The sequence below is a fragment of the Strigops habroptila genome, chromosome 1 (genome assembly GCF_004027225.2).
Source record: "Strigops habroptila isolate Jane chromosome 1, bStrHab1.2.pri, whole genome shotgun sequence".
Classification (NCBI taxonomy): Eukaryota; Metazoa; Chordata; class Aves; order Psittaciformes; family Psittacidae; genus Strigops; species Strigops habroptila.
The window spans coordinates 113220353-113329357 of record NC_044277.2 but is presented as its reverse complement, the minus strand read 5'-3'; the positions used below and the strand labels follow the sequence as shown (position 1 = coordinate 113329357).

Below are 109005 nucleotides of genomic sequence, written 5' to 3'. Positions count from 1 at the left end.
ACATCGATGTTTATGAGCATCTTCATTTTCAGTATGTTTAGATTCTTAAATGTTGCAGTGGTAGATGATATTTTGTAGACTTACTTTCTAATGGTGTAGTCTGAAGAGTTTAGAAGTGTGTTTTCTCTTTTCCCTGAGGTATTATTTGTTGGAAATACTGTGGGCAGTAATGCATCCTGGAAAAGTACTTGTAAAAACTGGGCAAGGAAAAGTACTTCCCAGCAATTGGCAGACAAAAGGGTTAGACTTGGAGATCAATTCCATATTAGTTTATTTGGAGTTTAAAATAATATTCATGTGTCCATTTCTGATTCAGAAATGTTTTCTTGAATAACAATTCACATAGTCATTACCTTGGTCACAGGAATTAGTTCTTGTATTAACTTCTTCAAGATTGAGCTTTGAATTTCAGACTTAGTTTTCTACCTAAATCCTGGTGCTAGTGTGTGAACTTCTTTTTGGGGGCTGGTATGATAACTTGTTACTGGTGCTAACCTAAAGCTTTTAAGAGCAAGCTTGGCACAGATGCTGTGAAGAGCCTATTGCTACCGTAATCTTTACAGAACGTAGAGACACACTTTTTTGCAGTTTCCCCCAGCAAAGGGCTCTGAAGCTTTTTGAAGTTTTTCAAAGGTTAGGGCAGTACTTTCGAATACTGGTGAATTTTCTTTTTTCCAGCTAAACAAAATGGGTAATACTGCAGTGCAATAATAAGACACTGGGTTATTGGGGACAGAAGCATACAGCAGAGCTGTGGCAGTGTACATCTACTTGCATTATATTCACAGTGGTTCCTTCTAACAGAGATTTTAGAAGAAATTCGACACATAGACACAAGATGCTTGTAGTCAAATACCAGTAAACTTTGTATTTTGGTTACACAGTTGAGCCGCACTGAAGCTGTTGCTTCATTTGTAAATACGTATAGGCGTTAAAGCAGCTTAGTATTCCTTAAAAGGCAGGGCAGAACATGGTTACTGTACGTGCAGCGCCTTTCAGCATCACTTTTCTGTTTAGACTGACTGTCCCTTTTGGGAATAGTCCCGAACCCTTGTCATGGCTGCAGGCCAATTTCTGAAAAGGAAAGAAAAAAAAGAAGCCAAAAGCAGTGTTGTAGCAATGGAAATGCATAGATGATTGGTTCAGATGTCTGCAGGTCCAGGGAGCTGGAGATAGCTGCCGAGTGAAGCCCGGACATTTTGAGGTTGGTTTATATCATATTGATGATATAAATAAGCCCAATGGGCAGTTTTCATAGAGGAGGCTGCTACCAGGGGTGGAGAGCCGACCCTAAGCTTCCCTAGAACATGAGCTATGTCTGGGAGAAGAGCTGTGTGACACTGGTGGAACTGAAGCCATTTGTGGGAAGAGAACTGGACTGAGAAGAGGAGGACCAAGATTTGGGGGGGTGTATTTAGCAAATCAAAAGAGATGGCGTGATTATAATTTTCTGAGGGCAGCAGTCTTATACTGAAGATGGTTAGAAACAAACAATATCGTTCTGTCAGTAAAAACAAGGCTTGGCTATTTGTCAAGAAAGGACTATGGTGACAGTTTGGATTTGAGAGCTCATTCACATGGTCCAGAACCATGTAAAAATGTCTCAGCAAGAGTCAGTTTTAGTTGCTTCCCAAATGCTATATTGTAGGGTAGGCTGCTGGGGAGGCTGCATGTAAGGAACATCAGTGAATCAAACACATTTTTGTCCCTCTGCCCCTTCCTCTTGCTGAGAATGTTTTTTAGTGCAGTCTCACATTCCCTGGCTCTTAAGTGGTTAGGGAAAGTGAAAACATTTAGAAGTTCCTTGCCCTGAGAAAATGCTCTTTGGGACCATGACTTCAAGTTAACATTTGCTGCCAGCGATGGTGGTTTGTGGGGGGTTTTTTTGGTTTTTTTTTTTTGTCCTACACGTGTGATACTCATAAGAGTTGCAGGAATAAATTCTGCTGCAACTGCCAGTGCTCCATCTTTCCGCTGTAGCTTCCTGGGAATCTGCAGCCTTTGCTTACACTTGGCTGTTGGGTGAGCATCTGTGTGTGATTCTTACGGATAAGACACAGTCACAAAATTGAGACTTCTTGTTTGGTAGCAGAGGCTCTATTCCTCTGCCTCAATTTCAAATCTACAGATCCTGCCTAAGATTCTGTCCTTTAGACTTTGGATAATTCAGGTTCAGAGAGACCTTTGGACCCAGTCCAGACACCTCAAGTGGAATCAGCTGCGAGATTAGACCAGGTTCCTCGGGGCTTTCTCTTGATTTTTCAAGTCAAGACTTGAAAATCTCCAAGGATGGAGACTGCACAGCCTCTTTGGGTAACCTGTTCCAGTGCTTGGCTGTCCTCACCACCCTCCATGGGCTGGTCTGTAGTACACTGCCACATTCTTGTCACTCTTAGTAGCTTCTTTTCTGATCCTGACCCATATTCTCAGTCAGACTGCCATCCATCATGAATGTTCAAGCTGCTCCTTCATGTGAAGAGCCCCCCGAGTCTTCCTATCTTCCCTGTCTTTCCTGAGAAGCTTGTATCCATCCATCACAGTGCACCCACCATATATGAGCTATCCCACCACATCTGTTTTTCCAACAGTGCTGCAGTAACAGCATGAGGAGCTCTAGTTCCTCCTGTTTATTCCAGGCTGCTGCACATTCATGTCTATACCTTTGAGGTGGGTACCTGATCATCGTTTTTCACTTTTCTTGAGGTCCCTCTTGTTTCCCTTACCCTGTATCCTTTGCTCTCAATCCACATCCACTGCTGTCTCACTTAACTGAGTTATAATTGTTCTCCCATATTGGTCCTAAATGAAAGCCTTGATATGGCCACTGCCCTTAACCAGCTTACAAATTCCCCATGACATTCAAATCCTGCCGAAAAAATTCTAAAAGGATCTGCAGGAAAATACAAGGTTGTGAGCTCCAGATTAGCATTGCAGAAAAGCAACAGAAAACGCATTTGTGCCGCTGCAGGGGAGTATAGTGGAAACATCTGAGCTAGCCTCAGCTGAAGCACATAGCACTATGTAGAGACACTCGTGCAGGTGTGGAAGCAACAAAGTCCTGGAGACACAGCACTGCACCCCAAGGGCACCAGTGTGGAATAGGACGCTGGTGCCTCGCAGAGCTTGTCAGCTCGGACCTGGCACGTTGCTGGTGCTGTGTTGCTTCTGGGTCCAGAGCAGTCGGGCTCTCAGCTGCAATGTCGTCGTGCTCCATCCTTGTGCTGGGTCTGCGGTCATCCAGGAAACGTGTTCTTACAACAGCATGTCTTCGTTCTTGCAAATTTATTTCAAAGTTCAATTTCATTTATACTCTGTGGGCGATATGGGCTGTTTTTTGTATTTGTACCTTTGGTAAAAAGAAAGATAGACAAAGAACCTTTATTTAAATAATTTTGCCAGCAAACTAGTTAAAGGTCCATGCCAAGTTCAGCTGAAGCAAGTTTAGGATTTCCAGTCTTGGCTGGTTTGGAGATCTAATGAAACAACAATCAGGAAGTTTTTCAAAGTGAAATCACCCTGTGCAGTGGGAAGTTCTCTCTTCCAAATGCATGTTTTGTCTTGCTTATTGCAAAATTGCCACCAAGGTTCTATTCCAGCGCAAAATTATTCTAAACATCACAGATAATTTGGGGTCAGTTTGTTTAAGACAAGGGTTAAGATTTATACAAGGCTAACCTGTGCCTAGAGATAAAATCTCTTTCTCCATAAATCCTCTTAGTTGAAAGTCTTGATTTACTGCTTTTGCAGACCTGTTTCTCATACTTTCTTTAAGTAGAGGATTGTTTTGCTTTCTTTTGCAGTACCTTCCTGCTTCTCTCTCCCCCCCCCCCCCCCCCTTGTCTTTTAATCATCTCTCATCTGATCTGTAAAATTTGGCCCATAGTATTTTGTGGAGCAACAGTGAATACAGCTGCACTCAAGAAATGGGTAGTTTTAAAAATATGGCTCTCGCATTGCAATGTAACTTTTTTCAACTGGTTCATTTCTTGTGTAGATTGAGTCTTCATACTGCCTTTTCCATGGCCTGTAGAGGGATCAATTAGTTGGACTCAATGAGCCTCACCTTTACTGAGCATGTACTTTTAGGAAGTCTGTTCATCAAGGAGATGTCTTTAACACAGTCTGTAGCATTAGAAAGCAGAAGTTCCCTGCAAATTTTTTGAGAGACGGTTTACCCTTCAAAATAATTTGTTTCCCCTGTTGTTATGGGGAAAACTATGTTCAATTTGTTTCACAGAGAGACTTCAGGGATAGGGTTTTGTTCCCATGCTGAGCTCTCTTCTGCATACAGATTTGTAGTCAATGTAAACAGTGCAGCCCTGTACAGGAATCTTGCATGGAACAACTCCCAGAATATGTCTTCTAGGTATTATCCTCACAGCCTGACAGGGGAGGTAAGAGCCCCATGAATTACGAAGTTATAGCCTCCTATTTGAGTTGCTGATTCCACAGGATGGAACAATTCTCGTAATTCTGTATTGCTTTTTCTCATGTTGGACAAAGGAAAAACTCTGCTTTCCTGCAGAGAAAAGGTACACATTTTAGAAGTTGGATTGTTAGGTTGAAAAACAGGATTAGTTAAATTCTTCTTGAATATTTACCTCTGAAGTTTGGTTTTCTAAAATCCTTCTCTAGGAGCTATTGCTAGAGCTTTTCAAGATGAGAAAAAGAACTAGAAGAATACATAAACGCTTCATATTTAATGTAATCAGATAAATAGTAATTACTATTAGATTACTTATAAAAAATAATGATATAGTGGAAAGTAATACGTCTAACAATGCAGCAATAACCAGGAACACTGCACTCTCTCTCTTTGAAACGGTTTTCCTCCCCTAATTTTCTGTAGTTCTCCCAGTGGTGCACTACTTCTGTAAAATGATGGGATTTGGGAGAGCATACTCAATGGAAATCACAATATCCAGTACATGGGAGGGTGAGCATTTAGCCACTGCAGTAAATAAAAATGAAGCATTACTGACTCTGTCATGAAATGAGATTCAGAGATTTTGTGACTCCAAAAATACAATATAGAGAATTGCTCTGTGGATCTTTAGGTGGTTCATACTTCTTCCTTTTGAAAATTATCTTTGGACACCTATCAAAAGAGGTTTGTTATAATGGCTTGATATCTGAGCTTGCAAAATAATGTCTTATTTGAAAAGACTGTGATCTATTTTGTTGAGACACTAAAATCCATGTTTAAGAGGGTTTGCGTTGCAGTTGGCTGAGGAATGTGGAATATTATCATTTTCAGTTATCTTAAAAATGCAAACGCTTACAGATAGCAACAGACTTTCACACTGCTCCCACTTAGGCTGTATGATTTCAGTTCCTCTTTTTACTGTGAACAGTATTTTCAATCTTTGAAATGTTTTGCAGCAATTAATTTTGTATTTCTTCCAGGGGATAAATAAAGTAAAAAACCTCTTCTGTATTTGTTCAGTAAGTTGCTGTTCCATTGTGCTGTTGAAGTCTTTGATGAGATAAAGAATAGTATACCTGGCATTTTCCTCCCTCAGATGTGGGCAGAGGTTTGTAGCCTAATGAAACGGGGATGAATTTCGTAGAGCAATGCTTTGAACTGTTGGTCCCTGAATCCTCAGTGTTGAGGGAACTATGTCTAAAGAGATCACCAAAAAAACTAAGGAAAACAAAACCCTGAGAAAGCCAACCTGATGTCAGCCAGCTTCAGTTCACCCAACGGAGGCTTGTAACTTTGGGAATTTTCCAAACAAAACAAAGGTCAGACCAAATGCTGTTGAGTCATGGTTGGAGAAGTAGCATTTCTTGCATTCCAGCATCCCTTTATGATTAATAATTTGTTTAAGTAAGTGGTGGTCTGTGAAGAGTATGTCTCTCTCACTTACAAAACATGGTTGCTAATGAAGAGAGCAGAAATAATATTTTGGATGTCTGACAAACTCTGAAAGATATCTCTTAATGGGGAGAGAAGAAATTTTTTCTAGCAGGATATCTAAAGTTTCTGAATCCTGCCTTGCCAAAAACTTGCCTTTTATCCTTATAAATTATAAAGGGGGAATATGGGCATCTCAGTTTGTCTTGATTTAATTTTATCCCACACATATAGGGTTACAAGTATGTGGCAGTTAGGCATAAGTGATAGGATTTTATGCTCCAAATGCTGGTAAGAGAGAAGCTTCAGATCACATAGGTTAATGCAGGTTTGATTCAAAGACACCTCGTCCAAATCTCCTCCACTTTTTTAGACCCCTCCCACCATTGCAGCAGAGGACTATAAATATTAACTACTGCCAGCTGCTCGCTCTCAGTAGGGATGCCTCCCCCTGGAGTTAATCTTTCTGATTCAGTGGGGACCTTTCATTGCCAAGCTGACCCAGGGACTTCTGAAGCCTGAGAAGTCAAAGAACTGTTTGTCACCCCCATGCACCATTCCTGGCAAGTTTTTTTTCTCCTCCAATAAAAGCAGGACACAACCCTAAAATTCTTCTCAAACATGAAGAGAGTGGACAATGATGTTATAGCATGGTCTTTTCTATTCCTCAGATTTGTGCAATTTATGTTGTTGGGAGGGGGGAGGACATTTTTATGTAGCATCCCTATTCCGTTTTTCAAAAAAGATTGATGAAACTATTATCTTTTTTCCCCCCTGGAGTTTGATAAGTTAGAACTCTCAGAGCTGTGCTTCACTTGCTCCCATGTTTGTCCTGGCAAAGAACAAAACTTAAAGCCGAGCCTTTTTCTGCTGGGTGTTTTTCTTTTCTGCGCTAAACACAAAATATGCAGCTCGTGTCATGAGAGCAGTAGGTGCGGGATTCAACTGATGCTTCCCAGCAGAAAACTGTCTTGCCAAGCCGTTAAGGAGACATGACAACGATCCATTTCGGTGATAACACAGCAGGAACACAAGTCCAATTGTTTGCTATGTAGGTCAGAATAGGGTATGTTGGCATCTCGGTTCGCAGACTTTACAAAGAAGTCTGGGAATGGGAAGCATGACAGGAAAAACCCTATCCTGATACTGCTTAAACTGTTTCGCTGGCAGAGGTAGGCTATAAACAAGTTTGCTGTCAAATACTTGCTGTCTAGCTGTCATTGCTGGACACTGTCTGAATATGAGGTTTAATTTTTCAGATTAAACAACTCATTTACTCTTTAGTCAAGCTCTGCGATTAAAGTCTGGGTCTTTGTCAAGGAGGACTCCCTTAGAAATGCTCAGTCATGCTCTTCCAGCATGAGTTCCTGACAGTAGTTTATGTTTATGTAGATATTTAATGTACTTAAGAGTTGGGGGAAATTGCCAGGTAACTCGGTTAGCTCAGGACTATTCTTGCAGTGCTGTGTCTTTTAATGTCTGTAGTAGCGCTTTAGAAACTTGTTCACCAGTCAGTTTGGGATTTGCCTATTCAGTCAACATGGGCTTTGCAAACTGGCATAAGATGAAGTTGTTGGGGACATAATTTTGTCTAATGCATTACAACATTTTTTTGGACACCCCAGTGAACATCATGATGACATGTCTTCTTCTGGGAGTCTACCAGCTCTCTCCCGATGTGTCTTCCTTCCAGGAAAACCTCTTCTTATTGAAAATGAAGAACCAAACTTTTATTTCTTTCCTTATGTGAGTGCTCCAAGGGAGGGACTGGAGACTGCTTTTGTTTGGTAGGTTTGGAATGTATCATGTGCTCTTCAGAGCATGGTGCGGCTCTGCATGTGCCCGTGCAAGCACCTCAGGCTCTAGTTTCCACGTTTGTCCCTTTGGTCCTCCATTGCCTTTATACATGTAAACAGTAACACTACAGCTAATACTGCTCTAGAGCTAGGAGAAGCTGAGGCACACATTGTGCTTTCCTGTTTTGGGGAGAATAACTCTTTCCCAAATGATGCATCTCCTTGATACTGATGCCAGTTTCTTCTCGTACCAGTGGGAGAAACGTGTGATGCCTTCCAGCATAACGCTACAGCAAACATTACAGCCCAAACTATACTTTTTTTAGCTTCCACACAGCACACATTCAAGAAAAAATTTTGTCCCATATCTTGAAAGCTGAATAGATTTTTGAAGCAGCTGGGGGCAGTGTTCCAAGGTCAGATCATGTACCCTTTTTTTTTTCCTTCCTCTGGAAAGAAGGAGATAAATCCTGATGGCTGGACACGATGTTGTCTAATGATCATTCTTTTTCTTGGCATGTTTATTAGCACATTGTGGACTTTTATGAGACTGTTCTCCTCCCTCTATCAGTCCTAACCATTTATAGCAATTCTTTCCTCCAGGGTTCAGTTAGTTATCTTATGAAAATCTGTCTCATTCAGGAAAGATACCAAGTTAGGTGATAATAAATCTGAAATAACGACATGTGCAATCAAAGATTTTAAGTTACAACACAATTCAGAAGGGAAGTGGGTGGCAACTCTGATATTTTTATTTCAGCCTCATCATGAGAATTTTACTTAATCCATTTTTTTGTTGTTGTTGTTGTTTTATTGCTGGTAAGGCTTAATTAAAAAAAATCCCAACAGGGAAATTCTGTCTACCTGCCCAAAGGTCAGATTTCTCTTCCAGTAGGGCTAAAGCCCTATCCAGTGTTTGTGTAACTATCTGTAGCTTAATGGTTTTCCACAGAAGTCATGAGCTGAGGATCTTGATTGTTCTTGATTATGAATAAAGGCATAAAGAATAATAATAATGGAAGGGACTTTGGTTTCTGCTACTGCACTCTTACGTGAAATGCATGCAAACAGAGCAGAACACCATGTTCTGACACAGAGAAGCATCTGATGTAAACGCAACTTGAATTTTCAAAGGGCTCCAGTGTTGAATCCCAAATCCTTCCAGCATCTTTGAAAAATCACTGAAAAATCAATTACACAGCAGTTTATGCTGGGAAGAAGAATCGAGCGTGTCTTCTGTGGAAGCATCACACTGAGATGAATAGCCAGCAGGTCTGGTGAGCCAGTTGTCCGTTCCAGTCCAGTCTTTGTTTCTGTAAATGAGCCAGTGTATATCTGGAAGAATGGGAAGTTGTCTGGAAACTTGATCCAATTGATCCAACAAATAGCTCAGTTGATGCTGCAATAAAAGCTTAGTTGATTATTTCAAATGTTCAAATAATGGCAATACTTTTAATTAAACAAAATATTAAGTGTTAAACTTTGTTTAACACTGCCATTACTGTTTATTGCTAAAAGAAGTAGGAAAAAAGTAGTAGAGATCATGAGCTACACTCTAATCCTCCCGTTTAAATAACTGGAATACCAAAATAAGGAGTAGCATGACAGGATGAAAAAACATCTTTTGATAAGACTTTACCATACACACTTTGACTGCCAGGCTTAAAGACTGCATATATATTTGGATGGTGTAATAATTACTATTCTATTAGGCTATTTTTATATGCACCTTTTTAATTCAAACAAAGTTACTTTAAAAAAACATTGGGTTTGGTCTGATTCCTATAAAAATTAAGAGAAATGCATTTTCACCTTGATTTTCTCATTGACACTAAGGATTCAGCTGAGAAGATTCTCAACTTCTCCCCCCAAAAAAGTTCAAGGCTGGATTTCTTGGTTGTTCATGGAATTTTTCTCGTTCCTCCCACAGTTCTAAGTCATTTTATACATATCTGTGTGAAAGTTTCTTTGGCGTATATAATTAATGAAAACAGAGTAGGGGAACTTACCCATAATCAGTTAAAGTAAAAACATTTGGATTAAATACTGCTGTAGTCTAACCTCATGCAATTGTAGTGATACCCTGGAGTGACTGTGGCTACACCACTTCATCCTCTAGTGAAAACTGTCAACAGCAAGATACGTATGTGCTCAGCACAGGTTAAGACAAGAAAACACTGGAGACTGTTCAATTTCCCCGTGCCCCTGGAGAGAAACTTTGCAGTGCCTTCCGGAGCAAGTTCTGGCTGTAGCTGCTCAAAGGCAGCAGCTTTGCACACTTTTTAGCTGAGATTTGCACATCCTTTCAGTTGGGGCTGCCCTCCCTTTGTTCCTGCTCCTGCATTGCCCTCTTGTGTGGGCACAGGCATTGCACAGCCCGGCAGCGATCACCCCTAGAAGAGGGGCCATAAAACCACCCAGGCAAAGCCCTCAGTCTCTCTACTCTTTTCTCAGTTTAATGAGCACAGGAAGCTACAAGCTTGGTTTTCTTTTCCTTTTATGTTCTCTTGCAGCCTGTCAGCAGTAAATATCAGACCAGTTTCTAACAACTTATGTCCTCTTTATTTTTTAATCGGAAAAAGGCTGACGTGGGCTTTATTCCCAAGGCAACCGCCCCCACTACCGCTGTACCATGCCTGGTGCCCACACAGCATCCCGTGACGCAGAGAGCTGCACTCTTTGTTGGGAAACCCCCCTGCGTAAGACAGTCCTCCTTGTGCAACAGCATGGACCTCGCAGCTTTCGCTTTTCTAGCTGCAGAAGAGGAAATGTGAAAGCTCTGTCCTCATCCAGTGTGACTTCGGAGCTGGGAGCAATTATGCATCAATGCACAAACAAGCTGCAGCTCTGCTTGGGGAGTTTTAAAATGTCTTGTGCTCTATCAGGAAGTTTTAGGGTACATGCCGTGTCTCACAGAGACCTTAGCATTCTCCCCCACTGCCCCTACCCTGGGGCACCCTGAGCAGCGGCATTCCTCTAATCGTCCAGGTCCCCAGGGATGGGGGAACTGGCTGCTCTGCTTTCTGTTGGCAGAGAAAACCAGCCCCAACTTTCCAGTGAGGGAGGGAGGAAACACTGATTGCTGTGATGCTCCTGCATTTTGCTCCAAGTCCGAAACCCTGGGCAAAGTGCTCTGTTTCTCCCTGGAAATGGAAATTCTGGCCCAGGAAAGTGAATAAGTCTAATAAGTGAATAAGGGCCTGATTCCTTCCTTTGCCCATCTTCTCTGCAAAGCCCACTGAGAGTGGTTCTGTGTTGCTCAACCCTGTTAGAGATACAAAGCAAAGTACATACTCTCTTAGTGTAACACTGGAGGGAGAAATCCCTTCCTACATGGACAGCATGAAATGTGTGCTAATTCTGTTTTCCTCCTTTTAAGGCATTTAGACAGCTTGAAGAAATTTCATTTGTATTTGAAAACCAGTGAGCAAAGGCAGGAGGATGGTTGCTCTTAGCACGTGTGACTCCATACTGCATCAAGCCTAAGAGAGCCGTATGTCTAAAAGCAGGCATGGCTGATGGACTTGGTTTGGGGATCTACTTGCTACAAGCACCTACATTTTGAAACAGGCTGCTGTGATTTAACTTTCTCATCATCCACTTCAGTTCAAACAGGAGAAATTTTTACATCATGGAAAATGGTTGCTTTGTGATGTGTCATGGGATAGGCCGCAAGAGAACTCCCCTTTCCTTTTCAGAAAGGCTCTTCTTTTGATCCAGTGGGACCTGAAGGGGCAGTTTGTGAGACTGCAGTGTGCAAATGTAAAGCTTAATCGTTGTAAGTTATTAGATTCACACTGGATAAACACAGTCCATTTATCCATCATCCATCTGAAACATAAGTGCTCCACAAGCTGGAGCCCAGCTCTCCTCTGGGCTGAGGTCCTCAGGGTCCTCGATCCCTTTCCACACTGTTACCATTCTGCCCTATGTGCATGTACAGGTGCTCATTTTATGGGAGCCTGGCAGGGACGTGGGGATGTGCCGGATGGTTGGATGCAGCTGTGGATTTCTCTGTGGTCAGGGGCAGAGCATCCCACTCTGAGCCGCTCAGCAGAAGGTGCCTCCTGGGAACTCAGGTGCCCATGTGTCTCTGCTTTTTACTTCACACTTTTCATGATGCCAGAAGTTCACAAGTCAGGGTCTGGGCTGTGCACCCTCCTCCTTTTCTCTGTTCTGCTCACACCTTCCTCTGAATCCGACTGTCCTCTCAACTTGTGCTGGGAAAAGCCCTGGGTAGGTTCTTTATTGAAATAGATAATTCCTGCTCTCTATTTTCTCTCTCACCTGCCAGCTTATTTGGTGCTGGACTGCTACATCACTTACACCTTTCTGGTATTAAGTCCATGTCCTGGATAAATATTGTCCGTCTTCCGCATGTTCAGCAGCTGGGAGAAGGGCAGACCCTGACAGTCAGAAGGCAGCAGAACACCACCTCCTGTCATGGTTTTGAGTTTATCCCCAGCATTAATAGAAAAAACCTTTTATCTGCATGGAGTTTAACCATAACCAGTCCTTGATGATGGCAAAGATAATGGGCTGAAAAGCTCTCCGTCCCATAGTGTGCAGGGACATGTGGACTTGGCCTTGAGGTAGCCTGTAATATGCTGAGAAAGACAGATTGGGTGGTCTGCTCCCAGGAGCAGCAACTCAGTGGGTGGGGAGACGCTGCAGATCATAATTTTGGATGACTTCAGTGCAGCACAGAGGACTAAAACTTCACACTGCTGTTCCTTGTCAAAAAACATTTACTGCTCAGCTGAACCACAGCCGAGCCTCCTCATCGCTGCTCCATGAAGTTACATGTGGCACCACGGGGTGCAGGCTGTCCTGCTGTAGGGGTACATGGCAGTGCACCAGTTGAGGTGCAAGCAGCTGATGAAGCCAAGCACACCTCCCCGCCGTGGTGTGCACTTCCAGCCAAGCAACGACTGTGCTGATGGGCTTCACTGGAGGGTGTTTAGAAACGTTCCACCACAGTGCTTTGAAAAGTCTGAAAAGCAAAGAAGGTGTCTGGCTCTGCCAGCAAAAACATCTCCTAAAAGGAGAAGATATATTACTTTTTCTGTGTGGTAGGCTCACTTTCCAGAAAGACAAATGCCACCAAAAGTGGTGGGAGGGATAACAGAGGCAGCTTATATAAGGAGGTGATTTCTTTCAGCATGAAATTATGCATCTGTTCTGCCTGCCACAGACCTTGCGGCATCAGCCCTCCCTCCCTCCCTCGGCTCAGCCTCTTTCTCTCAGTGTGAGGCTCCAAGCTGCTGTGTAAAAAATACATATTTTTAACATGGAATAGCTGCTTCTGCAGAGGTACACGTCAAAGGCACTGAAATAATCCTTCCAAGCTTTGAACCAACCTGCCTGGCCTTCTCTCCTGAGGCTGGAGCATGAGGCCATTAGATTACAAAAGGCTTTGCTGAAGTCCCAGGTGAGCTGGGAAACCTCTCCCAACCCTGCACAGATTTTTCTAAAATGGTATTTGAAAAAGAGTCTTCCCGGGAGGTTTGTTCATACTCTTACAAGCATGAACCAGAATAATGATATCATTTGTTCCGTGGCATTTCCCTGCAAAATTCTCATTATTCCAGAGTAATTCTTTCAAGCTCTGTTACGCACGTGTTGTGGCTGCATTGTTTAATCCCTGTGAAGATCTATAGATTTTTCTGTTAGGGATGATTGCTGATAAAGTTCGGTATGTCAGATGCTTCTTACCAACAAAAAGCTCATCTGTCGTTTACTAAAAAAGTCCTTGCATCAGCGATTGAATGAACAGATGTATCAACTTGAAGCTGGGTGACACTGGAATTACAGACTGATAAGGCTGGATAAGGTTGGCAGGAACATCTAGAGATCAGCCAGTCCAACCTCCTAGTCAGAACAGGGTCAGCGAGACCTTGTTGCCCAGAACCATGTCCATTTGATGTTGAATGTCCACGGATGGAGCCTTCACTACCTCTCAGGACAACCTGCTCCAGTGTTTGACCACCATCACAGTAAAGCAGTTTTTTCTTGTGTTTAAATAAAATTTCTTGCATTGCCCATTTCCTCTTGTCCTTCCACTGGACACCACTGGCTGTATCTCCCTTAAGCCCTCCTATCAGGTATTTATACATAATGGTGAGATCCTCCCTGAGTCTTCTCCTCTCCAGGCTGAATAGTCCCAGCACTCTCGGCTTTCCCCCTCTTTAAGAGATGCTTCAGTCCCTTAATCATTTTCATGGGCCATCACTGGACTCACTCCAGTAAGTCCACGTTTCTCTCATACTGGGGAGCCCAGAACTAGACACAGCACTCCAGGTGCTGAGCAGAGGGGAAGGATCACCTCCCTCAACCTGCTGGCAATGCTTTGTCTAATGCAGCCCAGGACACGATTGGTCTTTGCCAAAGTTTACCCAATTTTTTTATTGCCCTTCCTAAGGAAGGAGGAACATTTGCTCTCTTCCAGTCTTCAGGAATCCTCTCCTGGTCACTATGAATGACCTTTCAAACATTATATAGAGTGGCCTTGCAATGGGCCCACACATGTCCAATTTGTTTAAACGTTCCCTAATCTGACCACTTCCACTGAGGGTAGGTCTTGCTCCAGATTTTCCCCCTGGTCCCAGGGGATACTAGAGCATTGTTTAGAAACAATGCAACGTTCTGTTAATTCTCCGCAGTGCTCACGGCACATTTGGGTTTTTTCCCCATCCAGTTCTACAGTATTCTCCAGAAAAAACTTACCTCAACAACAGTGTTTCAGTGTAATTATAACTTCTATATTTCTACCTTCCTTCCATCCTTTTTCCTCCCACTCACCTCCAGCACCTTATTTCTAAATCCTCCTCCTTCCTCAGTGCCTGCGGGAGGAGACGGGCTCTGCAGCAGGTCTATGGACTCACATTTCCTGCTCTGAGGGGCACAAGAGTAGCACGCTTAAGTCCCTGTGGAGTTTACTTGAAAATTTCAGCTTCATTTCATTCATTTCAGAGCTCTGGTGAAGGTTTTCCATTAACCTCATCCCAGCAGCAGACACCCTGCAAGGGGTACCATTGCTGCACATTTGCACTGAAAAGGTGAAATGATTCTGCTTAAAGAGACAAATTTAACTTGCTACCCAGGATGTGCTTCGGAATACTGTAGGATTTTCCTGAAAGATTAATGATGTTAAAAAGCGCTAATGGCAGGCGAGAGCAGCTTTTAGCCATAGGGCTGTCGGAGGTGGCACAGGCTGCCGAGCTGCTCCCCGCTGGGGATGGGGACCCTTGCCCTGGCAGCCCCATGCTTGGGGTGGCACAGCATGGCACGGGAGCCCACCTGCCCCACCACGGCGAGCCTGGCATGCATTGATCATGCTCCTGGCAAGCCTTGAGCAGGCTTGGGGAAAAGTTCCGAGCTGTTGCTGTCAAGCGTGCTGGTCCTCACGCTTCTGCAGAGCAGGCAAACTCTGAAATGACAGGTTTTTTCCAAAGTGCTTGTCTGTCTTTTATGTTTGCCTCCTCAAGCAGAAGAAAGGTCTCTGCATTAATACACCACTGCAGCTTTTCCAGAAATATTGGCCTGGCCCTAGCCTGTCCATCCACAGAGCTGGGCTGGTGGAAGGGATGAGCTCCCTTCCCCGTTTCTCTTTGCATGTGCCCACATCACCCTAGCAACCTGCCTCTGCCCCAGACTGCTACTCATCTTCCTGTCTGGTCTGGGTGCCAAAAGCTGTCTCTCTGCCCCATGCTGACACTTTCTTCCTTCTCAGCTCTTTCAGTGAAACCAGATCCTTCTGTAGTTTCAGGCACGAGGTGACAGTTGGATTTTGGACACTGCTAGCTGGAAAGATTTTCTATCCAGGAAAGCATTACCCACTGCTCCAGGACAAAAAAAAAAAAAAAAAAATCGAGGAGGAAAAACTTAGCAACTTATACCCCCCCCACTGGAAGACCCACTGACAGAGAGCACAGAGAGCCAGACTTCATCTCCACCTTGTTCCTACACACCCAGACCATGTTTGCAAGCACAGAGCAGGTTGCATTTGGCATAAACTGGGTGTCTAAAGCCAAGTACACAGTCAGCAGGATGGGTACACTGAATCCCCTAAACAGGCAGAAGTGCAGGTCTCATTTCTAGCCCATGCCCCTGACAGTCTGAGATTCTTCTTAAAAGATTTCAATTAAATTCCATATTCCGGAGCATATAGTTTTAACTTCGAGAGAGAGAAGGTTCTACCTATAGGCTTGGCTAGAAAATGAGATGCATCCCATGAGGTTTTGGGGTTTTTTTCTGCACGTAACAGAAAATTACTTACGTGGTGTCATTCTCTATTAATCTGATTATGATCAAAGAGTTCATATCTACAGAACCCAGTGGGTTAATCCCACTGTCAAGGCCTGCCCTGCTATGCGGACTGCCCAGCGGGGCACCAGAAACTGTTGTGGAGGACACTGGTGGGGCGGAAACCAAACTGACTATGCAAGTGTCTGCTCCTTGAAGAGCTGTGGGCAGGAAAGCCCCACCACGGTGAGCCAGGATGCTCTCTGGCACTGCTTTCAGAGGAATGGGCCGGATTCACGCACAGCCTCTGTTTTGCCTCCGACGTGACGAACGAGAAGCACTGCAGCAATCACTTGTACTCTGAGGTTGATCACGTCTGACTTTCTGCAACCACACTCAACGGATAGAGACAATTACAGTAAATTCCAGTGCTCTTTGGCTCTCCCCGGTGTTGGGACGCCGATGAGCAGTGACAGTTGCACAACTGCTGTCCTTTTCCATGGTGGATATCAGAGATGTAAGGACAGGGATGTGGCGGTACGTGCCACTTCTTGCAGCCCGGTTCTGGGAGGCTTTTGGCCCGAAACATCCTTGCTACAATGTAAGAGAAATGAAATAAGAATTCCACTGGAAGGTGCCTGGAAAAGCAGAATATTTTTGTGGATCCGTAGATGCATGTATCAGTATTTTGAGCCATCTTTCTCCAAGAAGATGTGGCAGACTGGTTGCCTGCTCTGGGGAGGTGGAGGAAAGGTCAGAGCAGCCACCTTACCTGGCTGTACCAGGAGCCAAGTAATGCTATGTTTGCTCTGTGATGCACTCCCTCTTCAGACCCCTATCACCCTCCAAATGCCACCACAGCCAGACTGCCCCATGGTAACTCACATTCCCCCAGCTCTGCCCTCCCAGATCTTCTATCTGTGCAATCCCTTCCCTTACCTAATGGCACAGCACAAATCATTACCACACCCATAATCATACACCATTCGTCTGGAGTCCAGTGGGAGATAATCACAAACCGTTCAGAAATGCAATAAAACCACAGAAGCCTGCAAACAGTTGTAAAATCAGAGAGTCTGCACATGTTTGAAGCGTCTGTGCGTGATGCTGTGGGCACAGCGGTGTGCCTCTGCATGCGCTTGCTGCCAGAGAGCTGGCTGGAGACCAGGCACGTGCTGCTGCAAGGTGAACGAAGGTGTCCCAAGCAGTGCCATCAGCACAGTGGTATTTGGGCTGAGGTAATCCACCGCAGGCAATGTCAGTGCTGGCAGCAGAAAGGCTGCTTCCAGATGTCTTTGGGTTTTGTTTACAAAGCCTTAGTCTCAGTCAGTGACAGCCACACTGACATGGCCAGTGGGAAGGTGGTTGTATTCCAGGCTTCAAAAAAAAGGAAGCCATTTTTCCATCTTCAAAGATACCAAAGTGTATAGGCACTGTGTTTGCAGGAGATGCTCTTAGAGAAAGCTTTTAGTGAAATAGCTTCTCATCTAGCATCAGTGCCATGTGGGACACTGAACAGCAAAAGGACAATGGTGAAACCAAAGTGAAAGACAGCACATTTTGCTTTGAAACTTCAGTAGCTAGTTTCAGAGAGAAGACAGTTTTAGCATAAGGTCCAGTGCATCCAGATTTGGCAGTGGAAACTGCCCAGCAGAGTTTTAGCTGTTTTATGTATTTAAGAACAGATGTGAAGCTGAAGTTCTGTTATTGCTGGGCATTTCTCATCTCTTCTTTGCCATGAGACGTTTCATATGTTTTATACCCCAATGCACTTCCCATCCCATTGCTGTAGTATTGAAACGTTTAAATTAAAACTTCATTTTGTAGAAGTGGAAAGAAAATATATTATTTGTCTCCCTTCACCCTCTACTCTCTCTCCTATCTGCCTTTCACACAAAGTTGTTACCCCAAAGGCTGCTGCTCTTGGCTTTCTTTTGGTCTTTATCATGCATGAGATGGAAACTTGGTGCTGAAATTTTTTCTGCCAGAAGAGACTGCGGTCATTCCTCCTGTCCACTTCAGCTGTGCCAACACAATTGCTTTTTTGGGCTGTAACATAAACTATGTCAGTGAAATGATTTGGGTGAAGAAATAGCAAGCCAAAGGGGGAAAGCTATGTCCGTTTAGTATACATTCAAGCAAAGCAAATAGTTTACTTTTCTTACCCATTTTACACAAGTGAAGTAACTGTCTGCTAGCAAGTGAGGCGAGATACTGGGCTAGCTGTGGCCAGCACCTGCGCAGCCCCTGGGCACAGGGGATCCATGCTGGGGGCTCCTAGGACCCTTGGGAAGTTCTTAGGACAGAGACTGGTTGTGCTGATGTGGTAGGTTGCCCCTTTGCTCCAAATACATGAGTTGATGTCCCAGGACATGCTGGGACCCAGATGTCAGCTAATGAGGGGTGGGTTTGGAGGTCATCAGCACCAGGAATCCCACCAGCAATGCAGTGTTGTGAAATGTGTCACCAACAGCGCAGGAAAATAAATAAAAAAATAAAGTCATGAAAATAAATGCCCCAAAGGAGCAGTGGCATCAGAGTGTCACAGTTCCTCCTGGCTCCTTCCAATATGCTTCATCTACAGCCTGGGACTCTGTGTGATATCCTCCACTCAGTTTCTTTCTCAGATGTCACCAAGGGGTGCTGTGCCTGACCATGCCATCAGCCACTGTCACAGCAGTCCCTTTCTGTTTCCTCTTTTTTGATCCTGCTCTAAGCTTCTCTTCAAACATTATCAGCTACATGATCCCACTATCGCGAAAAAAACCCAAACAAAAAAATGTATAATTTCCAGCAGCCAGGAAGCTGGCATATTTCTAGTTACAACAAAAAAGCGTTCATAGCCTGATCTGTACAGATGACTTCCTTTAGTTAGGCCAAAAACCATGACTATCTGAAAGTTGATTTATGTTTTTAACTGAAGTCCGGAATCTTAAATCTCTTCTACTGTTTCCCCTTAGTAGACCAGGCAGCCTCTCGGCAACATCCCTGATCCGAGCCCCTAGTAGGCAACACACCTCACTTGAGACTGGGTCAGGCCAACAGATGGGTGCCTCTGTGCCCTTCAAAGTAGAATCACCTGCTACTGTGACCCGCTGCTTTCTCCTGGAGGCACCAGTAGTGATGCTCTTTACTGGTGCATCAGCTGGTTGCTCATTTGGTGCAGTGTGCGTTTCCTCATTAGCTCCCTGCAGAACTGTGAAGTGGTTCTGGTTGAGGATGTTGGATTTTGGAGGAAGCCCCTTGCTTCTAATTGTCCTCTTCCTCCTTTTTTTGTTTTTTGTTTTGGTTTTGTTTTGGTTTTTTGGGGTTTTTTTGTTCCTAGCTCCCAGCTTCCTGGGTTAACACCCTCCTCCTTTTCTGTGCGCGCTGTGGTGGACGCTGGTGGCCCCTGCACGGTTTGGGCTGGCGCAAGCAGTCCAGCTCCCTCTCAGCTCCCCTGACATCTTTCAGCTACTGACGGTGTCCCGCAGCTCAGCACCCGCTGCAGGAGGACCTCCACCGGGGCGCACCGAGCGCAGCCCTGCCCATTGCGTACTCTCGCCCCAAGAGACCAGCGGAGGCACTTTGTGCACCCCGAGCTCCGCGCCGCAGCCTCCCCTCGCCTCGGCTCTGCCTGGTGCCGCCGCTGCCGCCGGAGCAGAGCTCCCGGAGCGGGCCCTGCCCGGAGCCGAGCGCTCCCCGCCCCGCCCGCTGCCCGCCCGCGCTGCCGGCGCCAAGGGCCGCGCCCCGCGCTGCTCCCGCGCTCCCCGGGGCGGGTTCTCCCCGCCCGGAGGGGCTCGAGGCTAGCGCGGGGGTTCCCGGCGCTCGGAGCTGGGGCTCCGGGACGCGGGGTTTGCCTCGCCCCGGTGCTGAGGGCTCCTCTCGGGAGATACGCACCGCGGCAAATGACCGTGAGTGGCCGACGCTGACCTTGGCAAATGAACAAGCCCTACCCAGAAAGGAAGCCACAGGCTGGGCTCGTGCTGTCCACACGTTTCCCCAGGCTGCTCTCATCGCCCCTAGCCTGCCCAGGACTTTCCCTTCCAGAAGGATTTTTTAACTGCTCTCTCCTTGCCATCCTGGAAATGTGCTGTTTATATTAGTGCTAGCACATGTGCTTCAGTGACATGCCTTCAAGTAACTGAGGGCCAAACTGGGCTCCGCTTCAATCTGATTTCTAGCAGACTCTGTTCAGCAGGAATGAGGCCATGCTGCCCAGACCAGCCCTCTCTTTCAGCCCTCACAAAGACGCTGAAGGGTGCAGTTCCCAACGAAGACAAGGATGTTTAATGCTCTGGGACTGAACTGCGCTGTTACAGTGATGAATGATATTCCTGTGCTTGAAATGGCCTTGTGGATGGTGAGATGGGGAAGGGCTGGATGAGTTTCCAGAGGCCAGCTGTCTTGTATGTCCTACAGATTATTTTTGTTTCCCCTTCATGTTTTTTCCCAAGGTTTCAAGTATTTTGACAAACAAATGTAACAAGAATGTTGAGGGATTAACCAGGATCAGAAAGATTTTCATGGTGGTTGGTGATTTGGACTGTTACATTTCTTCTGCACTTCCCAGAGTCACTGGAAGGCTGCAGTGTTCCCGTATGGGATGTAATGGGTATTGTATAAACCCAGGCTGCTACACAGCAGGTTAACTGTGAGCAGAGCAGAGATGAAGAAAGGAGTTTAGCCTGGGCAAGAGGCACACCCTCTCTTTTGGCAAGAAGCAGTTCACAGTTCAGCAGATTTACGCTAGTTCATAGAAAAGGCTGTACCGAGCTCTTGAAGCATGTGGTAGTATTTAACTGTATAAAACTTGGAATCAGCTTCAAGTACTGCATGTGGGAGATCAAAGCTAATAAACTATATATTTTATATAGGGAATATCTGTGACGAAGAAACAAATTCATCTCAGTGATAGCCAACTGGGAGAACCTCTTTCAAAAACAAAGGCTGGCGTGGTGACATTCCTCTGTTTGCTTGTTTTGCAGGGAGATTGTTTATTAGAGCCACCATTTCAATATAAACTCTGCAAAGGCTTGTGTACTTTGCACAAAGGCGCTCATGCTCTGGAGGCCGAGGCATGTGGCAGCAGACAAGAGTTGGGATCTCCGGACACATGGCGCCGTTGCAGCAGCTCTGCCTTCCGTACAACGGAAAAGACGGGGCCTGCGCCTTTCTCTTCAGACAGCAACATGGCAAATACATTCCTCCTGGTGTAGTTAGGCTGATGTAACTGCCTCTGGCCATGTTTTTCCAAAAGGGGAAGAGGGAGAAGAAAATCTTTTCTTGGCTGCTTTTTGGCACAGCTAATGACCAGTTGCCTAGTACCAGCTCAACAAGTACTGAAGGTGACCTGCGATGTTAGTCCTGAGGTGCCTGGGAAAGGGCATGGTCCTCCTTGGCACTGCTGCTGATCTTCCAGCCATCGCCATTGAGGGTCCTCACCATGGAGGATGGCAGCTGTTCCCTCCACCATCCTCTTCTGAGACCTGCCCTGTCCCCTTCTGCGCTTGCTCTCCCTCACCTTGTGCAGTTCAGCTTTCATGTCCTGGTTATTTGTGCACAGTGGCTCTTCAGCGCTGCCCCGCATAGCTATTTTAGTCATTTCCTCCAGCAAGTTCCTGCGATTGTTGGGATGGCATTGTGTGAGTCACCCACCACGCTTCCTCCCACACTGCCTCCCAGCTGGGAAAAGCCTCCTCCTGATAATTTCCCTTTGTTAACCAAAGCATCCTAAAGTAATCCCACCTTTAACAGCACAAAGGCCATGCTTGGCTATGGCAGCCCCATGCTTTGCAGGTGCCTGCCCCATGGACCAGAGCAGAGGATGCCACTGAGTCTCCTGGTGAAGCAGCACAGGGAGGAGGCAGCCACATCTGGGCTGACCTGCCTCTTCATGTTCTGCCTACAGCTCCATGCTGTTGTTCAGTGCCTGGGGCTCTTGGCCAGGAGTAAAGCCAAATTTCAACCAGAGAGGGCTCCAGATCTGTGGCTTTGCTCCTGCTCTTTGAGTGCAGCCCCAGACTGCCAGGGAACCTGTGCCCATCTGCCGTGACCTTCCTGATGGCCTCTCATGCCCAGAGGACACCTGCACATTGCACCCAGCATCTGCTAGCCCTGGAATGGACAGTGATGTGTTTCTAAAACCAGCCAAGACTATCTGCTTTGGTAGACATGAAGCACAACAAATTACGCAGCCCAAAGCCACGTGTCTCTGCGACTAGAGCCCTTTTGGTGACAGGGAGGCTCAGTGCTGGCTGTCACCACTCTGTGATAGAGAGCAGGGGTGGCAAGAGCCGCCTCAGCACACCACGTGTGTGCAGGGCAGTGAGACACTGCGCTGTGCATCTGGGTACCACATGGCCCTGGGAATCCATGGCACACACCTGGCCATATGTGCTGGCCTGGCTCCCTGCAGATCTGCTAGTCTGTGAGCACTGAAAGTATCCAAAGTATATGCAGGGCAGGTATCTCAATATATGTGATAGGCAAGTGTTAAAAATTTGAGACAGCCCAGCATGAAGTCCAGACAGCCCATCATGTTTCTTTTCATCTCTTTGTTTTGCTTTCGGCTTTTTGGTGTCATCACCCAAAATAAAAATGCATTTTTCTTGCATAGCACTAGATTGTCATGGGATTAAAGTTTCTGCCCCCATAAGAGTGGAAAACATCAGCAAGCTTGATTCTAGCAATTCCTTCCTTTTATTTGATTGGGACATAATGCTTTTCATCTTTGTGCTGTGCTGGACAGACTCATCCTCAGGGATGCTCCTTGCACACCAGCCTTGCCCCCATTCAAAGACATCTAGCATTATGCTTGTAGGAACATTACCTCTGGCCAGGGGTCCCACTGGAGACTAGGGACCTAGTCTCCAGTGGGCTTTGTACAGCTCCTCCTTTACACAGGAGGAAATCTGGCATTTCTTCCCCCTTACTAGCTGAGGACATTGGCTTGGCTGACATTTCTGCTGGTTGTTAGGTTTGCTCTTCAGTAACCAGTGACATGTTTCCCACTGGGAAGATACTAAAATCATCACCCAACTGCAGGGGATAATTATAATTTCTGCTGGAGCAACCCTGATGTTTCTTATTAGCACCAGCAGCATGTGTGGAAACCTACATTTGAAGGAGGCAGATGGTGAAAAGGTCCCCCGAGAGCACTGAGAGAGGAGGAAGGCTGGACTGCCACCAGCAAAAGCATCTGCCAGCTCTGTGCCTGGATAACACCATCCTGGGTATCACCAGTCTGAGGCTTTTCTAGCACATGGAGACAGGGCAGAAGGTGGCAAGGAAATGAGCTTAGATGGAAAGCTCAAAACACGTGACCTGTGAACAAAATCCTATGACTTCTTGTCATGGATTCATTCAAATGTGCTGATTTGGTAGCAATGCAAGAGGGAGGTCCAAGCCAGTGTCATTGGGAGGGATGGCATGAGCCACAGGTTGGGCTTGGCCTGTCCTCCAGCAGCTCACAGGACAGGGACATGAAGAATGACTGGTTTAGGTTTAGGCTTGGAAACCCTGAAAACCGTGGGGTTTGAGATGAGGTGAAGAGGCTGGCAAGCTGGAAAATGTTTGGTTTACTCCCAGTCCTGCTTCCTCCAACACTTGAAACAGCAGGAGAGACAGTGAAGGAAGGATTTATTCCCTTTGTATCCCCTAACCCACAACCTTGTATCCTTGTCTTCCCCAGGACTATGGAGAATAAGATCCCTGCTTTTTTCCCCAAAAAATGAGCTTTTCCAGCTGCAGCCAACCATTACCATGAGTTAAAGACCAAAAGAGAGAAGAATTTGAGAAGTCGTATCCCAGGCCTGCATCACACAAAGATCTGCTTTTGTGCGGATCTGCTAGGTCAGCAGAGTAGGTATGTTAACTACTCAGGTAGTTATATTAACTGTAAGACTGGAGTATCTCACAGTGTTGAAAGTGGTTCTCACATGAGCTCTCTTCTATAGACAAGAGTGGAAAAATCACAAGGGTGACTTGCCAAGGTTAGGCGAATGCTTGCAGCAAAATGGGGTCTCCTGAGTTCCTGATTGCCACCACAGACACTGCAAGACCTCAGTAGGACTGCACACGTTAGGACTGGGATGCTCAGGGGTGACTTAGACCCCTTACAACTTCTTTTGAAATGTGTATGCCTGCTCTGCTTTAAAGCCAGCCCTTTAGAATTAAGATTTTCTGGCATTGACGTAAAGTTGTGCCAACTGACCTAATTTTGCTGATCTTTGTCATCTATAACCTCTATGGTTCATTGACTACGGGGATGGCTGGGTTTCTCATTAGTGGTTAGAAAGTATTTTTATGCCCTTGTTCACTCAGCGCAGAATGTAAAGCAAAATCTTCCAGTTTATCCTTCTGCACAACTCAGGGCTGCAGTCTGCGAAGAAGCAGGCTCCTGCTGAAAACTCACCCCTTTTCCTTAAGAAAGGTGCAGCCAAGAAAACTGGAATCAGACCTACAATATTCGCAGGGAAAATTCTCCCTGTGTTGACATCTTATTTTTCATGAAAGCTACACAAATTCAGGATTTCTTCAGTCAGGCCAGTTCCCTAGGCACATAGCCCCAAATTACTATTTCATCTCTTGCTGCACTTTCAGGCAGTGGAGCTGCCTCACAGGTTGGCAGTGGAACTCTTACTGATGTGTGTGATAGCGCAGGGGCTCCTGGGTGTTTTCGTGTCAACTAACCCTTGCTATTGGTCACAGTGATGCTTTCCAGGCTCATTTGTACCAGCTCAACTGGGGCTGTGGAGCTGTAGGGGGAGCGGGCAGCATCTTTTCCAGCCGCCACGCAGAGCCCTTCTCCCCAGCATTCCCAAACACATCATCATAGTCCTACACAGGGTGAAGGAGAAGCAGCGCAGGGATTCTGCTATCTCTCTGCAAGGGAGTGAACACCCTAGCATCAGTGACATAAGAAATGGGGCTGAGGTTAGCATGAAATTCTGTCTGCCAGCAGCTAGCAGCCAGGGGAGGCTGTATCCCATCTCTGGGACAGTGCTATTCCCAGCACGTCTAGATCTGAGCATTCCTTTCCAGACTGGGGATGAACCCTGTTGCTTCTTCATTGATTTTTCAGTTTCCTTGCTGTCCCTTTTGATGTCCCATGGCCAACCACAGGCAGGGGCTCTGCCAGGGACCCTCACCCACCAGGTGCCAGTGTTGTGCCAGGCACCATGTCGCAGAGCACACAAGGGGATGGCGAACAGCAGCACCTCACATATGCTGAAGATAGATACCCTGCAGGATATTTTCCATTCTTCATTCACCATGGTGCTTCCCTTTACTTGTGTCCTTTTAAACACTGACTCGCTGTTTCTTGGGGGGTAGGGAAGGAAAAAAACCAAAACCAACAAAAGTGCAACTATTAATTAAGCCTAAGATTTCACAAATACCTTCTCGGAGGCTTTTGGTGAAGATCAAGTGTAGTATAACATTAAATATTTAGTGTGTCCTCTCAAAAGGGATTTGATCTTTACATATGGAAAAGGGATGAGACTTAAAGATTAAACAGATCTTTTTAATATCCAGCTTCAGTGACTCAAAATAACAATGCAAGCAGCAGTGACTGAAGAATTTGCATGTGGGGGATTAGGCACGGTAATCAGACATCGGGGACAGAGTGCAGGTCTGGGGAAGCTGTGCCATGTGAGGGTGTCACTGGGGGAGACATGGAGATACCTGGGAGGAGGTGACGTGAGGCTGGAGAAACACTGACAGCCAAAAGGAGAGGAGCTAAAAAAAAGTGACCATACACATGAGGAAGGGTTGTGTAGCATTCAGGTGTGGTGGCCTGATACTTCCCCAGTTGACCATCAAGCAAACAACCCATCCGATTATGCTACTGTAGTATCTGTCTGTACACAACAAAGCCCAGGAGTCTTCCCAAAGGACTCTAAGGAGCCCCTCCTGCTAGACACTGGATCAGAAACACCGCTCCTGCCCCACGTAGTGTATTCAAACAGGAGACTTTATGCCACAGGTATATTTGTGTATTTATATATAAATATGCCTTTCTATATATTCATATACACACGTGCATGCAAGTTGAAAGAAGAGAATTTGTGAAATGTATTTCTCAAGCAGACCCAAAAAAATATTTCAAAAGGCAGAAGAAAGGGAAAATCACAACAAAAATCTTTCATGCACACTTTGTTATAATTAAGGGTTAAAACAGAGGGATGCCCCTGCTGCCACAAACCCTTCTCTTTTCCTGCTTTTAAGCAAGAAAATCGTGAGGTGAAGACAGCTCACGTTAGAGCTGGCAGTTTGTTTCTTTGAACCTTTCTAGGAAGGCTTAACTAACATGATGTGGCAGCAGCACGAGGTACAGTGCAGAGCCCTGCCTTGGTAGAGACCCACCAAACATGGCCAGAGCTGTGGGGAGCCTGCCCTGGCTCAAGCACCTTTTCCACTGCAGTCTTCCTAAATAATGCACCCATAGTGTTTGGCCTAGAAAAAAAATGCTTGCCTGACCTTCTGTGAGTTTCACCCGTTTCCCCAGTCCAGTTCTGTGCCATTCTTGTATCTGTGTGAGCAGTAACTACCCACATGGAAAAAAGCAGGGGGTGGCTCAGTCAAGAAACTAAGCATTCCCCAGCCTTTCCACAACATCCCAGTTTCAGTTGTGTCCCATTTTGTTCTCTGGAACAAAACCCTGAATTATTTCAGTCATTTCCCATTCAAAATAATTGCTTTCCTGATGCAGCCTTGGACAGCCCAAGCAAAGAAAGATTTTTCTTTCTAGCAGCCCCAGTGAAGGAGTGGCAGATACTGCAAACGGAGCCATGGTGAGCTCGGCATTACTAATGCCTATCAGATCTTGTTCTCATCACTGTAGTGCAGCAACTTGCAAACCTCACGAAAAAAGATGTATGAAGGCTGGTGAGACCTGTCCTCAGTTTGCCATTTAGATTTGCCAAATACGGGATCAAGAGACACTCTTATAAACCTTTACTCTGACTTCCCAAGCAGCTCAGGCCAGAGCTCCCCTGAATTAGTTTGCTTTTGAACTAGAGTATTTCTGTTTAAAAATGCGTTGTAGGAAAATTTCTGGGTTTTGAAAATCCACCCCAGCCTATGCTAAACAATTCCCATGTTTGGTTAATGGTGTCATTCCTAAACCACCTTCCTTTTGATCTAAAACCCCCATGCTCTGACATCCAGCTCCAGACTTTGCTGCACTCTGTGTTCCAGATTGATGAGCTCCATGATCACATTTTTATTCTCTTTAGCATCACTTACAGTGCAGTTTGCCTTGCCTTCCTTTGGATAGCTACAGTGGGGACATCTGCAGCAGAGCAAGTCACCACGGGCTCTTTATACTGAGTTGAGGGAAACACATGCTTTGTGGATACAATCTCTGTCACCCGTTTTAGACCTCTCCTTCAGCCGAAGGAGAATTGCCCCCCTAAAGTGCTTATTTCTCTGCATTGACTTCAAAGGAAGTCTAAAGAATAAGTTTAGATTTATCTGTGCTTAGTCAAATGAGACCCACCCAGGCAAGCGGTGATCCCAGCCCTCTGAACTCATCTCTGACAAACTCCGAAACCAAACTGAAAGCCTCAAACAGTGCTTTACAAAGCAGAGTTATCACTCCTTCCAGTTACACCCATTATCTTTCCTCAAGCCTTTACAGTTTCCCAAACCCTTCCTGCAGTCGTTGCTACTATGATTCATAAGATCCCAGCACATCCCACTCACAAAGCAGCCCCAGCTAGGGAGTAAGTTCCCTAACCATGACAAGGGTGCGGCATCATCATTATTCTGCTGGGATTTGTGTTCACTGCCTTGTCTGTGTCTATAGAGAGCTCCAGGGTCTATTTAGCAGCTCCATGTTTGCAATGAGGCTGCCACCACCTGCTCTCAGAGCATGTCTCTTCTCACAAGACAGTTCTGCTACGAAAATCTGCCTTGTCCAAAACACCGCGACATGCCGAAGACATGAAATAGAAAGGGAAACATTATTGACTCAAGGCCGGAATGGAGTTTCCTCAGCTCTCAGAAAGAATAGTCAGTAAAGGAAAAGCTTCTTGGTTTGACGGGGTGAACCCTGAGCAGAGATTAGCACCTGTGAAAGATGGTTTCTGCAGGAAAACGCTGTCTTCCTGCCGGCAGAGCGGGTGCGCATCTGGCTTCCTCTGTGCCCCACAGCAGAGGCAGGCAGTTCGGCAGCTGCAGCAACAGCAGCACTGGCTCCAGCTGCGCTGCTCCTGCCCCCAAGGACAGGCACTTGAGCAGTGGTGGTGCATCCCTCCCTCACTGCTCCCCTGGGCTGCTGTTTCCCCTCTCCGCTCTATTCCGGGTCTTCCTTTTGGAGAGGCTTTTTCCTGGACATCCTTTGCCTGCACCATTTATGGGTACTTTCAGCTCATCCAAAAATGCCTCTTCCCTCCCAGGCCTTTCTCCAGGACAAGAAGCAATCTAGGACCGACTGAGGCCAAAACAAGAGGGTCTCATTTTCCTTCCCCTCATCAACTTTTGGGACATTTTTCTGCTTCTGCAAATTCAGCGCAATCGTTATTTGCTGTGGGGCTGTGTCTGGGTCTCTGTTTGGTCCCCAGCATGCCTCACATTGCCCTGGCAGCCAAGGTGAGGAAGAGTTTTCCTCTTCTTTCCCAAGCAGGAGTACCTGCCTACACCATAGCCCAGCCTGCATGCAAACATACAGCGCCTAAACGAGGGACTGGAATTGCTGCCACTGTAAAGCAGCTGAGCAACGTGTAGAGCAGGGGGGAGCAAAAAAAAGATGATAAATGCTCCATAAGTTGATTTGCATATTTGGATAGATGTCGTGGTGAGATTGCTGACACCTCAGTGCTCTGGGCATCTTCAGGTGTTTCAGAGCAAACTGTGCAGATCCAGCTGAGAGAGAGGTGCCTTCCAAGTTTGGAAAGCCAGCCATGTCCCTGTCAGTCCTGTCGCTTCCAGGCCTGTACTACTTCCCCTGCATGATGGGGTGGTGGTGGGTTAGCATTACCAGCTTCTGCCCTATTAACTGCAGGGGTTTAGTATCCACCCCTGGGGAAAGGGGCTTGACTGAGCCTGACCCGCACATAGCTCATGCTCTACAGCTCAGCAGAAGACAGGCTGAGGGCACTTGCTGTACCAGAGACCTCATCTGGGCTGGCCCACCCAGCCTCCAGACCCATAGCCCTGATGTGGGGACATGGTGTGCATAACCCTGCTGTCTTCCTGCCCAGGTCTGTGTGGGCAGGGAGAAACTTTGATCTGTTTGCACATTCATATTGCTTCAAAAGCACAAGTGGATTATATGAACATTAATATAAGAGAATGTCCCTGCTCACTGCAGGGGGTTGGACTAGATGACCTTTGAAGGTCCCTTCCAACCCAAACTATTCTATGATTCTATGATTACTGTCACAGAACTGCTGATTTTTTTCTTCCTGGCCTGGTTTTGACAGAGATGCTTATGCTTCTGTTGAACTTTTTCCCTGTTAGTTTTACTACCATTTCATCCCACGCTGGCTTCCCCTCAGCTGTGTCTTAGTTTTTGCTTTTATATAGTTCATCAACATCAGAAAATTCCCTTAAGAGAAAAACAAAACCATCATTATCTGCAATTACTTATTGCTACTTTTTTCTGTATATTCCTCAGCACTGTTCTGTGTGAAGGCGAGTTGTTTTGTTTTAAAAACACATCTATTGAGGTAAAGCTGAAAGGAAATCAAGCAACCTACTGGACAAAACTCTTGAAAGCAATGAAGGGTTCCCAATGAGTGATGCTCTTTCCTTTGCTAAGGAAAGCTCCACTAGTGCAACAGCTGTTAAACACAAGTTTGGGGAAATGCATCCCCCCAGTCACCTTCTCATAATACAAATTCCAGATCTGATCCTAGGTTTAGTCTTCCAATCATTTCCTCTTGTGTGTGATTAGCATTGATCCTGAAATATGAAGCAGTCCTTAAGAAGGATAATATCTGCTAAGTAAACTGCATTGTTATGTACAAGTCTATTATGCACGTCTTTCTCAAAGATAAACCTTAAGGCTTGATGTACACTTGTACAAAGATATCACAACTCCTCAAATGAAGAGAGTATTAGAGTGAAGCTGTAACTACAAGACAACACATTTTAAAAAATCCGTCCTTGCTCTGGTACAAGGAGCAGGGCATGAACATGCTCATTGCAGGCACCGAGACACCAACACAAGGCAGATGGTTTTGGTGAGGCTGTAAAGAGTGGCACAGTCAGAAAGGGGTGGGTCAGATGAATTAAAAGCAAACCTCAAATATCAGTATGGACCTTGCAAGAAGTGTCTCTGCCTGTCTCTAAGGCAGAGTCCACAGAGATGAAGGAAGCACTCTTTCATTTTTCCATTTAACAGAATATATTTAAGGGACATTTGGATCCATCCCAACTGTCAATGGCATTTTCCTTTCAGATAACCAAGGATGCAGCAGCCTTAGGCTGAATCCAAACCAAGAGCACAGTCAGTTCAGTTATATTACTTCAGTTTGTGATTGTCCTCATAAGTCCTTCATAAAATGACTGTATCAAAATGTAGCTTGTAGGTGACAATGCATTCTGATTTGTGAGAAAGGATTTTCATGGCCTGCTAAATGAGTTATCTAGAAATCCCATCAGCAGGGAGAGTGTGAGAGCCCCTCATTACTCTGTCCCTGCAATCAGCTTGCTAGACACTGGCCCTTCATTAGAGCGTAAGGCTGTTCCCTGCACACCAGCCTTTATCTTCGTCTCTCCAGAGTGAGCAACAGTGGCACATTCCCCAGGAGACCCCTGTGCCTGATGTGAGCAGCGTGGGGTGCTTCCCAGCTCACAGGCAGCGGGTCCATGGGTCCTGTGGCCATGACAGGGAGAACAGAATTCCACAACATCACATATGTGCAGCACTGGATGCCAGGCAGCTTAGGAAAAGAAAGTCAGTATCTTTGATTTAAGGCTTTTAAGATCTGGGCTGTTCTCTAATTGCTTATTTAATAATGATAATAATAATTAATACCAAACTCTTACCTATTCTTTTCACTAGTAGAACTAAAAGCGCAATACAGAAAAGGTAATTATTCCCATTTTATATATGGTGAAAGTGAAGCAGAGATGGGTAGATTGCCTTCCCCAATGTCACACATCATTTTATTGGCAGATCTGGGAATAACACCTCAGTTTTCCAAGCTTTGGTCCAAGCTGGAGCTGCCATGTCCCCTGAGGGGATTTCCTGAGTGTTCATGACTGCTTCAATGCCTTTCCCATTGCAGCACTTCCAGCAACTGGAGGAAACCACTTCTGGGCCAGGGTTCACACACTTCAGTTCACGGTCACACTACGAATCAGATAATAGATAGGGATTTTCTCCAGGGGAGTCGATAGACTGTCTTCCATGGCAGTACACAGAGCAAACCTGGCTCTCTGAATGGCTTAAAGGCCTTCCAAGGGACATGTTTCCTGTTTTGTAATGAACTTCACTTCTTTCTCTCTCTTCTCCTTTCACTGTGTGTGCCCTGTACTGTTCCCAAACACAAGCCACTGCATACGTTTTTTCTTTCGTGGCACTTTTTGCTGTGGTAGCATTGACTTCTCACCACCACACATTTTATTTCAGGACCCACTTTCTTTCTGCAGCTTCTTCACTCTTTCCCTGTCTCTTTTGTATGAATTTCTTGTGTATCGTCAGGTGGATGTCTTGCAACACCTCTCCGGTTAGTGTTTATATTCATCCTGAGCCACAAGCAGAGGGTGGCTTTATGAGAATTGCTCTGCTCTATCCACTTGTGCAGTGTATGAGGCACTTGGTGAATGGTTGTCTGACACCTTGTACCTCATTTCTGTAAGCAGGCTATATTGCCCACCCTAACGTGGGTATTATGGCTTTTGTTGAGTTTGTGTAATTATGGCAAGACCTTTAGGAAACCTGTTACCCTAGAGGGATTCAACGATGATTAACTATAAAGGTATATTATTTTTTTTTTCCAACTGAGTTTTCCTGTATTTCTCAGATTTGATTAGCTGAATTCTTATTTTATAGAGAAAGAAGACTTCAAATTCACTCTCCAGTGAAATAACACTGGCATCCTCTCCATCAGTGGGTGAGATCCCACATGTTTGTTTGCCAGAACCAAAATTTTTGCAAAATCTTCTTCAGGCAAAGCTGTAATGTCCTAAATATAACAGGCTTAAGCAACCATTTTGTAGCTGGGTATTCATCAATTCCCCTTGCATACCTAAATAGAAAGGAGAGATGAAGAACAGCTTTAAAAATCTGGGAGAAAGTGGAGAGTGTCTGTATTAGCTATTAGCAGGTCAAAGGCTTTTCCTAAGGAAACCTGCCCGTTTAAATTGAAAACTGAGAGCACACAGAGGTTTTTTCTCCATCTTCCCTGCAGAGGGTGAAGTGAAATCTAGGCATTAGTGCTAAATTGTTTTCAATTTTTGTAATGGCTTTACATAAGTAGCTTTTTCTTCTCTGTGTCAGTACAGTTGACAGCCATTAAATACCACCCTTGTCAAAACAGGCCCTTGTCCCTTCAATCCTTATCCCAGTAAAACTGGGATAAGTTCCTGGTTGAAATCATGAATCCCATGGTGCGAGTGAGCTCTTGTGATCCCTGCACTGGGCAGGCAGTGGAGCCAGGGATAACACACTATGGCCACCCTGCCCAGCCCAGACGGGGGCACCCGGCACTCCCACCTGATATTCTCCATCTTCTTCTTGTGCTCCAGAGTTTATTAAAAAAAACCAAAACAAAACCCAAAGAAGCTATTTCAGACTTTTCAAGCGCCTGAAGACAATTACCAAAATAACTCTCCGCTCTGTTATAGCATCCAATGACTCTAACAGTGCAGTGCTGCATACCGCATGAGAGCCAAACCATCAGCAAAAGCAGCTCCTAACTGATAGTTTCAGAAAGACATACTGGAAGTATAAGTCATGAATGAAGTTGCTTTTATTAGCTGACATCTTCTAAACACTTCGCAAATGAACCTTCAGTTGCTGTCTGAAATACTTAAGGACGCCTTGTACGTCGAGTCTCTCCCAGGATCTGAAGGGTCCCCAGCATGTGCCAGGGGAGATTCCCTATCCAAAGGTCAACATTGGCAATCTGGGATCAGCCCCCAAACCTTAGAGTTAGACCCCATGTCTAAAGGAAAGGAGTGGAGGCAGGTGGGTGCTCACCTGCCATGGGGTTGGCAGCCTATCTCAGCTGACTGAATATCTGGCCTTTGGGCTGCCCTGCACCAAACCCGCCTTCAACCCCACCAGGCTTTGGCAGGGTCTGGTGTCCACCCAAATGAGGACATGCACCAGGAGGAGGTAGCTCTTCATTCCACAGGACTGGGTTTCTGATTCCGAGATCAAGTGCCTCCCACCTCTCATTGGCAGGGGTTAACCATGGTGATAACCAGCTGTACCAGCCTCCTCACACCCAGGTGAGGGGCATGAACAAGCTACAAGCAACCAGGTTACCACCACCAGCTGCCACTTCTGCTCTTTCCCATTGCTGCCAGCAGCACTTTGAACAGTACTCCTTCAAAAACCTCCTCTCCAGGGGGATGAGATTACCAGCCTGGCTGGTGGAGCTTTTCTATTTCCAAAAGCAGTATCAACAGCGTGTATGTGTAATTTGGCTATTACACCAACAGCAAAGAGAAAATGTAGCTTGCTTTCTGCATCATGTTCCCCTCGTGTCCTTTCCCTGTTATTTTGTTCTTTCTCCTCACTGCAGTCATTTAAATGATTTGCAGTCTCACATTGAAGTGAAGTCATTTTAAGATGGCTTCCTCCTGTTGAAATTAGGAGGACAAAGAACGGGAAAAGAAAATATTTCTTGCTTTGCTGTCAGCCCTCCAATATGAGCAAGTAAGAACTATGTTGGGTGGTAGCAAGTCCCTTCACTGTTCTGGCATGAGTATCTTGCCTATAAAGGCACTGTCACACTGCAGATACCAGATACAGACTTGGAAGGCAGTCCCATGAATCTAACTGCCAGGCCAAAAATACCTACCTGCTCTTCTTTCAGCAAAGTTATGGTGGTTGTTATAAGCTTTCGAACACAATATTTTCATTACATTGATATTTTCCAACCATATGTTGAAATATATTGGTAGTTTAAAAAGCTGATAGTGGTAAGAGGAATTTTATTTTTCAAAACTATTACTCACTATTAAAGATCAATAAATAAAATACCCAAGGAAACATTATTTCATCAATGAGGGACAACAGCCATCAAAACAGGAACAGCCACCCCACAGTATAGCTGCAGCAGAAGAAGCCAGCTACAACCCCCTCCCCTTAGGGCTGGGGACCCACAGAAGGGCATGGCCCAGGGGTGCCCAACATCTTGCTCTTTCACTACAGATGTGACCAGTGGGACAACTTGATTTTTTGGACCCTCTCCTCTGGTTGATCAGCCTTGCCATGTCTGCTTCTAAACTGGCAAAACTTCTTGGGTCAAATTTCCAGGGACTTTCGTTGTTTGTTTGTTTGCTTGTTTTAAATCACTGCTAATTTACTTCTCTAGGAGATGGGGGAATTAAAGGATTTAGATCAATAATGCTCCAAGTATGCAGGAAAGAGTAAGGACAGCTTTACAGCTAATGCACTGAATAAAGGCTTGGAGAGCCCAGCTCAGCTGGGGCTACGGGCACAGTCCCTCGGCATGACCTTGAACCAGTCATTTTCTCTGCTCTCATCAGCTCCTCACCTGCAGGGTGGTGTGGACATGTCCATCAGCATTCACAAAATGCTCAGAGGTTGGGGTAACGAAAACACCACTGATGAATGGAGGCTGGAAGGGTACATGGCTCTTCCCAGTTCTGGCGCTTGGGGCACTTGCTCCAGCCTTTCCTCCCTGGGAGGGCTATGGAGAGCTCTGTGAGCAACAGGAGATGCTCAGGGGCCATGATTCTGCAGCTGGATTTAAGATGCTTCACCAGGAAGAAGTGTGGTGAAGGTGCAGCACCACAGTGCACAGGAGAAGCTATCTCCGTCCGTAGTTTCAGGCACTCCCACAGCAACTAATTAGTGTTGGTTTTCAGTGCTGCATTCCCCTAGCTGGGCACGCTGCAGATTGCCTCTGTTATTTGCCTCTCTACCGGCCCAGGAACAGCCCTGGAAGCAAACATGCCTTGTAGCATGCCCTGCAGGTCAGCTAATCCTGCCCCTGTGGGACCAGAGCAGAGGGCCAAGCTTCAGACAAGGAAATCTCATGTAAAAAAGCATCTGTGCAAGGAAATTATTAGGGTTTTCATCTTCTCTGCAGTAAGGTACTTCTTGTGGCTGATGAGACCAGCGTCACTGGGGGTGCTGAAGGTACAGCAGCTGAGAATGACACAGGGAAGTCCCATCGCCGCACAGCCTGAGGGGGAGCTGGTGGTGTGAACCCCCCATGCAGCCTGGCTGATCCCCTCCCTGCTGCAGCACAGCCTCCCCAGTATGGCCACTAGCTCACAGGGCAGACCTGCCTTTGTACCATGCAGCTGGAAGCCCAGCAGGCACCATTCAAAAGAGATACCCAGGAGGAAGCCTGATGAGAAACACAACACAGGCCACCAGTACACCATACACACCATGCTGGTCCAAAGACAAATGTCACCTTAATGGCAACGTCTGCTTAGACTGCATCTACCACTGGCTTTTCTCTATGGTGACCGCAGTTGTGTTAATTGTAGTTCAGGGAAGAAGTGCGTGTGGCCTGTGGCTCAGAGAGCTTCCCAACATGCAGAGGAGGGGCTCACAAGTGAGAGTGCACCTCACGAATGAGGGCAAGCTGAGGAGTGAGCTAAAAGAAATCACCCAACAGCTTTTTAATTTGCCACCTGGATTTTGGTCCCCTCAGTTTCAGTTTTGAGCTTTTCTCCCAAACAAGAGAGTTACTAACATTTTCCTTAAATAAACTTAGGCGTTTTCACATAATCAGATTATTCCAGGAACTGGAGCCTTAAAGAAAAGCCAGAGCCTGTTACACGAGGTGTGAACACAGAATCCCCCGAGCATCACAGTGCTGTCACTCAGATAGACGGGAGGCACATTTTTGCAGGGAGAGAGTTATTCTTAATTTTTAAGATTTGCATTTTCATACAGTTAGATTCTTGAAAATTTAGCAGCTCCTCCCAAATTTTCTCACATCCTCAAGGGACTGGTGGTGGGAGAGCAATGAAGGAGGAGGACAACAAAACACAACAGCAAGAGACTGCAGCAGATGGAGAAGAGAAGCTGTGAAAAGAGCAGGGTCACTGGAAGGACAGTGCTTGGATCCTGGCTGTGGCAGGGACTTTCTTCAGTTTGATGCTGAATTCTGTGAACTTGGTTTTTGCCAGTGTTTTTTAGCAGGCATTGGTAAGACCATCAACACCAGACATATCACCTGAATTATTGTGCTGCGAACTTCTGGGGTAGCAGAGTCAGATGAATCAGGCACAGGTCAAGCGTCGCAATCTGAGTCATCAGTCTGACCACAACCCCCAGCATGTCGTAAAGCCAACAATTTAACCTCCTGTGTTTCTGTTTCTTTATCTGTAAAATGGATCAAACAAAGCATTTCACTCAAAAAACCTGAAACACATGTTTGTGCGACATACTGAAAAAGCAGTGTTATGATTAACCTCATATCAGCAGATGCATAGGAAATAAAGAGAAACAAAACACCCTGGTCTTTGGTTTCCTAAATTCAGAAGTCGTTTTTATCTTCAGACTGATGCAGGCCACACTATGTTGCCTTTCTTTAGGAGGCATGAAGGGGCAGTAAAAAGTAGGTTGGGACTTTGAGTGTCTCATTCATGCAATTTTTTTCTCTGCCCTTTTGCTTAACAGTTGAGTCTAAATGGGAGAAGGAGTGGGTTTGGTTTTAGGCAGCTTAGTTTCCATGGGATTTTGAATAATCAATCAGTTAACATCATTATGACAACAGCTGATGTGGACTTGCTACAGTCATATTCATGGCACTGCCTGGGTTTTCTAATGCACAGAATTTTATTTTTAATTTAATATAGCAATGCTGGCTGTGGTTCATTGTAAACGCTCCTCCTGGATTCATTTCCTTGTGAAAGCTGTGCCAACCTGCAGTGCACAAATAGTGTGTCAGTGCACCGCATCATGAGGAGTGGATCCGATTGGATGTTTTCCAGATGAATGTCTTTTTTCCATTTGAAAATGCCAGTTGTTCAAAATGGAGATGTTCTGCAGGAATGTGTCGATTTTGACAGATTGCAGCAGCCAGGGGTGTTAAAACCTGCTAGTTTTGCCACGGGGGCTCTTGCTGCAAACCCCCTCCATGCTCCAGGGCCCCAGATCTCCACAGCAGCTTGCACAGCTGCAGGGCTGAGAACAGGAGCTGGTTTTGCCTAAGGGCCCCCTCCCTGTTTTCCTCGGAGCAGCCCTCCTAGGGGAGCTGGGCTTCTGCAGGCAAACTGAGCAGGCACCTCAGGGCAGAGCTTTCCTAAGCTTTTTCAAATCTTGTGAGTTTTCCCAGAGCAGAAGATAGTTTTTCTTCCCTGCCTCAAACAAGAATCCTTAAAAAACCCCTGTTCATGGACTTTCTGTTATTCTGGAATACCAATGCATGGAGATGTATTTGAATGATCACTGGTTAACCTCTTTGCTTTTGGGTATCAATAACAAGTGCAGCCATATCTCCTTCAAAAGAAGATGTAAGCAAAAAGGAAAAGAAAAAAGTCTAATGAGTTCAAAGAGACAAACTTGACCAATAATGGAACATACTGTATAGGCCTGAATTTTGGCAGCACATCACCTTGCCTTCTTCTTCCCTGCTGCCCTTGGGCCCCAGCTTGCTCACATCTATGCAGGGGACCCACCAAGCAGTGGTGAGCACAGCAGCCCAGCTTTGTGCCCAGAAAGCTGGTCATGCTCTGAGGAGAAAACTCCTGTGAAACCTCTTTCATCTCATGTGGCTGTTGTCAGGGCATCATGTTTCTTTTTGCCCCATCCGCAAACGGGCATCAGGATGCTGGCTAGGGCTGCTGCCAACCCTGCTGTGACAATGTCATATCTTCTGGAGCCTGGCCTAATTCATTTAATTTGAGCTGCCAAGTAGTTCTCAGAGAGTAAGAGCTTCAAAATGCTCCTGTCTTAAATAGATTTGAAGAGATTAGCTAAAAGCCAAAGACGCTGTATCCAGGCCACTTCCTGCATACAGCATGACATTGCTTTTTGTAAAGATCTGAAATGCATCGTAAGGGGGGTGGTAAGAAAAGAGACCCCCCTGTTTTATTACCAGTTTCAAACTCAGGAGCATCCATATGAGGGGCAATGCATGCAACTACGATATTTGCACTTTAGTTTTGCTCAGGTAAATGTTCCCACTCCTGTCTTCATAAACCCTTTTATTCAGTAGGAAATTTCACTGCAGTGCTGTCACTGCCCAGGACTCCTTCCTGACCACATCTCCAATAGTGATTAAGCACTGAAAACTTGCATTTTAATGGCAGCGAGGGGCAAGCACAGGAGTGCAGCTCTGTGCTCTATGAAGACTTGTAATGTCGATGCAGTTGCTAATCTCTTTGGGATGCTTTCTCTATATTGAAGTTACCAGTGCCCAAAATAAGACTTGTGGCCTCCTGTGAGTTTCCTGGCTTGCTGTGGGCAGCTGGGAAGAGGCCATGAGACAGGGCTGACTGACTCCATCAGCAGCAGCTCCCTTGTAAGATCCCTGGCAGCTAGTGCAGGTACATCCACAGCATGGTCTGCAGGGCAAGCTTTGGAAGAAGGCACTGGCACTTACAGCTTTCTACAAGGCATTCAAGTTCGATTCTTGTCAGCCCTGCAAGTTGTGCCTGTGAAGGATGGAGCTGCAAGCTCATCTGCTGCCTCTGTGTTATTCTCCTTAATTTTATCATGCTTTCTTGGGATTTTTGGTGGGAAGGGTTGCTGTGAGCTCTTGGATCTTAGCACAAATCCAAGTCTGATTATCAGAACTTAGCCAAAAATATCATTGGTTTTCTCCATCGTCTCTAACCATTTGTGCACTGCCAATCAGTGAGTGACCCACATCAGCAGTGTGAGGTTTGGTTTTCTGGAATACAAACATGTGGGAATGAGTTTTGATCTGCTAGGGGCAGTGTATAATTTCAGTGCAACTACCTTTGTAGATTTGCTTATGAATAAGTTTCCATAGCTCAAAGGAGCAGTTCCCTCATCTGAGAAATCCCATGCTGAACACCAGTTTCAGAAAAAAATCAAGCAGAATTACTGTGGCCATAAAAATAAGGAAAGTTCAGCTTGCTCTGACCTTACGAGCAAGACCTCACTTTCTTTATACTTCCTGGGAAATCCTGGTGTTTTGCTCCTTCTGATGCTGATCTTATTCATCTTCATCATTAAACACCCAAGGAGGATTTACACTGCTTTTACCAGAAAACATGCCTTCTAATCTTCCAAGTGTCCAAAGCAGAAATAAGTCCCAAACACCCACAATCTTACAAGAGAAAACAGATTAAAGTGCATCAAAGAGGAATCTAACATAATGCTTCGCTTCCCTTTTTAGTGTCCTTCCTCTGTACAGTTTGCTCTTCAAGTTTGACTCCTGTTACTAACGATACATATTTGTTAACAGTGGCAGGCAGGCATGTGACAGAGGTTCATGCCCTGCCATGCCAGAGAGGTTGAGACACCTCACATCAGGAACTCATGGTTGGAATAGAAAAGACAGAAGAAGGGCTCCAAGGAGATATTGTTTCTTTCAACAAGCAGATGGGAATGTGAGGAAGAGAGGTGCGGGAACAGAGTTTCTTAAGAGTTCAGGGCTGCCAAGAACAGGCAGGTTTTCAGAAGACCTGAGCTCCCATTTAGTAAGTAAAATAATGGGCTATTTTTTCCAAAGAACTCTGGACAAGGGGAAATGAGCTCTTCTGGGGATCTTGCCTTATATAGTTATTGTAATGACTTGGCCTTAGTGCCAAGCGTGTGAAAATCCATCACAAAGTGACTTGCCAAAGTGATACAGGGAGTCTGCAGTACATCTGGGGATCAAATCCTGATCTCTGAGACAAAGTACATTACTTAGGCCTCTCAGTTGTCTGGAAAGCACTAGATTTAGCCTTGGCTTAGCTGTCTTGCTTTAGACCAAATGAAAAAAAAAAAGTGAAAAAGAGCTCAGAGCAGATCTTGCAATTCCTTAGGAGCTTTTGCATGTTTCCTGGGGGAGCTCTAGGGAAGGACAGAACTTCTCTACAAGGAAGTGTCCTCAGGGCTGGTATGACTGCGATGAGGTAGAGACAGCCCCACCTGGTCGTGCTCACACTCAGCAGCGCTGAAATCCTTCAGCGCTCAGTAGGATTTTAGATCTTCCATGCACACTTCATATCTTTTGAACAAATTCCTCCAGGCTGCTAGGCATGGTGAAGGCTTGGAGATTGCCTGGGAGCAGGTTGATGAAGCATCTTTCCCCAGGTCTTTTCATAGCATATGCAGGATAACTTTTCTGGCAAAAAAACCCAATGGCAAAACTTAAACGCTGCTCTGCAAGCAGTGCAAGGGGTAAGCATTGGTGTGGTGCCACACTTTCTGCAAAACCTTCATATCCTCCCTTTTTATTCAGTAGGTTCTCTAACTCAGCATTTCCTTCAAACAGGCTTTCACGCTGCAGCCTGGACAGCTAATTGTAACAGAAATAATTCCAGGTAAATAGCTGAAGGCAAGGTAGGGAACAAAGGCTTTCTTAAAGATACACGCTGCAGTTCTGGATGTGTTAAAATGAGACTTACTCCCCTCCGTACTGTCTGGGTGCCTCCTGCCTTGCTAAAATCATCAAGAACTGTCACATAGAAATAGCCAAGGAGCCACAGAGGCCACAAGACAGGACTCCATCCTCACTAGTGAGTCAGACCCACCCTTATTTGCATTAGCAGCATTTAGTCCTTTTCCTGGAGGAGCGGCCGGCTGGCTGGACCTGCTCCCTTCTCAGTGACTGGCTCTGAATTTACTTTTCTGGCATTGAGTGACACTCCATAACCACCACCAGACATCAGCGGTGTGATAACACCTTCCACTAATGTGGGTCATGTCACAGTCCATGATACAGAGACCTGCCAGAGGTCCCTGTGCTCCTGCAATCAGAGGTGTGAGAGAAAAGAGGAACTACCGAACAAGAACCATCACATGCTTTGCCTGAACATCAACATTTTCTTGAGTTCAGCAAAGAGCTCTGCTAACTCTGTTTTCCTCATTAGCCTCTATTTTCAGGACCTCTGAGGTTCCTGCTCCAAACTCCTGGTTTCCTTTCCTCTCAGTCTGCTGCTTCTCCTTTTCCCCACTATGTGCCCTGACACCTTCAGCTGAACAACGACCTCTGTTATTTGTTCCCATCTTACTGAATGCACTTTCTAAACCAGGGACTTTATCCTGCATCTGGACTAGTTTGTGGGAAAGCAACCTGTGGGCTGTAGGTCAGCAGTGGCTTCATCTTGGAGCCAACTGGCATTGGCCCAATACAGCCCATATTGTGACCCAATACAGCCCATATTGTGAAGGAGTTCAGAAAGGAGCACAGGAGAGGGAGAGGCCTCCAGCTGCCCCAGGCTGGCTTGGTGCTTCCTGGTCCTTGACAATCACTGCCATGATGGCTTCTAGTGCATGTGCAGAGCAGCTCATGCTACGGAGCGTACAGTATAAGACAGGGGAGTTCAAAGAGGCTTCACAAAGTGAAGCAGGAGCTGACACTCCTAAAAATACCTGCTGCACCCAAAACCTGCTTTGGTTTGGGTATCATTATGTAACACATTGTTGAAGATACACATAACTGACTGCAAGAACATGAATCCTTTGCTGATGCAGAGAAGACTATTAATCTCATAAATCAGAACTCAGTTGTCTTCATTTTTGATTCTGAATGTCACAATAAGTCATCTTCCTTTCCACATTAAAGATGAGTATATAAACATTGCAGGAGATGCAAAGAACTCCCCCTTCAACAGCAGAGCTTTCTAAGAACACAAGTTCTCCGGGGCAGAAATTCCAGTTTTATAGGAGTCACATATCTAGTGCAAATGCTCCTTGCTGACAGATGAGCCTGCCTGTTGGGATTTAATATGCTTGAGACCTCAGAAGGCACATCATAACAAAGGCATATTCAGTTGTAGCAATCGCATCTGCCCATCTGGAGGGGCTGGGGGTAACATCTTCTGAAGTGGAAGGTCTCAGTTGGCACTGCTACTGGCAATTCTCTATTGCTAAGCAAACCTGGCTCTTCTTAGGAGTATTTTCAGTGTTTTCCCCTGTGAAAGTTAGCTGTCTATACAGCATGGTTTTCAGCTATCTCATCCAAAAGCTCCCTTCAGGAAATGCATGTTCTTCCTTCTGAGATCCACATGGATTTTCTCATTCTGTCTCATACAGCAAGCCAGAAAAAGCTGAAAGATGGGATGTAGAAGTGGGACAGCATCTGTGAAGAGATAATTATCCTTATTTTCTCTAGATTTGTTAATTTAACTGAAATATCTTGCTAAGCAACACAAATTCCCACCTGACTTTGAGCAAGTGTGGATATAGGGCAGGCTTACACTTCTGGCAATTCAAATAATTAAACGTGAGCCTTGTCCTGAGGCAGCCCTGTGCCATGCCACTGAACCCTTCCTGGGGCCGCTGCGAGGTACCCCAAGGCTTGAAGGTGACCACAGCTTTCCTTATTGCATGCTGAGCACAGCAGTTCACCTCCGTTGAAGTCCCAGTAGGTCCTTAGCTCATGCCTGGTCCCTGGTGATTCAATCATTTAATCCTTTGTTCCTCTGCAGAGCCCTGGAGTTCCCTGGAGATCCACCACTGCAGGGCAAGAAGAACCTGCACCATTACAGTTAGTTTATATTACGCTTTGGGTTTTGTCCATTACTCATGTACTAACATTCAACACAACTTAAGAGGTTTCCATAATGTGAAACAGAGTTGATTGTTGGGTTAGTGGTGAAACGTAAACCTTCCTACACAACTACTTGTTCCAGATGGAGATTGATGTGAATTTGTTCATCATGCCAGAACCATAGCAAAGCCTGCAGGGCCTGGCTGCAGTGCTCAGCCCACCCTAGCATGTCCCTGCTCTTGCACAGCAGACCTGGATCTCCTGGGTCTAGGCTGGGGGGTACCCCCACTCCATGTCCCCTTGGACCTGTCACCTCTCTGTGTGTGCCTGGTGCTGCCTGCATCAAGCAGTTTCCCACATAACCATGAACAGAGATCAGATTCCTAATGTCATTAACTGGGAGATGCTTCGTGTTGAGTAGGTGCAACTTCTTCATGGTAGGGGTAAGACTTGCTGGGTGTGGAGAGGGGAGGCAATGACCACATAGGGTCAATGGCTGCCAGTGACCCTGCTGTGCCAGCCAACAAGGCTGGGGTTGCCCTAACCCAGCGCCCACCTGTTTTATCTTGGGCTTATAACTGAGAACTGCATACACTTTATTTAAGGGGAAACTCTTTGGTGGAATTCCCTGGGTTAACTTGCGCTTAACTGTAATCTTGTTCAGTTTTCGCTTCTCACATCATTTGGTGGTTTATGTTCAATGACGGTTGGATTGACATAATTTTAGAAATAAGTAGAATGGAAACAAGCACTGCAATCCAGAAAGAAAATAATTCAAGATGCATCAGCTTAAATTAACTTCTGTTTTCATAATTTTTTTCAACAGCTATCACAATTTTGTGTCTTATTGTACTTGAAATTGGGAGGGGCTGGTTCAGGGCCTCAGTTCCTGAAGTACTTTGATTAAAGAAAACATTTGCTTTCTTTTGCAACAGAAGTAAGTACCAGATGTCAAAACGGCAGGGCAGAACTGTAAAAATGTGATCTGCTACCATTCCCAATGTGTGGTTTGGTTTTGTTTTTTCAAAAGCCTGTGTTTTCTAGATCAATCCTGTGATTTTGTGCAGATCCTAATGGAAGACCTTTTAACAGTGTGGATTGGCAATATCACTTCTAGAAGTGCTTCCCTAATTCAAAGCAAATGGAAACTTTTTATCTCTAATTCTCAGTTCACTTTATAAAAAAAGGAGAAAAAACAGGTAGGGACTATTCAGGTTCCTTTAACATGTAATTTCCTATTGGCAACATCTATTATGAATTCTTCATCCCAGTATCTCAGAAGGGGAGGCCAGTGTGGGAGTTCTTGCTGCTGCAAAATTTTACTTCATTGTGCCTTACAGTTCCTTTCATTTGTTGCTCAATTCATCTGAGCGCTGACCAAAATGCAAAACTGAATGCCTAAATAGTTCTAGCATGTGCCATGGTTTATTCTGCAGGCTTTAATGGAAGGCAGGTGAGAAGAACAGCTTACAGACCTCAGCCTGGTGTGATTACGGTGCAGATGATATCCAGCATCACACAGAGGGTGCTGAAAAGGAATGTTCCTTTCACAGACTGGGAATAATTTGTTGCTGTTTACACTTGGGAAACAGCCATTCCAGCTAAGATCTGTAGTGTTAGGGTTGGATGAAGAAGGAAAGAGCTCTAGGAAACTATGCAGAGCTGACTTTGTTGCTTTGTTTTGGAGGCAATGGGCACGTTTGTGGTCAGCACTACAGGAGGAGGACTTGTCAGGCAGGGAGCAGGTCTGAGCTGCTTCAAGGCATAAGAGGAAAATAACAAACCTCATCAGTAGGCAGGTGTTCGCCTTCCAATGCTGGCTGCTGTGTCAGCCTAAATCTGGCAAAGGTTTTGGACAGATTGATTTCCTTCTTTTGGGAGGTAAAAAACACAACTTGAAGGAACCAGTTTGTGAATTTGGGTCCAATCTGTTGATTTGCCTAGGAGGAGAAAGGAAACGAACACTAAACCATCCCTCTGTTACTATTTTTGTCTGCATCCCAAAGAAACAGCAGCTATGTGCAATGCTGAAATGTCTTGCCTTGACATTTTAGAAATGAAACTCTTCATTTCCTTTATGTTTGTTTTTAAAGTGCTGTTTCTTGTAAATTGAGTACAGTCTGACCCAAGAGATAAACTGGAAAAACCAAACCATGTGTTAGGATCAAATGCTTTCACTTAATGCAAAATTATTTTTGCTTTCTCTCCTCCCACTGTTTTTTTTTAGCTTCTCTGGAAAAATGGACTCTTTCAGGTCAACCTGCAGAGCAACTTCTGCTGCCCTCTCTTCCTCCTGCTGTTTCCTATCAAACCAGCTAAGCAAAAATAAAAAATATACCACTCTGCAGCATAGAAACTTCCTTTGTGTATGCAAAGATCCTCCATCAAGGTGGAGCAGAGAGCACAGGAGCACAACATAGGTTATTTTCTTCCTAAAGTCGTCTCCAGCAGCTTGCAGTATTGGTGCACAGATCTAGTGCCTGTCACACCAGTACCTCTGCAAACTGGGACACCTGGGCTCTTCCAGCTGGAGTTCCCCCCAGGATGGCTGTAGCAAGACCTGCCCCTGCGCTAGAAGCATTGCTCATGCCTGCTTTCCTTGTGGGGTCCCATGCAGTGGTGAGGTAGAACCTGTAGCTGGGAAACGTCAGCGGAGATGGTCTTATGGCAGTTACAGCAACGCCAAAGAAAGCCAGCTGGGGTGGAGAGAGCTGATCAACTGGTGGAAGGAGAAGTTGGTTGATGGGCCAGAGGCATACGGATGGAAGGTTTGGGAACATTTTGCTTCTAGCTCAGGTGTACATCCCTGACCATGGCACAGGTGCTTGGGATCCCAGTTGCCTACCCTGCAAAACCCCAAGCTCAGGTGAGCCAAGTGGAAAAAAGCATCGGAAGAGCTCAGCGAGCTCAGCCTGGGCTCTGGGAAGCAGGCTGGCATCTCTGGAGATGCCCCAGTCCGTTTTGGGAACCTGCAGGCTGAGCTGGGCAACAGGCTCTTAACCACTCTGGTCATTACGGATACACAACCTGTACATCAAAGCGAGCTCTCCTGCAACCAGTGGTACCCAGGTGACCAAATAAACTTATACTCCATGCTCCCAGCCAGCGCCCCAAGAGCAGGGCACTGGCTGTGATGCCCCAGCCAGCTGCTGGCTGCTGCTGACGGACAGGAGCTGCCTGAGCTGCCGCTGGACGCTCTGCTGCCTCCCTCCTGCCCTGCATGGGCAGTGCTGCTGGGCTCCTCCATGTCAGGGTGGGAGGTCTGCCCAGGGTTTTCAGATGGGATGATTACATCTGCAAAGCACTCGGGAATGCTTTGGGATGAAGAGCGTTATGTAAGTGTAAGATAATGTTATTTATAGAGCCAGGTTTTATTCAAAATGGAATTAAACTTGTGTTCCTGAAGCCTCTGCTGTCAAAGACAAATTGGAATTTGTCCCCCCTCCTCTAGTGTTTTGCACCCAAGTAGTTTTCCTCAGTTCAGCCCAACGTTTAAGACTGCATGTTATTTACTGATGTGTAAAACCAGAAAGTTAATAGATCTCTTTTCCATCAGGTGTGAGATGGCCCTGAAAGCGCAGACTGTAGCCATGCTTTGCAACCACAACAGCTGTGGCACCGAAGTGTCATAAAGCAGGAAATAAGGGCAGAGTTCGGCTGGATTAAACAACAAAAACCCGAAATCAGTGTCCTGGGAATAATATTTTGCCTGCATTTAACAACTTCTGTAGCAATCCACACGCTGGAGGGAGGATATCAAGATTACATCCCTCCTGGAGAAGGCACTGGTTCACTGGGCTGATGGCTGTGCTCCCACAGAACTACAGACCTTGTGGCCTTTTAAAATCTTGCCTTATTACCTTAACGAGCTTTATTTGCTCTTTTGAAATATTAGATTCAAATCCCTCATATTTGTACTTCTTACAAGCCACAAAACCCCAAATTGCTGGGATGCCTGCTGAAATCCATGCTGACAGGTGTTAGGAATATTGTTTTATGAGTTATGGCACCTTACATAGGTTAGTTTGCACAGTTCATCTGCTGCCCCTCACTTGTCATAGTATCTAGCATGAAATTCCACACATGCCTTTTATTTAGGAAAGAACACAAAAGTATGTTATCTTACTCCTCTGGAATTTTCCACAGATATTTAGCATGTTAGTTTAAGCATAATTGGTTAGTGGGCTCTTGAAATTTATATCTTAGCAGTACTTATTTACATCAGGCTGAAAGTAGTTCGTTTCAGTTGAGGTAAATGTGAAGCATTAGATTGCAAACGTACCTAATCCATCTCTCCTCCCCCATGACTAGAAATCCTGTGGTTAAAATAACACAGCCTCTATTCAGAGCACAAACTTAGAGCTGCTAGCAGGAGCAGGCTTGCGATTTAAACAACTCTGAGCAGATGAGTCTGTTCAAGGGTCTTTGTTGGGTTTGTTTTTCATCCTACTTCTGATCCATGAGAGGAAACCAGGCTCTCTCCTTCGGGCATACAAGGTAAAGATTTTCTGCATTCTGTGTATGGTTACATGCGCTTGTAAAGGAGTGTATGAATGTGATTGCAAAAATGCTGTTGCAAATGCAATTGTAAAAATGTTGTTGCTTTTAGAGGAAGAAATGTTTGGCAAATGGCTTCACAATCTTTAACTGTTAATCTGTGGCTGTTTCCATATGACAGTGAAATGATGAAATGATAATCTTGCTCAGCGAAGCAAGCAGCAGCGATGCTCTGTCACACATTAGAGAGGCTGAGCATGTAGGCAGTGTAGGAAATAACAAACCCAGGTACTACTGCGATCAAGCCAGACTAACACTGGCATTTTGTTGACTGTCAGGTGTAGTCCCTCCTGGGTTTGTCCAGCTGCTGTAATCCCTGTGCGGGAGGGAGAGGCTGTGCCGGAGGATGGCACTGAGTCTGTTTACAGAGTATATGCTAATGCTGTTCCAGCGTGACTCTTACAGTAACAGTGCTTTCAGAAATGTTTGGATGTGGCGTGCCAGATAATTAACTGCCTTTATTTGCTCTTATTGCTTTCCAAGTCACAGGAGATGTAGGAAATCATAATCTTTTCCTTGAATCCTTATTTTATTTGAAATCCAGGAAACAAGCATGATGTCTGTGCTAATGCCTGTGGAACTGTACTCCCAGTGCTGGAGACTGTTAACTCTCCCAGCCCCAACACTCTCACTTCTCTCCATGCTGCTCCTGAGTACCAAATCAGTCCTGTTGTGCTGGGATGTTCAAACACAGTGGATCACACTGCTGGATAACACAGAAACACTGCTACTCAGAGTTTGTATTGATTTAAAATCAGGCATGGGGCATGGGGCAGCGTGTGTGTGTCTGTGTGTCTGTTGGGGAGACACTTATACTCTCCCTCCACCAGCATAGCACTGAACAAATGCTGCTCCATGTGCTACCTTGCCAGTGCTGGAGAAAGCCTTGTGTCCCACCCAGAGATACTCCCTATCCTCTTCCCCTTCCTTGCACTCATCCTTCCTTTCCCTGAGTGAGATGGGATGGTTTCACTGTATCCTGCATGCAATAGCTGGCCTCCCCTGGTCTCTACCATCCCACCCTGGCAGCACACACTCCATTCCTCTGCTTCTCTAGAGAAAAGAGGAGGACCCTGCCTGGCACACCAGGTCTCTCGGAGCACAGAGCTGCTGTGCTGTGGGGAAGCCTCTCGGCTGGCAAAGGTGCCCTCATCCTTTGAGCCAACAATGATGCTTTGTCCATAGAAGAAATGTAGCTTTATTGCTTGGGCGCCCGGTGCAGGGATGGGCAAGCAGGGCTATAAGGAATATAAACACACAGCTTTTCATGATACTTCTGTACGGCATGTCGTGGCAGAGAGGCAGCTTGGAGGAGAGAGAATATGCACACAACAGAGAAATGCGGTCAGGCAGCAACTATAAGATTTCAATATAGAAAGTGGAGCTGATGTCATTTTTACGTCCCAAGCAGTGCCAAGAATTCTAAGCTCCATATCAAGATTCAGTGCAAATCCCCCACAAACTCAGAATTTGTTCTTGCGGAAAAAATGAACTTTTATGGAAAATATGCATGGGAACCTGCCAGAGGAGTGTGTTGCTTTATTTCTTTTATTAATTTTGAATACATTAGTTCAGAGAGCTATCCCATTTTAGCATCAGCTGCCTCTATCCAAGAAGCCAAAACTCACATGCAAATACTGGAGGCGAGGGAACTGTGTTTTTTTGTATGACCAGTTGTTATATGGGAAGAGCTGTTGGAGTAGGAAGGGGTGTGGGAAGGCTCAGTGGGATGACTGAGTTAAAGCTTTTTTACTGGTGACATATCTGAATCGTGATAAGACACACCTGAATGGAACAGAATCATCAGCTATTATAACTTTGAATGCGTCAAAGGAGGGATTGCATGCAGCTCCTGTGATTAAGGTTACTCGTATGTCTCCTGCTGTAAGACTGCATTCACAGTTGCTTATAACTTTGCCAGACTTGAACCGTTTAGGCTGAGTTCTTCCAACTTGATTGTCTGCCTTGGGCTAAGTTCTTTTCTGGAAAATTTCAGCCAAAAGTGTCCAGCTATTTCCAAGAATGAGCACAGGGAAAAAGCTATTGTTGTCCAACTGGAAAAAAAAAAGAAAAGAATAGACAGGAGGGGGGAACCTGGTGATCCTTTCCTTGGATAGTTCTTATCCCTCTGTGCTTTGGAGTAGAGATCTGAAATTTGGCAGCTTTGTGTTAGGGCTGCATTTTTTCTTTTTATTTTTTACTTTGTAAATCTCTTCCAGTTTGGCTTTGAAGGGAAAAAATAGCAACTTATTAGGGACATACTAGGGCTGAGCAGTCAAAATCTGCTGAGATTCCTTCCCATGTAAGCCAGCTCAGCCCAGCATCTTGGCAGCTCCTAGTGCCGACCCCAATGCTTCTGTGCACCCAGTCCATGCTACCAAGTTCCTGGAGTTTCTGCTGCCTCCCCACAGCTCTGCAGGGACTGGGCTACCTGTGTTTCCTCTCTGCAGCCCAAGAGCCATCCCCAGCTCTAAGAGCAGGATGAAGCTGGGCACTCCCTGTAATGCTGCTCAGGGAAGAGGGGTCGGGCAATGGAAATCCAGGCAGGGAACACCACTATGCTTTTGACACCTTCCCTGCACAGCCAGGAGGCAGTCAGGCACCCTGGGGATGCTGGGCTAAAGGAAGGTCTGGTACTGGAATGCTAAAGCTGAAGGATCATCTGGGACCGAGATGGGCAGTACTTGGCACACATGAGGAGTCAGGGGCTCAGGGGGCTTGGGAATGGGGCAGGGAAGTGCGTGTCAAGGTGTGAGCCATAGGGAGAGTCTGGACATGCCAGAACCTGCCATGAAACCTGAGCTGCCCCATCCATGGTCCCTCTTTGGGAATATGAGTGCTGCTTTGCAGAACTGGCTTCATCCCACCCTCCCTGCAGGGTCTTTTGTGCCAGGTCTCACTGAGGCTTTCCCCAGTCTGCAGTCAGTAACTGGGGGGTGTGCCCCCTTCTCTGCACATGCCATAGGACCCTGGTACTGAATGTCCACTCCTGGGATGGGGTTTGATGGGAGCTGTGCCTTGGGCATGTCCAGTGCTGCCTGGTGCTGAACACTTCTGCACAACCCCAGCTATGTCTGTTGGTCACCCCTTGGTCTCAGCTCATGACCTTGAAGCACCGGACTGTGGAACCCATGAAGCCTGCAAGGGTGGATGCAGGTATGGGTCTTGCTGCAGGGAAGACCCACCGCTGTGGTGGGAGACAGCTGAGGTGGGCGACCACACCAGACCCCTGACAAACTGGTGCATAATGTGATCAAGCTGGTTGCTTGCATGCCTGTCTCTTCCTTCCACTTCCATTTTGTGCAGGTGACTAAAGCACCACCACACCTCTGACAGAGGTACCAGAGCTCAGAGACACATGTGAAGCACCAGCTACTACAGGGAGTTGTGCTACAGAAATTTTCCAAGTGTAGAGAAAATCAGCAATTTTTATTGAGAGGAAGTCTTGGGTATCAAATAAAGCCTAGGGCCACACTGAACACTAAGGAAAAAACAAAATTCTATATAACATCTTCTCCAGTGAAGACAGTCCATCCAGTACCATGGGATAAAGCTGAGACCTCTGGTAAAATACTGTGTGATCATCTAATTAACAAGTGATCATAACACATAGCACAAGGGAGGCCTAATTCCGGCATCTCCTACTTCATGGGTTTTTCAGTCTTAACAGTATTCTTCTAGCCTATTTCTGTATGCAATACATATGCAGCATTTGCAGACAGATGGTGAAATCTCAGTGTTTCCATTTTGCCACTTGACGCGATTTCCACATTGAAAGGTAGGGAGCTGCATTCTGCTTGTTTCCACTCCGGCAGGGAGAGGTGGCTTCCTTCACTTCTTCTATGGCTATGGGTTATGAAGCACCCCCTACAGCCTCTTCTTCCACAAAACCAAGCAGTGAAGTTTCATCATCCTCATCAGCTCCTGGGAGCCCCATATTTGCACCAAGACTCAGCTGTGCAGGATGGTGTAGAAACAAAGACCACAAGAAGGAGTTTTAAGGAGAACTGAAACAGAAAGGAAAAGGAAGCTTACAGGCTTCTGCCCTAAGTGTCATGGAAGAAAACAAGAAAGTGCTTGTCTGGACACTGTGACAAATAGTGCCCTAAAATCTGATGCTGGATGAGAGTGGATGGGTGGAGACTGACAGTTAAAGGACCAGAAATGCCCACTGGGCATGTCATTGTGGAAGTTGTCACAAAAGAAAGAACTCGGGGAAGCTGTTGGAACTGCTGTTACAACTGTTACAACTTTGGTGTGATGATTACAAGTGAGGAGCAATATCATGAACGAAGCAGTCAGGTCTGTGCATAAGATTTCTTGCACAGCTCTGGAAGAGCTGCCGCTCCCTAATCTGCAACCTTGGCTGGTCCAGCCAGCTCCTTTCACAGCCCAGAGCCCACGGAAAGAGTGAGGTCATCTCATGAGTGCTAACCCAAAACCTTCATTGCTTGACCTGCTTGAGATTCAGACCCTGCTCCTATCCCACCTCTATTCCCATCATGGGAATAATGCTACTGGCTCTATCCCATCATACTCTTCCTACAGTTTTGGTCTGGTTATACCAGTATGTGTGACATGACTAGCTCAACAATCGTTAATACTGTGCCTTGGGATTTAGCCTTTGCTGGAAACTAAAGCACATGCAATTAATTCTGTAGTTCCTCAATGAACAAAATGGAGCTTTTGTGTAATTCATATTTCTCATTTGTTTCCAAATAGTCATGTATCATGAACTATTTGTCTTGGAAATTCATGCCTTTTTTCCAAAATGATCAGCTTTGACCTACTCTGAAGACCCCTATGTCTCCACAGACTGTGTGGGCCAGGTCTTCTGTCCTGAGCTGTGACGGGGTCTTGGGTTTCCAAAGGTGGTTGAACAGTAACACTGAGGTCTCCAGATCCCATGGCTGGAGAGAACCAGATTGGTCCCAGCCCTGAGGGAAGCTTGCTACCTTCCTGCAGTTACACCCCAGATATGAATTTGTCTTCATGTTATTCTGCTTTATCTGGAAACAAATGAGAAATATGAATTACACAAAAGCCCCATTTTGTTCATTGAGGAGCCATAGAATTAATTGCATGTACTCTAGTTTCCAGCAAAGGCTAAATCCCAAGGCACAGTATTAACGATTGTTGAGCAGTCACACATACTGGTTTAAATCAGACCAAAACTGTAGGAAGAGTATGATGGGATAGAGCCAGTAGCATTATTCCCATGCTGGGAATAGAGGTGGAATAGGAGCAGGGTCTGAATCTCTGGAGCAGGAATAGGAGCAGGTCAAGCAATGAAGGTTTTGAGATAGCACTCATGAGATGACCTCACTCTTTCTGTGGGCTGTGTTCTGTGAAAGGAGCTGGCTGGACAAGCCAAGGTTGCAGATTAGGGAGCTGCATCAAAGAAGTCTGTTTATGAATGGGTGCACAGGTTTTGTCTCCTACCAAGATACAGCCCTGGCTGAGTACTCTTGTAATAATAATTGTACTCTTGTAATAATAATAACCTTGATAATCCGAACAGTGTTCTCCTATAGAAATCGTGTCCTGCTTCATACAGGGCATCTGCCATGTCTTCAGATGTATCCATGAAATACGTGTCACCTGGGCTGCATGACCTTTACAGAATCCTCCAGTTTCAGGGACATTTTGGAAGAGTGATTCATGTAGTGTTCTATTGGCTTGTGACTTAAATTCAGAAGGGTAGTGAATACACAGTTGTATCAGAAATGAAAAACTGATTTCTGATAAGGCAAAGTCCTTACCTTTTTTAAAATAAGGAGACTACCACAAAGTGAAGATGAGCATTTCAGCCTCTTCCACTGGTGAAGACCATTTGGGAAACCGCTACCCAGACATAAATTCAGGTTTCCCACCTCGAGATGAGTGCCGTGGATTCCCTCAAGTCTTTTTCTATAAATTCATTTACAACACCCTTGTGAATCCCATAGTCCAAATCTATGTATGAGACTTATGACGTACACAGGTTCCTAATAACCTCAAACTCACCAAGTTTTTTTTCACCTGCTTACGGCCTTTTGGTGTGTTTTCACTTTTATTTAGATGTCTTGTCCCTCACCATTGATTTTTTCTTGTTTTATCTTCTTTTCTGCTACTGCTGACTGGACTTTTATGCCCTTGACATTTTCTACCTGCAGGGCAGAGAACACCTCCGTGTATCAAACCTCTGACAGTGCACAGCATTGAGCTTTGGCTGTGCTGAGCTCACCATACAAGGAGGCTCCAGCTCTATAGCTACAGAGCACAATAAACTCTCACCCAACTCACCATCCCTGAGCCTCAAACAAATCATCATGGTTTAAAAGTGAACTGTGTTGGAATGTGCAGCCCTCCAATACCAAGGCTGTAATGGGTTTAAACTTAAACAGGGGAAGTTCAGGTTAGATATAAGGAAGAAGCTCTTTACTGTGAAGGTGGTGAGGCACTGGAACAAGTCGGCCAAGGAAGTGATAAATGCTCCATCCCTGGCAGCGTTCAAGGCCAGGTTGGACAGAGCCTTGGGTGACTTGGTCTAGTGGAAGGTGTCCCTCCCCATGGAACTAGATGATCTTAACATCCTTTCCAACTCTAAGCATTTTATGATTCTATGATTCTATAATGGTGTGTCTGTCAAAGACCAGCCAACGCATGTCATGGGTCATGCATGCCCACCTTTGTCCCCTTCTCCTTGGGCACCTGCGGAGCTAAACTTTGCACTTACTTCTATCTCCAGCTATCTCATCAGACAAAACACCAAAGGGGCTTGCAGAATGGCTTTCTTGCACAGTGCACCCACTGCTGGGACTGCCAGGGTTTGTACCCCTGCAGCACTTTGGCACTAGGCAGAAATGGTGTTGTCAGTAGCCTATCTCAGAGAAACAGAATCAAAAGAAATTGCTTTCTCCTCCTCTGCCGCTGCCTTTGCTCATAATGGCTTGCTTTGGTTTCTTGCATATATGTAATCAAATACTGCTGCTTTCCACATGCTACAGACTGCTGTGTTTAAATTGAGAGGAATCTCCCTTAAATATTTATTTAAACAATAACATCCCTTGAGGCCTTGAGGAATCTCCCTTAAATATTTATTTAAACAATAACATCCCTTGAGCCCTTTATAAATTGCTGTACAAGATTGCCTTTCATGAAAGAACCCAACTTTTTGAAATAAACTTATTTCTGCTTTCCTGCCTCTCGGCCATGCTGTGGGCCAGCACTTTCTTCTGCCAGGTTTGCAGATCCCACAGCTCTGAAAGCCGGTGCCTGCTCCACAGGCCTTGCAGACCCAGCCCTCAAATTGTGCCAGCAGCTCCCAGAGCTGCAGGGCAGAGTTTCAGCAGTCATATTGGTTTTGTCCCAGGAATTCAATAACTCTGCAACTTCCAGGAATTGGCTCCTTTCAGATGCAGGAAAGCGTCTCTTCCTACTGGTACCCACAGACAATGGCTGAAGCTGGGAACACAGGCATGCCAGCCAGGGGGGTGAAGCTGAGACTGCTGACACCTTTCCATAGTATTTAAATTATAACTTGCAGTTCTGGGCATTCTAGGCATTCGAGACATAAAACACGCTCTGTACTATTCAGTTGGAGTCTGCAAATCTAAGAAGGACTCACCATCCAAAATAAAAAGATTTTTATATTGTACATAGAAGAGAGGATGAAAATTCTTCACTTAGGAGGCCATTTGTTTGTATTTAATTTTAGCTAAAGTTGGACTGTATTGGTTGTATTAATGTTATCTGTCAAAAAGTTTCCCCCAAATTATCAGTGCTGAAGAATAAGCGGTAGAGAGTTAGAGTCCTTCTTCTGCATTTCTAATTCCACATTCCTCCAGCGTCTTGATGAATCAGATATTAGCAAAATCTCCATAGTCAACATGGGTTTGGGTAGAAATTGGATTACTCACCAGCTGAAGTGCAAAGGAGATAATTCATTATGCTGTTCCTTAGCTATGATTGAGGCTCATCTCCCCATTCTAGGCTCTGTGTGGGTTTAATCGCAGGAGCTAAACAGGAGAGAAGTACCAGAGCTTCTCTGAATCATTTTTATTCTTGTCCCAGTTCTTTATCATTGATTACATCAAGGCATATTTCCATGGAGACAGAGAGTGGTGCCATCAGCCTGCTGTCCCTCAGGTCCCCCTGGAACCTTCACTTGCTTTGCTAAGTGCAGCACGTCTCTGGAGGGTCCCTTGGGAGGAAGAAGCAGGATGCGTTCTGCTCAAGATCCTTCTTGTTCCGAGTGCAAATTTCAACAGACTAGATGAAAAGATATATTCATTTGAGAGCGAATGCTATTGGTGAAGCTGGGGGATCAATTAGCCTTTTCTGATGGCTGAGGTTGATTGCAGAAATAGTTTTGAATATCATGAGGGCATGAAGTATTACTTTTCTTCCATGGTGAATGCAATATGTGGAAAGTCTGCCTCAGACATCCTTTTCCTTTTTCCAGTCTGAACTGGAAAGACCTCCTTGTACTTTTCTCTCCATCAGACAAGGCCATCATCAGCAACATGGATGTAATATCACAGTTCAATAATTACAAGTCAATACTCCACTACTTTGTTCTGTTCAGAGGAAGCACATTTTTCTCTGTGTGGGCATGTGGAGCCTTCATCCAGCTTGCATTTACCCAGCCATCTTGTGTCAGTGTTAGGGGCAATTTCCTCCCTTTCTTTATTCACAGCATCTGGAGTAGACCTTTGGCAGTGAATGTGTCTGAAAGAGTATTTCCAGAATAAAGTTCTTAATGGGGTTTTTTTGGGTTTTTTTTTTACCTTTTCTTGCTAGTACTAGTCAATCTCAACCACTGCTTGGTAGAAAGAAAGGGCTCTTTCTTCCTCTCCCTCCAAGCATTTGTCTCTCAGTGGTAGCACTTACATAGCTCCTGCATTGCACATGGCTGCACTGGGCCCAGCATTTCCATTTCATGGAAACTTCTGAGAATCATACCCTTGTCTCTATACACAGTTAGGTCAGAAAGTAAAATTGCAGAAAATCCGAGGGAGCTACATGATCCTGAAAATGTTGTTTCAGACATGTCCAGGTCACTTAATTCTAGAAACAAAACATTCTGATTGCTCAGAATTGAAACAACTTGTTTCCAGTTTGAACCGAACCAAAACCTCTGACTTTCTCTCAGTTTGACATTAGTCCATGCCCTTTCTTTTCTGCTCTGGTTCCTCATGGAAGCTTGTGTTTATCTACAGTAGCTATGGCTCACCAGCTGGGCTGCATGCACCCATGAACCATGCAATCACACTCCTGTGTCACTCCACTGGAGGTGGGAACAGCTCTTCCACCAAGGAACAGGTTTTTCTTGTGATCCTGCATACCTGTAATGGAAGATTTTCACCCAGAAAAAGAGCTTTGGTGATGTGACCCAAAGCACTGCAGCAGAAATCCCATCTCCTCCTGCTAGGCCCTGGAGACTTGAAGTAAGGCACTGAAAAATGCAAGACTGAGGAAACCCACTCATGTACCATGACCTGAAGCTGTACCAGAAGAAGCAAGCCCACTCATTTCACTGAAGTCTTGCAGGGGTTGGAGCTGCCTTCTGGACATGGTAAGACTACCCAAACTCCACCCTCCTAGATTTGAAGAAGGGGTTTGCAGTGCAATGCCTCACATCCATGCTGGCTGTCCTATCCACAAAACCAGACATTTCCTTCTGCCCAGTAGTGCTGGAGGGCTGTGTACAGCATAAGCATGGGGCAAAAGTAAAACCAGGCACTGTGACTGCTGTACTGAGCACCCCTGCAGAGGTCCCTGATGTTTGCATGGCCAAGGTCTGCTCAGAGAAGCATTGGTTTAATTCGACCATGTTTGTGTGGCTTTATGAGCCCTGAAACAGCGTGAGTCCAAATGATTAACTGTTGTTATTTATTAGGTATAATACTGCCCAGTCCTAGGGCTGAACTCTCCAAACCAAAGCCCAGTATATACAAGCAGTCTTGCCGCTCTCCAAACAGCGCCCAGCATCAATCATGGCACTGTAAATTGTTTACACAAAACTGCAGACATCATAACTTATTAAATAACTCTCTTGTCAGTCAGATAAGTAAATATTTCGAAAGACTCTGAACACTATGGCACGTTCCAACTGCCCAGACCAGCTCCAAATGGATCCAAGTTAACAGGGGACTAGATTTGCCATGCTTTTGATGTCGCTGCTCCAAATCGGGTTGAGAAGGGATCTGAAAACAAGCCTCCCTAAGGGGTGCTAATGCAGTTTTAAAGATACTGAACTTTCTGTAGAGGTAACAAGAGGAAGAAAACCATAGAAAGTGTTTGCAAAGAAAGTATCTTCTTGAAGCTGTAAATTTGAACTTCTGGGAGTCACAGCCTCCCCCTCCTTCTCCACGTCCTCCTCCGTTAACCCAGACAAGTGAGGTTGGATGTCAGCAAACCTCTGCTGCAGAAAGGATGGAGCATTCACTCCTTGGGCCATAGCTAGATACCTCAGTGGTGGGTCTCTCACACTGCTGGTGAAACGGATGGTGGTAGCACCTTCACACGACCGCCTTGCGGTGTAGGCAGCAGTTCTATGGGCTTTGCACATGAGGAAGGGAAAGGCGTTGGCATTGACTCCCACACCTCCATTGCCTGTTGTAAGTCACTGTGCTTCTGAAAACACACCATTTCACAGCTAACTGCTTCTGAAACATTCAGCACTCTGTTTGGTTTAGGGTGTTGGTTTATGAGATATTTCTTTCCGATCATTTCCAACAATTATTTGGGATCTTTTCCCTTTTGAGTTCACTGAGTTGTACCAGTTCACCTCCTTTTCAAAAGGGATCGTGTTACAGGCAGGAATGCAGAGTTGAAAGAGCCTGAGCCTTTGGAACAAGAATTTGTTTTGGAAGCAAGTGAGTTGGAAGCAGAGGAAATGGGCAGCCCACCAAGGGCTTCAGCAGGATTATCCCACCCTCTCAGCAAGCCATTGCTGGGGCAACCTGTGGGCTGGGGCTGAGCCTGCTTCTAGGGGAGGCAGGGACAGACAGACCAGCAGTTTCATACAGCACAGAATGTGGTCCTGTTGTGTAAAACCTCATCTGAAAAATCCCTTCGGGCACAGACCTTGCTAATGTGGTAGCCACCATGAGTGCTGGAAACCTTCTCGTGGCTGCAGTTGGCTGCACACTGCTGCCCTTTGGTCGCTTGGGATGCTGAGGAGAGCAGTCCTCCACCAAGAGCCCCATCAAAGTTCATTAGCAGCTGAAAACTCATCAACTTGAGGCTAACCTGATGACATTGGCTCAACTGCGTGTTTGGCATTTACTTGTTTGGTACCTGACTGGGACCTCCTTTCCTTTAATAAGATTTTAATTCTTTGTCTTATGAGTTACTTTGATCTCTCCTGTTGGTACATCTGGGTATTTTTCTTAAAATACATGTTTCTGTGTACTGTATGTATTACTTACTACATGTGTGAGGCTGTCCGTGTTTTAAGAGGCAAGGTTTTCATCCCAGGAATAAATCAAATGCTGCCAAGACAGCACAGTACAGACATAAATAAAACATAGGTTGCAGAGACAAACTGTCAGTGGTTCTCACCTCCTTAAACATCTGTTTGTGCACAACTATACTTACTGGCATTCCTGCCTCAATGTATTCAGTATAAACTGATGACTGATTAAGAACACAAGTTTAAAAACAAAATAGTTTCTTACTGTGGTCGCACAAGTGGGTAGATGCAAACGGGAGATGGGAAAAGGGTGTAGAAGTAACACTGACATTTCACATTGGCGCACACGCCAATGTGAAATGCAGTCAATACAGTCAATATACTCATGTCCCACAAATGCGGAGAGGTTTCACACATTGGAGTAAATGTTTCCTAATTCCTAAACACACAGATAGAAAATGACAGTGCACAGAAGGAAACATATTCAGGGAACCTGCCAGAAAGGTGCCATTTATTCAAAGAGAGGTTGAAACACTCCAGCTCTGGATTCAGCTCCAGCTCTAGCCTCCAGCCATGGACACTAATGCACACTAATGGGCACACCACCTAAATGCCACCAATCCTATGGACTACATACCTGTACTGCGTTGCTTACATGGCTGTCAGTGAACGGGGTGTCCCCCGGTGTTGTATGTAGCTATGGACATTACAGGAGGAATATCACCCCAACACGTGGAGCCCCAAAGCCTCAGGACTCCAACAGGGTGCAGGACCCTGCAGCTCACATAACCCATCCCAGTCATGTGTTGGTAACTATGCTACTTGAGGCTGTTTTATAAGCTAAAGTTACTATGCAGCTGTCTCTGTGTTAGTGTTCTATTGACCAGCACCTACAATGGGAAGTTTGCGATGGGAGTAGATTTGCCCTTAACTAAGAGCATTTCTTTTCTTATCTTCATTGCAACATGTCACTGTTTTTTCAACCATTAGTGATTTTTTTCCCCTCCTAACATTGTCTCTGATTTCTGTGTCATGAGGGGGAGTATTGTCAGATCGCATTCTCATGATGGGAGAGGCAGAAAATCCGTTCTGTATGTCATGTGCCCTTGGCTCCCAACACCGCAAAGGATTTTTTCAAGTCCTGCTCATTATCTCGTTTTATACTTTAAAAGAAAAGCTAAAATGCTGGTGACAAATGGCCTCGTTTATCACATTTAATTGACTGACTGTTCTTTTAAGCCTCTGAAATACACACTTTGGGCTAAAGCACTGGAAAAAGAACATGCCATTTACCCTGGTCTGCTGCCAGGTCACATTAAAAAATGTTCAGGAGGTGTTTGCTAGAGCAGGGGAAAGTGGGTGCACTCTCACCCCAGCACCCTTTTCTCCTGGTTTCTACCAACCCTGACAGTGTTGTCCCTTTCATGAGCACAGAGCAGAAATGGTGTTGGAGTGAAACTGTTTATGAGAAGGGTGAAGCCATTACAAAGTTATATGTATCCATGTTCAATAGAGGAGTGCCTAGAATGGGACTCTGGGGGTTTCCCTTTGTCCCAGAACTAACCAACATTTTCATTGACAGGTTGGGCAATAGAAGAATACAACAACGTGCTCGTTGCAGCTCTGGCACGTGTGGTGCTGGCTGTAGGTTGCAGGAATGACAAACTGAAGATAGGGATTGAAAAGGCCTTAGATGCATTTTGGGAGGGGGGGATGAATGCATACCTCTCCCCAGTGCCTCTGAGCCAGGCTGGGGCTGACCGCCTGGGCTCCTGGCTCCAAGGACCTGCAGGTTGTGATGGCTGACGGGCTGAGACCTATAATGTCATACTGTTGCCAAAAAAGCCCCCAAACTCCATTGTAGAGTGCATAAACAGAAATACAGCATGCAAGACATCTCCCCTCTGTTCAGGCCCCCCCCCCCTCCCCCACTAGTGTGAGACTTCACCTAGAGATTTTTTTCAGAGATAGGAATGCTATTCCTGAAGAAAGGTGTATATGGGTATGTGCAGGAAGGTAGGCTAAATAAACTGGGTTTAATTAAAGAACAGGTGTTTGAAGGGAGAAGTAACGGCTTTCAGGCACAGAAGGGGCTGAGCAGAAAGAAAGTAAATAAACCGCTCTCTGTCCCTGCTGTAGATAGCAGCCACGTGCTAAAGATTCAATGAGGGTGTGTACTGGATCTGGCTGGGAGGGAGTTAAGAAAGATTTAAGAGAGATTTAAGAAATGTTCCTAATAATATGAGTAGTAAAACACAGAAATACTTTGTCTCTGGAGACTGTGGAGGTTCTGTTATTAGAGGCTTTTAAGAACAGGTTATCCAGACATCTGTAAGGACTGACCTAGGCATGTGGTGGAGGGATGGACTGGAGCCAGACTGAGTCCCCGCAGACGTTTCTGCATGATATTTTCATCATGTTAATGTGAACACATGAGACTCCTCTTTCAAAGCACTAAAAACATCACTCTGGTTTCTAAACAGCCCCCAGAAAAGGTTTCAGTCTCAGCTGAGCCTGTCTCCAGTTTGAAGATGGAAACCTTTTGACTCCTTTCCTCACTCTCACACAAACCTGCTGCCAAGGGGCCACTGAACCCCAAAGTCACAGAAACCTCTTGCATCCTGTCTTCTGCTGGCTTGGAAGCCCCAAGCTGGAAAAGGCAGCAACAGGACACTTGCTCAGAGAGGCACAGGGGTCCCATGCCCTGCAGGAGCTGGTCTCACATTCCTACTCCTCCCCACAGCAGCACACACAGGGCATCCTAAAGCCCAGTGCCATCCCCCTGGCTGCTCACCCCTGGGGAGACCCAGTCCCTTCGCAGCCCCAGCCACCCCACACTGACTGCTGGGAGACTCGGCATTGCATCCTAAGTAAAAGATTGACATAAATCCTGCGTCCTGATTAGCAGCCCGTCTAATCCCCGTGATGTCAGCAGGGTATTGCGTGGCAGGATTTGGCCCACTGCCCTTGTACAGGCGCCGCCGAAGAGCTTTGGGTTTTATACTCCTGCCTTCTGGCCAGTGGCAGGCAGGAGGGTGCTGCAGCAGGTGTGAGCCTGCAGCAGGAGCCTGCGATGGGGTGTCAGCCACCCAGCAAAATTCACTGCCAAGGTTTGTTTATCTCGGTGGGAAAACAGGACAGAAAGCTGTTTCCTGAAAAATGCAGAAAAATCCCACCATGCAGTTCCTCTTTCACTACACAGTATATACATATGTATGGTTTTCATTATATCTGTGTGTATAAATATACATATACTGCAATTATACTGTTTTCATGCTTCCTACTAGCACAGTTTCTGGGGCTAAAACAAGGTACACATGGGGCAGGGGGGAGGAGAGGGAGAGATGGAAGGAGAGGAAACTGCTGCTGCACACGGAGGCTCTCTTCTAACCCCCATTTTTTACACTGACGGAATGTACCCAGTGACTGTTTCTACTATTTAAGGAAAAAGGTTCCTATACAAAATCCTGTGGTTTTGAAGTGATCCTTTTATAGGCATAAAGAGATTTTTCCACATCCCTCTATTTAATTTCTTTTTTTACTCAGACCTGGCTACTCAAATAGATATTTGCAGAATATCAGGCACAGGAATCAGACATTTCGTTCCTATTCTTGGTACTGGAGATCAAATATCCCACCAGTTTACCACATAAAGCCACAGGGATGCAAACTCAAGTTAGTTTAGCTGTAGGGCAGTGCAAGAGAGAGTTGAATTTGGTCCCATACCCATGCTGAGGGATTTTGAGCCGGCAATGCCCCATCACAGAATTGAACATGCTATATGTTCTGCAGTGGGTTTGCCATAGTGACAGCACTCTCTAATGAGCTGTTTACTCTCATGCTCAACAGTGGTGAATATTAATGGCATTTGTAATCTTGATTTGGAGTAAGATTAGCTATATGTTAATCTTGAGTTAATAACAGAGGTTTTTAGGGTGTGTATCCTAAACAGCAGTTGAATGCAATGCAAAACCTGCCCCTGGAGCAGGGACCTGAACACTCACCTCTCCTGTCCCAGAAGAGGGAGATGTGGCATTCACATCTGTTAGGGCCCAGAAAAGAGTGAGCACATCCCTCATCCTGGACAGTGAGTTGCCAGCCATAACTGCGGGTGCTCATGTCGAAGACTCGGCCAGGCAGCATGTGTCATGTGTGGGGTCTCAGGTGGGAGACATCCAGCCCGAAGGCAGATGCTGAGCTGCCTGGCCTGGCCAAGATGCTGGGATGTCAGGAAGCAAAGCAAACCTTAGGGGTTTACAAGCAAGCCCACAAACACCTGAGAGCTCCCTGAGTCCCTCTTCAGGCACCACTGTCCTTGGGGACATGTGGGCACAAGTGCTAAGGTGGGGACCCGAAAGCAGCATTGCACAGCTCAGTGCTTTGTAAGGACCAATACAATCTTTAATTTATTAGTCCAGACTATACAGTCATATACAGTGCTGGAGGTAGCTTTTGTGCACAAAACTACAGAACAAGGGATTTACAGAGCCCCAGTAGCTGCTCAGTGCCAGATGTCTATTATCTCATCACATACATATGCTGTGCATTGATGCCGGCGCTAATACTTTCCTTCACTACGGCGGAGACATGCCTGGTACCACCAGTTTGCACCGACATAAATAACAACCTGTCCAAGCATCTTTGCTACAAGTGATGGGGGAAGGGAGAAGGACATATGTTCCAGGTGGAAATACAACCAGGGGTTGTGGCCTTGGTGGCTTCAAGTTATATAATTTTATCTCAATGCAACCTGAGTAGGAGTGATTCCTCCACAAAATGCATCGTATTTGGCTGCTTGCACACTTACTTTGTTATGAAAGAAGGGGGACTGGTAATAGGGATGGTGACAAAACTACTCCAAAGCAGCTGAGACCCCCAGTATGTCGTAGAAGAATTAACCTACCACCTGGTTCCCCCCTGACATAATGCAAGTTCACTTATTCCTGTTTTAAAGTGATGTAAATCTCTGACTTCAGAATAAATCCTGATTTACTCCCACACTGAATGAGTGGAAAATGCTGAAGTTGGATTTTGAATCAGTGGTACAGGTATCGACACTCCAGACTTTGAGGACTCTCAACTTGAAATCATCTTTTAACTGCATATGAGGCCGCCACGGAAAATTATGTGATCCAGATATGCTTCCAGCTCATCTAGAAGGAATGATTAAGGCCAGGCTGAAAATATATTGACAGAATGGGGATGGAAAACTAAGTGATGCCTGCCCACAGAGGGACAAACTCATAGCGCTCTCCCAAATTGTGGGTGGTCTATTGTGCATTGCTCTAGTCAATGAGAACATTACTCTCATACACGCAAGCCTAATTTGAAAAACCATTATTTAAACTGAACAATGAATGTATTGTAACCTCACCATTTGCCCACACTGAGCCTCAGCTCTCCGTCCCTCTCCAGTACATAGTAGCCTCTTCAAAATCCTGCAATTTGATTTAAAAAAAAAATGCTGTGGGCGTAAAGTTAGCACAGAAGAACACAGACCACTGATGACTGTTTTCATCCACACAGAGCATAAGGCAACCAGATGATTTGTTTTTATTGGCACTGCAGGCAGATCAGCTTCCACTGTTATGAAGGAGAGAAGTGTGGGTTGGCCCAGGCTGTCAGTCAGAGCGCGCCCAGCAGAAAGACTACAGAACCCAATTCAGTAATTACATCCTCCTCAAGGATGTACTGCGGAGGAAGGCCAGGATCCCTGCTTCTCCCATTGCACTCGGAAATAACCAGGGCTGCTCCGAGTCAAAGAAGGACTTGGCTGTTGTTGATTTTTCTAAGTGTTGCGGCATGTCTTGGGACATCATGGCTATGCAGCAACTGAATCAAAAATGTCCAACTTAAAATAAGAACTAAACACTGAGGCCGAAGAATAGAAATCCTCTATAAAGGTGCTGAGACCTGGTGCCACAAACCCCTTTCCCAGACTTTGGCAAGGTGAGGACAAGGGCAAGGTGGAGCATCTCTGCTTGGAGAGCTGCAGTCTGGGGAGGCTCCTTAGCTCCTGTGATTATTCTCATTTTCCCCTGTGACGATTCAGCAGGGCTTTCTGATGTGCAGAGCTCACCGTAACAATTCTTTTCCCTTTGGCTGTTGCTCTCCTGGCTTCTACAAAACACGCACTTTGTGATCAGCTGGACTCTGGAATTAAGCGGACAAACTTTTGATGGATATTCCCACTCTTGCTGGGTTGTGGCTAATTTACCCAGATCCTACACTTCCCTTGAAGGAGGCCTTGATTATCATGCAAATTACATTTTTACCCCATTCCTCTGAGATCTCAAGTGGGAAATGAACTTTTTCTTTTTTTATTAAAGACTGCTAGAGAATTCTAGCAAGTAAAAAGACCATGAATACAAATGGATGATCAGGGATGAACATCAAATTATATTAACAGCCCTACGGAATTGCTCCATGGCTTTAATTTTCAGTGTTGCGAGTCTGTGTGCTTCCACTAACGCTTTTTGGACAGTAGCATCGTACATTGTATCCCCTTCTGCTGAAGAGGAAACAAGACAGCTCTTCTGTAGCTTCAAGGCAAACAATGAAGACATCCCAAAGAAGAACAAATCAGAGCTCCATATACACATGCATGTGCTTTGGAAATGTCTGAAAGCATCTGCAGTGGGGAGCAGAACTACTCAGACTTCTGCGACTTCAAAATATTCTTCCCAAAATAAGAGGCTTTGTCGTTGGGGGGGTTTTAGTCATTTCTTGCAGGAAAAACATTTTTGAACAAGGTTTGGGTTTGTTTTTTGGGTTTTTTTTTCCATTTTATTTAAAAAACACCTGTATTTTAAGTTTCCAGTTTTTAAAAAACAAAATACTTTGAGAAATATGTATTTCATTTGTCCATCTCTGGTACCAGGTACCTAAGAACTCAAAAACTATTAAAGAGAGTTTTTTTTCTGTTTGATTTTTATTCCCCTGTTTGTCCCTCTCTCTTACCCCCAAAGACTCTGCAGCTGCCCGGGTGCCTCTTGCCTTTCCCGCATGCCTTGCTGAATCAGTTCACCTGAGTGGCACCAGGACCTCACTACCAATGTCCCTCTGGCACAGCCTGCATTTTGGAAAGGGGTGAGCATCTCCCCACGCCAGCCATGCAGGGCAGGAGCTGCGTTCTGCGTCACCCGTGAGACCAATGGGACACACTAGGTCAGATGCCCAGTTGGATGCACGTCCAGGGGCTGCTCCCGCACTCCTTCTCCTGCCTGTTTCACAGACAGAGCTTAGCAAAGGTCTGAGTTTCCTTTAGCTGGCAGCTGGGCATGCTCAGTGCTTTCTGCTGCTGGCATTGGAGATCAGGCCTCGGGGCAATGTGCTTTCTACAGTGTAATCTCGATGGAAACGGTAAAGATCTGAGGGCTCCTTCAGTTGGAAAATCAGATTCGGCTCACCTGAATTATCAGGCCATTCGGGCTGCAGTTAATAAACAGCTCGGGACAAAGGGGGATGAACAGTGATAGAATTGCTTATAGGAGCCTGTGAGGTTGGTTTGGTTGGTCTGAGAGTCTGAGCAGGGTCTGACCCTTCACACTGCTTTGGCTACTGCCTTACAGCTCCTGCTGCCTTCCTCTGCAGTTGCCTGGATGAAGGGCAGCTGGTGCTGGGAACAGACCCAGCTCATCGCCGGTCCCAAACCCATGGGGACTTGATGGCTTTGAAATGTCCCTGCCATCAGGACTGGGTGAAAATGGCTGGTAGAGCCACATGCTGCCAGGGGCAGATGGACAGACAGCACAGCCTCACAAGCATCCTCTTGATGGGAAATGCAGCTAAAACATCTAACTGGTTATTTGTACCCGTCAGTCAGCAGGCCAGGTCGTGCTGCTGCTGGGCTGCCAGGTATTAGGCACAGCAAAATGGACTGTCTTGTGTTCCCAGGGTCACCCTACCTTCATCCTTAACCACATAGCCAAAGTCCTTGTTTCCCCCCTCTCCCTAGAAATGTCCGTAGAGGTGGAAAAAGGTGGATTCTGCAAGGAAACCTTGGTATATGGTAGCTCTGAATATACCAAAGTGCTCCGAAAGAGAAAAAAATATTCCTCAGATCTGATTTTGTACCACCGCAGTTACATTTTCTGTCCTGTGCAGGGAAAACAATGAAAGGTGAAATCCCTGTAGGGAAGGATTTGTGAAATTCTGCTGGAAATTGGTGTTACAGGTAATTGTTTCCTGCTGAGAGGATCTAACAGAACTTTACAGAAAAGCTGCCCTTTTCAGCAACATCCACTGCAGCATACCTAGGCACAAAAGTCTATCTCTATCATAAATGTGTTCGCTGCACATTTTCCCGCTGCACTTGGCTAATTCTGCCAAGATTTCCTTTAAACGAGACAACATAGTGTAAATGATAAACCTGTTAGATTGCAAATGAGGTGAAATGGTGGGTGCTTAGGTCTCTGGAGCACGAAGACTTTGATTCTTAATGGTAGCCATTGAGACTTACCTGTTGAAAACGTGTAGGGAAAATTTATTGACTATCAGGAGAAAATCTCCCCTCCTAAGCAGGCTCATACTGCCAGAAGGCACCAAATTCATTTCACAATATTTGGCTAGGCAAAAAAAAGACACTTATGAGCAGCTTCTTTCTTGTACATGGTTCCCAGTATTTTCAGGATATGTTCTTTATTTCTCCCTGTTGAAGGTACCCCATTAAAATAAGCCAGCATTCCTAGAATACTAAATACAACAATTGATATAATACTAGCTTTTACTATCGTATACAATCATATATATGCTTGTACACATCCCTAAAAGAATACATTTTTTTCCTCTAAGCCAAGACACCTTTGGTAAGCTACTCTGAGCTGCAGTAGTGTTAACAGTGCAGACTGGGTCCTCTGACAAGCTTTCCTCCTCACTCCTCCACTGAACTTACCAGAGCAGACTGATGGCACTTGCTGGATCAAATACTGCTGTCTGTTGAATGAAGGCCCATTGCTCAGTAGCGTCTGACAGCTCTAAACTTGAAGCACAGAGATTTTGACCTAGGCAAAAGAAAACTTCTGCTTTAGAATTTTCACAATCAGAACAAAACCAAGAGCACTGCGACTGTTTTATTAATAGTCACAGCAAATAGCTTTGCTGCTCCCAAATTTTGCAAAATCTGTGTATCTGGCTCTCCAAGAATATTACTCCTTGGACCTATTTCACATGGATTGTGAGGGATAAAGACATTCCTGAAAGCTCACTTGCCAGGTCTGCTGCTCTGCCAGTACCAGTAATTTGAGAAGGAATCATGGCCTCTTTGAAATAGGGTTCGCAGCATGGCTGGAGGCCGGGGCCCAGCCAGAAACACATGCATGGACAGATCTACAGAAGATTCATTTTCCACCCTCTTCTGCTGCTCTGCAGTTTTCCTGCTGAGGACACATGTAGGCACGGAAGACACCAAATCTCATCTTTGAAATTATTTCAGAAACATGCCTCCACATCAGGCTCTCCTCCTGATTGTAGGAAGAAGAGCCAGCAGCAGCAGACTAGAGCAGGAAGTAGCTCAGATCTCATGCTTTCATTACATGTCTCAGTAATAGCTTTATGAAGAATTAGAGCATTTTTGCAGGACTGAAGGGTGCTGATGGCACCTGGTTTAACATGATAAACCTTGCTTGTCACCCCAAATTCACTGGCTATCAGATCAGCTCATCTGTTAGATTGGTATAGCCGCTCCCTGACATCACCAGGAGCGAATGTGTTACATCGATTAAGGCTTTTGCAGTCCAGCATGGATTTAGGTAAACTGCAGCAACTGAAGGACTTAATGAGAAAAACAGCTTGTGCATGTAGAGCCCTACCTGGGACATGGATTTGAAAAGTGCAAGTGTCTGTTACACAGATCCCTAACTACTTTATCAGACAAGAGGAGAAACCTGGCAAAGCTTAATGATCTCATGGCAAGACATGTGAACGTGGTTCCAAGCTGTCTGTCAGATCACCCAAACAGATGCTCGGGCTGCAGAAAAGGGTGCTGCCATCCCAACTAGTGAGTTCCCAGCACGCATGCCTCAGCTTATCATCCACCCCAAGAGCTTCCTGGGAGGCAACTGGCTTTTTCAGAAGCAAGGTGAATAAGCTGTAGTAGAAGAGCAACTATGCTCCCTCTTGCTCCCTATAAACCCCTTGGAGTTCAATAACCAGATTGCTGTAACTCTTGAGCTCTGTCTTTAGGAGGAGGCACACGGACAGATATACTCTGCAATGTAGTAGAAGAGTTGGTTAATTGAGGAATTTTATACCATATTAGGAATGACTTAAAGCTGTTCTTGTACAGCTTTATTGACTGATGGCAGTATGAGTGGCTTTGAGCCTGGCATCCCATGACCCATCCAGCTTCCACACATGCAGCAGCCACCACACTGCAGAGTCCACCTGGCTCTATCATTCCCTGCCAGGCCATCAGCAGCAAGGGAGCAGAAGAGGGAACATCTGTTTTCTGCCCCTCTTAAAGAGTGTGAGAAGGGGAGTGCTACATGAGGGAAAATGGCAGCCTCTCCCCTCATCAGCGTAAAGTCACTCCCGTGCCATGCTTGCTGTGACTATATGGCTGCAAAGAGCTACACAGTAGCTCCCCCCTCCACAGTGGCTATATCAACAGGGAAAAGCAGCGCCAGCCACAGTTTGAGCAACAGCAGCTACACTGATGAATTCAGAGCTCAGGACATAGCCACAGACCATCTGAGCGATCCTGAACACAACCCTCTCATCTGCAGGGCTGGATGGCAGAGAGGCAGGCTCCGGTAGCCAAGCCCTGCTAAGATGGCAACACCTAGAGTCACCTCGTTGCAGAAGTCCAGGTTTTTAAAGAGGTTCTGGGATGGGGCATACAAAAGGGGGAACCTAAGTCCTTAGGCAGCTGTGAATCGCTGTCTTGGATTTAGGCACCTAAGTGCTTTTTTGGACCTCATCCCAAACACTTCATTGAGTGAGTGTTGCATTAACAACAGCCCAGTCAGAGGATAAGCAGCAACAGAAATGCTCCAAGCTGCTCTTTTAATGCATCATAGGATGTGAACAAATGATCACTGCAGAAACAGCTGTACCGGGTTATGGAGTCATTGCCCCAAGCTGTTTCCTTCATGAATTCTACAAGGAAACACCCCTCAGCACGACTTTCCTCAGTGCTTTCACTGCAAAACCGTCAGCCTAGTGTACTCCAGAAACCTAGCCAGGTTAGGACCACTGACTTGGTGTTGAAATGGATTTGCAGCTCCCATCATCCATGTATCTGACATTGTTAGAGAGAAAGGTGGCTGCCGGTGGGTAGAGGAGGACAGTGTGTTAAAGTAGTAGTAGTGTCATTTCTGTAGTGATTGTTTGCTTCAAATATGGAGTGGCCACTTTTTAAAACCTGAGCTATGCACTCACTCTTCAGCTTTCCTTCTGAGATGTGTCAAGTACCTACATGATTTGTGGTGCTGCTCATGACCACTCAGTTCATGTTGAATAGAACAGAGGTTCTTCTAGAAATGATGGGAATTAAAAGGTAAGGCTGAGTGTGCTCGTTTTCACTTTAAGCAAGTCTACTCTGACTTTGGAGGATACACGGTCACAGGTGAAGGCTGCCTGCAGGGCACAACAAAAGGCAGAGTTGAAGTAAGAAGACTCATTTCTATTTTAACTTTCTCCTTGGAGTGAATGCAGCTTGGCTTCTCTGATGTTGTCTGCCTGACTATAAGTTGCATGTGCAGGGAGGGGTTTAATCTCCTTTCAAACAGCAGTTCATTTGGAGGCTGGCTGGCTGCTCTTCTCCCAGAGCCTTTGTGTGGTAAAGGGAGGTCTTGTGAGGTCCCACACCATCTGGTCAGATGGATGTGGAACCTCTAGTGCAGGGACTTGCCTGAGGGGGTGACTGGGTTTGGGCAGGGTGGTGATAAGATTAAAGAGTGTGCAGGGTATAAATGTCCTGCAGCACCCATCCTTAAACAGCATCCCTCTGAAGGAGAGCCTGCATCACACTTCTCTATCACAGTGTTGCAATATGCCCGAATATTGGGGGTGAAGCTTGAGACAGTGAAAGAAAGGATGTAATAAATTAAGGGTTCCATTGTGGCTGTTTCTGATCTGAAACACGGAAAATATGGTAAGGTAGAGGTGTAATTTCCACTGATGAGCCTGGAAGCCCTCTACTGAATTTGGGGCTGCATACATTTTACAGAAGGTGACCTCAGAACAAAATAATCCAATAAAATGCACATGGACACCTTCAGGTTAATCTGAATAAGGCTTTGCCTAAATAAACCCCCCAAACTTCTATTATTTTGGAGCTTGGTTCCGTTTTCCCTCTTGTCCTGGATAGAAGGAGGGAAATGGAAGAATTCAGTTTGACAAGAAAAGCATGTTGGTATGAGAACTTGGATTTCTCTATCTTCCAAACAAAATTTCTTTGTAACATCAGTCTCAACTTCTACAAGATAATTAATAGATTTCAATGACTTTCAACCCCAAATACAGCCCCTAGAGACCTGCAAACCTTTATGGTACAGGCTGACACATTTTGGCGTTGGTGCTGCAATCCTTTGCACAGTTGCTGTAACTTAAAAGGTTATTGAGAAAAAACATGTTTCCATAATGCTGCTTAGATAAGCTTCAGCAAAAGAGCTTTTCCAGAAAATAGTCTCCTCTCCACTCCCTCCAAAACAAATTCTAGTAGAGAGCAGGTAAGAAATGGGGATGACAGCAGAAACTGCAGAAATGCATACTCTGATGTAAAATTATATGAAAGTAAATAAGAGTTAAACCCAAGACTAAAATATATATGCACACGGCAAGTTTATTACTTACTGTGGGGCTAAAGACACATCGCCACTCAGTCCTCTAAACCTGTCCACCAGCGAGTGTGAGGGGAAACGAAACCAGCTTGGCAAGCATGACTGCGCAACGGGGATGCTCTGCTCAGCTCTATTTTAGTCTTTTTGGATTCCTGCTTGAAACAGAGGTGGGTCTGTACCACCCCACAGATAACAGGACACTCCCTGTGCCATTTCATAGCTTTAAGTCAGGCATTTGGAAAAGATTTTTCTATGAAGAATGGATTTGAGTCATAATCCTTTGACCCCCTGGCCCGTTCGAGACAGCCATGACATGTCATTGCTCTCTGATAACGATTCTTCATGCTGCCTCTGCCTGCTCCTGTGGTGGTGAGCTGATGTGGGGCAGGTCCATGTCCCTGGCCTCACTCCAGAGCTCTGGGATCTGTGTAATCTCCAGTGTCAAGATGTGTTTGGATACGGAAAGCCGTGACACTCTGGTATATATCAGATAGATAACAGGAGCATCCCCTCACCAGAGGAGACAGATGCCTGGTGCTGGGTGTTGAGCTGCCGAGGCCCCATTCCTCTATGGGCTTTCTGCCTGCTCTTTAACCCTGGATGACAGTCACATCTTCAAGGGGCTGTTCTTTGGAAGATAAAGATAGCTTTTCTGGTTCAAAAATTACAAGCCATTCTCACATTTTTTCTCTTTAACAGAGAAGGACTGTAATTTCAGCTTTTTGGGTGAGGCTTTTGTGGGAATGCACTGGCATGAAGGGGTGTTGCAAACTCTTGTTGAACTTTTTAAGTACTTCAGTTACAGGCAAGCCTTTCTGCATGCTCTGCCCTTGCTACTGTGCTCAACGTCTCTTACAAAAAAAACCAAACAACCTGCTATAGATAGTTTTCCCCCCTTGATCTCATAAAGTCAGCTCATGTAGATCTACAAGAGGGAGGCAGTATTTCAGAAAGGATAGTACTGCCTTTTGAAATGTAAGATTTAAAAATAACGTTACCATAGCTAAAAGCTGGAATTTGTGAGTTACACTTAAATAACTATTACTACAGTTCTTATGGAACTAATAGGAACTATGCAATAGAGCGTTTATAAAAAGAGACATGTTATCGTGTGCTGTGGTTTTGCATTAAAACACACCATTTCAACAATGCTCCCCTCTCCCCAGTGTGAACCCATGCTCCCCAGGGAAGGGCTTGCTGCAGAGGCTGGGGAAGGGGGTAACCTGCTTCAGGGCAGGTTTTCTTTATTTTCCCAATAAATACAGTCTGGTCAAACAGCTCTGAAGACTTTGAAGAGTGTAACCCCTCCAGACCCTATTTCTTGATATTTACTGCTTTTGCCATTGGTATATATTTTTGTTTGTTCCTTATAAACCTCAGGGCTTCAGCTGTATCTTACAGCAGTGTTTTTCACAGCCTAGCTATATCAGTGGAAACAAATAAGAATACTTTTATCCATACTTTATTTGCCATCTTCCAGCTAATTGTTTATACACATATGTTCAGCAAAGGGGGGAGACATTCCTGAAGCACCTGTGCTGTTTCTATATTACTTCACATACTTTTATCACCCTGCCCCTTGTGCATCCCTAGGTGCCCTGCTATTTCAGACTATTCTCCTAGAGATCTGCTCAGCACATGCTATGTTTTTGCAAGTTAAATTATCTATATTGCTGAGAATACATTTGCAGCTGGTTTAAAGATGAAGTTCCTTTTTTTTTTTTCTTTTTCAAAGTAGATTTGCAATTTATTTCATGAAAAAGGCAAAGAATTTTTAGCTAATGCCTGTGGGCAACCTGAGTTTGCTCTCTTCCTTCATTGTAACTCCAAAAGGTCAATATCTAAACTTGCCACAGTAAATCTAGAGTCACAGCGGAACGGTGCTGAGCTGTAGCTAGAAATCTGGTAGAAAGACAGGGTGGATCCTACTGCTTGATTAGACCTACAATGGGTATCAGGCACGACCAGATGGACTGCTTAGTGCTGGCTGTGAGCTGCTGAGCACTTGCAAGTAATGAAGTGGGCATTTCCTTGGAGATCATCAACATCTTCCGTTAATACATGAGATTTCAGCAGGGCCTGCTATTCTTTACCTTATTTGAAGTGTGTTTTGCACCAGCACTAGTCCACATGGTGATGCTAATGGGATCCACAGCTCTTGCTAACCCCCTCTTGTGATCAGAGGAACCAAGCTAAAACCTTGCCTGTGCTTGGGAGAAGACTGCTTCCCGGCTGCACACCTTTCAGTCATGACCTTACTTCCCTTGTCTGTGAGACTTCATTCCTTAAGGAGTGAAGCTCACATCACTAGCAGGAATGATGGTGTGCCAGCCACAACTCAGCCTTCGCATGTACCCTTGCAGAGATCGATGGAACTGCGATAACATCTGTATTGTACCGTTTGTGAACCCTTGTATGTAATGCATTTACACATTACACAAATGCAGGGATTAGCCTTCTCTAGAGTAGTAAGGACTCATATTCTAAACAGGAAAAATAGGATAGATCCAACACCAACATGCTTTGCTACTGCGTAAATATTCCCCTTTCATCTTCCCTTACCTTCAGGGGTGACCCTCTCCCTCTCCAGTCTTGATGCCTTGCTGTGAGGCCAGCTGGAGCTCCCAGCCCTTCCCGAGAGCTTTTCTGCTGAACGACTGTACAAATATTTTGGTCAGGAAACTCCCCTGAAAAATGAGGGCTAACTGTTCTGTTCCTCAGCTGGGTGACGGGGGTAATTACTGTGATATGTTCCCATCTCTCCTGGGTGTTATGATGAGAAACTCATTAATATTTGCTGAGTATCCTGAGCCAAGTCCTTGAGTAAAGAGCTGTAAGGATTATTTTAACAATATTTAGCACTTCAAAAGTTTTGGAAGCACTACCTAATTTTCCCAAAAGTAAACCAGCTAAATTCTGAAGGGTAATTTGCGTGCCACACCTCTTAGCTTTTTCGGCAGTGTTCACAGTGTTCAGGAACACACACGGCAATGGGTGTACCCTACCTCTGTGTTAGCTAGTCTTTCTTTTATTAGCTTTTTCCCCCCAGTTTTTTCCTCCCTCCAGTGCACATTTGTGTGTCATACTTTAGGACTCTGAGGTATATCTAAAAGACAGAATAGCTGAGTCCTTACATCTAAAGGAAAATATTCTCCACCAGTGCAGTATTACTCCTCCCCAGCAGCCTGTGGCCCAACACCTTGCACAGACACTGTGTATTACATGACTGCTATGTATTACATTGTCCTTGCAGAATAGTCACCACCTGGAGCTGTGAACTATTTCCCTCTATTCAATACACATCCGTCCCATCTGTTTCTTTGGGATGCTTAGAAAATGATAAAATAGTTCAAGAATTGAATCCCCAAATACCAGGTCAAAATACAGCAAAAGAAGCACCAAAGGACTGGAAAATGAAAACATCCCCTTTCCACAGCAATGCTTAGTGTTTTCCTTGATGTAGCAATAAAATATCTGAAGCTCCTCCATTCCAAACTAAAAAGAGGTGCCAATTCTATAAACAGGTGATTACTGGCGGATAGGTAATGTGACATGTTTTCTTGCAAAAGGGTAATGGTTGTTTTGTTTATGACTAGCATCTGTTCTGAGAAATTTTAATATATTGGGGCTGTAACATGCCTTTTAGGATGGAGAAGAGGAAAAAATAAGCACAGGTTTAATAGCACATCTGTGGCTAGTTAGTTATGGTAAACTTCAGGTATGTAGTGATTTCAGCATATGTTCCTAAATACGTTCCTGGCAACTGGATCTAAGACAAAAACTTACAGTCTCTTGGGGAAAAAATTAATGTACCTAGTCACTTCAAACCACACCAAATTATGAAGAAATCTGCTTGATTTCAATTTAAAAACCACTAATGCAGGATCACCTCCAGAAATGAGGCTCCAAGCCTGCAACAAGTTCAGCAGGAATGGCACAAAAGCTCTGGCCCCTTGCAGCAACATTGATGATGGGACATAAAACATAAACAGAGGACTCCCGATGAGGGAGGTTTTGAGGCCAGAGAGAATTATAAAGGCATAAAGCAGCAGTAATTTGCACCGAGCAGAGCAGGACTTCCCATTCACTCATCTCGGCAATGGCACGCAGCAGTGCTGTTGCTGAAGAGCTGGCTGGCGTGCAGCATGCCTGTGTGCTTTCCCTTTTCCCTTCCCTGTGCATTAATTCATCTGCATTTCCCCCATCTGGCCTGTCTCTCTTGTGTTTGTGTGTTTCTGTTTTCCACAGTTTCTGTCCATAACGGCCACTCACTCAGACTTGTAGGCGCTGCTCTTCATCTCCTGAGGAGCCGAGCCTTGGCGTTCCCTGCTTGCATAGGCATGCGGGCCCGCTCTACCGTGTCCCGTGGGATGCTGATCTGAACCTGACTGCTGTGACACATGGGATGGCTTTACCACTTGCTGGGTTCATGCAGCCCCTCCATGCTCCTGTCCAGATGCCCACCTTTGATGCATACAGCCACCACCAGCTTTTGGTTCATGGTTTCTTTGACCTTCTCCTTGCCCCCTGTAAGCCATGCAAAAAGAGGGGCAATAACAGCTCTCTCCTCTATTGCCTGACCTTGTCACCCTGCCCCATCACACCAATTTTCACACATCTCAGGAGTCCTCCGTAGCAGGGCAGAGGCTTTAGCACTCTTTTCCCTTCCACAAACCCCATCTGTACGCTTCTTTTGCAGTCACATTTAATTCTTCCAGCCTTTTCAAGGCTGAAGCTCTAAACTGAAGATTATCTGTCTATGGACCCCTTCTCCAGAAAGAGCCAGGAGACGGGGATCTACCCAGGTGGCCACAGGACCATGGGCTATACAGGGGAGCAGCGCTGCAGACTGTGCAGCATTTACTCCAACCGCTGAAAAGCAGCATTGCTTTCCTGCCTCCTCTGCTTTTTCCGATCTTCACCCTTCTCCTGGCAGTCACAGTCTGCATTGCCGTAGCCACCTGAGACCACAGTCTCATTGATGTGGACAATGAGTTAAGGCAAAACCAAAAGCAACATCTGCCCAAAGAGTTTGCTCTCTAACAGGCAGTGGCCAAGATGCAGCAGGAGCAAAGGGAGCCCCTGAAAGTTGTGCCGCCACTGAGGAGCACAGCACCCAGACTTCCCAAATCACAGGCCAATGGCTTCATGTGCTACACCAGAACTCTGGGCAATCCTGCTTGGGCACAAGGTGGGGCTGCCAGCTCTCATCCATCATTAATTGTGAATCCAGCCTGAGAGATGCCCCAGATTGTCTCAAAAACCATGCAATTTGCTTTCTGGTATCTGACCATGGAGCTGCATTCAGGTCAGGTTTTCAGGCTTTTCCCTGTAGCAGGAGAGCTAGAAGCATGGGTGGCTGTTTTCTTTCTTTAGAAGGAAAGTTCTGCTTCTCAGCTGGAGGCCCTTTGACTTCACTCGAGGGAAATCTTCAGTTGACTTTCCTTCAGTGACTTTGACTTCACAGAGGGAAATCTTCTCTGCAACACTCCAAAGTGCCTCCTTCCGAGGGCTGCACATCCTTTTGCAGCCCACAAAGTGTTCTCAGAAGAGGTATAACAAAAGAACACCCCCAGGTGCAGAGAGGCAGCTCTGAGGTGGGCTGTCCTTTGCGCATACTCTCCACAGGCTGTGACCTCCTCCAGACAAAGAGATGTCCCTCCCCTTCACCTTGGCACTGTTCAGTAAATGATCCAGTTTTCCTTCACTGGAGTGGCAGCTCCAGCCTGTGTCCCCTCCCTTCCTGCCCCACAAAGCCAGTGCTGAAATGGCTTTCCCAACGGAGAGCTGAGAGCTCCGGCAGCGAGGACCTGCTCTATGTGGTACCTCATACCTACCCAACAGGGAGCAAAAGGTTTTTGGCTCAGGAAGGAGGAATGTAAACAGGGCTGTCTCCTACAACCAAGGAGAGCAAACAGCTCAGAGCTGCAGCCATGCAGATGAGAAAATCGTCCTGGAAATCTTTTTCATACAAGACAATAGAGACAGGTATTTAAAACCCCCACAACTCCCAATTTGACTGTCAGAGTCAAGATATTTAAATAATGAATTGTAACAGCTTCCTTGATGGAAACCCGTGCTATCGTCACATCCACAAGAAGCTGCTCTGTGACAAAACCTAAACTTTCTAGTGACTGACTGTGTCAGATACAAGGTTTTACCATGGGAAAATACACAGGTTTCACAACCAGCAAAGCCACTGAGAATGCTGCAGGGATGGAGTGTAAGGTGTCCTGCTGGAAGTCCCCCTGCTGCTGGTGGTGTTGCCCTTGGCAGATGCTTTATGTGTCAGTGCTGCAGGCTCAGAGCCTCATAGCTGGAAGATGGAAGATATACGTAGAAAAGCAGGACAATGATGATTATTCCCAGCACCCTACAAAACTGGGGCATGAGGGAACCTGTACTCAGTTCTGGGCTCTCCTGCAGACTTCTCCTGTGACCTTGTACTCATTGTGTAACTTTAATACCCTTGTTTTCCCACTATTAACTAGAGCACATATTGAATAGGACTCAGTGTATGAACACGCGTAAAGCACTTTGATAGCCTAGGGTAAAAGTGAATTAAGGCATGGCGAGCAGTTGATGGGCCCAAGCAATTGCTGAAGTAAATAATTCACAAACATAATTTTTTGAGTGTCATTAAACCAAAACAGATTTGCAAATTATTCACCTGTTTCGAGAAGCTGAACAAATGCCAGGGACAAGAGAGATGGGGAAGCAGGCAACCAGCAATGCTTCAGAAAGGCTTGCAGATGACACCATGAAAACCATGATGAGGACAAGCCCTTCCAGCTTGGAGCCAGGTGCCAGCAGTCACAGCAAGCTTTGAAAGGGTCTCCTCTGGTCCCTCTCCATCCTTGATGGACCCCAGCCTTCCCTTCTGCAGATATTCCTTGTGCTGATAAAGCTGTCTTTCTGAGCTCAGCTGCGGAGCAGGGGGGCAGGAAGTGCCTGTTCAACTTTATGGAGAAAACAACCTGCCCCATGTAAGAGTGTGTTCCTGGCAGAACTGCCACTGCTGGTGTGAGCTTACGGGTTATCTCTTTGGAAGGATGCACTAGACATGCAGAGACATGTTGGACATGTCCCTGACCCGGCCAGGTTGGGCAGGGCTTTGAGCAATGTGGTCTAGTGGAAGGTGTCCCTGCCCATGGCAGGGGGGTTGGAGCTAGATGATCTTTAAGGTCTCTTCCAATCCAAACCATTCTATGATTCTAAGATTCACAGTTAAGCGCCCAGGGCACTTGCTAGTGACGGGTGGGTACTTGAAGGTAACCAGACCTTCCAAGGCTTAGCGTTTTCAGCTTGCAAGTGCCTCACACTCCTTTCACCTCCAGCGCAGGACACTGGCCCCCCAATGCACAGGCCAACATGTTTCCAGGGACGGATTAAAAGAGGATCAGGGGATCCCAGTGCGGGAAGGCAGTGTGTAACGCCTGCTTGGTCAGCTGGTGCCCCGGGCTCGCTAAGGGCAAAGAGCGGTTTCCCAGGCGGGAAGGGACGGTGAAGACAGACTAAAATCCCGCCATGTCTCTCGGGTGCAGGAGCCGCCGCTCCCGGGCTGGGACGCTGCGCGCCGGCGGCCGGGGGAGCGCCTGGAGATGCCCGGGGGGGCGCCTGGAGATGCCCGGGGGGGGCGGGACGGGACGGGGCGGGGCGGGCCGAGCTGGTCTGGTCCCACCCCCGCCTCGTTCCGCCCCGCCCCTCCCCGCCCGCCGCGGGCTCGGCGCCTCCCGGCTGCCGCGGCCGCTGAGCGCGGCGGCCCCGGCCGGCCTTCAAGGGTCCTGCGCGGCCGCCCGGAGAGGTGAGTCCCGGCGGGGCGCGGAGGGCGCGGTGGGCGGCTGGAGGAGCGGGTGAGCGCGGCGGCGGGGCTCAGAGGGTGCCTCAGGGCAGGCGGTGATGCGCGGCACCGCGGGGCGCATCCCCCCGGTTCCCGTCCCTGCTCCGCTTTGCACCTGCTCGTTCCTCTCTTTCCCCGCATCGTCCCTGTCTCTCCGCCGGCGTCCCCAGCCCTGCGCAGGGCCCGGTTTCCCTGGAGCTCGCCGTGAGCGGGAGTCCCAGGGAAATTCCTGGGTGCCGCGGCTGGAGCCGCTCAGCTGCTTTCAGCGCCCGTCGCTGTGCTCCTCTGCGCCCGGGGCGCCGGCTGCGACTCGGTGCCGGCTCCCGTTGACCCGACCGGGATGTGGCATCAGGGTCTGAAACATCAGCTGCTGCCCCTCTTGGTGTTTAGTCTTATTCCGACATTTACACAGCAGTCAAAGAGATCTTTGGGATTATTTCCTTTCTGGTGGTTGTTTTAAGCCATGTACTGTTGCAAGGGAGGCAGAAAAAAGCTGTTATGTCAGAAGGAGATTTGTGCTGTTATGTCATTTCATAATTGCCTCAGAATTACAAATTACGGCTTTAGTCTCCCGCTGGATCTGTGCCAAAGGACTCTTGCATTTATTAAGGGTTTGGGGTTTTCTTCCTTTTTTTTTGAGAGGAAAAAAAAATGAGAATAAAGAGTTGAGAATAATGGCTTTTTAGTGGCGTGGACCCTACACGTTAAGCTACTCCAGCCCATGTCTGTAAGTGAAAATAAGGATGTAACTGTTCCGAGTAGTCAGTCTGATCCACGCAGTCACGACATTAAATCTTGGCTAGTGACATGGAGAATTGTGTCCTGCTGAAAAGTATTCAGCTGCACTTCTTTGCAGGAGCTGAAGCGTTTTCTCTGTGTTACAAGTTCTGATTCTACCCAGAAGCTCTGTTGCTGTTTGTGGGGAGCAGACACGTGGAAAATAGCAGCCTTCCAGCTTCAAACTAAAGAATATCGGATTAATGACAGAGAAGGGCTCTGCAGTTCAGAGGTGCAGCCACTGCAAGAGCCTCAATTTGCACCAGTGCTTAGTTTGTAATCACAGAGGCTAGACCTGCCGTACTATGCTCTTGCAGTTCTACCACTCACCGTGGATGAAAAAAGCGTGGTCCTGCCAGCTATTCCCTTTGCCAAGGATGCTGAGGGCAGCAGGAGTCCGGAGGAGGTTGAGGCAGGTTGCTGCCACGGGACAGAGAAGCTGGGCAGGGCTGTCCCTGTCCAGGCAGGGTGCTCTCCTAAGATGTGCCACCAGGGCTTGTTACAATACCAACTCAAATACCAACGGAGTCTGTTGTTTCAAAGGCTGCACCCACTTCTGCATCCTCCCTTCCTACAGTGATATTCAGGATTTCTCCGTGCTGCAACATGCATGTGCCAGATCTTGGAAAAGAGATCTTTCAGAGTCTGCCAGGCTGTGTGTATCAAGTAGCATATTACAGTAGTATATTGTTCTTTACATGCATAATTTCACTGGCCTGTTATGACCTAAAATGCACACAAAAAATAAACAAGGGCATATTGTTTGGTGGGAAGGATGCAGAAAATTCTTCTGCCGTAGCCGTTAGTAAGGAAAAGATTACTTTTAAGTGTTTCTCCTGATTGTCAGAGAAATTACATGGCACATGTGAGCTCAGGTTTTGCCAAACAGGCTTTATTTGGAAGGTGAGGCGTTTCTGAACTTCTCAGTCACCTTGGAACTAGTTACGAGTGCATAGCAAAGTCCTGCCCAAATCTTCTCTTCTAATTAATTTGGCCAGAGGCCATCCTAATTAACCTTGAGGGAGTTCAGGGGTGGGAGAGCTTGGTATGAAACAATTGTTCTCTTGTAATTTGCTGTTCACAATGTGTTGACCAAGCCACGAGCTACATCTCTAAAATCCTCCGGGTCTCTTGCTGAGCCTATTACACCCGTTTATTTGTTTTTAACAGATGTTGTTTTCCACTTCTTGAATGGAAAGGGTTATCTCGCTTTCTGCAACCTTGTTATTGTGCTTCGTTTCAAGAGCCAGTGGACTCAAGCATGCTGGGGAAGCTTACTCACCGGTTCCAGCTATGAAGGAAGGGGTTGGTCAACCTTTCGGTGGTCTTGATGCAATTGTTAAGGTCTCTTTATGAACTGATGGCATCTTTTCACATCTACCTAAAGATAACTCTCAGTTCTTCTGGTACTGGCTATGCCTGCAGAGAACAAAAATCAGCAGCAGCCTCTCTGTCACATAGGTGTATTACAGTTAGGATATTAATAGAATTTGTCAGCCGTAATTTGGACCATCTCAATTGGTGGAGCAAGGGAAGGGCTTCCGAAATCTGAGCTGTTTGAAAAAAGGAAAAAAAAGCTAAAGTCTGAGTTCTGCTTTTTGGAAGTGTGAGGGCACCCTGCAAGTCACCAAGTAGGGAAAAGTTAACAGATGTTTCTGGAATTTTAGGATGGTCCTTCTTCCCCCATCGTGATGATGTCTGCTTGCCTTCTTGGTCCAGAGTCTCATCAATGCTTAGAGGCTGAGCCTCCTTTCACCAGCCTGGGTTTGCCTTACTGGTAGACAGCCCTGCCCAGCACATGAAGTCCCTCAGCAGCACAGCGGCGCTTGTGTGTAGTCTTCTTGAGCGTCTGTCTTATTTTTGTTCTACACTAATGCATACAAATGCTATTTTGGCATTTATTTTCTAGTAGAGCAAAGGGTCAGGGGGAAATCCTGCTGAGACTACAAGGCAGGACACACAGATGCAAGAAAGATAGATCAAAGGCATCTATAATACAGGAAGAAGCAGAGGGTCAATCCAGAAGAGAGGGCATTTGATTATACATACAGGGATAATATTAAAGGGATAACAACACAGGAGAGGATGGTAATGTCTGAAAATGAGTAAACAAACAGAAGTGTAAGACTATGCTGAGAATTTATTTACTCCAGCAGACACAATCCTTATCTCTTTGAAAGAGGAGAAGACCACACCGACCTTGGAGCGCCTCCGCTCCCAGCCACGTTTGTGAGCGGGAGAAAGTGTTTGTTTACGGATCTCTCCTCCGTGAGTCCTGGCCTGATGGGCCAGCCTGTCCTGCTGTGATTAGTAGGATGCTAATGTGTATAATCCTTTTGATCACAGAGCCCAGGCTCTATAAGTCATGTCACTGTCACCTCAAAGAAGTTCAATTATGTGATAGCTCCCTTATTAAAAATTTGTACTTTGAAAGGTTTAGTACAGTTATTATTGAGGAAAGGTTTAATATAGTTATTATTGAGGAAAGATTTAACAGTTATTGTTGAAATATTTTTTTTTTTCTTTGATTTGTACGGATGGAATGCTTTTCAGCTCAAAAAAATGCAGACTATAATAATGATCCATGTAGTCCTAGCATAGGAGTAGCTTATGAGCACCATGCCCATGGGTATTTTAGGTTGGATTATTAGCCCTTAACATCTTGATTTTAAGATGTGAGCAGCAAATGTGGTTCCATGTGAGTTGTTCCACTGAAGCGGATTGCTCCATACAAAAGCGTTGTAAGCAGCATGGAAACATCATCCAAGTCCTAAAGAATATCCTCTTCTGCAGTTCCTTTTTGGGAGGGAAAGAGGTGGCTAATTACACTTTGTTTTATAAATGTACTATTTTGTTCTCCTGTTCTGACAAACAAAAGCTGTCATTTGAGGAAATACACCATATGCTGCGAGTTGGTCTAAGGAGTGGTTGTATCTGGAGCACAGAGTAGCAGTGAGTGCTCTTTAACAATTGCTCCTTCTCTAAAAAAAATCTGGACTGATTTCAGTGGAGTAATGTGCTGCTCTGTCATCGGTGGAAGCAAGCTGTTGACGTTTTGAAAACCAGCTAATATGAACAGCGGTATCTGTGCATGCTTGGACATTTCCTCCCGCCCTTTTATGCGTTTACTTCTATTTGGATGCTTATGAGCCTCAGCGAATCAGTGCTCACTCTTTGCTGGATTGGTCCATGGCAAATTTAAAAATCAACCTTACTGCAGATACAAACTCCCATTCCTGCCCTGTCACACATGTGTTTCAGCACTGTGTGAACCCAGTATTCAAACACCCACATTATTAAAAAAAAAAAAGCAACAACAAACTAGCTCTCTGCCATTTTTTCTTGGCAAATCTGAGAAAGCAAACTTTTAAATATGACCTGAAACCTCCTAACAAGCAGGGCTGGCAATGCCTGGAGAGCAGCCGTCACTCATTAAGGCCTCCCCAGGGAGATGCTCTGCACTCTCATGCCACAGTGGGTTTGCTGATACATCTGCACTGGTGAGATACAAGAGAGGAATAACTACCTTCTGAGGGTAAAATAAACTCTTTAAGACTAACTCCTCTTCTCCTCCCCACTTCCTAATTTTATTGGAGACACGTTGTATCATTAATTTATTCTCTGGCACAGTTCCTCAGTGATTTCAGTGAGGACTTTTTGCTCAAAGAATGCAAAGAGGATGTGTGCTGTAATTCTCACTGGCTGTGAATCTCTGTGTTAGAGAAAAAATGTGAACTCCTGCCCACAGGTAATGAGGGTTAAACACAGAAATTCACAGATTTCTTTTTAATTTCTGTGAGATGAATGGGAGAGAGTGGCCTTGGAAAACATAAATTGGCTTATCTTCCAGCAATAGCTTTGGCATGTTTTCTTCCCATGTAGTTAGCAGAGATGTGTGTAGTACTAGTGGCTTTGAAGGCCTCAGTATGGTGTTGGCTGTAAGGGGAACTTTCTTGAAGTGCGTGTCCATGATCTGAGTCCTTTGGTCAGAAACCCATTCTTGCGCCTCCAGTCAGCTTCATCTGCTCCATTCCTGGCAGATCTTCATTTAGCCTGTTCTTGAAAACCTGTACTGATGGAGCTTCAGAGCTTTCCAGCGTTACCAGTGGTTAACTATCATCATCATGGCTAGACAGTTCCTTCTAGTATCTAACCTAAATCTCTCTTGCTGCATGCTAAACCAGTCCCTTCAGTTTTCCACAGCCGCAGGGAGCAGGACAAGATTATCACTGCCTTTTAGCAGCCTGACATATTTAAAACTTGTTATCATCTCTCATTCTCTCGCCCTCATTCCTCCCTCCTTCCCTTTCAACTAAACAAGCCCACTTCTTGTAGCTTCTTCTCTAGGGGTCACACTTCCAAAACTTCTTACCATTCTTGTGAGCAAGTAGCAGGGAGCAGCATCTTGCTTGAGGAAGGGCTCAAAACTGGATACAGGGCTGACAGGAGTAAAGAGCCTGACTGAAGCTCCTCTTAATCTGATCCAAGCCCTACGCTACTCTTGATGTCTTCTCTCTTTGCAGCTCTAGCCCCAGAGACTCTTTTGCCGTACCGCTCTATTTTGCACTTCTGCATTGCATCTTCTTCTTTGGCATGGTGCTTTACACCTGCCTGTATTGAATCTCAGTCATTCATTTCAGACTAGGTCTATAATTTATTAAGATTTTATTCTAATTGTAATCCCTGAAAAAGCTCGAAGCACTCCCTACAGATTTGTAATTGTAATCTTTATTCTAATTTACAAGTCATTAATGGAAATACTGAACAGAACAAGACCTCAGGCACAGCCCTTATGTGCCTTTTCAGGTTGACATTGAATTTACTAACTATGAGTACAGATGTGAAACATTTGTATATGCACTTAGAGAAAATTGTACCTAGATCGTATTCACCTGGTTTGCATATAAGACTATCACATGCTTCCATCAAAAACTTTCCTCGTTCCAATGTGCGACTTCTACTGTTTTTTCCTCCTTAGTCACTGTGCTCCCAACTCCATCAAAGAAGAAAATTAAATTGATTAGACTTAATTTGTTCTTGACAAGTCTGTGTTTTCTGTTTTCTCATGACTTTATCATGTGGGAGTGGATGCAGCTGCAGTGCAGGGCAGGAAGCAGGGCAATGGCAATGCTGCTGCTCCTCACACACTCGCTCCCTCCTGCTTTGTGATAAATCAACACCTGTTATAAGTATTTACAAGTGGGTTGAATAATAATTTGTCTGAGTTGATATCAAAGCCAGGCTGTTTGGTCTATGATACGTCAGATCTGTCTTCTTCCCTCTTTTGTTTGAAGTTAGAGAATATGTTTGCCCTTCAATCATTCCTTGAGAATTTCTAGGAGGTATTTACTTATGGCTTGGAGGCTGCCCTGGCTAGTTCCCTACTCCTTCCTTACTCCTAGCCTACACTTAGTTAAGCCGTGCCAAGTTGAATACACCCAACATATCTCTGATCTCTTTTTTCTGTGTTCTAGACTATCTTTGTGTTAAATATCTAATATTTGATCACAGTGAACATTACTGTTTACGGCTCTTCAAGCACATGAATTTTATCTTTCCCAATGGAGCATGTGTCTGCAAGCCAGCAAATGCGGTTTCTGCAGTGGAAGGTAGGGGCACAGCATGCCAGGGCAGCTGCATGCACGGCTGCCTGCCATTTACAGTCCCATCTGACTTTATAGTCCCCAAAAAGATGAAATGATCAAGGTAAAAGCCTCATTTAATGTGTTTGTTTTTGATAAGCTGTCTCATATGCACACATGCAAAACCAGAGTAAGAAAACAGGAGCAAGTACAATGGCCAAAGACTTAGGTATTCTCCTGAGATGTAGCTCGGGGTTATATTTAGACTGAGCGAGTAGAACCATCTAGTATTAAAACTTCTACCACAAGAACCTGTTTGCTACTGCTGTAGTCTTTCAGGCTTTGATCACTTGATCTGAGACTTTCAGGTTGTGCCTCTCTCACAGACAAAATTTATTTTAATATTGTCAGCTAAACCAATTCAGCCATTTCCAAGAAAAATTAGGGGGGAGGAGAGCAGAGAGAAGGAATGTTGTTTTGCCCACATTAAAAAGGGGAAAGAAAAGAATCCTCCAGCTGTTTGACTGAGACCTGCAGTGTTTGGGAACAGGATCTGTGGTGACAAGGCTCAGAGACATCTGCGCATGTTCTCGGCAGACTTGTCTCTGTTTCTAGCTGCTCCATTTTCCAAAGATTTTTCTCTCCCATCCATCAGCAGCCCCCAGCCTCTGGTGCTGAGCAGCCCACCAGCGACCCAGCCCTGTGCAAGGACAGCGCTTGTGCCCTAATGACTCCGATGATGTGTGAGCAGAGCATCCCTGCGCAGCCCCAGCGTGGTGCCCTTGCCCAGGGCTGTGGCGGTGGAGCTGGATTGTCTCCCTAATGATGGTTCCTGCTTTTTCCAGGTACAGGTGAGGCAGGGTCTTGGACCTGGGAGCAGACAGCAGACACAGAGGTGCTTCTGCTGGAAATGTCGATGGGGCAGAAGCTGGTCATCAGAAGGGGAAAGGAGGAAATTGGAGTGATGGATGTGAACCAGGAGAAGCTATTAGGGGTGCAGAAGGTCAGGGCGAACTGGCTAGCATGGTGGTGGGCTGTGTGGGAAGAGCGGCCGGACTGGTGGGACCAGGAGATGGGACGGCAGGGAAGGGATGCTGCGGGGCGGTGAGAAGGTCATGTGAGTGTGGGAAGTGGGAAATGCATTGGGCTGGATGGTGCTGAGGAATTAACAGAGGCGGGAGGGATATGAGGTTGCCTGGACAAAAGTGTTGGTGTTGGATTAGATAGGCACAGGTATGGAGAAGAGCACGGCAGACAAATTACTGCAACCAATTTTTTGGCTCACCCCATGTCTTCACCAGTGCATGTAGCTTGACTTGCCACTATTGGGCTGATGGGGAGAGGCACTAGGTTCTTGCAGCAGTTGTTTTGAATGTACCTAGCTTACTTTTAAGGCTAAGGGCTTTAAAAAAAATCAGATTGTAGGCACTTCAGACTGGGTGCCTAGAATGGAGAGGGTTGTTTTCACATTAGTCTGTCCGCATAAACGCTTCTGTCTGGCACATGTCTGATATGCAATGGGAACAATATCACCCAGACGTGAGTGAAGATAAGCTAGTTTAATGTGTTATCTAGATAGTACACTTTGTAATTTAGAAGCCTGTTAGTAACTCTGTGTTCAGAGCAGTGTTTGGATAGCTGCTGTAGGTAAAGTCCAGGAAGACTAGCATTACCTAGCCTGCACATCCACTGAGGCATGAGTCCTGCAGAATTCAGTAGCCTGAAGTCATGTAATTACAGACTGCAGCAACTCGTGTCCATGCAGGGTGCCTTGATTTTGGCAGTTCATGATGTTTGTATGCTTCACTTTGCAATATGAATCATGTTTCTTCAATGTTTTCTTTTCTATACAGAATCGTTTATAAAAAATGTTAGAAATAGTTCTGCAGAGAATACAGAGGCAGCAGAATCATGTGCCAGAAGGACTTCAGGGATTGTATTCAAACGGTTGAAGGGTTGCCACCTTCTACTTTATTTCAAGTAGCAGAGAGTGGGGAGATGTAACAGAGGGCAGACAGGGCCAAATTCTCTGTCACTTCTGGTCTCCCACCCAATACATGGATGCTGTGCCAGGATGCTTTCTGGAACCAGGGCTAAAGCAGTCCTGGGGTAGTTTGGACTTGATGGTCTTAAAAGTCTTTTCCAACCTATGATTGTAAAGGATAGATGGGCTGCTCCAAACACCATGCAAGGAAGAAAGTGGGAATGGCATGCAAACCATTTCAGAGCATGGAGGTAAGAGCTGCTTCTGCGACTGCTGAAAGTCTTGGCATTCATCATTGCTGGTACTGGTCATCATACATGTGGTGGTGGTACCCCCACCGCCCTCCAAAATAATAAGGCTTGGGAACCACTGCCACTGAAGAAATCTGCAGATGAAGGCAGACTACCAACAGAAAACAGTATGTTTCCTCCACTGAGAGTGGGTTGTAGAAGCAGCTCAGAGGAAACTCTAGCACTCTTTCAGAGTACTGTGGCTTTTCTCGGGGCCAGGATGAGATCCCTGCTCTTGGACAGAGCACCCTGAGACAAGGTGCTCTGATGACGTTTCCGTCTGGTGGTCCCATTGTGTCCCGCTCGCCAAGGCTGCGGATCCCCATTGTGTCTGCATACAAGGGGGCCGGTGCTGATTTCCGCCATTCATGCTTGTTTCTTTGCATCCAAGAGTGCTGCTGAGAAGTTTCCAGAGAAAAGCTTGGCCCCTGTTTCCAGTGTAATGTGGAGTTGTACCGGCTGCTGGGGACAAGTCGGAAACGCTGGCAAGATAGCAGGCATCCTCAGGAAGCAAACCCTATCAGAAAGCACTGATGTCATTGGCAAACAAAACAAATGACTGCTGGAAAAACAAACTGTTTTCCAGCGTTGTTGATCTTCCCTCAAATTAGCAGCTCTGCACAGCCTTTACTCTTTTGGCCCCGTCTGACAGAGTATGTACAGGACAGCACTGCAGTGGTGGTTTTGTTACTCCTGCCGATCCAATCCCTTTGATTTTATTTTTTAGATTTATTTATCTAAGGGAGGGGGGTGAAGAGCATCCCAGCACTGCAGCCAGGTTTGGAAAGCTGGCCGGCATCCTTGTGGACATCGCGTGCTGATATGGTTGATGTCCTGCAGAGTTTGCTCAGGCAGGGCCTCCGGCTCCCCAGCCCAGGCTAGGTTTGATGTGGGGGAAGGTACCTCCCCACGGCTTCTCTGCAGCCCAATTATCCACTGTGAGGGTGGTGAGGCACTGACACAGGTTGCCCAGAGAAGCTGTGGCTGCCCCTATCCCTGGCAGTGTGCAAGACCAGGCTGGATGGGGCTTTGAGCAACCTGGTCTAGTGGAAGGTGTCCTTGCCCGTAGGAAGGAGTTGGAACTGGGTGATCTTTAAGGTCCTTTCCAACCCAAACCATTATTTGATTCTATGATTCTATGTGTCCTAATAGTGTCCCATCCAGTGGCCATGGCCACCACTGCCACCAGCTGCTGGCAGTTTGTGCCATAGGCATGGAGCATTTCTCTATGTGGTGGGTCTGGGGAGAGCTCACTGGGGGCTTTGGTGCTGAGGGCACCATGGCAGGCAGGGGGATGCAGGCTTCTCTGCCTTGTTCCCATTGCAGAGCTGTGACAGGCACAGTGATAGCATCCTGCTCCCAGCCAGGCCTTCCCACCATCCGTAGCACCGCAGGGTTTTCCCTTTCACACATGGTAAGTTTGCAGAGCAGGAGGAGACGGTCACACCAGTTCCTCATGGTGCATTTCCACCCCATTGCTCCTCACTACCAATACCAAGAGGAGGTTCAGAGTAAGCCCCACAGGCTGGAGGTTTCTTATCCACTTGCTTTTGCCTCTCTGGTGGCACCAGTGGTCGGCAGAGAGAGGGTTAAGCTGCACTCCAAGCCAGCCTGACAATAATAGCAGGAAAAGCACATTTCTTCCTTGCACCTGCGAGAGCTCTGATCTGCTTTCTGCTGTTTATGGTAGTCACATTGGATCTTTCTCTCGTTAGAAGCTGAACAGCTCTAGCAGCCAGCTGTTCCCCTTGCTCTGCTCGAACCTGGCTCCTTGTACAGTCCGGGGCAGCGGGTAGATGGAAAATCAGCCTTTTAGGTCAGCATTCAAAAATAACCCATGAAGCCTTCCCTTTCTTCCAAGAGGGAAGGGTCCCGCTCCTCCCTGCTTTCTGCCTGCTTGTACTTACTGCTGGGTCGCTTACTCGGAATGCTTACTGGGGATTTGGAGTCCTGTTCTAGCAAGGGATACTCCTAAAACACCTTCAGCACAGAGCTTTATTTCTCTGTTTTTAAACGGTGTGTAGTGTTACATGTATGAAAAGGGAAAAGATTCATGAAGCTCTAGAGACAAACCAGTTTAAGGCTCTCAGACTGAAAAGCCACTTCTGCAGCTTTCCAGGTTCTCAGTTAAACTGTGGATCTGCATAAAAACTGTGCATGTTTTTCCATGCTGTGGGCTGTCCTCAGGCGAGTGCTGTGGGCAGTGCAGGGCAGAGGCGGCTGGAGGGTCCCTGTGTGCCTGGGAGCTGCACGCCAGGCTGGACCAGAGCGGCCGGCCAGACTGGCTCCGCAGTCAGCAGAGCATCCCGGAGACAGGGCGGGAGCAGAAAATGGCTGGGGTGCTGGGTAGGCAAAAAAAGTGGCCATAATATATGGAGTGCTGCACCACAGAAGCTGGTTTACATTCTAAGCCACCCAATCAACTTCTGTGTGTACGTAGCGTGAGAGATTTAGTACTAATAAATGGACAGGAGCCAAATCAGTAGTTGCTTCATCTCAAGTTAATAATTGTAAACAGCAGTGAACAGAGTTTGTTCGTTCTTCTTGCACATGAAGAGCATTAGAAACCAGTGTAAAAAGTACTTGCTTGTCATGATCTTTGTAGAGACTATCTCCTTTTGAGTAGCTGCCAATGCTGGGCTCCTGTCCCTCAGGTAGACCTGCTCCTTCTAAGGACACAGAGTACTCCCCAGGCATGTTAAATGAACTCTTCATGTGGGGAAAATCATCTTGAGTGTTTTACATAACTAATCTATTTCTGTGTGTTTCATTTCTTTATCCACCTTTTGTTTTATTTAATTTCTTTCTTCTAGTAACACAGTTCAAGCAAGGAGGAATGTATCAGAATGGGTCCATCATTGCACACAACCTACAGAATAGATCATTACCTTCCATGGATTTTAAAACTCTGGGAGAATGGGTATTCTGTGATTGCCATAATCGCATAAAGCTGTGAGAGTGGTATAGACAATAGAGATTGTTTCCAGCGAACTAACTGAGTTTGCTGGATCTTTGCTCTAGTCAGTGCAGAACTGAGGGCTGTCGCCAGGAAGAAAAGTCATGACTGTCCCGTGACTTGGAAATCATTGAAACACAACGGACACGATCGTCTCAGGTTGTTGCCAGTCATTTTACACAGTGCAATTGTGCTGTAAAAATAGAGTGTGCTTGAAATCTTAGGGTTTGTATTATTCTAGTTGAGGATTACTGATTTCCAAGAGGCAAACACAGGCTGAAAACAAAGTAATCTGTAAAAAGGGACTGTTTAGCTGGGGTAGGCATGATATTACCTGGGTTTCTCATGTGGTTGCATTAAATTAATTTTTGTTCTCATACATATTTTGTCTTTGTTCATGTGAACATTTTTTCTTAATGGGAATATGCAGAGCTGTAGGGAGGGGCATGCTGCCTTGTAATCCACCCCCTCCTGCAGCAACTTCAAGTGTAATACAGGGCACACCTCTCTATGACTGGAGAAAAACTGTTTTTTGCAGAAAGTGTGGGCTTACCTCCGGTGCAAAGAGTTTTTATGGGATCACTTAGTGACATCTGAAAGCTGCAATCACCAGTGAATTCTTCAGTGAAACAGACTGAGTCAGCACCAGTGCAGCATCTGCTGCTGGGCTGAGTGCATGGAGATGTATTGCCTAGGGAAGGCCAGCACATGATTCATCAGAATCTTCATGCACTTTTCTTCATCTATTTTATTATAAGGGTGGAAGACTGAGGCCAGAGGACGAGACTTTTAGCTTCGGCAGCCTACCAGCTGATCAAACATGTATTTCCTTGTTTAAAGCAGCTTTCTGTTTGTTTATGGTTTTGTTTTCCAGTGATGGATCCTTCTGGAAAGAGCTTTTTGATGGCACAGCTGTGAGTGAAACCAGCACAACATGTTCAGTGTCGAGGACCTCCTGATTTCTCATGGATACAAGTTGTCAAAAAATCCCCCTGTTTCATGTGAGAACAGGTGTGATGGATACCAGCAGGAAATCGCGGGGAACAGATCTGCTCAGAGAACGCTGAACGGGTTTGAGGCAGAATCGAGAGCTGGGGCTTACAGCAAGAAACCTCTGGTGAAAACCAACTCGAGCGGCACTGAAAGCAGCCATGGGAGCCATGGGAGGCAAGCAGGTCCTGGTTACCACCATGACCTTCAGGGTTTGTCCACTTTTCATACTTCAGAAGGGGGGTAAGTTTCAGCATCATGCCATGGCTTTGCTTTCTCTTCCTTTTGGTCCTGACAGTTAACTAAGCATGACCCTAACGTCTGACATCACCTTCCTGTACTCCTTTTCTGCTCCCATACTAGTGACCATTTCCATGCAGTGCAAGTCCACACGAAGCAGTGGCACATCTGTTCGCCTTCTGCTTAGAGCTAGGCCTTTGAGAATATCAGGATGATGGGAAGTGGAATATTTCATTTACTAATGTGGTCTGTATTAGAAAGGCCTTTCTGATGGGTTTAGAAAAGCTCAGTCCAAGTACAGTGAAAAAAAAGGGAGTGGGGAGGCAAAAGCTCTTCCTTCAGTTTTAAAACCTGAAGCTTCTTCTGCCGTATACATACCCTGATTTTTGCTGTGGATTCAGCCACGTGCTGAACTCATTAGGGTGTTCCTAAATGCACCAAGGTCTTTCTTGGTTTTTTTAAGGCTGCTCTTGTGAAGTAAACATGAGAAGGTGCCTGTGCATTGCTTTTTAAAACCACTCCAAGCCAGTGGAAGCTCTTGTCGTCACTCCATAAAATGTGCTTGTACAACCGTGGCTTGCTTAACATGGAGTACGTGCGCGCTGGGGCTGGGGCAGGCTGAGCAGGAAGAGCTGTGTGTACACACCGCCGCTCGGCCATTGTTCTGCAGCTATTTGAGTGCTGCAGATGAACAAAGGAAAGGGGCTAGAGCAGGACTGGAAGCCAGCCCAAGTGTGACGATAGTTTACGAGGAAAAGACCCTTCCTCCTGCCTAGTGGGCTTGAAACTGAAAGCAGGGCAAAGCACTGTTGCCTTGGGAGGTTGTCCTCTTACGAAGACCTTCATGTGGCAAAGGCATGTGGGCCCTGCCTGCTGGGCTTGTCTGCTCTTTCCCTTCATGTCTCTTCTCCTTGCAAGCCTGCTTGCCTGGAGCAGGAATGGCTTCTGGCTGCCAGCTAGGATAATGGGCAGGAAGAGATGTGAGCTCTGCAAAGCAGTCCTGGGGCAGCACATCCCAGCTGCGGTGAAAGTTCCCAGGTGGAACCAGGCCTTCTGGAGAAGGAAGGAGAGGACACAGGTTTGAAGGTAATGAAGAGGATTCTTCATGGTGTGTTACAGGTGAAGTAAACTGGACAGCAATAAAGTGAGGGAAGACAATGAGAAAGAATGAGAGGGGAAAAGGTTTTGAAGCAGGGGAAGAGAGTGTGCAGGGCCGCCAAGGAAGGTGGTGCTTGGCCTTGGAGCTGAGGTTACAGTATGGAGAAAAACTAGTGTGAAGAAGATACATGTCTGTGCAAGGCTGGAAGCTACTCCCGTGCTGCTGCTCCCACACCCTGTAAGGCAGAGCCTGTGTGGGTACGTGGTGGCAAGGGAGGACTGCTGCTTCCCTGCACCCCTCTTCTCCAGGTGCATCTGCAGGGTATTGCGTGTCTGCCGCATGTTTCGGACATGGCAGAGGTGTCTGTAACTGCTCATGATGGCTAAATACAAAATAATGCAATCTGACCATTTAAACATCTCTTTATAACATTTCAAAATGCAAGGAGTGGAACCTGTCAGTCTACAGCGTAGTTAAATATTGTATTCTGGTTTCTAAAAGTGGCTTTTCCACATAAAATAGGAAACAGAGCCCTGGAAATGGCTTTGTCACACCTTCATAAAGATACAACTCTTTTCTTACGATTGTCGTTACAGCAAACTGATTCCCAGAGAGCCTGTTGGGAGCTCTTACAAGGCACTAGCAGATATAAACAAGGGAAAACCTTTCTCTGAGCCGTGCCTTTCTTGCCATCCCTGGGTGTGCAGAGTACCTCTGGTGCAGAGCCCAACGCTGCGCTGTTGGTACAGGAAGGGAGGAGCGAGCCCTCTGGGCCAGATCCAGGAAAGCTGGCTGCAGCTTCAGTGCTGCCGCACTGTTAGTCCCCCTCCTGACCCTGAGGCATATCCGAGGCACAGGGCTGCCATGCAAGTGTGAGCTGTTTTGAAACTGAAGGGAAGATGGCCCACTTTGGAATGTTTTGGCCTTTTACAGGTGGGCCATGGTGAATTCCACTGGGAATTTTGATCTCTCCCACTGTCTGGTTTCTGTGCTGTCATAGAAAATAAGTTCCTGGTTCTCAAGCTGGGAAAGAACTGCACACTGCAGAGATTTGGGAACCATTTAGGCCCAAAGAGGGGGCAATCACCCAGCAAGATCCATCGTGAAGACACTGCTCTTTGGGCACTGCAGGCTTCCTGCAGCCATTTCCTGGCACTGCCTTCCCAGTGCCGCACCGCAGCAGGAGAGGCCCAGAAGAGGCAGAGTGTGTCCTGTCTGCCTTCACAGACCCTGGCCAGCTCCACGGCAGTCCGGAGCATCACTCGGGCTCCTCAGCCGGGGAATTATCTACACCACGCTCTTGCCCAGACCACTCACTGATGTAGAAGAGCTAATCACCTTCCAAGCAGCACAGAAGCGAGTGACATTGCCCACCTCGTTGCTGCCTACACAGACAGGTTTGCAGGGCTCAGGGTGTTTCATGATGGCAGGAGATGATGCTGTTGTCTCCACTCATTGGAGTAGTTCTGCTCATGAAACTTTGCTGAGGAGGAGGAGAGAGGATTCATAGCAACTGCATGTGGGCACATCACACCGCCCGCTGCTGCTGCTTGCAAAGGGGGAGTGACACGCCAGTGGAGCCGGGAAGTAATGTTTTGCTCTATTGCGTTGTTCTTCAGGCAAAGCGTGGGGAAGCGGATGGTGGGAGGGCTGTCCTCACTGTCCTTGCTTAACTGAGCATTAAGAGGTTTCATAGTAAAGGTTTGGGAGAGGAGACAAGGCAAAGAAAATGGGAAAGCTGACCCTATGTGTGGAGATGACAGAGTTCATAGGAGAACTCTCTCCTGCTTCTCTCCTGAGTGGAGAGAAGAGGCACTTTGCTTAGCTGTTTGTCTGTGGGAGGAACTATGTTGGTAGCTAGCAAATTTAGGCAGAAATAGACATCATTAATGAGATCACCTGCTGGAAATATTAGAAAAGTGTGCTGGAGCTTAGAAGAGTGTACATGAGGATAGAATCCCAAACCAGAACAGAAGCTGCCAATGTCCAGAGCAGCCCTGTGAAAAGTTTTCCCCTTGATGCCAAATCCTGGAAATTTCTGAACAGTGCCTCTTGGTTGGGCACAAAGCAGATCAGGCACCCTGAGCTACTGGGTGCCTGATGCTTACCACTTGCACACTGGCAGCCAGAAACAGGGACAGAAACTCCCTAGAGAGCCCTACAGTGGCCTCATTCTGCAGGGTTTTGACTTCGAAGCCTGTGCCACACTCCTTCACTTCTGATCCCATTATGTGCATGATGTGAGGTCCTGCTGGTCAGTCACCCTAGGGGAACTGGGCAGCTTCCACCCATTGCTCTGAGAGTGGCAGCTTGGTGAAATGCAGTCATGCAGGTAGTGCAGGGTGGACTGACGGCCTCATTTCTTGCAAAGACCTAAAATTCGTAGAAAGTTAGCAATAGTTTGGGGAGGTTTTTTGCACGTTTTTCATTAGATACAGAATCAATTTGCAGCACTTCATCACAGCAAACATGATATTTGTTGGAAGCAGGCCTGTAAGAAAAGGGTTCTTGATGTTAAAATCTACCTCCTTGGTCCCATGGGACCTCTCTGTCACTGGCACTTACATCTTCCTGGTTGGTCCCATGGGACCGCTCCATCCTTGGCACCCCTCCCAACTGTGAAGCACTTGCAAGCTGCTGTGTCCAGGTGTGCATTTCTTTGTGCATCAGTACTGGCGCATCATGGGGTGAGACAAAATTCTGTAGTTGCATGATCGGAGACTAGCTACTGCTAAGAGGGACTCTGGGGTCTCTTCATTGATAATATGTCATGGACATGAAGACTGCAGCATGACTGGTGTTTGCCATCCAAAAATGTAGCATTGCTGAGGCTGTAGTGGAGCATTTTGAACTTGGGGTGCCCCTTGGATGCTGCTTCTTCCCACTTCATTGACCCAAGACCCAAAAGTGTCATCTATCCTGGAAGGAGGCACTCTCTGCTGCAGTAGTGGCTGCAAGCAGTGTGGTTGTGCAGTGCTGCCCCACTGCCTGCCATGCCTGCCTGCCATGCCTGCAGTGTGCACATGTGCAGGAGCTGCTTTCCATCCTTGAGAGCAAAGGAGCCTTTAGGCTGGAGCTAAGCTGAAGTATCCTTGGGAAGGCTGTGGAGCATCCCCTTCCCACTGCACGGTGCAGTGCCCTCCATTCCAAAGGTTTATGGTGCTCACGATACAGGCTGTCTGTAACCACTTCTAGCACCTGAGCCGGGAGCTGGAGATACTGATAATGTCCATCTTGTGAATAGATGACAGAAAGGATCAGGCTTCAAGTGCTCTGAATACCTCCTTTTAAATGTCTTTTCTGCACTCGTGTTGTAATGATGACATAGTACAGGTTATGTGGTCGTTTGTATCATGTTCCAAAGTTCATTACTGGAGCCTAGTTATTAATATTTGAATCTTAAAAATTAATTTAATCTTTTAAACAGCTTTTAATAAATAGAGGAACATCCTTTCTGTAACTGAGGCTGTCCTAACTTGGGCTAATTCACTTTAATAAATGTCTGAACTTGGGTTTTGTTTGTTTTTAAAAAAGCAAACTAAACAAAACTCTTCTGTTTTAGTGGTTTCGTAGGAAAGAGTCGAGTAATGCTTCCTTCCCTTTCCTGATTTCCTATTAGATCCTTTAAACTGCCAGCCCATTCCATTCCCATGCTGTTAGTTGAAATTGTTGCAAATCTCAATATTATTGTCTACCTTACCTCCTTCCCCGGATGTTTTTATATTTGGGTTGATAAGAATTTGGGTTTACTTTGATATTTTTGATTATGAATTAAGATTTGCAACATCATCTCTGGAAATTTAAAGATCAAGATTTTTAGATGCTTTTCTAAACGACCACTGAAGCAGGAATCATTTTAGGGAAGCCTGATGGTCTGTGTTGAGCAAGATGTCAAATTAAATAATCGTAACAGTCTCTCTGATCTTGGAATCTATGACTCTGTACTTCCTGCAATTTCTGCAGAGCCTTTTACAATAATGGATAAAATCAAACAGCAGGAGCAATCTCTCCATTCCCTCCTCGCTACTGCTAGACACTATTTCTCACCTCGTTTTGTAAACGCAGGTACAAATGGTGCTATAGCAGCATGGGGATGAGATGAAAAGGTAGATCTGATAATCTCAGAAGGAGGCAGCATTTGTTCAACTACGTGTCTCCACATGCAGAGGGGCATGGAAATGTTCGTCGTCCCTGAAATCAACTTTCCAATATAGTAGGTATTCTGTTATATCTCACTGATTAATGAAGATGTCTGTTACTTCCTGGGGTTCAGCAATCGAACTGTACTTTGTGCTTCAGCGGCAGAACATTTTGTTCAGATGTTAAGTCTTAATCCAGCTGAATTAATATGAACAAGATGCTCCTTATCCCAGTTTGGTTTTTAAACTTTTATAGTCATAGGATGAAGTTAATACACATAAAAGAGAATTGCTGTGGGTCTGGATTGCTTAATTTTCATTCCAAATTTTGAGTTGTATTATGTTTTCACAAAATACTATTTAAATAGATCAGGGGGTTTTAGTAAAAAAGAGCCAGATGACTGTTTATATACCTTGGGGTGGAGAGAAGAGAAAGAAATTCTTGGGTTCTATATACATACTTGTCCTATTTCTGTCAATTTTGATTTTTCTTTCCACTCTTATGCTGGTGGCAGCCACATAGTGTAAAGGCAGTTATATTGTTGGACACCTCAGGTACAAGAATAGCAGAACACAGTTCAAATAGAAGATTAATTAATTATTTATATAGAAGGGTACCGATTTTGTTCTGCAGTAATATCTAAAACAGTTTACAGTGTTCAGAACACACAAAGAGCTTATTCTGTTCATGTAAATCTCTGTTCTGGATTTCTAATCCACGGTAAAATATCTAATGTCTTTCATATTTCAGTAATGGATTGCTGGAGTTAATCCCTCTTTTATATGAGAAATTTATACTTCTTTTGAGGTATTTTAGATTTCAAATATTGGTTCCACCTTAATCAGAACTGTGCTGATACATCACCATTGTTGTGGCATGTCTCATTTAATCCAAAGCATTTTGAAGAAGTTCATTCCCTAAGAAAGATGAAAAGAAACAACACTGGAAACAACATGTAAAATTTCAGTTCCTACGGTAGGATGCAAATCATGTTTCTTACAGAATGTATCTTATGAAATAGCCCTCTATCTATTCTCCCTACTCTGCTTTTTGGATTACTATTAAACTTGTGTACCACAGTAGTCCCCTTGACATCTATAGATTTTGATGTAGCAGAGTGCAGAAATAAGTTCAGCACAATAATTTCTGGTTTTCTGGTGTCTGTCGAGGAGGGCTGTGCATGTTTGCACAGCATGTAACTGTGTGCATTTGTTTCTCTCTCTAACAGCTTTGCATAGCTAACAATGTGCCAGCAGAGCGCTGGTCCCTTCCTTTACTCATGTTAATGACTGACTTTTAAATCCTCTCATTAAAATCATCATATCATCTGATTGCGAATAGATTACACAAACCCCATTGGCATAACTCCACATTTGACCTCCTAATGTGCTTTACTCATAAGAGAAAGAGCAGGCATCTGTGCAAACTGCCTGTGACACTGCGTTTCTTTTTCAGGGTTTATGACAGGCCTCAATTAGCACGGTCTTCCCAGCCCAAGACTGATAAAGATCTCGCCTACTGGAGAAGACGAGGACAGGACTTCAGTGTGCTCCTGGGCTATTCCCAGAAAGCCGGTGTGGAAATGAAAGGCCTGGCTGCAGCCCCAGGGGCACCCCGGCACCCCAAGGAGAGTCAGCTGAAGGTGGGCACGGGCGCAGGGTACAGCAGAAGAAGCGGCTTGCAGGAGAGCTGTGAAGTGCCCAGTGACTGCAGATGGCAAAGTATGGGAATGGAAAGCTGGAACCAGCCAAAAAAGGTCGGGAGGCAAATGTCTGAGGGTGACAGGGAGAAGCTGCTTCAAGAGCTATATTCACTGACTCTGGGAGACAACGTACTGAGCACCCACAACAAGGGGAAATCACAATCACTGCCGAGGGTCCTTTCACCCGAGAGCATGAGGTGCGTGGAAATGCCCTCCCTGACCAACAGTAACAACTCGCTCAGCGTAACTAAAACCCCCTCCTATCCCCCAAACAGACTGAGTGTGGAACCAGCCAAGCACCACGAAACAGGAGGCCATCTCCTTCCCCTGGTGAAACCCAAGTATGGGAGACCTCTCAAGCCTCCCTCCTACGAACTGCAGCGGCAGGCCAGGGCACCTGCGGATACTGTGGGTTTCCAGGACCACTACCAGAAAGATGAACCCATCTCCTACTTAGCCAAAGTTAATGAGCCAAGGCAAGAGGCTTGCATTCAAGACTCTGGTTTGGAGCCCCCGGTCTACGTACCTCCTCCTTCTTACAAATCCCCACCTCACCAAAACGTGACCCCTCATCCTCTCAGTGAAGTGCCTAACAAAGACACATATGCCAGCAGCAATCAGCAGGGTCCTACAGAGCGGGTTGTCCCCTGCCAACGACCAGCCGTGAATACTTTTGAAGCGGGGGGTGACCCTTACAAAGACAAACATCTTCCTCATGGGAAGCAAAGCCATGCAAGGCGCCCTGCTGACTACCTGCGTTCTGTTCAGTATATCCCCTTTGATGATCCTCGGATACGACATATTAAAATTGCACCACCAGAAGGTCTTCGGGACAACACTAAATACACTGAAAATGCACGTAGTCCTAGTTCTGGTGCTTTGCAAGAGAGAGATCTTGAAGTACAGTACAACAGTGCCTTTCTGGATGCATCAAACTTGTCCAATTCTGCTAAGGGCGAAAGAACTTCCGCCAGCTCCACACATAGCAACAGATGGTTGGCACCATCCATCCGAGATCAGGAAAACTGTGCCTTGCTGGACCAAAGAGACAGTTGTAGCACAACTAATCACAGCCCCCGTAATGAAGCCAGTGCGGAGTACACAAAAGGCAAACTTTCTGTAAGAAATTCACATATGGACAGCACCTGTGAGACTGTTACAAAAGTGAAAAAGTTTGAACCTGGAACTGGGATGCAGAGCAAAAAGAGTTCAAAGAAAAAAATGAATGAAACTATATTTTGTTTGGTCTCTATCCCAGTTAAATCAGAATCCAATCTGCCAGATACAGATAGGAACAACAACATAACCCAGACCCCTGATAAGAATGGGTTTGATAACAATGGGGCTTTGCAAGAACAAAGTCTCTTAAGTATGTCTTCAACGGACTTGGAGTTACAAGCGCTTACAGGAAGCATGACCAATAAAAATGAGTTACAAAAACAAGAGCTGTGGAGACCAGAAGAGTTCAAACAAATGAATGACCTCAGATTTATTCCGCCTGCAAAACACAGAGAGCTCAAATACTCTGGCTCCTGGCCAGGCGATCAGTACAAAGACCAGCAGACACAGACCAGTTTCACAGAAGAACCTAAAAGCCCAGAATTTTTCCATGGTACAAAGCCTGGGCAGCCCAATAGTAACAAACCGCTGTCTCCAAAGCTCCTAGGATGTACAGCATCCGCGATAGGGTCAAACCAGACAGGGTTACCTTCTGACGAGAGAAGCTGCAGGCAGAGCACTTACGGTCTGAAGGGTCAGATGTACCTCAGCCAGTCTAGCAACAGTGCATTTTCCAGGACTGCCACCTCGGTCCTTCAGGCCCCCTCCCCAAAAGCCGACCGGAGCCAGCCCATGTCTGCCCATGAGAGGGAAATTGGCCTTCCTTCCAAGGGAGATGTAATTAAGGGAGAACCAGGTGCTCCCTGCAACAGTAAAGAGCTGTTTGGGCAGTTCCTGTTGAAGCCTGTAAGTCGCCGTCCCTGGGATGCAATAAGTGAGCTAGAAAGTTTTAACAAGGAGCTGCAAGAGCAGGAGGAGAGCACAAGCAGTGAAGAAGATTTGGAAAGTGCTGCGGCTTCCCTGCAGGCAGGTGCCTTTACTCAGAGGAGGGCGTCCAGAAATGAGAAGGTGAACCAGGAGCCAAAACACAGTGGGAAATCAGAAATGGTTGTGCCAGAAAGGCCTGTATTTAAGTCAGGAAGAGTTAAAAGTAAGTCTGAAAGTTGGAGTGTGGGGACAGAGCATGGTGGTGAGCCAGGCAGCATTGGCTCTCAAGGCTCTTTGCAGCCAGGAGGGAGCAGTGAAGGAGTCAGACCAGCAGATGGAAGTGGTAACATAACAGAAATGAGGATGGGGGAAGCCAAGAGCAGAATAAGCAAGCAGCTAGTTCATGTGGACCCTCTCCAGAGAGTTCTGTCCAGTAGCCCAAGCAGTTCGTGTCACAGTAATCCTTTCAATAACCCTGTCTTGCAGGCTATGAGTGAAGACCAAAATTACCTGGACTTTGTTAAGCTGAGCAAAGGTGCAACTCCCACAAATGATACAGTAGTAGAGAGAAGCTCGGTAGTATACTCATCACTAACAAAGAGGAACCATGGGCGCTCAGAGCCAGATTTGAGGTCAGTGGGACTTGATGTAGCCCCAGGACCCGGTGCTGACAATTCTGATCACTCTTCAAATGCAAATGCAGTGGAAATCCCTGTGAATGAGTCATTGCAGGCAAGAGCTGCAAGAATTTTAGGTATAGATATAGCAGTGGAGTCTCTCCTTCCGGATGACCTCCTTGGGCCCCATCCCAGCAGTAGCCCTGCAAATGGTGCCCAGGACATTGGGCCGTCAGTGGGGAGCACAGTAAGTGACAAAGAAAGAAAAAAAGAGGGTTCTTATGAAGGCAGACGTAAGTGTGGCTGGACAGAGAGTGCTCTCTTTGTCAGAGCAGGAGGCCGATCTTTATACCCTGCTGAATGCCAGACCGCTCACCAGGAAGCCAGTCCTAAACCGCAGGTAACAGAACAAGCTCTTGAACAACCTGCGAGTCCCAGCCAAACTGAGGACCAAAACTTGGTTTGCAAGTCAACTGTGTATCAGCATTCAGAAAAGAGAGTGAGAAGCACTTCAAAAGTGATAGAGACACTCCAAGGCAAGCTCACTTCTCCACCTAGCCGGACTGCCATGGATCGCTTAGTGCGAATGAAAGAAGTTGACTCTGTGTCCCGGATGAGACGTCTGAGCATTAAGAGTGCAGACTCAGGAGAGGAGGTGGATGAGGAGAAGCTGTCAAGGGTACAAGAGGAAAGAGGAAGCAAACTGGCAAGCTCAGGGGCTGTTTCCAAGCGTGTTATCTCTCTCAGTGAAAACGGATATTTAGGTGGAGTGGACAGGAAGAAGAACGACAGAGACTTTTCTTTAGGTAAGACCCTATTACAGGAGATCCAGATGGGTGCTGTTTTCTTATGTAATGGGCATGATCGATTTACTTATGCCCACATAATGCTGCTCAAATAGTTACAGGCTGTAGGTGGTACTACCCCCATCTGGTTCCCACCCCTTTGCTCTCCTTGTGGAAGAGATGAGTATTCTCTGCTCCCATTTTAGGAAAAGGAACTGTAAAGCTCACTTGTGATACTGAAACTCATTCACAGAGACTGGAGCGCCCTCTGAGGTCTTATCTCTGTTTAATTGTTTCAGGGAACAGACAGCTTCAAACAGCAGAGTTGAAAGATAGTCACTCTAGTGCCAGTGTTTGGGAACGTGGTGATTTAGTAATAGCCTCTCCTTGAATACCTACTTTTTCCCTCTCTTAAGTAGACACATACGATATTAGAGTTCAGAAGAAACTAAAAATAAAAATCTGATGTTCTTCTGTGAAGCCCCTGGGGAAATGGCTGCGTTGAGAGGCCTGGAAAATTCTCTTTCATGAATCTTTTCCAGATCAGATGTTGAGAATAACTGTTATCCCCAGGTCAAATGGAAAGTTGACTTTCTCAGTGAACACCTTTTTTTTTTTTTTTTTTTTGTTTTTTCTTTCTTTTCCCCTTTTCCCTTTTTTGTGTTCCTCATCTCTCAAAAGCATATAAACTTGTGTAGTCCATATGCATCCCCAAAGTAACATGAGCCGTTCTCTCTTCAAAATGCTTTTCATATGGCCTTGTGTTGAACAACTGAAAATCAGTTGTTGCCATAGATCGGTGTAAAGGGATAAATCTCCCAGGCCACCTGTCTAGTCCATTAAATTAATTGGAGGGAGCAAATGTATGGTGTGAAAGTTGTTAAATTAATATTAATCTCCTCCTTCCTTTTTCCATCCTCCCTGTAACAGCTAACACTTTACCTTCAAATCTGCACAGGTTATTCATTAAACTTCACCGATATAAATCTGGTCACAGTTTTCCAGTACAGAGGGACAGAAACTAAATGGAGCATACTTTAAAGTGGATTTATGTATTTCCATCTGAAGAGAAATATTTGTATTAGTTCTAAGTATTGACTCCTGTGGTCTTGCAGCCTTTCCCTTCATGTCTTCTTTCCGTATTTCACAGCTCTGTGTCTCTTTCTGCTTTGAACTGTATTTCTCGAGACCAGATTTTCCAAACAGGCTAATTCAGCGTTCTTGTACCCATCAGGTCTAGTATGCCCCACATGCATTTCATATGCTTTCCTCCCTTGGGGTTTCTGCTGGAGTGAAGAAAATAACTGCTGTGGTGACATGACTTCAGGGATGTATCAAAACAGATTGTGCGTGTTTATTGGAGATTTATTCTGCAGTAAATTAGGTCTAAATTTATCCTTCTTGCTGACAATGCCAGGCTTGTATTCTGCAGTGTGTTCTTGTTGCAGCAGCTCCCTCGCAGACGTAACAGCCCTCCCCGTTCCTGGATAAGCATGGATGTCCCTTCTTGTTGCACACATCCAGTACCGCAGGGTAGCACACAGTCACATGGGAGGGGCAGGCATCTCTTCCACTGGCCTCTTCCCATCCAAAGAGACCCTGAATTGTTGGTGGCCGCAAGATCTCCACGTTACCTTAATGAGGCAGAACTGAAGATTCATGTTTGTAGAAAGGCCTAGTATTGTGTCTTCCTCTGTTAACTCTCACTTCAACTTCCAGATTAACTCACTGGTACCATTGACAGACAAAATGAGAATTAAGCATAGAATCACAGAATGGTTTGGGTTGGAAGGAACCTTCAAGATCATAGAATCATAGAATAGTTAAGATTGGAAAGATCAATTAGTTCCAACCCGCCTGCCACAGGCAGGGACACCTTCACTAGACCAGGTTGCTCCAAGCCCCGTCCAGCCCGGCCTTGAACACTGCCAGGGATGGGGCAGCCACAGCTTCTCTGGGCAACCTGTGCCAGTGTCTCACCACCCTCATAGTGAAGAGCTTCTTCCTCATGTCTAATCTAAATATACCCTCTTTCAGGTTAAAGCCATTCCCGCTTGTCTTATCACTATATGCCCTTGAAAAAAGCCCCTCTCCAATCTTTCAACAAGATATCTTGTTGAAAATCTTTGTATTTGTAGCTTTTAAAGAGTAAATATTGCTAAAGGCCATTCTATTTGGAGTGAGGTAGGGTGATGTTAGTCTTACGACTGCAGAATGGGCCCATCATAGAGGCTAGAGCCCTTAGCAGAAACAGGCTTTCACATGTATAATGCAGCTTGGCATATGAACAGTCATCTCAGAGTAGAAGTTCTGACGAAACTCAGTGCAAGCAGCTCATCTTACTATGCAAATACTGCCATTAGAGGAACATCACCAAATATTCCCAAATGCAGTTGATGTATTTTCTCCTTTGCTGTTTGAAGACTGCTTCCGTGAGGCTGCTGATCTGGCTTTGTTGCTGTAGAAGGCATTTCAAATGAGCTTAACCAAATGTTGAATAAACATTTCTGTTCAGTGCTAGAACTCCAATGTTTGTCTCCCCTGAAGTGTGGCATAGCCTGGCCCTTTTCTGTCCTTGGTTTAGGTGCTGAGGGCATGGGTCAGCTTCTAAGGAATAAACTGAGCTACACAGAAACTCCATGTCTTGTGGCCTTATTGTGTCCCCCCACCTCACTCCCCAAAACAGTGAGCACCTGCAATTTTGTGGGTTAGTTCTATTAGTGTGAATTTGTCTGGCCTTAGGAAAATCAGGTTTCTGGAACGTAAATCCATTTTTATTCTTAGGTCAGCCTCACTCAGAACAGTTCAGCATTTTTGGGCGTTCTAGCAGTTTAGATGGCAAAATATTTACAGTGAGAAAGATGTTACTGCTTTAGAGGCATCTTCCCACACCGTCAGTTCATTAAGCTTAGAAAGATGCAGTGTTATCCTGGAGTGCACTAGCCCTCGAAAACATTTTTCTCCTTAATTTTTTTTTTTGCATTCACGTGGCATCTGTTTTTGAAGTTTGGAAATACCAGAGGAGGCTTAATAGTGATAAGCTGTTCTGAAAACACAGTGTTGCTGGCACAGACTCCTTTCTTGACTGGCCTAGCAATTTGGAGAGAGTAGGCAAGAGAAGCGATAAAGGATCCTGCAATAGGAATCCACCCACTGGGGCCAAATCCAGAAGTTCTCTCTTAGCCAGCCCCACCTTGATACGAGTCTGGATGCTGCAGATGGACACTTGCACATTGGGGTAGAAATTTCCCTCTGAGGCTTTTTATGCTTGTTTGAATGAAGACACTCACTCACATCAACATAAAAGTCCTGAGGGTGAATGTTTTACTCCAAAGTGTGATATTTATTTGTGCAACTATTTTCATGCTCAACTGTTTAAACACGAGTCCTGTGGGAGAACAGCCTATGAGAGGGATGTTTAAGGTTAGCACAGATGCCTGGGTTGCATAAGAGCAGCAAGTAGCACATGGTAGCACGGGCTGTAGTGCTGGTTTGTCCAGGCCCCTATGTTCCTCCTAGCCCTGGTTCCTCCATGCCATGACCATGCATCCCCAGGAGCCCAGGGTAAGTCAGATGCATGCATGCTGGCAGAGGGTGGGCAGATCTCACAAGGCAAAGCCCTTTCAGTGCAATCCTAACCCAAAGTCACAAAGGTGAAGGAAAGGGCTTGTGTCTGCTGACTTCATGGCCAACGTTGGGATAAATCCAATAAAAAAAAGTGGTAGAGGAGTGTGCTTAGGGATTCAGGAAAAGAAAATCAACATATGGTCTGTCCTGTGCACTGATAAGAGGTGGGCTCAAAATGAAGAGCAGTGCTAGTAAGCCAGTCCGGTGCTTTAGTGAATAATGTTCAAAACGTGAGCTGCAGTTCTGCAGACTGAAGCAAGACAGTCTAGCCATAGTGATGCAACGCAGCTGTGCTTTCCTGTATTCTGCTGAATTAATCTGAAAGCAAGGATTTGCAATTGAATGAAAAGTCCCCGATGATTTGATGGTATCATCACTTCTTCAGCTAGCCTTAAACACCCTGCTAGGATGCTTAAAGCATTTACTTGTCCTTAGTGTTTAGTACCGGGGGGGGGGGGGGGGGGGGGGGGGGGGGGGGGGGGGGGGGGGAGGCAAATCTTAAGTCGTTCTCTCCCTGTCAAAGCATCTGAAAACTAGAAGTAGTCACTTAGCATTCAGTGTGCGTGTTCCTACCCACCCAAGGCTTTCCAAGTCCTATCTCCATGCATTTGATCCAAGTTGTTCCTGAATTACGCTTGCGTACATACAGAATTTGGGTCAGGAATGTAGCATGTATCTTTAAGGCTGTAAGTCCAGTATTAGCTTCTTTTTTAAAATAAAAACTAGGGAAAAGATGTCTCATTTCCACAGCTGGCAACGTTGAATAGATTGCACATTATTAATAGTATTTTCTTGGGTTTTTTTCAGATGCATATGACCCCACCAAAGTTGAAAAGGTGTGAGATGAACGAAGAGAATAGAGAGACTTCCATTCAACTAAGAATGTTTCACTGATTTTTTTTTTTTTTTCTTCCTGGGTGCTCTTTGTTTGTTTTTTTGTTCTTTGATGCTTGGAAATTGCCTCCATTTGTGGTGTTCATGGTGTACTGATAATGCCTTTACCACTGCCACTAGGAATTAGCTGTTTGTATCTGAAACTGTTGTGGAGACCACAGAAAAATCTGACTTCTACATTGGAACCATCTGGCTTTGTAGTGATAAGACTTAATACCTACTGTTGGCAAAGAGTTTTTATCTGAACTCTCTTTCAGTCTTCAGTGGGGACGGTGAAATGCATGAAGTGAGGCTTTTGAGCTTTCTCTTTGGTGTAAATGTAAATGTGGGAGATTAGTGAAATGATTTGTAAAAGAATGTGAATTTATAAGCTAAACTTTCTAAGTATCTACAGTCTAAACTTTGTTTAACTTAAGGGATTTTTGGCCATAAGTAGAAAGTGCTGCTGCACTAAGTTGTAGAAGGAATGTGAGAGAATGGTAGCGAAGACCAATTGTGAAATTATTTCTGACTTCCAGAGTTTGAATTTACTTGGATTAAATACTTACTTGCCACCTAGAGAAAAGCAAAACCCCCGAAGCTTCTAAAAGATGGAAGACTTTCTTAGTACAGTGTACAGAACGTGTAATTATAGTAGCTGGCAACTAGTGTTTCAAACCAATGCAAAGTATACCACTGGCTGTTTTGCACTCAGTATTACCTATTTTTGTTTTGCTGTTTAGAAATTCTTTATATGAAAGAATAGTAGCTGGTTTAAAATAGCCCATTTTAACAAAGTAACTATATTTCTTGTTACAGAATACTATCTATTTTTCTACGATGTAAACAATTGCTAACAAGTGGCAAGTATAAAGAAGTATTATTATTATTATTATATTTTAAGAAGACTTATCCCTCTGAGTGAAGGTGCCCCAAGCAGATTTCACTTGTATATCTTAATGCACGCTCCATATTGCCGCATACTCAGTAGCGCTACCTTATTTTGTTCTGAAAAGAGCCATCTATGTATGTATGTACTACAGTGTTTTTCCCCACTCAACCTTTGGATCGTTCTTGGAGCCACTTTCTGAAACACAGCTGGGAACTGTCTGGGCTGGTGTTGTTGCCATTACATTCCAGTGGCAGCCATGATCAAAACATGGGTTTGGAGCTCAGTCCCAGTGTCTTTGAGTGGCTCAGACAAAAGACCTGGTTTCTTTCTTTTACTTTATTCTCTTTTACAGATTATGGGTTTGAGTTGGGCCAGTGTATAAAAAAGAAACAAAACTGGGTCTAATTCTTCCCTGAAGTCAATTGATGTTGCTGGGGAGGAGTTCAGGTGTCTTCTTGACGGCATTCAAGTACATGGCTTTAAGTGTATTTTATCTGCACACACAAATGCATGAATTACAGAATCTACAATAAAGCCTATGCATTCTGCTCTTTGAAACTAAATTAGCCTGCATAGTATGTGCATCTTTAAAGCCTTTATGTCCACTCCTGTGTGTTTTTTTGTAAGTACCTGTGTCCTAACATTCTTCTGATGACTTGTTCATGTACTTCACTGGTCTATTTTACTGGCCTTTTCTGTTTTTTTAGCATAATTTTATTTTTAAAAATCTAGTTTCTTGAAATATTTTTTCCTAAGTCTGTAATTTTGAAAGAATGATGGGGAAAAACACTCATCCTGTGTTTTGGCAGCAAGAATTTCTTGTCTGTAACACATGATTCTGTTACATATGGACTATTTAAAGCTTGTTTGAAAAGAAAATGTGGTCTATAATTTATTTTATTAACTCTTGTGTGTGCTGTTGTTGTTGACAAACTGTTCCCACCACTTTTACTGTATCCAGCTTTCTTCATCACCATCTGCTAAATCTAGGGGCTAGTAAATAGCTACAAAACACATTTTGTCCACTCGAAGCCCCCTCCACCCCGCTTCTGCCCATAAAAAAACCTAATTCTGAAAAGGAACTGCCTCAACTCTCATCATCCCACTTACTAGTAAAGCTGTGATGCTTAGCAATAATTTGGAAGTTTAATTTATCCTTGATTTCTGGAGAACTGTAATTTGTCCCATATAACCAGTCGTCCTACCTTCAGTTCATTTCT

The 109005-nt window shown here is 45.7% G+C and overlaps 1 protein-coding gene across 4 annotated transcripts; it reads left to right on the top strand.

The window, feature by feature from the left end:
• The first annotated feature begins 47010 nt into the window (after positions 1–47010).
• JCAD (junctional cadherin 5 associated) lies at positions 47011–108680 on the top strand. Of its 4 annotated transcripts, none has more exons than XM_030498776.1 (4): positions 79124–79209; positions 91709–92067; positions 98759–102414; positions 106828–108680. In XM_030498776.1, exons 2-4 carry the CDS (start codon positions 91769–91771, stop codon positions 106860–106862), a joined length of 3990 nt encoding a protein of 1329 aa, XP_030354636.1. In that variant the 5' UTR covers positions 79124–79209; positions 91709–91768; the 3' UTR covers positions 106863–108680. The 4 variants fall into 4 exon arrangements, with proteins under 4 accessions (XP_030354627.1, XP_030354636.1, XP_030354617.1 ...); XM_030498786.1 differs by having other exon boundaries at positions 79125–79209; positions 91709–92036; XM_030498767.1 differs by lacking the exons at positions 79124–79209; positions 106828–108680 and adding an exon at positions 47011–47162 and having other exon boundaries at positions 98759–102509.
• The last annotated feature ends 325 nt before the right edge of the window (positions 108681–109005 follow it).

Coding starts and splice junctions, on each gene's coding strand:
- JCAD (XM_030498767.1), top strand. CDS start 91,769: ATGTTCAGTGTCGAGGACCTCCTGATTTCTCATGGATACAAGTTGTCA. Junction 92,068..98,758: donor TTTCATACTTCAGAAGGGGG/GTAAGTTTCAGC, acceptor TTTCTTTTTCAG/GGTTTATGACAGGCCTCAAT.